The 144,179-nt window shown below is 29.2% G+C and overlaps 3 protein-coding genes across 4 annotated transcripts; 1 reads left to right on the top strand and 2 right to left on the bottom strand.

The window, feature by feature from the left end:
- Window positions 1-10,303: 10,303 nt before the first annotated feature.
- LOC123299712 (chondroitin sulfate N-acetylgalactosaminyltransferase 2) lies at window positions 10,304-104,818 on the bottom strand. Its single transcript, XM_044882063.1, has 8 exons — window positions 104,674-104,818; window positions 56,132-56,312; window positions 16,711-16,737; window positions 14,837-14,841; window positions 14,046-14,555; window positions 13,292-13,994; window positions 12,642-12,789; window positions 10,304-11,312 (listed from the first exon to the last, which is right to left on the bottom strand). Exons 1-8 carry the CDS (start codon window positions 104,816-104,818, stop codon window positions 10,902-10,904), a joined length of 2,130 nt encoding a protein of 709 aa, XP_044737998.1. The 3' UTR covers window positions 10,304-10,901.
- On the bottom strand, window positions 23,721-34,701 carry LOC123301656. 2 transcript variants are annotated; one of them, XR_006535444.1, is made up of 4 exons: window positions 34,628-34,701; window positions 33,088-33,630; window positions 26,564-26,571; window positions 23,721-23,737 (listed from the first exon to the last, which is right to left on the bottom strand). XR_006535444.1 is itself a non-coding variant. In XM_044884499.1 (2 exons), exons 1-2 carry the CDS (start codon window positions 34,685-34,687, stop codon window positions 33,145-33,147), a joined length of 546 nt encoding a protein of 181 aa, XP_044740434.1. In that variant the 5' UTR covers window positions 34,688-34,701; the 3' UTR covers window positions 33,033-33,144. The 2 variants fall into 2 exon arrangements, 1 of the variants encoding a protein (XP_044740434.1); XM_044884499.1 differs by lacking the exons at window positions 23,721-23,737; window positions 26,564-26,571 and having other exon boundaries at window positions 33,033-33,630.
- LOC123301648 lies at window positions 59,581-63,426 on the top strand. The gene is made up of 3 exons (XM_044884483.1): window positions 59,581-59,669; window positions 61,414-61,485; window positions 62,570-63,426. Exons 1-3 carry the CDS (start codon window positions 59,607-59,609, stop codon window positions 63,344-63,346), a joined length of 912 nt encoding a protein of 303 aa, XP_044740418.1. The 5' UTR covers window positions 59,581-59,606; the 3' UTR covers window positions 63,347-63,426.
- Window positions 104,819-144,179: the final 39,361 nt, after the last annotated feature.

Here is a 144,179-nt window from a genome sequence, read left to right on the forward strand (position 1 = left end):
GAACAGCTATTTTAATGGTAATGAGATATTATTTATTGTTAATCAGGTATTGTGAATAGGTATGTATTAGAGCTGTATACGAGCGTAGAGAGCCCCACTACCGAAGGCTTCAGCCAGTCCGAAGGCAACTTATTCGACAGTTTTTAGTTTGCACTTCCGTCGACAGTTCCCATGACTGACTAACTTTTTTTTATAAGAAATTTCTTCAGTAATACAATATCATTTTTATTTCAAATATTTTTGGAAACATTTCTAAAGCTTTTCTAGACACACGAAAATATAGAGATTTCTTTTAAATTGGGTAATTTTAAATCTTTTGGAGATATTTGCAAAGATTTTCATCATAAGTTTATTTTCAAAAAGTGAGAGGTTGGTTGAAAAATCTATTTTAAATGACTGTAGTAAATTGCCTGCAGATAAGTTTCATCGCTTGTTTTCATATTGTAATGGTAATATCAATAAACAAATGTAGATACTTACCTTCTTTCTTCTTACCTTCATAGATACTTTTTCCGGAATTGTATTGCTCCAATTAAGTTTATATGAATCTCTACACAGACTTATAAGTATATATGCATCTACATGGACGGTGAGCCCATAATGAAGCGAAAATAATACAAATCGATTTACTTTCCTTGTGGATGATTGATAAAATGAAGTACATTAATACGCAAAGTTGACGTTGCCTGAATGTAAAATTTATGTAAATAAACTTTTTAGATTGTCATTGTATGAACGAATCTTCCTTGGAAAGGTAGAGCGGTTGCAAAGCGTTTCGTTTCCAACAGCAAAAAAATTGTCGAAATATTTAATTTTAAATATTTTGACACTTTCCTTTATCAATTGTCTAAAATACAAGTAAATCGATTCATACAATTTTCGCTTTAATATAGGCTTACGGTCAAACAGTAGTTTTTGGCAGTTTGATCTATTAGTTTTAAATAAAACCAATTACAATGTTTGAGAAAGCTTTCAACTTTGACATCCACACAATTATCATATTGTCTAAAATAGTTTAAATAAACTTTATTTTCGTTGCAGCTCATGAAGTACATATCTTGAGAATTATTCTGACGTAATAACTTTTGAGTGTAGGATGTTTACAAATGCTGATGGCTTACACTACAAGACAAACAAATTATCAACATACTTGGCATATGTATAAATAATACGTATAGTTTAACCGACGACCGACATTAAATAAATATTAAACTATCAGTCTGGCAGTCTGTAACGTGTCAAATTTTTTTATTTTTATAAAAAATTTATTTTGTTTTTTCGTAAAATTGATTTATACAACTTAATAATTTTGCTGGTGCTGTTTTGACTAGAAGAATATACAAATTCAAGTCTGTCATCCTTATTATTGCCACAATTTTTTGCTTTACTACCCTTAACCGAGTTATTAAAACGACAAAGGACCCCGCAATATTAGATTGGAAAATGGCTTCCTGTGAAACTTTTTCTAAGCCACCCTAAAATGTTCTTTGGATCATTCTGATCAAAAGCTCTCACAACCACAAAAATTTTTAACGAGTAGCTTTCGAACTACGGGCAATATAACTATCGTAGCTCTAAAACTACCAATTAAAAAATTTTGTGGGCGTCAGAGCTTTCGACCAATACACCGAAGAACATTGTGGGGATGGTTTAAAAATTTTTATAGAAAACCATTTTTCTAGTCATATAGGTAGGTACTATAAATGTAATAATATATGTGAAGCTTTGATCGTCCGTAGTTCGAAAACTATTCGTAAAAAAATTTTGTGGCCGTGAGAGATGTTGATTGGGACGACCTGAAGAACATTTAAGGATGGCATAGAAAAAGTTTCACAGAAAGCCATTTTCCTATCTAATTCTAATATTGCCGAGTTCAAATTTTTTATATAAGACATAAGAACAAAGTTTTTGTTTCTTATTCATCTATCGAATAAAATAAGTCCGGCATGTTCCTATTTATTGAAAATTTAGCCAGACTTGTTAAGTTTTTTTTTTTTTTGTTTTACTGTATTAATTTTAAAATTTGTTCATGATTTTTCGAAGATTATTTACAACGACATCATAAAAAAAAATTAGATCACCCTTGTACTAAAAGATATGATTTTGTAATGTTTCAAAAATCTGTATCTCAATATTGTGGAAATCAAAAAAAGCTTTCTAAAGTATTAAAGTTTTTTTTAATCAACATATTTATCCGATGTCGACGATGGCAATATTTGGGATAGACCAGCAGAATCGGTAACACAACCAGTTGAATTGGAAGACATAATAATATATAGTCGACCCCTAATTCAAGCCCGATGATTGAACTGATCCGGAATTCTTATACAAAAATAAATATATATTTCAAAAATTATTTTGCAAACTGTTTAATTGCTTGAAAATGACCGTACTTTTTAAAACAATTGTTTCAAATGTAAATATTTACTGATTTTAAAAATAAATAGCATTTTTAGTGAATTTTGCAAAATAATTTTAATTACTTCTTTAATCTCTCAAAAAGAATATACTTTCCGATTTTTATGTTAAACTTACCTGTTTACAAACCTTTTTCTAATCGCTCTTAGAATATGCGTTTATTTGAAATTTCTTCTTTATATACAGGCATGGTTCTAGAATTTTTTTCCGAAGAGGATCACAAGATAAAAAAAATCAAAATAGCCAAATAAGCAAACCGAAAAAAAGTGACATCACCAAGTTTGGTTAGTTTCCGTTTTTTTAGTTTGCAAAAAGTAGATTATGTTCGGTTTTTTTTCAATTTTTAAAAAATTGGTTTAGTTTATTTTTTTAAATGCGGGCTGTTTGGGGGAGGGGAACATGACCCCTGCGAACTCTCTTAAATCGCGCCTGTTTACATACCTGTTTTTACTCCCTCATGAAGTGCGCATATTGCACCAACTACATATTATTTCCAATTAATTTTATATGAAAGTCACGTGTTTACAAATTTTTACCTAATGATTTAATTTACTCTGAAAAACAAATTATTAGATAAAATTCAATAACATAGTAATATTAAATGTTTTTTTAATAATTTATTTTAAATATGTTTTCATATACAATAGTCGTTTTTTCAATAAATTAATTAAAATTTTCAAATATAAATAATGGATGATAATATTCAAAAACAATTTTTTTGTTTTTGTTTAATAATAAAAATTGATGATAATAATTTACTATTAATAAATAAATAACAAATAAAATGTTTGTCTATATGCAAAAACATGCAAAAAAACATTAATCAAAATTATTTTAAAAAATATTACTAAAAACAACGATATTTTATCAATATTTAACCACTTTTTAATTAATTAAAAATATATCAATTAATTAAATAATAAACAAATTTATTTTCTTATTTAGAAATATTTTTAATATTTACATAATTTTTTGTTTTATGTTTTATTATTAAATTAAAAACAAAGATCCATCTACGGTTTTTTTTTTTACTTTTTTTTGTTTTTGTTTATAAAGGATGTTTCAATAAAAATCGGAATTTTAATTAAGAAAAAATCAATTCTATGACCAATAATTTTACGTTTTGGATAATTTTCACCCATTTTAAATTGATAAACAATACCAACAGACTCTTAAATTTTGGTCTTTAAGAATAAGTATGAGATAATTTTACTGACTTGAACTTTATACTGACCTTTTTAATTTACGTTGTAAAATATGTTTAAAAGTATTATATTAAAAATTTTTTTTGTAATTTTAAGTTCATATCAATATTAGCGTGTTATCAGATTTTATAGATAATTTCATTTCGTTAGTTTTTAGTAGACATTAATATAAAAAAATTGTTAATAAAATTATGTTAAAACATTAAATTTATTAACATAATATTGTATTGTCATGATAATTGCACATGTATTCGAAATTTCAAACCGATTCGATACGGTCGTTTAAAGTGACAAAGTAAGTGGAAACTGAGTTGGAAGAATTTCTGTCATTAATCAGATCATGTCTTCCAAGTTTAGATATTATATACAGGGCGTTCTGTTACGGACTGCAGGTCGTTGGCCTACAGAATAAGCTCATAAAGACGAAGGAAAAAGTTACCAATTTTGAATATGAGACCTAGTTTGCGAAGTAATTAACAAAATAAATTAATAAAATATTAATAAAAAGTAAATAACTTTATCGAATCACAGTTCAATAAAATATTGAAGACAGGTAGGAGGTGGTCCTACATTAAAAACACTCAAAAAATGCATAATATTGTTTTTGTGTGTTTAAATAGTTGACTAAGTCATCATCACTTTAGTTTATTGTATGCATATTGATATAAAATAGTAGTGGGAATAGTTGTATCTATGTACTATGTACCACACCCTATACTTATTCTTCTCTAATTATTATTGTTTCTTAGTTTATGTAATAATACAATACCAGCCTCCAAAATTTTATTGAACTGTGATTCGATAAAGTTATTTACTTTTAATGAATATTATATTAATTTATTTTGTTAATTATCTCGCAAAATAGGCCTCAGATCCAAAAAAGGTAAGTAACTTTTTCCTTCGTCTTTATGACCTTTTTCTGCAGGCCAACGACCTGCTGCAATCAATAACAGAACGCCCTGTATAACAAAAGTCAAGTTTTAGAGTTTTTTTTTTCATTTATCCTGATGTCCCGTGGAGGAAATAGCAACCAGGTGAATATATTGGTTTAAGTTTGGTTTGAAATTCTTGGCATTGGGCCAACTTAGAAACCATATTGTCCCAGTTTATTCTATGACCATTCGCTCTAATATTATAACGGTAAAAAAGAATATAAATTGGTTTATTAATCTTGGTCGAGGCTTGAGCAAGGGTTGGCAAATTCAGGTCCGATCTCAATTCTCTCGTCAAGCTTGGAATCTTTGCATTGCGTTTGCGCACTTATATGTGCCTATTAGAAGTAGTAAAGACAGAAAAATCATTTTATTTTGTTCGTTAAAATTTCGTTTTTTATTTAATTACCCTTTATATTTAAATATATATATATTTAATTTATTTTATTTTTTTCTTATTCAATCTTAAAATCTAAATATCACATTTAAAATATTTTCATTAAATTTATTCTTAAATATACTTTTTTTTTCTTTCTTTTTTTTGTGTATGTGTAAATCGTTAATTAAAAAATCAAATTTGAAATGTTTTCCACTAATAACAAAAGGATAAAAGAACTGATTGAATCTTACAGGAATAAAAATGTTTTATTTTTTAAATGTTGTTATTCTGTAATTTTTATCAATAGTTTACGTTTGCTATTTTCTTGAAATGAAATAAAAAACTTGATTACTATTTAAAAATAAAAAGTTAAGATGCATAAAGTTTACTTCACGTAGGGTTGGGTAGTTATACAAAATAATAGGAATTCATTACGATGTTCCTAATCACAACAAAGTAAAGTTGAACTGGCCAAAATAGCGTATAGGTTTCCAATTTTTAAATAATATGTATGAAATATTCAAATAACTAAGTGTAACAAAAATTCGAAGTTGATCTCATTGAAAAATGCAACTCTAGAAATTATTGTGCGCGTTAAATATACGATTGACTCAAAAATTTCTTCTCTTGTTCAAATTTTCTAAAAAAAAAAAAAAATTCATGAGGACATCTGTAGCGTTCGTTAATTTGTGTATGCCCTTCAGGATTTTTAACTTTCAATGGGTAAATGATTGCAGTATATTAAGCCGTTCCTTTGGAACATGGGACAATTGAGTTTGTACATTCCATGCATAATCAGCATACGTAAAAAGTGGGTCCTTCGAGAAAATGATCTTGTGGTTAGAGTGGGCACTCCTCATTCGGACGGTCGTTAGGTCGAAACCCATCCATGCCAATAAATTTTTTTTTACATTGTACTTTGTTTTTATTAGGATGAATTTTTGTTTACTTCGAGTTGAGGCATAGTTATTGAAATAAATACCACAATACTCGAAATAAAATATTTTATTTCGAGTACCGTGGTATTTATTTCTATGACAATACTTTGTTTTTTTTAATACATATTAGACTTTTATGATAATTTTATAATCATAATGAACATAGTTCCTTCCAGGTGTCACGACTCTTCTCACTCTTTTTGTAATTTTAAGGATTGATTAATTGATTATACATCGTAGTCACAAAGTTCTAAAAATATCTTTTTGTAATTTTAAGGATTGATTATGCATGGTAGTCACAAAGTTCTAAAAATATTAACTCTCAGAACACCAGGTTCGATGCGTGTATCGAAAAATACATTATTCAATGCTAGGATCTAATATACCCCAATCATTCATGAATAAAAAAAATAAAAATAAAAACGGAAACGGAAACGGGGCTCGATACATAATTTTTTTTAGCAGCAACTGCCTGTCTGTAATAATCATACGATTGAGTGTCAAGTATTTGGATACAGGATCCTAAAACCCACCTTCTTTTTTTATTCAATGTGTGAATGTGAAATGGGAAAACTAACGCTGGAAACCAATTTATCAAATTAGAAATAGCAAAATTTTTTTATTGAATAGTACAGTAAGTCAATTTAAATTTTGGCTGATTTGCGACAATCTATTAAAAGTACCTAATAAATTTCTTCACAAATAGTATAATTGACATCTGGTGTATTTTATATACAACGGAATGGTATAAATTCATGTAAGCCCCAGACAATAAAAAAAATCTCGCATACAGTTTGGAAAATGTTTGTTCTTCGATATAATAGCAAGTAAAATAATGTTTTCGCATTTGTTTTTTTTTTCTATTTTCACATTCGTACATGTTTATTTTCTCTTCTTTATATGTGCTGTGCTATAAGTGAAAATAGATAAACACATAGACATTACAGTAAAACTTACGTATAAATATCTCTCTGGGGAACGGAAAAGGATTTTGTTTTTATTTGATAGATGAAATACAGCTAATATTTACAAAATGTAAGTAAATAGTTTTTCGATTCGATTTGAAGACTTTTTTTTTGTATAGTTAAATGCAATAATTCTATAAAATTTTCGCCCATTGACCTGTAACTCCCAAATTTGGTTTGAAATTGGGTTCTTCTAGTTTAGTTTATAGATTAATATTTTTTCTTTCATTAATAAAAAAGTATATAAAAATTAGTGTTTTACCTATGAATCTTGAAAAGTCATATGAGCTAAAAGTTTCTGATTTTAAAACCTATAATCTCAGAATTTTTCAAAACAAATCTTAAAATATGTAATCAAAGACAGATAAAAGAAAAAACACAAACGGCCTTTCATTGTTCTCTTTGAGTTTCAGCTAATTTTTTCGAATTTGAACCTGCAAACTGAATGTGGTCGAAAATATGTGGAAAAATAGCACCCTGTTTCATTCACGCACCCTGTACACGCATCTAACAAAAATTCCTGAAAATAAAAAATGCGTTTTCTATTTTATTTCTTTGTAAAAATTAAATGATCAGAAATTTTTCAAACAGCATGTACAATGTGTAATTGATAAAAATTTTTTGTAAATCGATCTTGCCGCTTCGTTTTTCTCAAGATGAGCTTTGTAAATTTGTAAAACTGCAATGATCATTTTGAGCTTTATATTAGGTATATAATTATCACACGTAATGAAAAATAACTCCAGCTGTTAAAACACTGCAATTAGAACTAAATAAATATGGCCACAGGCTAAAAAACAGAAGAGGAATACTTAATTGGGAATACCTAACAGCAGCGCGTTAGTATACCAGTACCACTTGAAAAAAAAATATTTTTCCTCATTAGAAGGTACTTAGCATTTTGGTTTAAGGTATTTCCAGCATGGTATTTGCAGTTTCTATGTTAAAGCAATGGTACAATTTTTTTTTCGACAGAATTTAACGAAAAATTAAATTTAAGAATTTAATAATGCTTACTATTAATTCCCAAAGTTTCAGAAATTTTGACCGTTTAAAATGGGAAATAATTATGCCAACGTCCCAATCTCGAAAGTGAAAATTAATTTCTAAATTTTTTTTTTTAGAATTTTATTGTATAAACATTTTTTTCTACTTTTTCTTCAATATATAATAATATCATAAAAAATAGTTGGAGAGACCGGACATTTTACATGCTTTAAATGGGACATGAACCTCAAAATCGCGAACTTTGTCTTTAAATATCTCGCGATCTAAACGGTCAAAAATTATGAAATTTTAGGAATTCATAAATAAAGCTATTATAAACCCGAGAAAAAAAATTCGGCCAAATCTGTCGAAAAGTGATTTCATGCTGGTACTACCTTAATAAAAAACGATTGAAGTTTGAATTTTTACTTATTTTTAAGTATTGATTTGACAAATTGTAAACCTTTATTTAAGCCTCTGAATTTCAAAATGGTTTATTAAGTACTTGTTCTTGAATAATCTTTACTCCTATAAGATTAAAAATAAAAATTTATTCCAAATAAAATACGTTAAATAACATCTCTTTTGATATGAACTATATAAAAATGATCCAGTGGCGTAGTTGAATAATTTTTTTTATACTTTAATGTTCTTTACATACACATAATGACACACTGGCAACACATTTTTATATTAAACCCGAATCAACCGCACTTGGTGAATTGTTATTATGTTTCATAATACCGGGTGTCACAAAAATGGTAATCCATTTAAGTACATTATAAAATCTTATTACAGAAAAGATTCAAATTCTAGGATCAGCTTCTTGCGTAACTTTCAACACTTGCGTAAAAAATTCCTACCAGAAGGGGCTATTCAAATACATTATAGTAAAACAAACAATTCAGAGAAGTTAAACCCATAATCGAAATTGTTATTCAAATTTATTGTACAAAATTTTAAGGTGCAAGGCATGTGTATATTTTTTGAAATTATTTACAGCAAGTCAGAGTTTGTGTAGACAAAGCCCCTAAATAACTTAAGAGAAAGGGCGTTATTCAATAAGGGCGCATTTGAAAGAGACGTATTTTTAAATACTTGGCCTAAAAAATTGAGCACTCTTAAAATTTAATAACAATTCGTTTTTGTTAGGGTAATATTTTGTATCAATAAAATGAATATCTATTCTTTGCGTACAGAAATGAAGTCAGCGGCGATAGCAGACATATTTAAAACTTGTTAACCACATAATGTTTGTATCAAGTGTAATAATATTGCCTGCATTTTAAAATAATGAGATTATTTATTTATAAATACAGGCAATATTATTACATGAATGAAATGGTGTAAAAGCTCAAATTGATAATATAATGAAACAATATAGAAGCTATATAATTTACTTCCGCAAGTCGCCTTAAAAACAGTTCTGCACACATTTAAAAGTCTATCACCTTGAAAATTATTAAAAGTGGCGGAAATCAACGTTCTGTCGAGCCACGATAGAATTATTTTTATTTTTATTTTGATTTACTATCTCATAGACTAAACGTACTAACTGAAAAAGTAGTCAATTTACAAAATAATGCTTTACAAGGCAAACTCAGCAGGAAAGGGTCGATAAAAGGGATACAAATTTTTGGTAAAAAATTAAACATCTGAATGTTTGCCGGTGAAGAGGGGTGGTTTAAAGGGGTGGCAAATTTTGTTTTGCGATTTACGGCGTAAATACTGTCCTATCAAAAAAGTTACATTTAGAAGATAAATTTTTATCATTTTTTAAACATAGACTCAAAATTTTCGAGTAAAACGAAAAATACTTTTTTGTTTTTGTTTTTAAGTTGTTATTCCACGAAAAAATTGTAATCGTTATGTAGTTTGGAACAATTGAATCTATTTGAAATCCTGATAGCCTAGTATTTTTTTGATTTTTCTAAGTTCAGTAGTTTCTGAGAAATTGGTAAAAAAGACCTCTTTTTGAAGTCGCTAAAAAAGTTTTTTTTTTAACGACAGGCTATTTTTTCGACAATCATTTCCTTCGCAAAGACATCAATTCATATAAACAAATAAAAATATATAACTATATGCAAAAAGCATTCTTAAAATTGCAAAAAACTGAAAAATTATATAATAATCAAATTTTATATCCATTCCCATTTTTGTAATTCAAATTACATATTTTATGTAATAATGTGTAGAAGTTGTCTCATATACGTAACTTTTTTGAGCGACTTTAAAAAGAGAAAAGAGGTCTTTTTTACCAATTTCTCAGAAACTACTGAACGTAGAAAAAACCAAAAATACCAGGCTATTAGGAATTCAAATAGATTCAATTGAAAAAAATTTCATAACGCTTGAATTTTGTGTTACTCCAAAATTGTGAGGTTATGTTAAAAATTGATTAAAGCGAAAGTTCTAGATTTTTACCGTCTAGAACTATTACATTTAACTTTTTTTTGATAAGACGAGTATTTACGCCGCAAATCCCAAAAAACCGTTTGCCATCCTTTTAAACCCCCACCCCTCTTCACCGGCAAACATTCAGCTGTTAGATTTTTTACCCAACATTTTAAATCCCTTTTTCGATTCTTTCCCGCTGAGTTTACCTTGTAACAAATTTTTTTGGTATAAAAAAGTAGTACGATTACACTATTATTAGTATAACCAAAATGTAGGTATGTTAATCATTTTTATCGGGTGGCTCGTATTTAAAATATGTGGCTTCTCAAAAGAGTCTTTGCTAGCGCTTGTCGAACACTTAGATCTTCAGAAATTTAAATTTTTGTGACTAATTCCTAAAAAAAGTTGCCGGCTTTGTACCTAATCTAAATAAGATTAGCTTGTTAAGACTGTAATGTTATTGAATATAAAAAAGCTTTTGCAATCTATCACAAGTCGATCAATTCAAATGTAAAATCATGCCATCCATGGACTTAAAACGATTCTGATTTCAGGTACACCATTATTGGAACACCTTGTACTTCAAAACAATAATAATTACCCACGATAAGCACATTCTTCTTTGTTCAAAATTCCAATTTATTTAAAACAAGTAACGACGATGACGTTGTATCGATCAATCAAGGTGATACTTTTGATTTTTTTGTACGATTTGTTGCTTGACCACCTGCACTAGGGATACGGGATGCTTGTTGTTGAGTATGAGACAGTGGTGGTCCCATTTGTTGCTGCTGTTGCTGATGGTGTACCGGGGATACTAATGGAGGTGATTTGGGACTACCATTACTATTATTATTATATCTGGATGATGATGGTACACCACCGTTGACACCACCACCGATGACACCACTACTGTGATGTTGATTATTAATGTTGTTATTTACTGCTGCAATATCGTCACGGAATGCTAGAAAACCAAGTTGAGCATGCGATGCTTCGTTTAATGCTCTAGAACGTATACATGCGCGATATTGGTCAGCTGATAATCGTTGCCCTCCACTACCACCGTTGCCTTGTGTTCCGGTACAAACCTATAGAGATTTAAAAAACAAAAAAATAAAATAAAACATTGTAGAAATGTAGTTTTAGTGAATTAAATTTTATATAGAGGTAAAATACGGTCAGTATCCATTACAAAATGGTTTGCAAAAATATTCCACATAATAACAAAATTTTCAACATGATAAAATAAATCTGACTAAATTAAATGTTATTTCCCAATTTTTTATTTATTTAAAATACTTTATTTACCGTGTAACAATAGACCAAGGAATAATACTGCAAAAAATTTCCGATTTCTATTTTTGAGTTACGTCATCGAAGATGAAAACGGGAGGATTATAGGATTACTCTTGCGTCTGACTGTCTGTCCGACAATGACAGCCTTTTTTTCAGAATAAAATTAGGGCGTTCAAGTGGGGAGAGCTCAAATTAAAAGGCTCCTTATATGTTTTTTTACAGTTTGGAAAATTTTGAAGAAAATATGAAAAATTGAATTATTATCTAAAGAAGTTATCTAAAGCATCTCTCAAAGTTAACAGGAAAAACTAAGGGAAAGTTATATTTATATAACTGTTAATTTTTAGGCATGATTTATTAACGCGAAATGGAGTTCTTCTTATTAAGGAGTGTTATTATATTTTTTTAAATAAGTCGAAAATTAAAGGTTCGAAAGTTTTAATGAAAATTATGAAAAGTGACCATTTTGCCCTCTTATCAACGAAACCACATGAATTTAAACTTTGAAATTGTCCTCGAAATTACGGAGGAAAACATATAATATGCGGCTATTCAAATACGAAAACTTAAACGGACATCCTAAAATTACAGAGAAATGGAAAAGCTTTGTTAAAAATTTAGTTTAAATATTAATATAAGAATTTAATTTTTTTTTCAATACAAAAGCTTTCTATCACTGAGGCTTGGACCACTTCGATTATACTACAAGGAAGATTTGAAAACGAGACATCATGCAGCAATTTTCTATCGTAGTATACTACCATACACACTCTTTGTCACGCCAAACAAATATTTACAAAGACTATGAGATAATGGCAGATGGAAATAAAACCCTGATGTTGAAATATTTTCAAACCAATTTGTACTTTTTTTTTTGTTCTTGGATAATATAATAACATAATCATGATGAGTTTCACAATTTTCCACATCCGAACTTTTATTTTCTCTTCTAGGAAAATTAAATTTATTAGATAAAATTATTTTTAGTTAGTAGTAGACTTGTTTTTTCTACATCATTAAGTTTCACACACTGAGATTTTTTTGTGGGTATATAACATGTGCACGAGAAAATTACTTCGATAAACTGGTGAAGTAAAACTGTAGTAATTTTTTTTCCTTACCTTTGGATGCCATATATGAAAAATGCCTGGATCAGTAGCACGAATCACTTTCATGTTACTTCGTACATATTTACGATATAGCATTACATCTTCACCACCCCATCCTACGATGTCCTCGTCGAAACCACGAATTTTCAAAAAATCAGATCTGAAAAAACAATATATATCACATTTTTTGTCGGTATTGATGTATTTTTAATGTTATATTTTAAATCGTTAACCACTGACATACGAATGTGATACGTAGTATAAAACTATATTTCGTTTTCTAATTTAATTTGGAGTAAATATATATATATACCCTCTCCTCCTGGTGCCTCCATCTAGTGGATATTTTTTAATCTTCTGAGGAAAAAGCCTAATTTGGTTTGAAATACCTTGTATAGAAACGCTTAAATGCCATTGTTTGCACTATTTTTAATAAATTAGAAAAGTTGAAAAAACCAACACAGTTATACAATTATATATTGTATTGGTTTTCGAAAATTTGACAAGTTGAAGCTGTCTGCAAATTTTCTACTTCCAATCTTTTAAAGCTTTGGAGAAAAGTTTGTAAGTTTCCATGAATCTTTTACAAAATTATAGAACGCAAAGTGTATTTAGAAAGGATTTCTTTATTGCATATTCAGAAATGTAAAAAAATCAATTACCTATATTGACACGTCATACCATATCCAAAATCTCTCCAAAAGCCAGTATCACGTGATATAACCAATTGATCTGTTTCCGGTGGTACTTCTTTACCCTGCAACGTATACACTACATATGGATTATACAAACTAAACACAACAGGATAATAAACTTTTCTTCCTGGTTCCGTATTCCATCGACATCGATCCAAGAACCGTGCACTAAACACAATATCAACATCACACATAAACAACAACGCATCTTTATTTATATCCTCATTATTCACGCCACCACCAGCCCCACTAAAATCCCAAACACGTTCAGCACCAACACGTAATCCTTTACTACGTGAAAACGTTTCATTTAATGCAAGCAAACGTAAATTACGTTTTGTAGCACCACTATTTTTTAAACTTAATATACGTGACATAATTGCACGCGCTTCCGATAAACCTTCATCTTGAAAATAAACTACTGTTAAATATACATTACGATCATTTTTTAATCCGATTTTCATGAATTTTTCCATAAATGATTGAAATGTTGATAAACGTCCACTTAATGGTAAAATTATATGAATTATTTCTTTTTTATGATGACCACTATTTTTATTACTTTTTATAACTGCACTAGATTTTAAATTAATTTGTTCACTATGGACAAATTGTAAAGGGGCAAATGGACGTATTAAAACAATTTTTGTGTATCCATTGTTATTATTCACTAAATTTTGCTTATTGTCACTATTTGATTTTGATTTAAATTTTTTATCACTAAATTTATTATTATTATTATTATTATTATTATTGTTATTGGTTTTAGTCCTAAAATATAATTCGTATTGTGTGCCCGTTATTGGTTCATTACGATAAATTCCTTCTAAAAAATCATCCAACGTATATTTTTGTTGTAATATTGTAGAATTGTTATTATCAATTTGTTGTGTTAAATTTTTATTTAATATATCTAAACTTTTTAAAATTGTTTGTAATAAATCTTTTCGTTTATAACCAATTGGTTTCTCAACAACACGTTTTCCTAAACCCAATTCAATAGGATAAACACGTGTATATGTAAAATGATTAAATGGTATCAGTTCGTATTCATTATTTAATGACATACCATGTAATAGTTCAGCCGATTGGATTTGTTTCTTTAAGTATGCATTACATTCGTTATTGTTATTTGAATTCAATAATGTTGAATTTAATATAAAATTATTTGTTATTGTTGAATTATTATTATTATTGTTGTTGTTATTTATTGGTATACTATTTATATTATCTGGTGATTGTTGTTGTTGATTATATGTTGATGATAAATCTCGATTATTGTGATTCGTTGTGCGTTGATTTCCTGTTGAAGAAAGAAAAAATAATTAGTTAATAACATTTAAACAAATAGAAAAAAAAACGAAAAGATTGCTCAGCAGTAATCGAATCTTTATCTTCAAGATATCCGGCCTAGAATGTGACCGCTTCGTTACTTTTATACGTAAGTGACTCAATTATTTGTGTTACGTCTTCGTGTATAATACTACCGATATGTTTATGTATACATTATACACAAACTGGTTCACATGTTCATACAAACGTCAAATTTTCATTATGAAACAAAAGAATTTTTGGTTTCATAATAAAAATATAAAACTTTGATATTTTTGTGTAGAATTAATGGATTAAGAGCCAGGCCAAAAGCATCTTTTTGAATTTACTAAAGCTTATCAGATATTTGCTATCGAAACGCTTATTATATTAGGTGGAAATTGTTATACAGATTGTTTCTTGCAAATAACATTTATATCAATCAGTCAGTTAGATGTGAGAACAGAGCTGGTCAGTTAGAACTGAACCTTTTTTTATCTATTGTACATACATTAGAGCTGACTGACCAACTCTGTCCTAATATTTAACTGACTGACTGACATAACTGTCATTTCTATGCAATATTCAACCTGTATAACAGCTTTAATAAATTAATTTAAATACCACGACCATCATAACTGCATCTTATTTATTTATTGTACACACATTAGGACTGACTGACCAGCTCTGTTCAACATTTAACTCACTGGCTGTCATAACTGTTATTTATTTGCAATATAAAATATGTATAACAATTTTAAGCTTTAATAAATTGATTTAAATACCACGGCAAACATAACCGTTTCGATAGCTTATGTCTGACCCCAGATCATTCGCTTGACTGACCGCAGTATGTGTTTACACAACCACTAAAACCAATCCTCAAATGATCAGCTATAATAAATTCAAAAAAATTAAATTTTTTTTGACCTAGCTCACTCATCACAAAAATTTTAGGTAATGTTTTTCGAAATGAACACATTATTGTTTCTCTACAGGAAAATGAATGGTATGACACCAGGCAATCTATTCCAACCCCCTGATTTTTACAATTTCATTGCTTATATTTGTAAAACCGTTCGCTGCCTTTGCAGGTAAGAAAGCAAATTTTTTATTGCTAATTATGTCACTAACATTAACATTTTTTCATATATTTATTGAATTTTTATTATTCATTTCATTAACATTTTTTCGTTTATTTATTTTTTTTGCGTTATAACAATTGCGTTATCTATGAAACAAAGTGAGAAGCATTTTCGTAAAACATTTCAATACTTTCTATTAAATTTGAATGTTTTCGATTATTTTGTACAGAAGTTTGCAAGATTAATCTGTTGTTTGAATTAAATATATCTTAAATCCCTGAAATTTAAATAACATTCGATTCTTTTGAGTTACATCAGAACGTATATAGCAAGAGAATCTACTATAAATAATAATTAATTAGAAATTTCTAGTAATTCAGTTTACCGAGCGATTTATTAAAAAGTTTCCACTTTTATATTTTGAAAAGGAAATAGTAAATCCGAAAATGTGAAAATACGTATTGGCTAAATTTTTGAGGGGAAGAAATCAAGTTTTTCATATAGGGGCGTGTTCATGAACAGAGCTTTTTTTAAATGGAACTATATTTTTTTTACCAGAATGATCTTTGCTGCAAAAACAACAACTTTTGTTTGAAAAATTTTATCTTAGACCTTAAGTCAACTCAATACAGGAGACTGTATGCTACTCTCGTCTCAACTCCTACCGCGGAAACACTTAGAAATTCTACGGTTTTTGAAATTTGTGTTTTAACTTTTTTGAAAACTTTCCCTTCGTTAACAATTCCTTCCTAAGCAGTTATCATTAGTTCGCTTTTGCCTCAACGTATCCACTTTCGTATTCCATACATGTAATTTTTCTTTTACAAAATTGTTTAAATACACTCCTATATATCTCGGGAGTTATTTCTTGAACCGTTTCCCATATTATCTGTTCCAAACGGTCTACATTTCTAAACGATCATTAACATTCCTATCGAATTTTCTCAATTTGTGGCACCCTGTTTATAATTCCTTATTGCATTTATTGACGGTAACATATATACAACTACTCCACAACTAGGCAGATACTATTCAACAATATTAATTACAAACATAGGATTATACTCTAGTTAATATTCTAATAATAATTGATGTATTTCGACGAGTACTGTGCATATTATTGCAATGTACAGAATGAATCAAGTTTACACTTGAACTGTCTGCAGATAGAACGGAAAACGGAAAATTGATAAATTATTATTGAAAAGTTCAAAAAAAGGTTTTTTTTTTTTTAATTGAAAGGTTTGTTTGTTCCATTTTCAGGGACTTCTTTATCAAGCCACCAAATTTGCGTGATACCTCAAAATAATAAAACTTAGTAGACTACTGACGTCTATTACTGCCCATTTTAAATAAGTATAAGCCCATTCTTCAATTATTAAGAGTAAAATGGTCCAACTTCAGTTGTTGAAAAATAAAATGGGTGATTCCAGGAGCAATATCTTGGAAACTATTTTTTTACAGTAATAAAACCAACCGAATCTCTTTGGTATTTTATGTACTCATAAGGCATCGCGCTTACCAGCTTATATAATAAGATATAATGAAAAGCAGCATATCTAATCATTTTTGATGGTAGAAAATCGAATAAAAAATTGAAATATAACGTCAAGTGCAACTTTCCATCTTTTTTCAGCAATAGTGAGGCTTTTAAGTCCTTGAAAGAAAATTTTTTGTTTTCATTTCCCATTATCCAATGATACAAAAACTTCACGAGGCAGCAACTTTTACATGTAATTGTAAATATTTTCAAATATCTATAACCAAATTTTCAGCGAATTGCTAAAATTTTTGGGTTTAGGGTTAATTCTATTGCTTGTACTAAAAGAGGTAGAGTACTAGCTCTGGAAGCCCCCCAAACATACTTATTATCTAAAATAAACATACTGTATTGTGTAACGTGTATGTATACGGTATTTATAAAACTTAATACCTGTTTTAATTGAAATAGCATTGAATTCCAATATACTTAAAACAATAGTGTTAGTAATACTTTATGTAGAATTAACAACAGAATAATATACAAAATAGGGATGGCAACTATATATCAATCGTACCTGGATCACCGAGCTTTGCTCGTTATTTATTTTGAATGAAACCTAGCTAGATTGATTTTTCGCCCCCGAAATCCCCTGCATACTAATCTTTAATGTTTCGGTGCCGGTAAAGCAGTTATTTGCTCCCAATTTAAAAAATAATAGTATTACTACTCGCCAATAGATGGCAGTAAGAGTTACATTTTTCAGATTTTTTCTGAAAACAGGAATAAAACGACATTTTTAAAAAATTGAACCAAGCTAGATAGATTTCTAGCCCCAAAATACTCCTGCATGCTAATTTTCATGAAAATCGTTGGAGCCGTTTCCGAGATTGCAAATATATTTTAAATAGTGATATTAAAAAAAAAATTTGAAATTTAATATGGATATCTGATGTTCCGATATATCGATACAATATCTATATTATTAATAAAATAGCGGTTTTGAATAATACTAAAGAAATAAATATTTATTCCCACGGCTACTCGCGTAGAGATAAAAACACGCAATAAAAGAGCTGTTCGCTGAACTCTAGGACATTATGATTGACCCATAGATTTTTCCCATTAGGTAATCATGATTTTTAACCGACTTCAAACAAAAAAGGAGGAGGTTATCAATTCGACTGTATTTTTTTTTTATGTTTGTTATCTAAGAACATTCGACTGGGTGAACCGATTTTGATGATTCCATTTTGGTCGAGTTCTGACAACGGCATACATGAGAAAACCATAAAAGTCTTAAATTTGCATTAAGTATGCACGACAAGAGGGCGAATAACTCAATATCACGCCAACCGATTTCGATGATTCTTTTTTTAGTCACCAATTAGTAAGTGTACTTCAGATTCACTAAAAATCACAAAATAAAAAAAACTTTTAACAAAAAGAAAACCGACTTCAAAAGAAAAACTTTCCCAAAACAAATTAATATACACTAAAAAGTAAAAAAATAACGAAAATATAATGTAGTTAAAATTATTGTTATTTTTGGAGTCGGTGTCAGCCAAGGAAACAACTCTGACAGAACAGTTTGCTACGCTAGCATGGCTGACATCGACTTCAAAAATAACAATAATTTTAACTACAATATATTATCGTTATTTTTTTACTTTTTATTGCATATGAATTTGTTTTGGGAAGGTTTTTCTTTTGAAGTCGGTTTTCTTTTTGTTAAAAGTTTTTTTTTATATATTTCACTTGTTAATCGCGTTTCTGTTTTCGATGCTTGAAACCGAAAGGTTACAGGTTCGAAACAATGGTATTTTGTACTTAATGAGAACTTCGATGAAAAAACGGATAAGAGGGCCCTAACTATATTTTGAAAAATATTTTGACAACCCTCCAAATCTGCTATTGCAGAAACATAAAATAAATAACTATGTTTACATACGAGGCGATTATTATGATGCAGGTATAATGAAATTATATTAATATTTTGGTATGTTTGTGCATACCCAAATATAACATACTTCTCATAAATACCAATAACTAATATATAATTTCTGAATTAGATATACTTTCAAGAAAACTATTTTATGTGTTCAGCAAACAGTTTATTCACAAATAAAATTAACAATTAAAAAAAAAAAATAAAAAACCCGACTGCTTTAAATGAAATTTGAAAAGAAAGAAACAAGCCCAGTAGTTTATATAGCGACTTTAATTGTCGGGGCCAATTAAACAGTAAACTTTAATATATATATATATATATATATATATATATATATATATAATATAGGTACTCCCTTTTCTTGAAACATCAGGGAAACATTTAACTATTTATTAATTTGTACAAAAATTCGGTCATTCCCAATAAACCAAATATTTTCTAAAATTTATCAGGTTGATAATTTAATAATTATGTGGATAGGGTCTGATCGGTAGAACATGAAGTATGGCGGGGTACCAAAACTGCAGAAAGGCAAACCTGCTTAAATTTAGGATTATTTGGACAGAGATCACCAGTGCCAGTTTATGAATTGTTAGAAAAAGAGGTTTATTCATTAAATTGTAGTTGAATGAAAGTTGAAATATTTTCTATTAGTTGGCTGAAGCTACAAAAGGAAGCGCCTCCAGACACGTTATTGCGACCAACCTAACACTACATAATCGAGACAGCGATAGTGGTTTAAAATTTCGAGACTTTATTTCCTTTTATATTCTACACCCACATCACCAAAAAATAATTTATAAGCGTTAAAAAAAGGATAGAAAAAAGCTAAAGATGGCCTTTGTTATAGACCCTGACGTCTGAGAAACGTTTTCTAAAATCTCATTATTTTTAATATTACTACATATAAATTGCATTTACCTTTTGTGTAAATAAATCTAGGCTATAATTGAAGATCACCATACATTCATACAGTTCAAAAAAATCAAAGAAAAAAATTCTTATTTATAATGATATACTTGACAGATTTTTGTTAAGTTTACGTTTTTTATCTTTTTCTTCCTCTTGAAGATTTATGTCAATCTTCGTACGACGCGACAGAGTTTTTTCTATTTATATAAAGCAAAAATGGAAAGGTTGGTATGTACTTGTAAAAAAGTTTTTCTTTATCGTTAATCTTTTATGTTGCCGCCTAATGCCAAGTTGTAGGGTAACATGTAGTACCTAGTATCCAAATTTACATTTACGTGTATTAAAAGTCTTTTTTTTAAATATCAAAAGCAAACTTGATTAACACTGCATTTTTTCGTTAATTTAAGTAGAACCATATATCGATAAAAATGTATGAGTAATAGCAAATGATTTACGCTCCATAGTATGCTATCATAATGGTCCATGGGACACACTTTAATGTATCTAAAATCAGCCCTAGCGATTGAACCTGATGGCGCTCTCTTGAATATACAATATTTACAGTTCATTCTAAGGAACACTATCATTATATGATTAAAAAAAACCTTCCAAGTTTCCCTTACAGGCAATTCTCTTCACTAAGCACCTACACAGAAAGAAAATATGGCGTTTATTACAATGCTAGTATGGTAAAGGGACAGATACTATGGTATCACCAACCATTGGGTCTGTCTCCCATACTGCATTGACTGGGCCGCTATAACTAAATGGTGCCTCAATGGTCAAATCAGTATGGCGTTCACAACGATACTGACATAATGATATTCACAAAAAATTTCTTACCGTGTTGTAACAACTTCAATTTGTATATTTATTGGTTCGGGGAGCCTTTTACTATGCAAACCTAAACAGGGGATAACATGGTTATATGGTAGCCTAATAGAAGAAATTGTAAAATTTAGTTCGTATCTATCATCATATATCTGTGGTTCAACATGTTGCTTGACCCGAGATACAACACAGTGCGTCAATTCATACTGTACCTTCTCAACATTTTAAGTTATGTATAAAACTGAAATATTAATATAATTTATTTATTTTTAAACAGTACAAAAGGATTTTGTTTCAAATCTTGATTAATGTAATTAAATGAATAGAAATATAAAAGTTTTAAAAATCAAAAAACTCAAAAATGTTATTTATTACTTTATTTAAAAATATATGCACAGGGTTAATCATTCTCTACATTACTTGCCGCCTACTAACTAAACTCTGCCTTTAATATTTACTCTCTCATAGCCAGTAATATCTGCCGAGAAACAAAGACAAATTTTACGTTTGGTACAATATCTTACCCTACATTTTTTTTTTCGTATATTTGTAGGTATGTTTATTATTTTGAAAAAGTTACACCTTCAACCCAAAATTAATAATTCTTAGATGTAATTTTATGATAACAATAGAATATAATTGTTTTTTTTTCTTGTTGAAAAGAAAATTATATTATTGTTGTCATATTGTCGGAAAAATATATGAACAAAATAAATACAGGGAGTTCTAAAATTAAGTTAGTTAATTCTGCGTAAATGATTTGCGAAAATTTACATTACATTGACACTGAAGGGGGTGTAAGATATGCTTTACCTGTCTGTGACATTTTGAACCTGTCTGCGACACCTTTGTCACCACGCGCGAGTAAACAATTTGTCTTAAACACATGTCCATTTTCATTCAAATGTAAATATGCAAAAAAATTAGATTAGGTCGCCCGAATAAAGAATGTAGTCCTTGTGGTTAACGGAGTTATAATACTTAAATTTGTTAAAATGCTAGCCCTAATGAAGCATTCAAAATAAAAGTATTTACTCTACATATTTTAATCATGCTCCAACAATTTATATTGGTCTGGTGAAAATAGAGTCCCATTTTGAATTAAGGTATTAGTTTTTTCGCAACAAGCGGGGTAAGAGCTTTCTGGAGTAGTAAACATGAAACCTTACTATTATAATAAGGCTCAAACATGTTAGAAGTATCAGTTGATACATACTTATTCCAAAAACAAAACAATTATTGACATACCAGTTTTGTTTTGAAAAAAAAAAAAAAAAACTTATAGAACCTAATAAGGCCCAGATTCGAACATTATTTGCTTAAGTTGTGTAAAATGCTGTTTCTCTCTTTTACAGTAAACACTAACTTTCAAAACACTGCTATCACTGTAACTGGCACACACTGTACGCTAAAAAACGACATAGTAAATTTGAATTCGTTTTTGAGTGATTGAATAGTAAATTTTTTAACCTTTCCAATCCTTCCTCCAATTTAGCATCCATCAGTTACTTGCACAGCTAACGAGACTTGATTAAATGTGAAACTGTTTATTTGTTTGATAGCTAGAGATAAACAGACACAACAAACAGCCGTTTTACAAACAAACCATTTATTAATGAAAACTAAGCGCAATACAAAAACAATTAGACAGCAGGAAATTTTTGTGTCGTCCACATTTCTTCTTTTTTGAATACTTTAGCGCTACAGAAGTTAATTTTGAAACTTGTCTCAATAGTTATCTCTCAACGCTACAATGCGATAAAAAAATGACAGTTCAACCAATGTTTAATACACAGCTAGTTAATTTCTAAATCAGAAAGCTTCAAGACTAATTTATTCAGCTAAATACAAATCATAGCATAGGGTAATCAAGTTGGGTTTAAATATTTTCAGTTTGAAATAAAAGCGAAATTATTTTCATGTATTATGAACGTACCTCTGCTTTTTCAAACATCTATTTAAGAATACTTTGGTTTTGAAGATGAATGAATATAAGGATATTTTAAATGCCGAAATCCATCGAGCCGTTCGGATGATACTTACGAGCTCATAAAGAAATTTACAAACTAAATAAATGCATAAATACTTACATACATACATACAAGTGCGAAAAACATAGCCAATCCTTGACAGTCGGGTAAAAAGTACAATATAATGTATCTAATCGCCATTGAGATTTAAAACAATAAAAGTGGGGCGAAAGAAAGATACAAGTTCAGTAGTTTACATAGCGGCTTTAAAAGTCGGGGCCCACCATTGAGGAGATCTAAGTCGGTCTAGATTTTAATGGGCTCCGACTTTTATAGTTGCTTTGTTAACTACTATGGACTTGTTTTTTTCTTTTTAGATTTTATTGAACGCAGTCGGGTTTTTATTTTTTTATTATTAGTTTCAAAACATAGTAAGCATATTAAAAGCATATAGCATATAGCACTTTATGTTCAAATTTGCAAGTCTCTAGCTTATCGGAAAGCTAGTTTAATATTAATTAAAAAATTTGACCCGACCTAAATGAAAAGATATAAATGAAAGCAAGTTCATAAAAACGTGGTAAAAATGAGGTGCCCGACCAGAATAACTTTGAAAATTGAACTTTTGAAGTTTTATTCTTGTACAATTAGAACTTTTACAATTAGAACCTAGGTTCATCATTCGAGCAGAGTTTTGACCATGCCTCTAATAGATTCGAGTTAGCACGTGTCTGCAAGCTTTTTGCCTCGCGTTAAACCAGTGGTGGAGTCCACCCTGTCACACTTCAATTTTCTTATGTTTTAATTGCTCAAGGTTCAAATTGTAAAAGATAGTATTCTAACCGTACAAGGTTCAAATTACAAAAGTTTAAGCTTACATGTTCAAATTACCAAATTCAATTTCCATAGCTATCTAGATATGGAACAAAAACTTAGCAATTTTTTCATAAAATAATAGATCTACTTGAATACAAAATTCCTGAAAACCCATATATCGCTGTACAATAAACCCACATGGTAATAAATAACGATAACTTCCGCAGAAATTAATAATTTCGCGTGTGTTCTTATTGTATGGAGTATTAAAATTTGAAAAAAATAACTATAAACACAGTTAGGTCCTATACCGACTTGTTTTTATTCCACTTAAAGAATGTATATAACTCTTTTTTTATCACCTTTATGTAGATCATTCAGTACGATAACGTTTACATCAAAAAAGCTGAGAACGACTTTGAATTCCCTTTATCACAATTTGTGTAAAGTAATGGAAGAAAGTTTTTTCAGGTAGGTATACAAAATTCAAACATTACCTACGTATGTACTTATTTGATAAATGATTATTATACTATAACCTTAAAATCATATTTCATCATACAAGCGTAAAAAATTGTGTAAAGTAAGTGTATAATGTATCCAAACATAATAGAATTTTCACCCAGAAAATAAACACGATGAAAATTAAAACAACGCATGAACTAACAACAGCTCTCCTAAAAACCTTACACATATTTACAAATTACTTGAGAAAATGTTTTATCGGTAAGTGAGTGGTATTATATATTATGTATAAGTATATTTTAAACAAACACATATGTTAGATTTGTACACTTCTGATCAAATATTATGCGTCGTCTATTCTAAGTTTACAAGTAAAAGTCCGTAACGTTTAACGACTTCGGTAAAAACGGATAGTAAATAAAGTTATACTAGCTCAGTGTATGATTTCATTCTTGCAAGTTATCTGCAGAAGTATCTGATGAGTTCGGATGATTTTAACGAGGAAAACTACGCTAAAATCCTTTTAAATGTTGCTAATGTGCAGCAACTGATTTATATACCTATGTAGAATGCATGCTTCGAACTAGATAATTTATTATTAATGAATAACACCAGTTCCAATACCCTGTCCTAGTCGATGATTTTATGTCTTTTATTTTAATTTTTCTATTTTCCTTGTTTTAATATTGTACTATTTACCTTATTTAAGGGTTAAAAAATTTTTTTTGTGCTCACCTCCTGTAATAAGCCGCTAGGCTTTAAATACAAAATTAATAATAATAATAATAATAAATATAATAATAATAATAATAAATAGGTAATTAAATATTTAAAAGGCATTGAAAGAAGGTATAAAATGAATTTTTTTTAAAGAAAATATTTTTATTGAAAGCGTATAAATATAAAAGTGCAAAATTTGTGTATTGAATAAAAATATTAAAAATAAAAAAAATTTATTTTACTTTTCTTTATAATTCTTTATTTGGTGGAATAATTGATGACAGACCTTCTCAATAATTCTTTCAGATGCTGGGGCTAGCTAATACTGATCGCTGTTTCGATTTCACGAATTTTAAGATATCTATCTATAACAGAGGCCACCCACATCATTATTTTTTAGATTTTTATTCATTTTGATTTTCAAAGTTTGCGTTTACTGCGTTTACTATTGATAATTTCCGAAAAATAAATGATAATATTTTGTCTTCATTTTAAGACAGTTATTGAAAATCGTTATTCAGACCGTTTTAGCAATGTAAATTATAATTGTTCTAATAATTAAAAAATAAATTTTATGAATCATTTAAGTGTGGCTATAATTTGAATATGATCTTATTTTTGTCTGAGATGTGAGACGTACTTCATCCCTGCCTAAGTTCAATAAGGAAAAATATTTACGAATTTCAGCTATATTTATATATACTCTCGAAAACCTTATTAGCTCTTGAACTATTATAAAACCTATTTTTTTCTCTAGATAATTGAAATACACTGGAATGCAAAAGTAAGGTTTTCCACTGGAATAATCAAAATCAAAAAGGAAAGGAATTGTTTCATCTGATTCAGCCTGGCGTTTTAATGTTCTCTTGGTCCATTCCTTAAGCTTTAAAAGTGCCTTATCGTACCTTTTCTTTAAAGTGTTATTTTAAAAATACCGTTCATCTTATTTTGAATTCCACTTTCGTACAATATAAGAAATTACGTAGTAGAACATACGATGTTTTCACAATCAAACAAGAAGTGTACCTATAGCATCAAAAACCATATTATGATATAGCTGTTTGTTATAATGGGGTAGATGTTATGGTTTCATATAATTATTTACGAACTATTCAAGTATAATAAAATATACATTTACGAATGTAATGTTGTGTATGTTTTAGATGTATTCTAGTACCAGCAAACACTAACTACTATAAGCTGTGATGGATATAGCTTTTAAGATCCCGACCATCAGCTTTTTGTTTGAGTAAATTGTTGTATTCACCTTCAAATTATACAGGGTTTTGAAGCAAAGCTAGACCATGGGGCGTCTGTAAAAGGAGTAGCCACATTTACCAATACAATGTCAAAGTAGCTGAAACAATATTCTTATTGGATCCATTTAAATATACTTTTTTATTTGGTGGTAGATTATTTTATGTAATAAGTTAATCATTTACTCAGGTATAATATCTATTTTTAAAACAAAAAACAATAAGTCTACAGAAGTTTCTGATTGTTTTACTTTTTATTTTTGTTTTTTAAATAGATTTTAAAATTAATTATTATGTTATAGTCTCCTTACATTCTTCCAGTGATATTCTTGAAGTGACATTCTTGAAGAATCAATAATGTTGATTCATCTACTTTGACATTGTATGGTTAATAAATGTGGCTACTCCTTTTAAAAACGCCCCATGGACTAGCTTTGCTGAAAAGCCCTGTGTAAGTGTCCTAGAAATATAATTACTCATAACTCATTATAATTACTCATTACTCGTATGTTTAATAAACTTGCAGTTATTTTAATGGTCGAAATGTGTTGGTGATGTAAGAACTAGTCGCGTAATAATTGAGTTTAGAATATTTTTTTAAATGACCCTTTATCAATGCAAATTTCAATTTCCGGACAGTTTTTTCCGATTCTAGCACCGCGGCAGGTATTATTCTCAAAATTTAATAAAAAATTCAAACCATTTTAGTGTGTTTGTAATTTTAATATCATTTAGTTTTATAATTAAAGAATGAATTTTTTTTTTCCAGGCAGAAATCAGGTTACTTTACTAGCGCGCATCCAGCGCAAGTTAACTGAACCACCGATAGATGCGACACGTCTTCTTCCAAACCTTAATTAAATAAGGAAAAAAATATCACAAATTCAGCCGTTTTAAAATAAAATTTGGTAAATGCTGCCTTCTCTTGAACCATGCTTGATATTCTTCTGAATTTTTGAACTGTCTATAACTTGCAGTCATTTTAACATTTTAACTTGATAAAATGCCTACTACATTATTAGCTGGATGATAAATTGCGTTACAAACAGCCCTCAATTATGAAGAAACTACTTACAGTTCAAGTAGCTTTCTTATGGTTATTCATTAGTGTATTTCATTTGCCTTCATGAACATATACTACAGTCGCGACTTTTCACACGACTGACCAAGACAGAAAAGGCAGTGTAATGTGCTTATGGTTTATGTATACAAGAGACTTTTTTCTTCCCTCATTACTTCTAAATACCTGGACAGACCCAATGTCAATTTTATTTACCTGTTTTTTCAGCGAGCAAATGGGTGGGCTTTCGCTGTGTATATGTCTGACTCACAACTCTTAGCCAGTCAAAATTACTTTTAACTGAAAAAAACAGACAAAAGATTACCTAGAAATCATTGGTTAGTAGTGTCCTGACTGACGCTTCTGGTCAAAACTAGTTTTAATCACTAGAAGGGAACAGTCATAAATAACTCTTACTTAACTGGTAAAATCAAATGGTCAAATTACAACTCTGGTAAAATATATCCGGTACCAAAACAACTGCGATCAAAACAACTCTATACAAAAATAACTCGCGTTAATCCTACGAATGTGTTCACACACTGATTCACGGGGGAGTCCTTTTTGTAATCAGTTTTTTTTTTGTACCTAGTTGTTAATGGAGTTATAATGGCCGAGTTGATTTTGTATATAACCTCGCTAGAGACTCAGTCAGTTATTACGAAATTTTTTAAGTTAAAAATTCTGCAAGATACTATCAAAAATGGTGTTTTAACATTCTGGACATCTAGAAATTTAAGAATTCAAAAAAAAAAAATCAATTTTTTGTTTTAATTAAACATATTATTAAAAGTCGATAAAGATAATATTTTTATTTTCTGAGTGGAAACAATTCCTTTAATCTAGAAAGTAAATATATATGCCTCCTACTGCCTACCTATTTGTTAGAAAATAATAATTTTCATTTCCACACGTATATATATATTTTGTTAAGAAAATTATGTGGTCTCATAAATTGTATTAGAATCAGTAGAATAGAATACGTACCTCAATATAATTTTAATGAGATTATTTTTGTTTCTATAGTTGTGACAATAATGCGTTGATCTATTTGAGTTAATTGGAAATGAAGCCCAAATCACGGATGATTCAGATGGAACGTTAATTTTTATATTATAGAATATTAGAGGGGAAGGTGGGTGCTTCAAAAAATTTATCTTGAATCTAGTTTCTTGGAACAAGTAAGACATATTGTTCTTTTGTATATTGTAAGTACTGAAATATCAAAGGTATCAAAAATTTACCCATAAAAGTCATTAATTGGCGTTCGCTTTGAAAACTATTGATGATACATAAAAAAATGTACTACATGTCTATTGTAAGGAATAGCTCTAGCCTATTCTTAAAAAAAATAAGGGTTCCGCCTAAAAAAGTTTTAAACTCATAAAATTGTGAATAAGAGGGGATAAGTGAGGACAAGGGCAGCGAAGCGGGTAGGTAACTAACTGCTAGTTATTTAATATTTGTAATAATTCTTTGAAGAATTTTCAAAACAAATGTTTGTCAGTGTTGCGAAGGGCAGTAGGCAAATAGTAACACAGTCTAGTGGAGTAGTTTCTCACAGTTTTTCTTTCACCTTGTTTTTCAAGACTTTTTTGGTTCCATATCTAACAACAATTTTCAAGTCGTAGAGATTTTCTTATTTTTATATATAGATTTGTTATAAACAATCAACGGAATCTCTTGTAGACACGCCTTCTAGAATTCATAACATACGGGTCACAAAACTAAGAAAAAACTAGGGTGTACTTAGTGAAGGCAAGAAAAAACCATCGATAATCTCATTTTAACTGGAAGTGGAAATTTTTGTTAAATTGTTTTTACTATTATTACTTTTTTGCACTCTATTCCGCTGTATAGTTCTTTTATGAATGTATGAAATAATTATAGTATGAAATATTTTATTAACAATTACCAGTATAGGGAAAGTCTTGTAAAAAGGTCCGAAAATCACAGTCTATATTTTCAGGCTATCCTTACGTTTCTTGGTCAGGACAAAGAAATAAAATCACTCTCAAGATTGATTTCTGTGTGTACGCAACTGCATGCTAAAAAGGCGAGCGTAAGTAAAGTTACAAAAAAAATCAATATAAAATCACTTAAACAATAATTTATCGTTTTTGATGATTTTTTCTGTAAATAATATTTACACATACATTTGGGACAATTTATTTTAGGAACTTGTATAACAGAAAAAACGATCGAAAGATGTCTTGGTATATTCGGTAGGAAATTCAAAAAAGAAAACTTTATACTATTTTACTTTCCAGAAGAAGTTAATGTAATGGGGTCGGTTTTGAAAATCTTCAGTTTTACATATTTCCGCGGTTTCAAGGCCGTAATATCCGAATCAAGCCTTTTCAATGTGATGTCTGTGCGCGTGTGCGTGTGTACGTATATGCTTATATGCGTATGTTCGTTCTGATTATTTCATCTCGATTATCTCGCGAACCAGTTATGACATTAACACGTGAGTGGGCTTATTCGACGCGTAATCGCATATTTAAGAACTAAGAGAGTTGAACTGAATTAGTTCAGCCGTTTTTAAATTATAATAAAAAAACTGAACAAAACTGAATAAACAGAATCTGATCGGTCCAGCATAAACTGCAGTACATGTTCGAAGAATAATCTATGAAGGCTAGGAAGACCTTTTTTTAATGTTTTTTCTCCCTTTGGGAAGTAAGTCGTGTGGACTACAGAAGTCGCACTCACACGACTCCAGTACCACACCGACTATGTACTGTCAATTTTTTTTTTATGTCATTGACATGGGTGGGTTTCGACCGGATGAAATTCAATATGAAGAGGGGACACTATAATCACAAGACCTTGTCCTTTTTGAGAATAATATTAATCATTCAAGATAATATATATGTATATGTTTTAGGTAGTTTTATAAAGTTGTATTCATCATCTACTAAGTTGAATATGTGACAATAAGTTGTAATTAGAATCCATAAATCAACTTATATCTAAAATAATTATTATATTTTATAATTTTCAATTTCTATAATATTTCATTCATATGTGTTGCTGTGGTGGTTTTACGTTTATGAATATAATCATAATTTTGCCAATTGTATTGTACCATAAAAAAAGGTTTACTACTCTATATATTTTAAATAATATATCCATATAAATATAATATATATAAACAGTATAATACAATTGAAAATTTATAATTATTAATATTATAAGTAAGGTATAAAGTTTTGATTATATTTATTATAAAATATATTTTTGTTTGCGAATAAAATCTTTTTTCGACACCTGTTCGTCCCATTTCTTGTATAGTTATTTGTGTTTTATTAACAATTTAAAATTAATTTGTTATCCTTAAACATTTTGAAATAAATATAGAAAATTTTTTACCTTAAACAATTTTATTTTCAAAGCGTTTCGTATCTAGAAATACATAAAAGTCTTGAATTTTCCGATTTGAATTCCAGTTTACCCACATTGTAATACAGCGACCAAAAGGGATTGCGATAGCATCAATTGTTTATAAGAAATATTTATAAACAAATTAGAAAACTTAATTTATTGAATTAAAAAAGATTTTAAGTTTATAATCTGTTTGATTATAGAACATTCGTCTTTGGATAAGGAGTTATTATTTGAAAAACAAGTTTGGTTTCTAAGAAGCAATTTTGTTTGTTAATAAATTAGGCTTTCAAATAATTTAAAAAAAAATTTTTTAGAACTATGGTTCCAAGAAATTTTACCAAAGAGCAATAAATCCCCTTCGGATCTTATTCTTCAAATTTATATACCAAATTTCAAACTGACGAGATTGTACCTCTGCTTTGTTTGAATTATTTTACTTTTAAACCGTATAAGCCGTACACGTAAAATTTTTCTCATGTTTTATGAAAACAACAGTGATTCATTTTGAAGCCAGCTTGTTCTGATTGGCAAAAGTTATTTATTTCCATTTTACTGTACCAGTTATATCATTTGGAAATGGGTTAAAAGTTAAGGAGGAAGAAGGGGGATCCTCCCTAAAGGTATTTTGAAGAGCATTAAATTTGCGAGATATATCGCTGCAAAAAAAAAAGTCATTTGTCAAAATTCGCATAAAATGACCATAAATGCAGAATTATACCTTATTTCTATTATTATCACTATATCGAATATTGGATATTGTTGTAATTATGGTTTCTGGGTACAATTGCAACTCTGGATAATAGTAGTGTTGAAAAATAACATTTTTTCGAAGCGCCATACTTCGGTAACGATTTAAAATATTAGCATATTTGAAAGTCAAAATTGTGGGCTTTACAAGAAAGTATGCTGACCATTTGGCCGAATGACGTAAGGAGAAAGTTATTGAGGTAGAATCGTAGGAAGGTCGAAAATTTTGAAATTTTCTCTTCTCCCTCTTTTCTGTACTACAAGTAAATGCATTATTTTAATTCAGTAAATTTTTTTACTATATATATTTTTTAAGATGTCTTTTTTACCACATTTTAAGCTAGATGTTGTAGGTACAAATCACATGTGAAAATGAAACAATAAATTAAAAGTTTTCTCGTAAATTACTTTTAAGCATTTGTAAAAGATTTACAATTACGAGAAGAGAAGAAAATTATATTAGTAAAATATATAGAGTGGACTTTCATTTAGTTCTATTTTGAAATGCACTGTTAAAAAAAAAGTTTAAAAACTTAGATTTATTGCATTCACATACACCGTTTGAAATGTAGAGTTCAAAATTTTTTTGATCTGTACAGTGTCATCAGTTTTGAACGCTCTTCCCTCTTTTTCAATATTTCATTATTTTAAAACTAGTTTTTTGATCCATCATTTGGCAGTGTAGGATTTAAGACCAATGGGTTTCCTGAGCATGGTTGGAGTTTGGTTTTAACAGATATACAAATACACATAACTTCACATCTTTTTCAGTAAAAATCGAAATAATGTGAATAAAGAAATTCGTTAAATCTGTAATAATGATTCATTTTGTAATAACTTAAGATATAATTTTTTTTGGCAAATCTCATATTTTAAGTTTTACAATAAAATATTGCGAGGAGAAGCGGAAATGTGAACAAATTCCATTTCATTATAAAAATTGGCCTTGTTTGTACCCGATTTAATGATACCTTAAAAAATTCCTTAATTAATAACCTTGCGGCCAAACTTACAAAATAATACTTTTAAGGTAGTACGAGCACCAAGAAAAATTTAGATTTGTGGTTGAAAGTATTTGTACCTTATTTTCCACTTTGGATTTGAATGATGTATTTTGAACTTCATGAATATAGACGAAAAATAACTATAAAATTTTTCGATATTTTGACAATTACTCCAGATATCGAAAAATTTAATTCTTGCTATTCGTCTTATATTGTCAAGTTACAAGATAATTCACCATCAAAATTGAAAATATATATTTTCTTAATTTGAGTACCAAACCCCACTACCCACTACGGTGTTCATACAACGGCACAACGGTTTTTTTTTTGGTTTTCAATAATTCATTAGCTTTTAACTTTACTTTTAATAGTTTTTTTTTTTAATTTCCACCAAATAGTTTTGGAGAAATTTATGCAAAAATATCATCCATCTACCGTTTCCCCATAAGAACAATGTTAAATGTGTCTGCTTTTGAAGGCCCCCCTTCCTAAAATTTTCAGATTTGATTTAAACTTAGCCCGAATTCATATAAAAAATATCCAGCCTTTTATCTAAAGTGGCCCTGGCGCTCACACATCCTTAAAATATTTGGATCTTAAAAAATTTCAATTTTGCACTTGAAGAAAAAAATCACTTTGACGGAGAGGGACAGTGCTCTCTTGCATCATTTTAACTCGAAAATAAAAATAAAATAGATCGAACAACTGCTAAATATTTTTATTTGTATCTAGAATATATTACAAGCAATAATTTTCTGAAATTTACTTTAGAAGTTTTTGTTTACATTATGAAGTTTGTAAGTCGTAACAACAGTATGTATCTTAATGACATTTTTGTAAATTATTAATTAATGGTATAAGATGTTCGACAGTATCTTTATCTTTTTTAATTAAGGGTATAGATTTTGCCACAGTTTGGGCCCCTAATTTAGAATAGCACAATGCTCCTTTAAATTTTCCTTGTCCACTACATTTGGCAGCCTCATTTTCGGTTTGGGATACGAAATTGATTGCAGTGTGAACTTCTTCAGTAATTTCTTTAACTTTACCGATAATTGGTTTTGATTGTTCTTCTATACATTTTGCATGCTTGGCATCCAAATGGTGTGTATTGATAAAATTTTTGATTTTGTTTAATGTATTTGCCTCATGTTGTCCAAATTGTTGTACAACTTTTTCAACAGAATCTTTAATTTTACCTACAAGTCCATGCGATTTATTTGCTACAGATTTTGAAAAATTATTTCCAGCGTTTTTTAATTCATTAATTGCTTTGTCTAAACCATTTACAACACTTTGTATTTCATTCTAAAATAATTAAAAAATTAACGATTTTATTTTATTTTTTATTTTTTTGGCAACAAACTTAGTAACTAGGGAAAGTAGCCCGCCTTAACTTCTTGGCGTAATAAGAATCAATTTTTTGAACTACTAATACTTTTAAATAAATATTAATTTCTTTCTGCTTCGATAAAAGCGCCTATTGAGAGCTATTTACTAAAATGCAACAAAAATTGTACATTAATCACGAGCACTGAGTGTTGAGATGTATTGTCTATTTTTTATGTACCGTCTAAGCAAAAGATCCGTAGATGTATTTTAGATCCCGGGAATCATCATAATAGACCATCAATTGAAGCGCCTTAATATTTATTCTAGGATATGGCACGTATAATAATTCTCTAACTTTCTGCCGCGTGTTAAATTAGTTCCTGAGTCGATGCGGACCATCTTCTTTCATAAGACATATACAGGCTGGGCCATTTTGTTCTATACACCTAAATCTCTCGTTTTGCAGTTAACCAATCAAAAACTAACTTTCGCAAAAGTTGCAGAGTTTGATGGGGGACATCATGTTTTGACATCAGATTGGTAAGAGATAGAATAATACTTGAAATTAGAAAGTTAATCCTCATAAAAAACTTACGATTTTTGTTTAAAACCTTTTTTCGAAAAATGTTAGTTTCCAAATTAAAAATCTGTCATTTATGCAATTACTCGAATGAAAATAGGCGAATGTCTTATACTGCCCATGATAACTTTGGGCAGTATTTTTCGGTAGTAAGCGTGTTTTCGGTAGTAAGAAAGTTATAGTTCAAGGATTTTTTACTTGGCATATCCTTGAATAATTTGTTTGCTTAAAATATAAATTTCAATTATTGAATGAATCTTTTTCCTCAATATAATTCATTTCAAAATTTTATTTCTAAACTGTTAGAAACCTAGCTTTTAATAAGCAACCTATAAAAGATAGTTGTTAAAACTAGATTCGATATGTTATTTTAAATTATGATTTAAGTCTTACCGATGCAGATAATCCATAAAAACAGGATATCAACACAAGGAAACAAATTGTAAGCTTCATGATTCAATTTTTTGATTCAACTATGATATTTACCGGTTTTTCAATACTTTATATACAACCAAAATTTTCAAACCGTCTAACGTTACTCACATAGAAAAGTATTGATTATTGGCTCAGGTGTTTCTTTCAATTTTATGAATAATGACTTGTTTAAACAATTATTGCAGACAAAGTATTTATTTACACAGTACTTATTCATCAAACTTTTTATTTTTCAATAACATGAATTTTTGATAAGTTGGATGAGGTTATTGAAGTTGCAAAATCCTTTAGCTTAAAAGAATGAAGGTTATGGTTTTTCAGATACATTATTTAGACTGGATGCATAAATATCAGCAGATAAGTGTACCTAATGATGAAAATTCCGGCCATTTATATTCCACCAAACTTCTTTAGTTCAAGTTTTAGTTAGTGATTCAGGATCCAAGATACACGAATTTATTAGCTGAAAGAAAGGATGATTTAACAAATTTTTGACCACATCGAGCGCTATGATCGGCTCAGTTAATCGATCATAGGGTGTGAATTTTTTCTGCACTTCGATGCTTCGATGTTCTTTTAATTGGAAATAGAGCGTGTCGTACTTCCACTCTTTCTCTGAAACCTTGTTCAGGGGATACGTATGAACGTAATTTATTTTTGAAATTTTCCAAGATAATTTATTATTCTACGGTTTTCACACTCTATGACATTTGCGGTTTTTCATCTGGCAATAATGGTAAATTTCAAGAAATTTTTAGGCAAGTATTCTTCTTTTTTTATAATTGTCTCAAACATAGTCATATTTAGTGCACGGTAAGAAATTCAAGTAATATTACAGTAATGAATGGGACTATAAAAGTATTGTGGCTATCGCCAACCAGTATAGGGCTGACGCTATTCCCTCGATAAGTACACAATATGACATTCACACCGCTACTAGCATATTGGTGTTCACAAATAATTTCTTATCGGGTGCCTTATTAATCCGATCGTAATCGGGAATAATTCCACTACCTAAAAATCCCAAAGTACTACAAAATTTGTCATTCGCCTGTTTTTATTCTATTCTAATTCGTTGGAAAGTGTTATTTCTTCCGGTGAAATTTCAACTTCACGAGAAAATAATTTGTTGGTCTACCCCATATATAGCAATACTAGATGTCTCTCTAGCTATACGATATTTTGAATACAACATACACATGTATAACAACTTACAAATTATAATTATTATTTACAGACATCTTAAACTATGTAACGTAACACCAACTTTCAAAATTCTAGCAAAATTTAACAACAATATACTCTTAAATTTACGATTTACAGTGAATTGTAAAATGAACTCTCATTCAAGAAAAATGCAACTACAGCAATAAGACAATATTTACCACTTATTCAAAAAAGTTAGTTCGGGACCTATATTCTTCAACGTTACCACATAAACATAGTGCGGCTATAAACAATGGCCAGTAAATAGCCAGCTATCAAAATCTCTATTTTTTTGGTTCCATAACCAAATGATCCAGTCCCGTATAAAATTTTGTTTGTAACGCGAGCCGCATCCAATATCGTTTTTCTTTATTTCTTTGTTTGTAAGATACCTTTACTATCTTTATACAATGATATGATAATCTTAGGGATAACCACAGATTATAATTTTTAATTTAAAACATGTCTGCAACTCCCTGAGAAATTTTTACTACTTTTAGTTCTAAAGATATTGCTCCAGATGGACTTCTATTACTTTGGAGAATGGTTTTTAGGTAAACAATATTTAATATAATAAAAACAATAAGCAATACCTCTTTAAAATTTTGCATATCGTTAAAATTCCTTAAGTTTCTTTCTGTGTATTCTCAATTGATTGCGTTCATTAATTTTTTTGGACCATTTGAGTAGTGACTTCATTTAAGTAATAAGGCAGTTTTCATTGTGTTCATAACTATTATTCTAATTACTTGTGGCTATGTTTTAGTGTTTAGTGTTGTAATCGTGTTTATTAACTTGTATTGTAACTACTTGTGACTATATTTTATTGTTTAGGCCGTTTTAATCGTGTTTATTACCTATTATTTTAACTCTTGATTACTTAGTCTAATTTAGTTTAGGTCGTTTTAGGTGTGTTTATATTGTTTTCGTTTTAGATGTGTATATTTTTTATTGTTATGTATTGAGTTTATATTAGTGTTTAGGTCTTGTAAATCGTGTTGATTACCTATCGGTTTATTTGTGATTATTTTTGACAATTAAAATATGCGGCAAAATATGTACCACAATGAAATTTTGTTAGTTAAACTTTATCTTGGTACTAGAAATAAAGATCTATCGAGGCCTAGCAAAATTTAGGCGGCCTTCCCTCTCCCAGGGGGTATGAGTAGGGAGGAAATTTTAAAAATGCAAATTACAAAAAACTATGCATCAAATAAAAAACAAGCTCAAATAAAAGTTCGAGCTGATTTAATTGTGCTCGTTTTATATACTATTTGAAATATAATAAAAGACACTTTTTGATTAGATTTCATTGCTCTATTGAATCCCGGTGCATTTTCACCATATACGGATAACATTTACAACATATAATCGGAGCTATAGGAAATAATTTATGGCCGATGATATGCGCTAAGATTATAACTGGAATTCGAAAATTAAATTTGCCGAAATTTTAATACCACCTATCTTTAGAGTTTTCTTAAAAAATACCTTCCTATTCGACTACCTCACTTATCTTTAGAACTGGTAACAGTTCCATGCATTAATGTTGAATAAAAAGTGATTCCTCTAATTTTATTAAGCCTAAGCTAACCAAAAGTAATGTGCTCTAATCATAAGTCATTTCAATTTGGTTCATTTCTTTACGAATCGTGAGTGGAACCATGTAGTCTTATTGTATTCACGACGCGATGGTAAGAGTTTAACTATTTTATATATAGAACAAAGTTTTAATGTATTATGCAAAGAGAATAGATTGTGGAACGTATATAAGTAAGTACAATAGTCACATACATAGAGGAAAGTTGGTTATATCAAACGAGTTTTTAGTTTGTTAGGAAACTGAAATAATTTTTGATTTGTAGAATTAAACATTTAGGAAAATATTTGTTAAGAAACTTAAAATATGAAATATTAGGAATGAATGTGCAAAGTTTAGTATCTCAGCTATTTTTTATAGAGAAATCAATTTCTAAGGCTTTAATAAACAGATGCAAAAACATAGTTTCTGAGAGCCTGATTTAAGTACGATTTAGACACCAAGTTGCTGAAATTTTACCATAGGTATTTAAATTATACCACTGATTAAAAACAAGCCTGCTTTTAATTACATTATTTATTTTTGCTTTGTTGCTCGAATACAAGTAAGAATTTTAACAAAGTAGCCACCATTGCATCGAGTTGCCATCAACATCGACTAATAGCGCAATTATTGAATCATGCCCTGCTGATTCTAGTAGATAATTTCCTTAAATGTTTCCCTTCTACCTAAATCATAGAATCCACTTATTATTATTATGAACTGCAAAAAGTTTTGAAAAAACAAAGAAAAGAAAATACAATTTTAAAATCTAAGTACGTTTCATAAATAATTTTATAAGTGAAAAAGTAATTAAATGTCGTACATTGCGTATGCTTAACTATCCTATAACTGAGATATACACTAAGAATTGAGCTGGAATTCCAAATAAAAACATTTTTCATTGGCACGTGTCATTTGAAAATTGTGAAAAGTATGAGGCGGACACTAGAACCTTAAAACTCTAAAGTGTTGACACTAAATACTTGTCTCGTAGATAAAATGTAAGTGTGGATAAAATTGACCTTTTCCAAAAAAAAATTTAAAAGTAGTACGATTTAGACGACAGTAAAAAATAGCCATCTTTCCTCTATATACACATTCGAACACACGAATGTTAAATGAAAATTACGTCCGAAGAATTGTATTACGTTACTTTCTATCTTATTACTCAAATCAAACTTTTGTAATGTAAATTATATATAATTGTTTATTATAATAAAGTACCATACAATGTGCAACAACTTTAGAGTTAATTTATTTAATTAAAATGACATAATTAAATTTAGTCTTGTTTTGTAGTTTAGAATGTATTTATTATTTATTTCTTCTTTCAACAACAGCATACATAAAATATATAAAACAAAAAGGCAATTGTTTCTTATCCAGGTTATTCGATTAAATTCAGTAAATTCAATTGAAATAATCAATTAAGCCTCTAAAATATGGTGAATACAAAATATAATTACGTCAAATAGATTACATTTGGGTGCAAGTAGATATTTTGAAAATCACGGTATTTATTTTTCTGAAAAATATTAGTCCAGACTATTACAAGCAAAAATATTTCTCAAATGAAGCAACTATATTGATAATTTTCCTCTTTTTTCGTAAAACATTTTGCGCAGAAGAATTATGTTAGTTGGTGTACCAAAACTTTGCCAGTTATAAGTTCTATCATAAGTTATATAGTTATATCAAAATATGGAAGTCTAAGCACTATTAAAGTCATTTCGATGCCTTATTTGGGTGTAAAATAAGAAAAGAAACTTACGAGATGATTGATCCTCTAATTTTCCGCCATTAATACAAGTTTATAGATATCTTTGAGTATTCTTGGAGGATTATATACAAGAAAATTAGCGAGTTAAATCTGCCCACATCTCTCAGTCCATGATATAGCAGGACTTGGAATAACGGGTTATATCTAAACATTTTCGGCATAATTTACAATCATATATCTAAAGATTCGAGAAGTTTTCAATTGACAAGTTCTTAGTTTTAGCCCCACAAATACTGGTATGGTTATGCGTACAACCTTTTGATCGTATTTTCTTTTTACGAAAGTTTTAACAGAGATCCGTAAGGTATAAATACGTTAAATGCTCGGAATTCAGGGATAGTCAATGAATCTTTACAAAAACTGTTCGGCTGCATTGTTTAAGACTTACTTAACGAAGTCAAAAACAAAATTTTTGCGATCTTGCCCAGGCGGTGGGGGCTACCCCTTCTTGGGGGTGGAAAATTTTATGTTGAAAATGAAAATTCAACTACATAATAATTAAAAACGTTTACAATTTAAAATGAATAGCCTTAAAAAATATATTGAGATTCAGAGAGTTTTCATATAATTAGATCGCAATCAAAAACAATACTGAATAGAATCTATAATGTGTATTATGTAATACTATAACTGATTTTACAAAGAAGACAATTTTGTTTCCGGAAATTATTAGCGAACTGTTTCTTATCTTTTTAGTTAATAATATATCAATTCTCATTCCAACTGGAATATTTATACTTCAAAAACAATATTTGTTCGTTCTAGTTTATAGTTAATTCTCTATCTCAAAATTTGATAGTACCATTAGATACCGAACTATAAAATATTCGGTTTATACAGGATGTTTTAAAAATAACCAGAGGAATGGATCGATTAATATTCAAGTTATTCGTTTGAAAAATACATAAATCGGGATGGCTATTGTATTGAAATTGTTGAAAAATTTCTTGGGAGTTGAAGCGAAGATTTGTAAAGAAATATAAGAGACATTTTTCAAGTAAGAACTTCTTTAGTTGTTGAGCGATTTTATTATAATAGTTTTCCCTTAAGGGCGTAAAAATTCTTGTTACGTAATCACCATGGCTCGAATCGTTTCCTCGGAAGGGACATGTATACCACGTGATATATGCACACTACGCTGAAAATACGGCTTCACTACTTGCTAAAAATAGATCAAGTTGAAAGTATTGCATATAACCTTACACATCGTTGTTATCTTTTTACTCCGTTATTGCAATGTAAATTTTTATGTATTGTTTTTAATAATTAATAAAGTAGGTTTTGTATTGTATTGGTTGACAACAGATCACTAACGTTAAGCAAATTTGGACGCAGTCCGTATTTGGATGGAAAGAACGCTTGAGAACATTATTTGCTGTTGCGTTTTTATTATTAATAATAGTTTTTTTATATTCATTGTATGTCTTATATAAGAAAATTTAGCTTCCGTATGTTTCTGGCAACAAAACTCCAAAAGTAATCGATAGACTGACTCTAAATTTTAACAATTTTGCATTTACACCCAAGAGTGTCTATACATACCTTGTACCTTAAAGTTCTAATGGGAACGAATATTAAGAAATAACTGAAAAAAGGATGAAACTGAGATAAATGTTAAATGTGTTTCCAGATTATTTTTATTTATTCCCCTAATAATTAATATCAGACAAAGCCACGGCGAAAAGTGGCTGGGTTTAACTATAGTATGTAAATATTAATTTTCACATTCTAAAATTTTAATTCTTCATATTATACCTAATTAATTAAAAAATTCAAAAAAACATAGTTATTCTAAAGTTTTAAGCTCTTACTTTTTTCGACAGTCTCCGTGACCAACTATTTTTTTATCCAAGGCCTTAGCTACGAACTTCATTCCCACGGTACATTTAAAATAAATTAGTATACTCATATATAGACGTATATTCGATAAAAAGCTTTTTCGCCGATTTAATAAGCCGACACTCCTTTTAATGATACTCGTTTACTCGGCTAACACCCTGTATATTATTTATTTTACGAAATGGTATCGTGTTGTCCTTCATGAATGAATGCTTTGAGAAATTTGTTGTCAACAATTTAAATTAATCAAACAAAAAGTTTTTAAGGAACATATTCTACTTCCTATACTTACTCCCTTTGCGATATAACTGTGTTCTATATAATCTATATTATTAGGTAGGTATGTATATATATTTATTTTCGATGCTTTATTATTATCTTTTATAAACTTATTATTACAAAAAACATTAATTAATATAATTAATGTTTCTTTTGTACAATATTATTATTTTATTTTAATTATTAAATATAAAACTTTATTTTTAATAAAGTGTTTATATTTATTATAAATATTGTGAAGTTTTATTTGTTTATTCATTTGTGAAATTTATAAAATATATTTAACTTGAATTAAACTTTCATCTTGTGAAAAAGAAACTAATAAATGAGATCTGTGATCCTTCACTCGAATTTGTATTTCTTTACTGTTCGTTAGTTGATCCTGCTCAGATACAGAACTGAGAGATGCAGAGAAAGTGTAAATCAGCAACGAAACTTTATGTAGTCCTGTATCCGGAGTGGTTCAGAATAAAAACATACGTCTAACATTTTATTGCATTATAGGTTAGGTTAGAGTGACTGTCCCGGGTGGGGGGGGGCACACTTATACCATAGGTTCCGTTGTGATACCGAAAAAGGGTTGAGCCATTCCCGGCCACTACTCCGTGAACCATTTGGAGCTGTTTAAGAACAGCAGGAGAGCTTTGACGTCGATGGACTCCAGGTCGGAGAGGTCGTCAAAGAGAGGTTGGCTCAAGTAAGTCCATCTCCTCATGACAAGAGCTGGGTAGTGACAGAAAAGATGAGAGACATTGTCTCCTCCTCTTCACCACTGTCACAGCTCCTGCAGTAGTCGTGATACACTGCACTGCCAGGCCCAGGCTTATTGATTTATAAATACTTCAAAAATTATTTCCGATAAAATTTTTAATGGTTTTCAAGAATGCATTAAGTGTTCGGAAAAGTGTCTTTTTATTATTACCTGACTGTCAAGTATGCTTTATGCTTTTCGCGCGTATCCTGTATGAATGCATGAATGTATGTATGTATCTTTGTTTGTAAATTTCTTTATTACATCGTATCTTCCAAACGGATCAATGGATTTTAACATTTAGGGTATCATTCATATCTGTCTTAACAATCCTAGTGTTCTTTGATAGGCGTTTGAAAAAACAAAATAATGGATTTTTAAAACGAAATAGTAAGAAAAAAATTTGCAAAACCTATCAAGTAGGGTATCAAAGTAAAGGAAATTAAGTGATTACAAAAATAAAATAAGTTTTATGTTAACATTTAATCATGTAATAATCATGTAGTTTTTTTTAAACGCTGGGATACTAAAAAGTCTAAAATAAAGTAAATACATAATTAAAATATAAAAAACCTGACTGCGTTTAATAACTTCTATAAAGAAAGAAATAAGTCCAGAAGTTTATATGGCGATTTTAACAGTCGGGCCATTAAAATCTTGACCGGCTCAAATTTTCCCAATAATCTACCCCGACTGTTAAAGTCGCTATGTAAACTACTTGACTTGTTTCTTTCTTTTACAATTTTCTTTAACGCTGTCGGATTACTTATTTTTAAATAATGAAAAACATTTTGGAAACTGCTGATCAAAATGCAATTTTAACTGGCAATATTGTGTTAAAGGGAATCAATTTCATTAAAGTTTTAACTTGAAGCGTAGCAAAGTCCAGTTTAGTGTCATGGGTGCCCATAACAAAGTAATGTTATGGTTGTAATGAAAACATCTGTTTACATTACAAAAATAAGAAATATTTTAATTTTTAGAAACTGTTACTATAACTTGAATGTTTTACCGAGGAACGGAACGGATTAAAAATTCTTCTCAGAGACATAATATCCATGATAAGACATTATTAAATTACTCTATTGCATATCAGCCAAGAAAACTTTTCTCAGAAATACAAACTAAGCGGCGTTGAGGTGCCGATCAATACATATTAACGGCAATATGATTAGAAAATAATTTCATAGCATTCAGTCAAGTCGTTTCGAGCCGGGCGAGATTTTTCAAAATTTTTTTCCTGACCGATATCGAGCGAACAAAAAAAAAATGAAGTGACGGCCGATCGAAGCATATTTACGGCAAAATGATCCGAAATGAATTTTATAATATTTGATCGAGTCGATTCGAGTAGGGCGAGATTTTTATTTATTAATGTTTTTTTAACTTATTATACCAGGGAGTTATTCGTGTGGACCTCAAGGGTTGCACCAGATTCTATCCACAGTTTTGAGAAGATTCGGAAAGAAATATTTTATATATCCAGAATATTTTCTCCTTAATTCCATAAAGCTGTTGATTTACGGTAAATAACTTGATACGTGTCAATTTACAAAGCACAAATTATTTAGCATAATGTATATGTCAAGTTTAAAGGCGTGTGTAATACTAAAATAGCTAAGGGCTTGAATGGTTAGGTGAAATTTGGTGATTGCACTTTGGTGATTGTACTTTGGTACTTATAACAGCAGGTGTACACATGTTTTTTTTTTTACCCTAATACACACAAAAAATCGCTTAAATATTAAATGTTACAAAAATAATCAATACATTTCTAGAAATTTTTCTTAATTTTTATGAAGCAACCATTAATTTACTGATTCCTTTTCTTATTTCAATATTAGTCTGGATCAAATTATTTGGTGCGAAGTGAAAAAGCGTCAGTGGGTGTGTGCTATTTGTGAATAAATTATTTTTTTTATGAAAATGTTTTTGACATTTCAATAATAAAGATATTAATAATATTGGTATGAAAAGTATATTTTCTTCATCTTCTTCTTCTTACGGACGATGCATACAGAATGTACGAAAAGTTAAGAACTCAATTTGTTCTTCAAACGAATGAGACAAAATAATTTAAATGTTAAATATCTTTAAATTAATCTTCATAGTGTGTAAATGACCATAGTTGTTAAACACACAGTATAAAAATATATATATATAAAAAAAAAAAAAAAAAAATGTTATCACACCATAAAACAAATGAATGCTTGTGACCTTCTTCTTGGCAAATATTTCCACTCGAATTTTCACTCAAAAATAAATCATTGTTGTTGCAAATAATTTTGTCATTTATTTTCTCTTTTTCAGAGATGAATAAGGGTAGTTTTCAGGTTTAGTCTTCCAAACGATTCATTTTCTCTCGGAAGTCTACAGTCTGTTGTACAAACCTCTTTTGAAATCCCATTATTTTCGTTTTACCCTTTTCACCTGAACGTTCAATCAGTGTGACAATCCCTCTAGTTTTAGTGACAAGCATATAGTTTGGACTATATTTATTTTGGACTCCAGACTTCGGAATTCATGGCGATCTTTACCATTCTATCGATCTATCATTGTTTCAAAGTATTTAAATGTTTCAAAGGGTGTTTTTAATCCCCGAAGAAATAAAGGGATGTTTGTATGTCCGTGTGTTTATCTTTGGCATCGCAGCACGTAAACGGATGACCCGATTTGAATTTTTTAAATTTTGTTTGAAAGGTAATTTAATGGAGAGTGTTCTTATCTATGTTTCAAGTCCGAGCTTAGGGTTCCGTACCCGGAACAACTTAAATTGGGCGATGATCCTCAAAACCGGTTCAGTTTGGAGAAGGCTCTAAGACAAAAGGTAATTTAATGGAGAGTTTTCTTAGATACGTTTCAAGTGCAAGTTAAAGGTTTCGTATCCGAATAATTACTCGGTAATTTTTTTTATTTTGTCAATTTCATGAACATATTAATCGATGTGTTTGTTTCATGATAACATAACCAACCTTTGATATATGCATTCTATATTCAGCATTCAATAGTCCTGAACTATCCCTGAAAATTTTAATCAATGGAATTATCTTCCATTTCAAATCCATCCTTTAATAAATTGGTTCCTTTCCGTTAACTTAACCAAACATTAACCAAACATTAGTTCAAACTAGACAAATTAAAAAGTAACTGTTTCTGCTAATACATCTGTAGCTTTGTAACTTTCTAAACTAAAGCTAGTTTTTATTTTAAACTTTTTACTGAATGTAGCAGGTATAGTTAATTTCACGTCAGGAATGAGTAATGTAACATATTGCATTATATTGTGGTATTGTGGTCGGTGGTTAGTAATGTAACCACCATCAATGATTGACCACATTGACGACAAGTAGGTGCCGTTGGTCGAGAGCTATCCAATAGTGTTGCAAATTTTATGAAGACACGATATAAGCAGAACAGTTATTTACACTTAAGGCAACTTTATTGTCATTTTGTTCATGCGTTCCCTGAAAATAAAATCTTGTGTAAATCTAGCAATGAGAGAAATGGATGTGTGTAATATAGATCGTTTTATAATCCCTCGAACACGACAACTTTCAGGTACCTCCAATGTATATAGGTTTGTTTTCTAGACAGAAGAACGATGTTATTAAAGTGGTGTTCGATTTAAGTAATTTGAGGGATGGTTGATGTCCATGGGATAAGCCATCGATATTTGTTGTTTTTAAGGCTTTGTGCACCTGCTAAGCACCCCCAAATTGAGATAAAAGGTTAAAAATAATCAGAGAATTAAGTATTTAAAGAAATGACTTTTGGCATTATTGATTTATCAGCCCTCTTCCAGCACGTTTATAGTTACGATATTAGTGCGATAATATCACTATTTACACACTCCTGTGAACACACGTGCCACGCACAACGAATGCGTGGCACGATTTGGACAATCGCAGAAGTACCTTCCATTAATCTACGCCTCTAAAATGTGAAAATAAACTATAAATATTATTACCCCGATGCAATTGCGAGAGTTATGTATGTATGTTCATCTGTTCCAACCTAGCTTCTAAACTACTTGTCACAATTTGACAAATGAGGTATTGTTAAAAGCGTCTTTATCGCTCGCTATAGGCTATGTGGCTTTACATAAAATTGAATATGGCGCCCTCAGGGAGGACATAAAGCTATGATAGCACTTTTCACATATATATCATTGAATAAGGTGCAATCTAGAGGGCATAAAGTTATGATCGAAAAACAAATTTTGATTTAATTATAGCGTATTTGATATCAAATTAAAAGGCGTAATTAGCAATTTTCAAAAATATGTATATTGTTATACTTAATTTCGAAATTATAAAAAAAAATAGTTTGAGGTATCGTTAGAATTTTTTTGATCGTCCGCTGGTTATAGGCCATGTTCGGCCACATTAAATTGAATACGGTGTCCTCTAGAGGACATAAAGCTATGATAGTAGTTTTCAAATATATATATGCTGTTATACTTTCTCTCGATATTATAGCCTCAAAATGGTTTTAATAAAATAAAGTTCGAAAGTAAAACACCGAAATTACAGAATCGCCCTTACAGAGGTTTGCTGTTCTCCATTATTAATAGTTTTTATCCTAGCACGCTCTGTATACAAATATGATTGTGAATATCTTAGTTATATTTTCCACACTTAGTTTTTTGAATGAATACAAGGGTGTATATGAATTTATACATATAATAAATTCAATTTATCTTTCTAAACATTTGATAAATCTATTCGACAATTTATATGAGGACACGACATTTTCTTTTAATATCTTCGAAACAGGAATTTAGTTTTCTCTTTGAAATTTCTTTTGGATTTTTTTTATGTTTATTCCATATCCACGATAAGTTTCAAAGTGATAATTCGATTTTTAATAAAGATTTATGCATATACATATACAAAATAGTGTGAACATTTTCATCTCAAAAGGATCTAATGAAGAATTATGAATATAAAGAGATCGTTTTCCAGTGAAAACAAATTCTAAATGGCGGGCATTACATTACGGTGGCGAACAGCCCGTAATATACACGTTTTTGGATTTCACCTATCCTATGTTACCAGAACTATGATCGCCTTTCTTACAGTGCTTTATTTATTGAAATACGATTGACCCGTCAGCACTTGCGTTATGAGCATTTCGTTCACGCTTCATTTAAAACATAAATTACTTTTATTTTTCAAATGGTATATGTGGTTTTAACTTTTTCTATCTTCAAATAATTTGATATATTTTCAAATTATGAAGTTTTCAGATTTTTTTAACCAATATAGGTCTTAAAAATTTATTGTTTTCAAGCACTTCAGAAATTATGGTCTTTTTTTTTCATTACGCGCATAAAGGTGTACCATAAAATATTATTATCTTCGCATCTTTTCGGACCTGTTCGTGTAGTTCCGTAATTTGAATGTTTCTTTTCTGTCCGATACGAGAGTACTTGATTTGTAAAAATAACAATTTGTCATTATAATTTTTTGTAATTCAAATTATAATATTTGTACTACTAGTTAATAATTATTAATTAATTTTAATAAAAAGTTTCATAAAGGTCGATAACGATGTAGGCTAATCGTTGATGTAAAATGTAGATAATAATCACGCGCCTAAAAAATACCAAACTATTGACGCCAGTGCTAGCGGGTTAAGTATTATTGCTCTACAACGTAGCGACGTGGAAGCTATTTTAGCTGCTCTCGTCCGTTATATTAGTTTGCGTGGGAATTCACCTTTTCCACGCATCAAAATCATGTATTTTCGAAACGACCAAGAAAAGAAGACTCTGAAAGTATTATTTCTCATTTCAGGCAAAGGTTTTGTAGCGTCATCTATTCTCCGTCATCCCGACTGTCACCAAAATTCTAACGATAGCTCATCTGCTAAAATAAGTTCAATCAATTTTCATTCACCACAATGAAGAAAGTGAAAGACCACCCACAGCCATGTGAAACACAAAAACCTTCGTTAGTAATATAAAAAAGGGAGAATTCTAGAATCTTAAATCTTTGGGAAAAATAAGGAGAATAAAATTTCGAAATAATATCTTAATTTTTTGTTTCTTTCAGGTGAACGAAACTTATTATCTTTTCTTTTTTTTTTAGAAATAAAACCAAACATACTGACAGATGATGAATATTCCGACTCCTTTTGGATTCAATTCAATAAGCTGCAATATTTTTCCCCTACCTTTCGAACTTTTGAATCCAACTCTGCTCATTTTTCCCAAAAGAATGTGTATCAGTTTTTATTTAATATTATAAGTAATTTTATATCATTTATTTTGTAATTAAACTAATAGTTCAACATAATAGAAACTTGTGCTTTTCTTTTTTTTCTTCAGCAAGAAAGTTTAAACGTCCATAAACTTTGTTTTAATTAACTTGAGAGTTTAAAAACAATACAATAAATTCGTTCGAGTGTTTTCATCGTAAAGATCTTTGTGTATTCGAATTTTTGTTTCTTCCATTTTATTGTTTTCCAAACTTGAACACACATATATTCTATCAAGATAAAAAAAGGAATCATTTTGTTGATTTTAATTCTAACAATGTGTATTTAAAAACATTTCTGATTTTTCAATTATATAAATAGAATTTTACTTTAATGGTTTAATTAATATAAAACGTACAATAAAACTCTTTCAAACAATTAACACAACAATTTTGATCATATCAATTAATTAAACCAAGTGTATGGAGAGTCAATAATGGTACAGTGGTATTAAAGTACCGTAAAAGCCTACCAGATTTTGATAGCGAGATTTTCTGCATTAGTACTTACCAAAAGATGTCCACTTATTTAATGTCTGCAAATAGGAGCTTTGATAGTTCTACCACCTTTCATATAGGAACAATGCGGTATTTGCAACATTGTCTTCTGCCATGATATCGTTGATAAAAATGAATTAAATAAATTTGGCCGAAAATTTTATATGATTTGCATATTTTCTTTTTCAAACTGACTATACAATCGTGAGGGTTATGTATTTGACTGATCTGTATGTATGTGCATCTGTTCGGACCAAGCTTCTAAACTACTTATCATAATTTGACAAATGATGTACCGTTAGAAGCGTCTTGATCGTCCGCTGGTTATAGGTTATGTACCGTCACATTGAAAGATGGTACATAACCTATAACATATAGATGTTCATAAAATCACCTAATTAGTCCATTTACGTTTGTTCTTCTGTCCGTCTGGCCATTCCTCCCTAAGCATGATAGTTCAAAAATGAAAAGAGATATCGAGCTTAAATTTTTTCTACTCAAAGCGGTCAACAACCGTTGTTTCTGGAAAAATCTGTAGAAAAGGTTTTCAATTATTATCTAAAAAGTGTCACGTTTATCCAACTGGTACATTTAAGCAATGCAAACTAGATCCAACTTTGATAGCGAATATCTATCTCTTTAAATTAACGGTCAAAATATTTTGAATATTGCAATTCTCAAGGGTACGGTTATTCTAAACACCTCCACAAAACTTTAATTCACTATGTTAAAAAGTTAACTTACGAACGTTATACCTTTAATAAACCATTGTAGTAGAACATTGAATATGTATACAAACATTTATATAAAATCAAAATATTTATGTATGAATAAATTATTAACAGCTTGAAAACGCGGTTACATAAACAGTATGATTTGTTATATTTTAATCCTAGTTAGAACAAGTAGATTAGAATTAGATACTTTAGACAATATTATATTAGTTATGATTGGATTAGCAAATATTTATTATCTGCAGTATTCAATTTAACGTTATTTCAACATTTTCAAATAGAGGGAAGACTTCCTAAAAGACCTTTTTAACGCAATTTTAAAAAAAGAGAAGCTTTTTAAAATATAAGCTTTCCACAAAAAAGTAAAAATAGTACAGTATTTTTAATGTGGTTTAATAATAATACTTTTCCTTTTTCGTGGAATGTTTTTTTACACATATATTTATTTATTTTAAAAATGATTTGACACTGAAATTTCTATAGTACGAGATACGTAGTGGAAAGCCGTTATATTTATACACCGGAATCCAGGGACAGTCAATGAATCTTTATTAAAACTGTTCGATTGCATTGTTTAAAGCTTACTTAAAGAAGTTGAAAACAAAAATTTGTGCAATCTTGCCCAGGGGGTGGGAGCCACTCCATCCCTGGGATTGAAAAATTTACGCAGAAAATGACAACTGGAATCGATATAGGAAAAAATTCGCAGCAAAAGTGTCATTGAAACATATTTCTAAAAGTCAAAACTCTCTGAGTTATTGGCAATTGAAATTCGGAGTTTTTAACGTCAAATAACTGAAAAATTTTCTGTTTTTATAAACCAGTATATCGTATAATTTTAGAAATACGTTAAAAAGCCATGAATATAGAAAAAGTTTCAAATCGTTTGCACAAAAATTGAGTTATAATGAAAACAAAGCTTCTAGAACCGTTCTTTTTATGTATTATTTAGCACAAAAATTTTTAAAGCATTTTTCTTGTTTTTTAGCCAAATCCGAAAAGAATTTTGTAACATTCGGTCGAGTTGTTTCAAGTCGTTCGAGTTTTTTTTAAAACTGTTTATACTTAGAAGCTATTTGTGTGGATCCTTGAGGTCTGTCCCTTGGCTTGTGTTATTTTTTGTTTTTGGAATGGAATGCTTACTAATATTCATTCAGATTAAAACTTTTTATTGTTGATAACATTATGTATAAATAAAAACCGCACGCACTTCTCAGGTACATGGTTTCCAATTTTATTATTTTTAAGTAAACAAAACATTTCCCTAACGAGGTCTCTTCTTAACCCCACATTATTATTCATGAAACTAGATCGCAGTATACGTATAAATAAATAGAAGAAAAGGATTTTATTTTATGCTTGTTAGTATTACGTTCCGTATTACTCTTCAATTTGTGATTGTTAATGTCGTAAGTTTTGTGTTTCATATTATTATTTTCATTAAAGATTACCATTTATTGAGTTAATTGTACCTATATTCAAAAAAATCATTTTGCCATACGACAGTTAGTGCCTTTTAATAGAACTACGATAACAGACTACGATAAAAAGCTGAATATTAAGAAATCATAGTTACTTACAACAATATTGTTCAAATGTATAATTGAACTGTCTATTCGCTCCGTGAGTGAGTTTCGTTTCCATGGTAACGATTCACTACTTTAATTATAGAATTGTATGGATGCATATATAATTGTATGGATTGCATTTAAGACTTACATTGAATATTTAATATTATTGTCTCATAAATTTAAATAAATAATTATGATAATTTACATTTGAAAAATAATATTTGTGCAATTTGATTTCTTATTTTCACAATTTTTAATGCATTAAGTTTAATTAATTCGTGTTTTACAATAATTTTAATTTGACATTTCTATAACATTAACATGTAAAGAACTGCAAATTAGTCATAACAGCCCCCTTTAACGCCAAAATTTTTCACTGGAAGCGCTGGCATCGATTTTATTGTCCTTACCATGACTACGCACACAACGAATACTTTTGAGTTATTTTGCCAAGGTCAACTTTTTTAACTTTACAGTGTGTTTTCGAGCCTAGTAATAGAACTTAATTCATTCGAATTTATATTTTTGCTATATTCATAGTTATTTTAAATCAGAAACAAACGATCGAATTACACTTAAATTAAACTATGTGCTTTAAAAACATACTTCGTTTTTATCAAAGTTGGACTCAAAAAATAACTGAAATAAAGTAAAAATAAACTACTCCTTTCAATATTCCACTGTTTTTTTGAACAATGTTCCTTATCGCAGCGCGGTATGATTTGTTTGCTGGTTACCTAGGAAACTAAAACTTTTGTAATCGATTCAGTTTGCCATGTATTTTGAGAATATGCAAAAATATTTTACAATCTGTCAATTTTTATTTTTTGTCCTAAATTTATGTTGGAAACGTTGGAAATTTTATGTTATGTCATTTTGAATATCCTGATCAAACAAATTGTGGGTGGTGTAGGCACATACTGGGTTGACTACTAAATCAGAAGTTTGCCTTTTTTAAACTAATATTACAATTAATTCATAGAGTACAGAGTAAAAGTAGCTATACTATTTACTTCTTTAACCAATAAAACAAGTATTTGATTTCTTATATGATTACATTAAATTTTCAGAATTATCAATGCACAGATATACAAACAGTATCTTGCAAGAGAAAATGAACAAAAAAAAAAAACTAACGCACAGAAATGAAAAACTAATATTTGAAATAAATTTTTTAATACAGTTATTTGTATTTTCAAATAATTGTTATCCAGTTTTATATTTTGATTTGTTTTTTGGAATTGTTTTTTATGATAGAAAATCGACTACATAAATCGCGCTGAATATTTAATAATATAGATAATAAAAATTCTTCCTTTGCATTGTCTTGTGCTGTAATATTAAAACTCTCTGGATAATATTAATCTATCTTGTAACACATTCAAAAATCCTTGCAAGAAATTACCAAAACGAAATCGTAAATTATGAACAATATGGACGGATATTAAGTGTCATAGCATAGGCCAAATTTAAACTTGAATCAACGGAAATTTAAAAAGTTTAAACCCTTAAACCCACCTGTAGTTATATCTATATTCTCTCCCCCTTCTCTCGCTTCTAACTTTCAAACTTTGTGATTTCGACGTCTGAAAAAATGGTCGATAGCAGTACTTGCTAAAATAACTCTAAACAAAAATTATTTTGAACACGATTAGTTAAGGAAAAGAGAGTTAAAACAATTTTAAAGACTATTTTTTAACCGATTTCCTTCGTGTAGTGAAAAAATTGTGCCCTTAAACTATAAAGCTATGTGATTTTGAATTCTGAAAAATTAACAATAGCACTCGATAAAAATTGTCAAGTAAAATTATGTCGAGCGTGATAAGATTAAGATAACATCACGGAGCGTAAGGTGGCTTAGTCAAATATTTTGAGAGCTGACAGGGCGTGTAACATTCACCACAGAAGAATAGTTGTTTGAAATTTTTTATTGCATTTTAAAGATCCATTCAACGATAAACAATACAATAAGGCTTTTGACATTTTATTGCTGTAACTTTTTACATTTTTCTAAGTTTAAGAGCATGCAACACACACTACGCCCATTTTTTCTTATAAATATTTAGCCACACTCATAAAATATTTCGACGACAATATGTTTAACCAGTTTAAATAAAAGAGATTTTGGTGCTACTCGCGTATGTCATAGATTACAAACAATGTTGTTTTCCATCTAAAAATCTCTTTTGGTCTTTATTTTTATTTTAAACATAAAATATGTAAGTAATTTTCAAAGAATTAAATACAACATAAAATCGTTCAACTAAAGTAAGATTATTACAAGACCACACCAGTCAACCAACTAAACTTCAGTCTGTTCTTTTTGCATCGGTGTACTATAACAAGTTCAAATAGAAAATAATTGTATTATTAAAATGTGCTAAGACTATCCTTTTCTTCTTAAACTCAGTGCAAAAAGAACACAGATCATACTGGATAGAGCTAGCTAGAAAGAGCTACTGGCAGGCTACACCATTAAACACGTTCGTTTCATTCATTTCAGTACAAACTATTTAACTACAAACTCTATAAACCATTATTAAAGATGGATTAGAGTGTGATATATTGTTTTAGATAATACACACCACACATCTTCAGTATTACACAAATGTCACTTTATTATATTAAACGCTTGGATAATTCAGTTTAGTCGCTTCTCTTATTTTCTACAAATTGTGTGTTTGTACATCACAAAATCGGAGGAATAAGTATAGAACGCACAAAGTATTATGTGTTTGTTTAATTCCAATTTAATTCTATTGAATGATTCAATACTGAGCTTTTATCTGGCTTAGATACAGGCGCGATTCACTATTTTAATAATAAAGGTTTTGTAGTGAAATTAAAGAAGTTCACCATTAGTTCAGTTAGTATAATTCGATTATATTTAGCACTAACTTGATACCCGCTCGCTTCGTTGGGTTTAAAAGTCAAGATTTTTAAAGACCACCGCGTTATAGCCTTCACCTCCCTTGCTTTCACTTATTTCCCATCCATAACAGTCGAAAAAATGGTATAGATTAGTTTACACAAGTAAAATATATATACAGTTTTAATTTAAAAAAAAATAAAATAGTCATAATTCTTTGAGATATCAGAAAAGATGGCCATGAATTTTACGTTTTTTAATTGTCAGATTAATATAAATTAAATTTTTGTAGTTTTTTTTTTCTCAATATATCTTTATAAACTAAAGTTCATATGTTACTCTGATGTATGAACTATATTATTGTTAAATTTCATTCAAATCCATTCATTAGTTTTTGCGTGAAAGCGTAGCAAACAAACAAACATCCTTACTTTCACATTAATAATGTATAGGGATTCATGATAAACTTATTAAGACGAAATATGTGCATAATAGTATAATTGTGTATATATATTAGTAACATTCTGATTAATGTAACCCAAACACATAGTCATTTGGTTGATCCTGTCAGTAGTGTTATACTTTTCTCATCAGTACAATTCGCGGTTAAGGTGAAAACTCAAAAGACTTGCAAGTATGGTTTCTTCTTCTTCTAGGGCAAATATATACAAACAAAATTCCAATCCGAGATAGTAAGATTGCATTGATTAGATAAAAACGAATCTGTAACCAAAATTATCACGAATATTTTGCTTTGGTAACGACTTAGTAAGTCTGAATATGTCTATTACCGGAGATGCATTATCCAAATACATGCCTTATAACGGATAAGGGAGAATCATATCTGAGGAAAAACTACCACATCCAAAGAAGGGAGCAAGCGCAAAACGTAACCGCTCAGCAAAAGCAGAAGGTTATGTTATAGTGGGTATCCCTCTATGTGGCATACATAGTCCATAAAATCCGTTGTTGCACCTGAAAGAGGCTGGTATATCTCCAGCCTCTTTCAGGTTTATTATTAAAAACGATAATTGCTTTGAGGTGAACGGACTTCAAAGGACAAGTTGCCCCTGTACTCATTTTAGCAGCTCCGATAGAAATCGTGTTGTTCTAGTAGGTCAAAACGTTCAACCATTTTTGCCTCCCAATCACTGCCCTGCAATTATGTCGCTGACGGAAACCCTTTGAAGTAAAAGGATACCTTTAAACGCCTTGGAATTCAATAAGTTCTTCCTGTATTCATATTCATTTATGTTGGCATTCTTATACCATGCATATATGTAATATGCAAGGTATACTAAGTTTAGTCCCAAGTTTGTAACGCTTAAAAATATTGATGCCACAAGCAAAATTTTGGTATAGGTGTTCATAAAATCACCTAATTAGTCCATTTCCGGTTGTCCGGTTGTCCGTCCGTCCGTCCGTCTGTGGGCACGATAACTCAAAAACGAAAAAAGATATCAGGCTGAAATTTTTACAGCGTACTCAGGACTTAAAAAGTGGGGTCGACTTCGTAAAAGCAACATAGGTCAATTGGGTCTTGACCTATGGATCCGTAGGACCCATCTTGTAAACTTTCAGAGATAGAACAAAAGTTTAAATGTAAAAAATGGTCTGCTATGAAATATCTACTAAATTTTTTCTTTCCTCTGATGGATATTATGTTTGCTATTCTGTTTCTTTTGTTTTCTATTTTTTTAGTATGCAGGGAGTTTCGTGGACGAAAAATCGATTTAGAAAGGTTTCATTTTTAGAAAACGTTTTCATGAAATTTAGTATGCAGGAGGTTTTGGGGCGATAAATCGATTTAACTATGTTTCATTTTTAGAAAACGTCGTATATAATTTCCACAAAACACGATTTAACAAAACAACAATAACGAGCAAAGCTCGGTGCTCATACACTTGAACGTGTGATTGATAATGATTTGTTTTTTGTGACGTCTTCAATACGATGTAAAATTGTTTTATTTGAATAAAGATTATTATTATCATTATATTAGGAAATTCATTTTATACAATGAATAAGACCTTGAAATTTTTTGACTATAAAAAATATATTATTTCTTTATTTAATTAAATTTCCAATCGAACCCACCTGTAATTTGTAATAGTTGTAACTTTAATGCACGTATTTCGGCTGTTAATCGTTCCACTTCCAAACGATTCTCTTCTTCACGTTGTTGCAACAATTGTATATAACCGTTAGCTGATTGTTGCATATCTTGTTGTATTTGTTGTGGAATATTGTTATTATTATGTTGAGATGAGGCCACTGAAACAATAAAATGCATTAATTTAAAATAATTCTAATTTATTTATTTTAAAATAAATACTCTTCGAGTGCGTACTTGTGACAGGTTTTCTTGATTGGCGTACTTTCAGAGCTTCGTAAGACGATTCATTACGACTAATCTACAACATTTATTGTTGTATTTAAAAATTATCGAAAGTATTTCGTTTTCTTTTGAGAGACCCGAAAATTTTTATCTGTATCATACCCGTGTCGTCGGAAAACTTAAAAGGGTAATTTGTGTCTACTTGATAGGATAAAAAATATTGTCATAGTTAATGGCATTGTCATAGTTAATGATATTTGTACCTACAGACTATGATTTTTATTAAAAACTAGCTTGATTTCCGCTCGTTTCTTTGGGCTTAAAAGTAAAAACCACCGCTTTATAGCCTCCACCCCTCTTGCTGGAATTGTTTTACACAACTAAAATATTTGCACAATTTTCAATTTTTAAAGTCTAAAAAAGTCAAATTTCATTGAGTGTATCAGAAAAGAAGGCCTTGTATTATTTGACATTTACTATTATATATTTTTACAGAAATCTTTATTTTATGGTTTAAAATTATGATAATGAATGGAGCAGTAACATATCAAAATAAGTTTATTTATTTTAAATTGGTTTCTAAAATATATCCTAATAAATTATAGCTCAAATCCATTGGCTAGTTTTTCCGTAAAGCGTAACAAACAAATAAACCAACAAACTTCCTTACTTTCACATTTATAATATATATAGGGATAAGGATAAAAAATAAAGAGCAAATTTTTTAAGTTTCTTTAACTACTGTCACGAAGACAGTTTGAATTGGCTGTCGTTCAGACGAAAGTCAAAATAAGTAAACATTTCGGTAAGTTAACCAAATACATTTTAATTTTTGGTTAGATTGATCACACGCGCACGATTTTCAATTGCTTTTATATTTCCATAGAGATTATTATTTATGTATCTATATTAAAATGGCAACACTTTCTATACAGGCTATTTTAAAAATTAACGCCAATTGCTTGTTTTCACTTGCTGTTTTTTTTTTAATTTTTGAAAAAATATTTAGAATAATTAAAAGCAAACACTGTTTGTGGACTTTATAATTATCTTGGATATTTTCCAGAAACCAGTAAAGTACGCTATTGGTAATCAACAAAAACCATAACACGTACTGTGGTGGTCCATAATAGTTGAATGAATGAATCATACATGTTTATTTATTTAACTAAATACCAAAACAATAAATGTATTTACTTTTAACACGATATTAAAACATTTGTATAAATATTTTTTATTAGGTATCTTGCAGCGTAAATTCATAAAAATTGTTATTAATCTATCTCTTCAAAAAAATGTATGTTTTTTGCCTTGGATTAAATTTTTATATCTCGAAGTTAAGCTACAACATGTCATTAATAGATTTATCAAAATCTGAAATAAAATTCCTAAATTAAGAGCTCATTAAAATTAATATTACAGTTACGATCTCGGCTAGCTTAAATAGTTAAGTATTGCATTTCAACGTCTCCTAAAATGTTGAATAATTGTGATCAAATTATGAGTGACACGTCGGTTTTACACTTATGCCTGCACCATGATTTGTGTTACATTTCTTTGGAGATACCTGAATTCGAGTACGAGGCTAAACGAGACTGTTGGCAAGTATGAGGCTAAAGAATTTGGGAGCCTAGGCAATTTTCACTCACATAATATTCTTGATTACTATATTAGCCGATTAATATTGTGCAAAGTACAAAATTTTGAATTGTTTCAAAATAAAAAATATTTTGGTCAGTTTTAAGCAAAAAACTACTCTTGTGGTTTTTTATCTAGACGCTTAGTTTTCGAACTAAAAACTCTTGAAAAATTAAAAATTCAATATTCGATTTTTAGAAAAAATATGTTATTGTTACAATCTCTGAGGAAATTCGCTTAGCTAACGCAACTCCTGCATTACAAATTTTTCTTCTATTTCGAGATTGTAGAAATTTCAATCTCAACAATACCGATAGTGAGCGAAGTTGTTATTCATTGATGTTAGTAAATTGCAAAGTACCAGCCCGAGGAATATTCCTTTATTGTTTTTATATTTATCATTTTGTTTTTTAAGGGAATTCCAACAAGGATCGCAGTTCCGAGCCATTTTTCACTTTAAATACGGATCTATAAGTCCAAAAAAATTGAATCACGCAAAGGCAAAACGTGTTTCAAAACAATTTAATGTAAAATTGAATAAATAATTTCCCAATATTGACACAGATGCATTGATCAAATTACGCTAATACTAAAGCAGTAAATTGCCCTTCATTTACTTAACAACAAATAAATAAATTTTACAAAAAATAGAACCAATTTCAAGAAAAGCACAAAAAAGTAAAAAATAATTTTAAATCGAATGCTCCTCTCAATAATTTTCTTGTGTCAACTACGAGTTGTAGTCGACTTCAATGCATCAATTTCTATCCGACTTTAGTAGCTAGGATAGGATATGATTAGCGCCGACTTCATAGCGTAATTGCTCACAAGGAAATTTTTAATTAGATTTTGTTCTTTTTAGTTTTGCTCTACCTTCGTGCGTAATAAACTAAATACAATAAACAATTATGGGGCCAACTCAGAGTTTGCCATTTTCAAATTGTTCCACAATTGGCATTATTCCTGTATTGTTTTTATATTTATAATTCATTGTTTACACCATTTTAACGTAGTTAAAAATATAAATACTGTTTAAAAATGCTGTAATTAAGTGCAAAAAAATATTTAAAATTAGGAATAATTTTGAGATTTTTAAACGCAGTCCTTTTGGCGCTCTCCGTTTATGACAAATTAATATGTAAACTGTCATTTGGTGACAGTTCAAAGACCATACAAAATATAAGTAATTAATATCATACAATTGTCAAGAAGTCTGGCAAGCCACATACTTTGACGTCACGACCGTTTTAAAATTTGAATTTTCGTTTTAGAATTTGAATTTTTCTCACTGGATTTGCACTTTTATTATTTTATTTTAAGATATTAATTACTAAAATAATGGTTTAGTTAAAAAGACTAGCCAATGAAGTTGCGGGAAAAAAAATTTGAACCAAATTTAAATTTCATGAATATTCCCTATTGGCAGACAAATCGGTGAACATTCATACAAAAAACATAGACATACAGTCTAGCATGGACTCTCCTCCTTTTTAGAAGCCAGTTAACAATAATTTCTCTATAAATTAATCTATATAAAGGCCCGTAAATGTTATAAAAAATTATTAAATTCCTAATAATAACAAAAATTAAAAATGAAGATCTTTATTTGTGTTGTACTATTAGCATCCAGTGTGTATGGAGCGCCATCATTTCTCGTAAGTAAAGTATTATTTTATGATAATTGTTAATGGTGAGGATTTTTCCTATTTACGCATCTTATAAAAAAAAAAAAAAAACGGCGGGTTGCATTCTGGGAGTGCTGGCAGAAGTGAAAACTTGAATATTAACGTTGTGCATTTTTGATATTTTGGAATGGCCAGGGAATAATTTTGCACGAATTGCTTTAATTATCAGTATAAAAGTACTATCATTTATGTGGTAGAATACAATATTTATTTATTGCGCTATCGTACACAAACATGACAATTTCATGAACGAACATTTTTTACCCATTACAAAAAAAAGTGTATAACGCCGCTAAAGAAGCCTTCACTTTAAAAAAAAAACCAAAACCAAAAAAAAATTTATTTTTAATAAAAAGGCAACCGCACACAGTGTTCCCAAGCGGTCACCCAATGTTGCTTAACTTCGGTGATCGGGCTAGAGCCGGTGTACTGACTGTGACATAGTCGTACGCTTTTTCGATCAGGTCACGTGTCCTGACGCGAGTTTAACATTTTTTACCCATTACAAAAAAAGTGTACAACGCCGCTAAAGAAGTTTTCACTTAAAAAAAAAAAAACCCTTCAAGTGGGTACGCCTCTTGTGGTCCATATTAACAACTTCCCAAATATTTAACATACAGGTGATAAGATGGCAAATTATAGTAAAATGGATTTCATACAACAAACTTGTTGATAATCATAATTTTCATTTATCGAAAAAAAATTTTAGAAATTGTTAGAAATTCATTGTAATCACAAAAACACCTGTGAATAAATGATATTTTTCGTTTCAAATAAAAACAACAACAACCAAAAATAATCTACTTAAAACCATGGGCAATAGAACAGTTCTTCCATTGATTCTTCCAAAAATTCTTCCATTGATTTATCATCTTTCCAAAACAAAAACAGAACTGTTGGGCAGAGAAACTAACTAAATGTACTTTTGGTACATTTCCTAATTACTGCTAAGTGCACTTAATTTAATTTATGTATCTGATAATTAGTTTTTTATTAGATCAGATTTGCTAAGTCATTTAAACACAATATTTTACAATGGAATTTTATACTATACGTTTACAATATGCTAAAATAAGTTTAAGAGAAATTTCTAGCCCAGAACTATTTTCGAAGATTACAAATAATACAATGCAATGCTCAATAATCGATAATCACTTTTTTAACCATAAATTTACACCAAACTTGTAAATAATAATTTTAAATATATCGTATGAAATGAATGTTATTTTGGTTTAAGTATTGCAATAAATCAATATTTTATGAATTTTTTGTGATTCCAATTAAAAAACCTTATTTTATAAGAAGATAAATATATACAAAAAAATAATAAAAATTATAGATTTTATAGAAATAATGCATAAAATATTTAGTTGCCACAATTTAAAACAAAAAATTTCAGTCTAAGGTAGTATAACAGCATCGAGAATCACAATTTTCTATTATCTTCTTTAAATAAATTCGAAAGATTGTGGTTCCTTATATTAAGGGAAAAAATTTTATATTTTTACCGTACCTACCATTTAAAAGATATAATTAATTAAAATTAATCAAAATTATGTGGGCTCTTATGAGTACATTTGTTCAATTTTACCGGAAATGTTTTCCGTCGAAAAATTGGCATAGTTCACCTAGTAAAAAAAGACTAACATCAAATGATTCCAATTATTTAAAATATTTTCAATTAGTTATAAGTAATAAAAATTGTTTATTTCAGGATGATATTGGATCCATATTTGGTGATATTGGGCAAAAAGTTAAAGGCATTTTCGACGATTTTGGTAATTTGGTAAGTTAATTTAAAAATTTTTTTTAAAATTTTGACTATTAATCTAATGCTTCTTCAATGTCATTAAAACTTTTTAGTCTTTTAAAGAAATGTTCCAATCGATGAATAATGTTCTCAAATTATCGAAATAAATAATAAATCGACAAATTTATTCAAACTTTAACACTCATTATTTTAATTTTATTTAACAAAATTGAGTATTAATCTATAAAAAAATAATATGATTACGTTAGTTTTATCAGAATTCAATAAAACCAAATAGTTTTTGTCAGAATATGAATGTAATGCATACAAAAATAATAAAAAGTCATACAAATCTATGGTCAAAAACATTTCGAGTTCAATATATACGACACGAAGTTTCGAATATAAAAAGTAAAGTTGTTCTTATAAATATATGATTAAAGCCTTGTTTATTGCAAGCTTTTATTTAACTTGCGCCCTGATTTCCCCATCGCTTCCACCATATTTGATATATATTTGAATATCTAAAAAAGTTTTAATAAAAAATACTTTTTAAGGGACAAGCTATTATTACACTAAAAAGTAGAAACTAATTTTTTCTCTGAGTCACTCATACACAACTATTGTAAAAGCTTGAGCTGACAAGCTTTAAAATTAAGCATCTCAAGCTTTTGAAAATAGTCGTATATGAGTGCCTCATAGAAAAAAGTATTTTCTAATTTTTAATGCATTAAAAGCTTGTCCCTTAAAAAGTATTTTTTATTAAAATTTTTCATTTTTGGGATAAGAGATGTTTAAGTTTTGAGTTAATTTTGATGAGATAAAATAACTTCCGTCTTTCACCAAATATGTACATGAATTGTTTTTGATGAATAAGAAGGAATCACGCATTAAACTTAAAAAAAAATCATGGTTAGCACTATCTTGGTTACAATTTTTGGCAAGAAATTTATCGTCGAATATCTCGAACATGAAAAGCAGGTGACCATAGGTATATATTAATTCCTTTTCTCATGTTTGTGCAAATAATCTCATCTTACAGTTTTGTTGTTATAATACACCCTGTATATGAAATTGCACTTTTTAATCAAGAAAATAATATTCATTAAATATTAAATAGATTCCATCAAATTCCGAGGTTAATGCGACCATTGCAATAAATGCATCATCTTCATCACTTCAAGATGGTCTTTCAGAAGCTCTTTCAAAAATCAATGTTCTTAAAAACGAAGTAACAAAAGCATTACCAAAACTAGATGAGGGAAAAAAATTAGTTTCAAATATGCTATCTAATTTAAAAGAACATGGACCCGTTGAACAACTCGAAGATATAATAAATAACATTACAAATGGCATTGATAATGCAGTCGACAATCATTTAAATAAAATTTTAGATGAATTTTCAAATTTTATCACAGAGCATATTAATGGTTCATCCAAAATAGTGGATGAATTCAAAGCTTGTGCTAAAAAAATGAATAAGGACGTTGACGTCACTTTACCGATCAAAGACTATTCGAAATGTATTACTGGTCCAATGAAACAAGTTGAAGAAATGGTTATAAATACTGTTGCGGCAATTAATGATACTCAAACTTTATTCGTTAAAGTTGCCACTGATGGTGAAAATTGTTTGAAAAAATTTAATGGTTTATCTGGAATCGTTGAAGGAGGGTTATGTATGGCTGAATTAAGTGCATACGCATTGGGAAAATCCACATATATTGCAGCAAGTGTATCTAGTACTTTCAGTGAAGCTGCCACATTTTTACCAAATTTAAAAATGAACGCTGAAGCTTGTGCTATTAAACAGACAGCAATTATTGCACAAACGTATGCAGCAAATGGTGTTAACGCAACTGTGTGTGGTATCAAAGGTGCTGTAAATAGTATATAAATAAATTTCAATAAATGTAAAATAATGACACTTAAAATTTTATATACTTTTGAATAAAGTAATCCGAACAAAATAATTCCGTTTCCATGATAAGTATATTCCGTTTAATTACACAATAATTTACATTGTGCAATTGTTTTTACTTCGTATTTTTTGGATTTATTTGGAATTTTAATAAAACTACCGCTTATCCGACCTTGGCTATCACGTTTTTAGAGAGAAATGAAGATTTTGTTATTTACAATAGACTGAATTATGAACAGATAACATAGCAACTTATACAAAATTTTGCCTAAATTTGAAACAGCTCTCCACGAAAAACCATCGAATTTGGAACCTCAACAGCTCATTTGAATTCTTCTACTTTCTAGTTTTGGAATCTTCTGCTCAAAAATTTGTATCACCCCTTGCCGCTTTGCACGAAGGGTTGAAAGTGTGAGAAACGTGATCCCTAAATTTTATGAAGTTTAGAAGCGTGCCAAGTTTTAAAAATTGTTTTGCAACTTTTTTAACAACACTCGAATGCTTGTTTATTTTTCATAAAAAAGAGCTACAAAAAAACTATAATACGAGCTTTTTATTCCAAGATATTCGATTTCTAAACGAAACATTTTTCGTTTTTAAAACATGCCCAAAAATAGAATTTTTATAAATAATATTTTTTTTACCTAGCCGCCGTTTCATAAAAAAAAACCCTATTGAATGGGCGAAAAACAAAGTTTGTATCAAAATTTTTGGGTCAGTTCGTTAGTGCATTGGACTACTGCTACAAATGCCAGTTCGTGTCGCAGACATATTCATCTATAACAGTAGCTAGACACCCACATGATTATTTTAATCTTCAGTTATTAAACATTATCAATACATTTTACAATAATTAAGTTAATGATGTTGGTGTTGAAAAGGATATTGTTGTAAACTTAGAATTGGTAGATATTGCATCTATAAAATACTTCAAAAAGAGCTATAGCAGAAAATCTCCATTAGCATTGCGTAATATTTTGAGAAAATAACTCCAGAGAGCTGAAACTGACGTTTATTGAATAAATGTGGAGCGAGCAATTAACTTCCGTTTTTCAGATATCTATCTATAACAGATTCCACCCACATATCTTTATATAATCTTTATTTTTTTTTTAACTACATCCAATATACAATTAAATTCTTATGATGTGGGTGAAGTCGCTTACTTCGTTCTTATCCAAGCGACGACAATGTGATCCATTTTACCGCCCCATCAATTATAATTGCTCACATTGCCGTTGCCTGGATTCGAACTCGCAATCTCCCTGTTTGTAACGTTTTAAAGACGATTTAGATCGCTTCTAATTAGTCCATTTTTGGTAGTCTGTCCGTTCGTACGTCCGTCCGTCTGTCGACGCGACAACTCAAAGACGAAAAGAGGTAGATTTTTAAATCGTTCGGTACCCACCCGCTTTGCTGGATAACTAACATTAAAAAAAAAAATTAAAATTAATATAAAGAATATCGAATTAGGGTCTCTTCTATATACAGATGGTTTTTATAGCATATTTATGAGTCAATTTTGTGAAAGAAAGTTCATATACATATACATACGCCCAAAATCGCTTCGTTTTTCAAGATACATGCTGGAAAGGTTAAAAGAAAAAAATTGTTGCTTTATAATATCTGTTATCACAGTCTAAGTATTTTCGTGAAATTTTTTATACAAATGTAGAAACATTTTTCAACGAAAACCTTTTTTTTAATCAGTAGCGTAAGCAAAGTGTTTGCGGTCACATCGTTCACATGAACTTTATTCCATAAAATTGGATGAATAATATGTTTCTCAATTTTTTTTTTATACTACGGAAACATACGATAACCTTGCCTTCCTAATTTATATTTTATATAACCTTGACTATTTGAAACGCTCAACATTCGGTATATACAGACTCGTACTTCAATTTTATTGATATAGATTTTAATGGTCAAAATTTTTACATGCCATCAATCCAAAGTCTTTATATGTCAGTAAATACTATTTTTAGTACATATTTTTCTAGCCCCATCTCTTCAGGGGTTACTTTAAAAATACAAAGTGTTCATCCTGGATAAAGCATTATCCGAAGAAATTTTGTTGGTATCAAATTTATTTATGTGTATACGATCTCAAAAGGATTTTGTTTGTCGTATTTAAAATATTAGAGTTAAACGTTTTAAAATTTAAAACAAAATTTTTAATTGAATTCACTGTAGGAAATTATTCCAGTTTAACAGGTGGCTATGATTTTTGCCATCATATTCCGAACAGATATCGAAATTAATTTTCCAATTTTGCTCCTCAAAAAATATGCTTATCTTTGTGCTCAGTCTGTTGTAAAATTTTTGTCATTTCTATACACTTTATGAACCATTTATTGAAAAAAGAATTATTAATTTATTTCAAATTCGTAATGAACTAATCATACGTATGAAATTTGAATTACTAAAAATTTTAATTTATTGATTCTAATCTGGTACTAAATCCATTCGATAATTTTTAAAGGGGTTATAAAAAAGGGGTTTATTTGATTTTAGGGAAATTTTTTTTAAAATTCGTTTTAAAGCATGTTTTCGCAAAAAGGGCGAAAAAATAATTTTCTACAGAATATTATCTTTTATTCTACATAAATTTTCTTGTTTTTTACACTTATAAAGAATAATGCAAGCACTTCTATTCAATCCTGTCTGTATAGGGTATTTAAATAAATGAGCACGATCAATTGTATTTTTTATTTCACATAATTATGTTTATTATTTCACTATTTTCGGGTACACTCTGTATGCATATTTATTAACCTTATCTATTTTTCGATAAAATAATTAAACGATAAAATTCTTAATAAGCACTAATAAATATTAACAATTTCAAATAAAACTACATGTAAGCATAATATTGATACATAGAAAGTGACAATGAATTTAATAATAATGTTATTATGTTTAATAATTTTTTTTATTCACAAAATTGATGTAATTAATAATTCTATTTTTATCAAAAATATAAAATAATATATGGTTATTGAATTTTATTATAGAATAAAAAACTAAACGCACAAATAATAGGATTGAACATAAAAAATCATTATTACATGTCAATTAAAACAAATAAGGAAAAAATGGAATCGATGTCGAAAAATTCTTTAGATTCATTAATATCTTACAAAAAAAATGTTAGTGATGGTACAAATAAATTAATATATTCACAAATAACAAGTCGAAATCCTCAACATTTTAGTGATTGGAAAATGAATGGGCATACGTATTTACGTAAGTTTAAACTTTCAGTAAACGCCTACGATTATTATACAAAGGGTTACAGAAAATAGTTTTAACACGTGAAAACAAACAATTGAATGAATTACCATGTATAGACCATGTTGAGTTGAAATATCAATCGATTGTTTTTTTATGTCTTGTAAGTAATGAAAAATAGTAACTTTTAGGTAGCCAGAGTCGAGTGTAAGAGAGCTGTAGTAGTTCACGCACATAACTGATATTCCCATATAATACATACTGTATAATGTTTGAACTTAATTTTCGGCCTCACAGGTAAACAGTGTTATGGTCCCAAAACCCAATTGACCTATGTTGCCTATATACGAACACAACCTCACTTTTTATATACTGGAAACGCTTTTAAATTCCAGCTTGATATCTCTTTTCGTTTTTGAGTTACCGTGTTTATGGATAGACGCACAGATAAACAACCGAAAATGGACTAATAAGGTGATATATACCTATACCAAAGTTGTTTTCGTAGCATCAATATTTTTAAGCGTTACCACCTTGGGGCTAAACTTAGTATAATACGTTGAAAAGAAGTGGCTGCGCTGCATTTTCTCTCTTGATTCTTTTTCGTGCTTTCCTTAATGTAAAACAAGTATACCGGTAGCATGCAAACGCTTGGAAGCGGACGTTAAATCTAATTTTGTGGTACGCGTTGGGAATAAAATTGTTGAAAAAAGTTGGATTGCATCAGATCAAGTGTTGTAGCTAACGGTTTTATTTTTTTATCAACGTTAAAATGACTACTAAAATGCACGACTACGAAAAAATCATCAACTTTCCTCAACTTACGTTAATCGGTAAAAATTACCTTTGTTAATACTCAATTTATTGAAATTTAACCTCTTTTTTTTTAGAAAATAATCAGAGAAGTGCAAATCGTTGGAGATTTAAACAATCAGGTAACAAAAATTTTTAATTTCGATATATTAAGTACTTGGTACAAATAAGGTCTATGCTATAAGATTAACATATAAAATATATACAAATCGGCCATTTATATTATAGGCCTTATTTCTTTCACATAGATTGATCGATTCAACTTTAAAGTAGCCGACCAGCCGAAAAAATTTGAAAAGTGCATAATTTTTAACTTTCTTTCCCATATTCCCTTCTTATTTCTAATTAATCCTTTTAATCGTGGTTCATAGGAACTATATTTACTTTTGTTTATTCTGATTCATATGAACTGAAAGCATAAATATTACACATGCTTTGATCTTAATATTTTCATAAACGCGCCCCAAGCTCTCGTAGAGTATTCTCGCGGAACAAAAAGAGCATAATAGGCTGATTCTGATTCTCGATATAGCTCTCCAAACGAAAGAGAGCGCTTGCCTCATTTGCATGGCTTTTGTCCTTTTGATTTGGGTACAAAAAAAACCGACAGTTAAATGAAGCTGAACTTGTGCGATCCGAGAGAAATCAAAAAATTACTAGTAGACATTTTTTAATTCACCTCTTCTACCAAGTCTAGCATTTTCTGTTCATAATATAGTCAAAGTCTAGTATTCACGGTTAGATAGTTGAATTCCCTGACGTACCTACATATGGTATTGTCACTTACGCCAAGGCATCCAACACGAAAGTCCACCTACTCGCAGTTAAATGCGACCGAGAAGACCATACTTTGGGTTACAGGTTAAAGAAAAAAAAAAAGAAGAATAAAACACCACTTTTTAGTACAATAAAAGCTTGACCTTTAAAAAGTATTCTTTATTAAAAATTTTTAATTTAAAACTAGAAAAAATATATGCATACCAAATATGATGTGTACCAAATCTGGTGGATTTACATATGTATGCAAAATTTTAGCTCAAATCGGTTGAAGAAATCTGCTTCTAAATTAAGTTGCAAGATGAGTTCTACCAAAACACAACGGCATTGAGCAAGAGATATATATGTTTGTGCACTCATATCTAATCTATTTTGCTCAGTGACACTTTGGTTTGATTGAACTATACATTCATACATACTTACATTGCTAGTTATTGCAAGTTAAATAAAAGCTTGTAAAATAGTATTACAAAAAAAGTTGGATTTCCTGGCCAATGAGAATTGACAACCGAGGCGAAATTTCGAAATTATTATTTGTTACAAATTTCAGATATTTCATATGAAGTAATCAAGGAACAATACTCAAATGCCTTATGGAAAACAAAAGGTAATGTTATAAAAAAATGATATTAATTTAACGATATCCAAAACCATACAATATTTGGCAGAAATTTCACGGTGCAGTAACAATCAAAAAAATGAGCGGATATTTTTTTAAAATATGTTTTGCAAATGTTCTATGGTAGAATTATCAGCCAAATTTGAATAGTCTCCGAAGTTTTTGCTTTCATTTTATATGTTTTTAGTGAAAAATACTCGAAACCATCCTCCAGTTGTTCTACAATCAATGCGTACTCATTTAAATCCATCACAATGGAACAACGCATCCAAAAATTATTTATTACCCGATGACGAAATATCATTTAACAAATATTTAACATTCTATAAACAAAAAATATTTAATGAATTTTATAAAAGTTTCGAAATACGTGTTACAAATTTGCAATCGATTATAACAACACAAATTGAAAAACTATCGATAAAACATCGTGGAGAAAGTTTAAATTTAATATCAGATTTTAATCAAAATTTATTTTATATTTTAACATCAAATATTCAGAATACATTGAGTGAACAATTAAGTGAATTAAATGAACAAATTACTTATTTTTTGCAAACCATTGCAAAAAATCATGATTTATATTTGAATGAATATATTCAAGAGTATTCAAATTGTCAAGTACAGCATAATCAATATCATCAACGAGCAATTAGCGTACAAGATGATATAATTAAATGTTTTTTACATAAATTAAGTAGCATTTCGTTACAATTAGAACAATTCTTGACAACATTAAATATCACAGACATATTTTTAGATAATATACCGTTGAATATAACAGAATGTTTTTTATATTATACATTAGATGATGATGTAAGATCATCAAAATTAATTGATATATTGGATGTACCATCACCCGAAGCATGTTTATTGAATCAAATATTTTATTTTAAACAAACATCAATTACAATTGTTCATGATATTGTTGAAAATACTGAAAAATGTATTGATTTTATTGCGATGTATTCAATATCATGGCATGATTGTTTTTTATTGAAAACTAATCAATTGATTGCTTTTTTTTCTTCAATGAATCCAAAAACGTCAATGAATGACTGTTTATTAACAATTAATGATAAATTAAATTTAACAGAGCATTATATGTATTTATAAGTGGAACATATTATTTTGAATGTTAGTCAAATATACTGCTCTCTTTCGAGAAACAAAGATGGGTATGTAAATAATCTCTACGGCCGGGAACTTTGTTGTTCAGTTTTTGAAAGTCTTACCGGCCTAACATTATTCGTTTTTTTCGAAATAAAAAGTTTTTGAATGTGTGAATCCAAGCAATAATCCATGAGTGTGCCAAAGTCCATCCAAATTCCTTCTGGCGTTTTTGCGTGGATGATTAACAAAATTCAAATAAACAAATAACTTAACATGTAAACATCCAAACATACAAACCATCTTTATATTATTAGTGGGATAATTTTTATTTATTCTTATAAACTATATTTTTTAAATAAATTATTTATTTCCATTCATTTCTAGTGTAATTTTTTTAGCATGTTTTAGCCTGATTGTAAAATTATAAAACAATTACTGAAACAATTGTTTGAAATGTGGCTGCCTACTTGTCTCTTCTAAGTTCAATCAAACTTTATTAAACGCGAAGATACGCGATGTGGATACCATTTATTTATCAACCCCTTATTCAATGCCAGTTATTGTCATCCAAAACTGGTTATTAAAAAAACTGTTTCCAGTCCAGAAACCCTGTAAAGAGATATATTTTAGTAAACCTCCTATTTAACGGGAAAAATTCGCAGTGTGAAAGGACCGAAACTCTAAAACTTTTCATTTTCCTTATGAATTAGATTTAAGTGATGTCATCAGAGTACAGTACAGCAGTTTTTGGATAGTTGCTTTCCTTAAACACGACTCTTTTTGAATTTCTTTGCGGCAATCATATTATATAATCTTATGTGATCACCAAGAACACTATTTACAAACTTTATGCAAACTTAACGATAAACATGTATTAACTATTGCATAAACACAAACAAAAACAGAAAAAAAATACCATTCATAATCAAATATTAAGTTTTATTTTATATTTATAAAAAAACAATGAATTATTTGCTAGGTTTACAATAAAGTTTACCATAAATAAAAATAAAATAATTTTTTTTTATACTGAACTTTTTCAATTTGATAAATAAAGTTTGACACAGTTTTTAAACCTATAAATTATAGAAGTAAAAATATGTAAAAAATTTAATGTTTGTACAAAATTGCATTTAAAATAATGTTATATATATATGTTATTCACATTGCATGCTAGAAAATATTTTATGATTTGTATAAAAAAGTTAAATATTATAGCATTTTACTTTTCCTAAAATATATTCAATGAAAAGTCATGTTAAATTTTTACTGACTTAACCTGCCAGTAGTTTTCTTACACCTTTTTCTTTCTATAATATTATAAGTTAAAAATAAACACGTCACAAGTCCCGAGGCAAAAGTTAGTTTACAGAGGTTATGTATTTCTTTCGACTTATGATCGTTGAAATTTTGATTTCTTATATTTTTATACGAGCCAATGCAAACTTATGCATTTGTGTTTTTCCTGTTATTTCATCAATTAATCCTTAAATTATTCGACCTCCATGGAAATAGCTCAGTTTTTTCAAAACTTATTAGCAAAATGGCTTCCATTTATTTTAAAACATTCAAAAACTGAAAACTTGGTCACAGATCAGCCTTTCCGACTATTTTTTCCGACTTGGAAAAGAAAATTTATACACATTTTTCTTTTCGAATTTGATAAATTTAAGAATTAAACTAGTTAATCGCGCCATATTAAACAGTTAATTATATAATATTTTATTTAAGTAAAATAAATTTTGATTTCACTTCGAATTGAGAATCATTTAAAAATAACAATATGTGTAGTCAAAAATGTGTGTACTAGATTAACTAGATAAATGGCACAGATTTAGCCCATTTTTTTTTTATATATTTAAGATAGTTCTAATTTAGGATGAAATTTAAGGCACAGTTATTGCAGATAAATCATTTAATCATCGCGGGAAAATAAAGAACAAATCCAAACTAAAACCACTTCTTGTATAACTGTTAATAATAATATAATCTTGGGTTATTGTTATTAATTTATGTTCCAGGATTATTTATAATAAATCACTTGTGTACTATACGGTCTATGGTACAGAGACATTTCTATTTAGCCATAGTTATAATCATTATCTATTAAATTTATGGAAAAAAAATTTGTATTGGAAAATATTTTAATTTTGATCTATTAACTAAGAGCAACCTCAGATACCAGGAACATATCTGATTGAATTGAAATCAATTAATTTTGAATAATATCTCGGCAGATAATATATCTTATACATTTTTAATACATACTTATATGAAAAAATATTCATACTTTTGTTTGTTGATAATTTATAGTAGATTTCGCCCTGACGATCACTAGGAATAAAGGTCTTGCTTAATTCAATTGGTTGCCGCAGCAGTAACCAAAGGAGGCCAAAAATCTCACATCCATTAATAAAAATGAAATTCAAAAAATTTCTATTCGAAGATGTTTTGTTTTTCCGGTAACATATATTTCAGAAATGTGTATCTCCCCATCTAAAAGCAAGTGTATTCAATTTCAAGACATATACTTTCTATTTTCTATTGATTTGATTACAATCATTTTCAAATTCTACATACCAGAACAAAGTAAATCTTAATATATATATTTCTTGTGTGTGTGTGTATGTAATTGAACTCCTCCTAGACGGCTGGACCGATTTTGATGAAATTTTTTGTGTGTGTTCGTGGAGATTCGAGAATGGTTTAGATTTACAATTTGGTCCAGTACAACTGTTTTTGAGGGCTCCGTAGCAAAAAAATGAAATTTCATTAAATGGCGGGAGCGCATATAAATCATATCACATTATGTATACTATGTGTACTATGTATTTTTAATAGTATTCAGGTATTGTCAATAGGCATTTATTAGAGCCATATGCGAGCGCAGCGAGCTCTACTATCAAAGGTCAGGCCAAAGGTCGAAGGTCAGGCCACTCCAATAAATAGGAGTTAAATTGGGGTTTAGCGGGATGGGTTTAGCGGACAGGCTAAACGTAGTATAGGTATTCATGAATTGGAGTTACGTTTTTACGGGACAACGTCCGTCGGGGCCGCTAGTATAAGTATAAAATTTATAATTATTAGTCTCGGATTTTAAGAAAATTAGAACTATTAATTACTCACCGACTTATTCAGAGTTTTATATAATTTAAAGAGAATCAAGTTTTGTTTTGTTTGAGTATCTTTAACAATTATTATAATAATATCGGACATCTTGTCAGCAACTGTAAAAGTGAATGGCAGTTATAAATTATATTGCTAAAAGAACATGAAAAATTATTTTAAAAAAAACTTGTCTTAAAATGACCTGTTGTCAGTCGTACTACACCCCTTTCTAATTATCAATAAAAAAAGATAAATCCAAAATTCACTCGTCTAGAAATTAACTTTTTCATAACGTTGCTATTAGTCAAGCCTGACTACATATTCACAACAATACATGTAAAATATCGGAAATTTTTCGTAGAATTGAATGTACTATATTTTTATATAAACTGTCATAAGAGGATCACATAGAAAACAACTTTGTTTTGCTTACAAAACGTAATTTCACATTCTCCTAAGCGTTCCAAATAACATACCAAAAAAGCTTTACATCGCGTTTTGCAATATTAATGCAAAATTTGACTGGCGTATGTTTGAAAATTAACACATTTTTCGCCTAATATACCGAAACGAAAATAGTTCGCATACCGATCAATTAATAAATCGTGCAATACACGCACATATTACAGCAACTATTGAAGAAAGTTTTGAGCACAGAAACGTTAATAAAAAAAAGAGCGGGTATATTAGCTATTTGAATTTAAAAAAACAAAAACTTTTTGTTTTGTTTCGAAAAAGCGATTTTTGCAGAAAGTTTACAATATTTATCAATATTTATTAAGTTTTGTTTATAAATAAATTTTTTTTCAAATAGAAGTGGGCATTTTAAAATGAAGTGAATTTTAACGATTTTTTTTTCAATATAATATTTTAATAACCATTTTTTAATTTTTTTGATATTGGACTAGGGAAATGGATCCCAAATAAATTTTTACACATTTTCTTAAAACTAAATCAAAATTTTTGACCTACTTTAGGCGCTGTTATCAATGTCATCCCTTACTATCAGTTGGGAAAAAACAGTGAAAATTAACATTGCGCTCAAAATGAACAGACTAGAATATAGCTCTTACAGATTTAGAATTCACCGGTATGAAATAACTAAAATGTAGTGAATTATGTTTAATCAATACCATCCATGTATTTATGTGTGCAGTATCCTATATACATTATTACCTACTGCATATCATGTATACATAGTTTAATTATTAAAATGGATTTTCTAATACAATTAGTAAGTGGCATTTCAATTATAGTTTGTATATTGTTGTGTTCATGCTATATTTATGGCGAGTATTTGATTAACCATTGATTTTTATCTTCTGAAAATTATTACAAATCTATATAGTACTAGCGGACCCGACAGACGTTGTCCTGTACACACGTCTTTTTTTAATGAGCTGAAACAATCTGGAAACGTAACTACAATTCATTAATACCTATACTACGTTTAGCCTGTCTGCTACACTCATCCCGCTAAACCCCAATTTAACTCCCATTTATTGGACCGGCCTGAGCTTCGACCTTTGGCCTGGCCTTCGGCAGTGGAGCTCGCTGCGCTCGCATATGGCTCTAATAAATGCCTATTGACAATAAAAAATACATAGTACACATAGTAAGTTGTAATATAATGTGATATGATTTATATGCGCTCCCACCATTTAATGAGATTTAACTTTTTTGGTGTGGAACCCTTAAAAACAGTTGTAGTGGACCGAATGGTAAATCTAAACCATTCTCCAATTCCCTTGAACTCAAACAAAAAATTTCATCGAAATCGGTCCAGCCGTCTAGGAGGAGTTCAGTCACATACACACGCACACAAGAAATATATATATTAAGATATATGTATAAAGCATCCGTTCATTCTATGTAACAAGTAATAATAATAGAGTTTAACCTCCGTTTTTTCAAATATCTATCTATAACAGAGGCCACGCACATCATTATTTGTTTTAATGTTTATTTATTTTATTTTTAAACTACATCCAATATACAATCAAATTTTTATGATGTGGGTAGAGTCGGTACCTTCGCACTTATCCAAGCTACATGTGATAAATTTTACCGCCCCATTAATTATATTTGCTTACACTGTCGCTGCCAAGGTTCGATCCACAACCGTCAGTAGCCGAACGTTTCAAAGACTATTTGATTAGTACGTCCGCTAAGCCGGTTATGATGTAACAAGTTTTAAATGTGGTCATAAATGTCCATAGTTAGTAAAAAATACTAAGGATGGGATTGATAAAGCTTCCCTTTTTGAGGACTGGGCTCGTAAAAGTTTAAATTGTCATTGCATCTTAAAATCGATGGGTATTTTTTTTTTAACAATCGAAATAAAAAGAGAGGGTATTATAAGTTTGACTGCGTGTGTTATAAATTTGAATGTGCGTGTGTCTGTCTGTGGCATCGTAGTGCCTAAACAGATTAACCAATTTTAATTTTTTTGGTTTCATTTGAAAGGTGTTCTTGGCTATTTAAAGTGCGTACTTAGGGTTCCGTACCCGGAAAAACTAAAAAATTGGCGATTATGAAATTTTTTACATATAAATAATAATTGTTACGGAAATGAATGGTCAAATGAACCTGGCTCAATTCATTTCGAAAAGTAAAGAGGTAAAATAATTTGGTAATTTAAAACGATAATTTAAAAGAACAAGGCCAACTTAAATATTTCAATTTCAATTAAAATATTTCAAAAAATTTGTCCCTAAAATTGATAGCTCTCTAAGTATCCTTTTAATTTCACGTTATGACCTTGAACATCACTTTGATATTGATTTCAGAAGGAGTGTTGTAAGTTTAAAGTGTTTATCTTGTGCGCCTGTGTGTTTCTCAGTGGCATCGTAGCCCTTAAACGGTCGAACCGACTTGATTGAGAATATTTTATAGCCAACATTCCAAAAATCGGTTTACAAGGAATAAATCGCATTTGTCAGGGGTTTTTTTAAATTTTGTAAATTTCACTTGTTTACTTATTCGTATAAAAAAAAATTAAGTCTTCGACATTGAATAATATTTTTTCAAATTTTTAAAACGTATTTTGTGTTTTCAAATTCCATTATATTATTGGCAGATATTTTTTATAAGAGGTTGCTTTAGAGGTAAATTTACAATTGTTACTATTAAATATACGCATTATTGATACTTTATGATATATATTATAAGTTTTGTGAAGATACAAATCTTGAAGAATTTAATTAAAAATTGTATAAACAAGTCTTCCTGTTATTTAAAACAATTTCTTAAAAATTTTCTCTATGTTTATTGTTCTGAAATAAAATATATTTTTGCAAAAAGTCAAATTCAAAAAAAACAAAACTAGTGGTAAATTTCATTTTTTAGAGATATATGGAGTGTTTCTTGTAGGGTTATTAAACTACTCTCATGAATGGCCAAATTAGAGACGGTGTCCAAAAACATCGTATCGCTTAAATGGACGAGACCTGTGCTTTAAGAATAGTTATATAAGTATACAAATTTATAATATTATAGTAATATAATATTATATTTTAGTCATTATACCTATTGGGTTTACCCGCAAAGATATACTCTGTCTATCGTTTTGTCTATCGTAACAACAACAAGAATACACATCAGTAGCTTAGAGACACTCATAAAACGACAAAACTTATGACAGCTGTAAACATACAATGAAGCTCGAAGGAAAGACACTTGAATATGAAAATATATATACCCAGGGAACGAATTATCATTCGAAGACAGAAACGAAGAAGGAGAGATAAAACGCCGTATAAATATGAGCTGGAAAAAATACGGGTCACTCAAAGAGATTATGTAAGGCGACTATCCGCTCCATCTAAAGAAAACATGTGATGGATACATGCATTTTACCGACTCTCACGTGTGGTTGTTAGGCGAGCACCTACAACACTAATATGAAAACTAAACTGGTAAGTTTCCAGAAAGCTATGGAAAGAATCCTTCTAAAAATAAGAAAAATGCACAAAGTAAAAAGCGTATTAATTCGAAAGAAGACAAAAATAACTAATGGCGGTGTATAATAAATGGAAAAGGGCAGTAACAAGATGCCGTGATAAGCGACGGACAAAAGAAGTGATTATATGAAAAGGACCTAGTGAGAAAAGACGAAAATGATGACCTATATATAACGATGGATTGACGACATTGTGCTTGCAGCGGGAAAGGAGTGGATCGAACGAGGTATGGACAGGGAAAACTGGATAAAACTGGAGGAGGCCTATACCAAATAAAGGTTCCCATTCAAGAATTTTGGTTAAATAAGTAAATAAATTTTAGTTTTTGGAGTTTAATTTATAGTATTATCCTTTTATGTGTCAACCCTAGTAGCTCAGTTAGTTAAGGCGTAACCAATTCCTCTCGCGGTATGCCTAGGGTAATGGGTTCGATTCCTGCCGTCACAACTAAAATTAATTTAATTAATAGTTGTGATGGGCAGGTGTAGTACGTAGTATATGCATGAAGAAGGTGCACTCAGCCTCTGAAAATAATTGAGGAGCTGATAAATAAAATCATCAGCGGAAAAGGTGTTAAAACGGTATCACAATGGGCTCTATAGCCTACGTGCGTCCTTTGTGAACAGGCAATATAACCTAACCTAACCATAACTTTTATGTATTTATAATATTTATTATGTAATATTTAGGTGTTGGGAAATGAAAAGGCTTTATAATTAATTTATATTATTTTTTTAATTGGAACATTATGGCGCTGAAATCTTCAGGATAAGCCCAATAAAATGTTATAATAGCATCAGATTTTTTTAAAAGTACACGTTCCTTTCATATAATCGGTAAAACATATTTTTGGAAATGGATTTACATGGTAAAATCTTATTGAACAACAGTGTAATATCGTATTTAATACCGTAACGAGCACATGCTTAATGTGAAAAATCAGTAAATAAAAGGTAAAAATATTTCTCCATTTTTCCTCTCGATGAAACGTTCATTTTTCCTGCAATCTAATGAGTGTTGTTTCTTGATATATATCTATTCTATCATCTATATTGTAAAAGTTTTTGATATAATTTGATAAACAGAACTAATAACAAAGTAAATCTCATATTATAATTTAAAGACACTTATGATGGTAACATAATAATATAGAGTTAAACTGTTTAGAACATGTACATTGTACATTTTTTTAATGCATTTATATTGTATTATAAAGTATCGGAGAGACTACAGAGGAACGTTGTCTATGTATGACCTCTACAATTTTAAAATTTTTCTATTTTCTATCATGAAATTTATTTGATTTTATAATATTCGAAGTGGTAATAAACTCTTTTTTGCTAATTTGGAAAATTTTAGCAATACATGTTCCTAATGCAATAACGGGAAAAATATGTTAATAAGGCTTTTTTCCACTAAGAATAAATTGGTTAGATAAAAGTTTCTAATAATAAATCATGATATGTAGATTACAAAACACAAAATTGATTTTTTTTAAATATAAGGATTTTTATTATTTAAAAAAAAAAAATTCTTTAAAATTATACATCCGGTCACGTGATAGCAAACACCAACCAGATGTACTCTGTAGGTTCTACTTCACGCCATGTGAAAGGCTTTGTAAGCTTACAAATACAAAACATGTAAACTTGCACATATAAAAATAATTGTTTGTCACGGTTTGATGTCATTTAAGACGCCATGACACTCTACTCTGCTTTAGAATTAAATTTAAATTAGTTTTTTTAAATGCAAAATGCATAAGGTAAATAGTATTTTTTGTTTAAATAATTTATTTATTAAACGTATTAACAAATTTTTCAAATTTAGAACAAAAGCCTTTTGTTATTGTTACAATGACTCACCATTTTTCAATTGTTTCGACATCTGCAAATATCTTTTCATTTTTCCCACGTGTGCTGTTGACCATAAATTTCTTTACTAGCATAAATAGCAAATCTTTATTAACATAAATAGTCGGCAAAAAGAATGGAAATAATGAAAAAATTATTATTTACCAAGCATACCTTTTTCGAGCCTCAAAAAGAGAGAGAGAAGATTCGTGAAAGTTTCAGTATGGATGCACAAGTTATGGTAATAAGGAAATCTTTGCGTGTCAATAAACTTTTGGGAAGTTTCAATAATACGCGCCTTGTGGATTAAGCGCCATAACCATTATTTACTCACAATAAAACGGAGACAGAAATTATCTTAGAAAGTATTGTAAATGTATTGTTTGAAAATATGATCAAGGGATAATTTAGTTTTATTATATCATTGAATGTGGTGTGACGCAACGGAAACCATTCATATTATCATTAACATATAAAATATCCTTATTAAACAAATTGTGGGTAATTAAGGCACATTTTGGGTTGAGTTCTAAGTCAAAAGAATGTCTTTTTAAAACTAATATTACTATTAATTCATAAAGTATACAGTTAAAGTAGCTATAAAATTTAATTCTTTAAAAAATAAAACAAGCAATTGACTTCTTAAATGAATTCATTAAATTTAATTACCAACACACAGAAATGCGAGAGAGAACGAAAAGAAAAAAAACAATAAAAAGAAACTAATTACCCTAAACCTGCAAGGTAGCGTACCACAAAACAAGTATTTATAATTAATTACTAATACAGTTATTTGCATTTTCAATTAATTATTATCCTGTTGTAAATTAAATTTTTTTGGAATTGTGTTCTTTTTGATAGCCAATCGCGACTACAAGTCGCGCTGAATATTTTAAAAAATATAGACAGATGAAAAAAAGCAAAAAATGATCTTACAAAATGAACATGTGCATAATGAATTATTCAAACCAGCAAAAAATCAAAGCAAATCTAAGTAAAAAGGAAAAGCTGTATTTATAGTTTACGAAGATACGATAGGAATATAGTTCCTACCGCGTATCCCATGAAATCTCTCGTTCTCTTTCTTGTCATTGGGGAGTTTGAAGGAAATTGAGATGGACAATTGATTCTTTTTACTCGGAACATTGAAACAATAAGCTTCGATTTTCAAATTTGTTCGTAAATAAAAGTTATGTAAACGAATAATATCTAATGGCAACTTTGACGATCTTCCCACATACAACAATGTTGGATTAATAAGTATAACAAACTAACAATGCATAATAGTATTATATAGAACATTATCATTATAATAATATAGTTTTGTGTATATTGTTATTGTTGTTTTTGGATGTATTGTTAGCAAGGAATAAACTATGCAAATCATTATCTTTATTTTCATAATTATTTACTTTGAAAATAATTACATAGCATCAAGTTTACAAAAGTATATTATTATGTTTAATATTATGTTATGTACTCAACACAACTCAAGTTTTGATTGAATTAAGTTACTATACTGTATACTATACTGTAATGCATGCATGAATGGTCAACTAAGTAGGGATTTTGTATTATATGCATCCTAAATAATATTATCAAATGAGAAAGCTACTCTGCTTGGCTGTCTGTCTGTTACATTTGCACTGCATAAACCGCTCAACGAATATTGAACTTTCATGTTTATTTAATCTAATTTTTTTCGGTATACTAAAAATTACTAAGAACAAGTGAAAACAAACAATTGACTGAGTTAATTGTTGAGTACCAAATCGTTTGTTTTTTTACGTCATGTAAATAAAGAAAGATATCCATTCTTAGATAGCCATAATATACCCATATAATACATACTAAATTTGTACTTAATTTGCGCCCTCGCGCGTAAACAGTGATGTTTATGAAATAATGTTACAAACAAAATTTATTTATTTTTATAAGGAACATTTTTAATATTTATACTTTTGTTCTATCTCAAACGGTTTACAAGATGGGTCCTACGGACCCAAGACCCAATTGACCTATGTTGCTCATTTACGAACTCAACTTTACTTTTTACGTCTTAATCACGCTATAAAAATTTAAATTTGAAATTTCTTCCCGTTTTTGAGTTATCGTGTTGACAAACAGACGGACAGACAATCGAAAACGGACTAATAAGATGATTTTATGAGCACCGATACCAAAATTTTGTTCAAGTGTCAATATTTTCAAGCGTTACAAACTTGGAACTAAACTTAATATACCTTGATATATTTCATATGCATGGAATAAAAATTTAAAAAAAGTGAATTTAGCGTAATTCTGATTGGTTCACTGCCTCAACGGGTGTTAATACGTCACTTTTTTTTTTTTTTTTAAATATAACTATTTTTTTTATTAATAATTAATAAAACATGGAATTATTAAAAATTAAAAAAAAATAGGTACTGAAATATATATATATATATATATATATATATATATATATATATATATATATATATATATATATATATATATATATATATATTTCTATATATATATATATATATATATATATTTTAGATGAATTATTCTTTCATTTAAATGTGTATTTGTGACCAAAAAAAAATTAATGCAAGTTCTCTATTTTGATGAGTCACGATATAGAAACAGATAAGAAATTCTGAAGGAGTCTACATTTGGGGGTATGGGGGTAAAATAGGCAATAACATTTTCTATAAGTTACACATTGTCACAATAGGCTCTCTCCCACCACATATATATGTGTTTAATAATTATACATATAAATTTATAACAAACACTAATACTCAACAACCTATAAGCTTATGACCAGCGAAGCGCACGGATTACGGCCAGCATAATATAAAAGGTTGTGTGTTTTAGCAATGTGTAGTTCAGTTTGATAGCTTTTCTATAAGTACGTAGCTTCGGTCAAATATTTGAAGTAAACTAAATAAATGCCCATACTTTACGACTGCAGTGCATGATACTTGGTAGTGATAAATATTCCGTAGATTATCGCCTCAGATTCAACCAACCCCTCAGTTTTTGCATAAATAGTTAACTTTTGGTTAACTGTGAAGTTTGATGAATAGAGCCCAATAAAAGAGTCTTTTTCTGTTAAGAAAATCTTTAATTGCAAATAACGCCAAAACAGGTAGAAATAAATAATAGGTATTGCTGATTTAAATATAGATAAATTATTTGTAAAAAATCATCCACGCATCAAACTCATCCTCATGTCACCAAAAGTTTATTTTTAACGCAATACGTGAGAGGTGAAATCCATGTTAATTGTACTTATACAAATACAATAATACATTTACTTCCGCTATCCCCACTAACGCTAATTCAGAGCTACGCGATTCCTAAATCTGTCAGTTATAACGTAAGCTCGAGGTACCACTGTAGCGTATAAGAATATACTAAATTGGCAACTAATATGAGACTGTCTATCAGAATATGTCATATTAATTAATACTTGATATAATTAAAAATGTTTCTTAAGAAATGATTCTTATTTGGTAAAAGATATATATGATTAATCAATAAAGTTAATTTATAAAAACAAAACTAATGGTAGTTCCATTGCTTGAACTCCTGTGAAATCCACTTTTCGACAGAATTTAACGAATTGTTTTAACAGGCTTAGTAGGACTTAAATCTCATAGTTTCAGAAATTATGACCGTTTTAAACACGAGATAATTAATGCCAAAGTTCATAATTTTGGCATAAATTGGTCAAAACTGTGAACTTAGCATGTAAAAATATTTGGGATAGTTGTACGTCGCATTTTTAATGCCATGCTGGCGACTAACATTTGTTACTGTTAGTAGTGAACACTGCTTTAGTCCTACAAAAATGTTTTACAGTGGGCAAATTTTGGTGTTCTATATTCTCATAAACTGCCTAGGCATGGTTATTTTCATGTACCCAACACTTTCTGGTTGTTTGATGTTTGTGCGAAACATCTTCAAATTAGTAATAGGAAATTTTCTATCAACGAAGAAAGCAATCTCACTGGATTTCGAATATAGTTAATTTTTATTTAAAACGCGGGAAATTCAAATAAATAGATTTGTGACACATCAGCTTTTGAAGAGCACTATTTTGTTTTTCTGGTAAGGGAGGATTTGAGATTTTCGTTCAGATAAAAAACAAATGAAAAAATGCCTAAAAATTTCAGGATGTAAGTAAATATGATATAAGTATTTTGTGTCATAACTTTTTTACTTCGCAAAATCATTTCAAAAATTGTCCTGGTGCATGTTGTAAATAAATATCAACGAATTATAATGAAGTGAAATCATGCGAAATGTATTGATGATGGGTTATGTTAACTTGAATAATATAATATGGTTATTATGTTGCAGGCTATTTGGTCGACATCGTCATCAACATGAATACCTAGCTAGCAACATCAAACTCGATCATGTTCAGTAATTTTCATATACATATCGTTAAATTATTAGTAATGTACACAAAACAAATTCACATTATGTGTTTATACACTTAGTTTATGTTGAGGCAGCATGAAAGTGATTCTATTGCTGATGCCAGGAATAAATATTTTCATACCAGTTTATCGGCGTTTGGTTTGGTTTAACGGAATATATGTATAAATTTATGATTATAAATTTTTAATTTATAAAATGTGCACAGGCGTAGTCCAATTTTTAAGTTTAACCGAAGTAAATATGGAACATCAATGTTTTCGTTACATCGAAATCGGGGGAAATTTTAATGGTAGGCAAGAGATGTCCCCGAAATACATCATTTAAGTTTCTTGCCACAAGTCCAGAAGAATTCTCACAAAGTGTTAATTACCCGCGAAAAATTAAAAAATAAGAATACCTACTTTAGTACAGATTATAAATGAGCTCGTCACTCTTGCCCATAATGTACTAAAAAAATTACAGGAGTTATTTTTTTTTTTAAATTGGTTCAGTATCACATACTGAATGTAAGTACATCCGTACAAAAAGGGGGCGGAAATGTCTTCATTTTAAGGAAAACAGTTTTGGGCTATATCTCCTTAACCGTGCACTTTAGACCAAAAATGTTAATAATCTTTATTGTAGATAAATAAATTTCCTATCTTTTTATTTATTTTTTGTATCGCTAACCGTTTAGGACTTAACCACTATGACGATTTACTTATTAACTATTTGACCGGTATCTCTTCTAATATTTGATTAAACAATTAAATGGTAATAACTTAACTTTTAAATCAATTAATATATGAAAAAAATATTAATGATAGTGACATAATTAGCAGTAGATAACTTGTCTTCTTACCTGCAAAGCAGCGACTACCCTTTGAAATATTTTTTGACTACATAGGGTATATATATTAAACAGACAGAAAGTGCAGCGTTCTACCTTATTATTTTGTTTAACCAAGTGGAATTTTACTAGCAAGTGAATGTTTTATATTGTAAAATAGTAAGATGCATGGCTTTTGTGTATATTAAATTTCTTTTGAAACAATTACTTTATTAATCCTTCAAACTATGCATATCAAATTATATTATTGTAAAAGTTATGAAATATCCAAAGTTTTAATATATTTTCATGCAATAACTCTACAAAGACATATTGTTGTTTATCTCGAATTTGTGACACTTTTAGTTTGCAGATGCTCCTCCAAGAAACTTACTGGTTACATCACTTTAAAATATATCCATTTTGATGTTTTTCTAAAAAAAAAAAATCGAATTGAAAAAGTGAAAAATTATGTGTGTGTGTTTATGCGTGTTTACGAGTATCAAGATTTCAAACGAAAAGGAGAGTGTGAAGCCGGATATGTAACTCCCCTTTTCTCTGTGTTTTTGTCTCTTTTTATTTTACAACTTCAATACGAAATTGTACTCACACGAAAACGTTCAAATTTATTTGCGTTTTTGTTTTAAAATATACTTTGTTTTACATTGTATAGCGAGATATTGTTTTTATTTAATTTTTAATAAAATTGAGTTACAATTGAGCAATGGAAACTGCAACAAATGTATGTAATATAGATTTAGAATGGGGAATGAAAAAATGACATACACCATGATTTCGAGCTGTTTCAAAACTAAAAAGAACTGGCAGTAAAACTTTTAAAAAAAAAAACCAAATAGTTTTCCAGAAATTTCGAATTTTAATTTTACACATATAAAATTTTATACATATAAAAAAGTGGTTTATAATTAATAAGGTCGAGAGTTTATCAAAATCTGTAGCTAATTTAGAGCTATCTTTTACTAAATTTTTCATTTTCCAAAAATTAACAGTTTCCCCGTCAATTAAAGAAAATGATTTTCAAAAACGAAGTAAGTCAGTTATGCGTGGGTTTTTGAAAGGAACAAAAAATTCCAGATAATAAAAATTCGAAACATAAACTTACTGTAGTTTTGTAAAGGTCCCACGAGCAAACTTTTTGGGGGGGCCAACATCTTGGAAATGAGGTTGTACGACTGTAGTAGCATGCTTTCTTATCATAGACAGATAAACAGATAATATAAGTATAAACCGATTACTAAATGTAACCATGACGTAAATATTTTAAGACCTTCCTGCAATTCATTTTAAGCTGAAGAGTATTTCTTTACCGTTGTGATATACATCCCAGTTTATTATGTCGGAGTCAGTCAGTCATATTAATATGGTCTTAAGTTGGTCTGTATGAACGTAAAATTAACGTTGTTTACAGTAATGTCTGTAGGTATGCATCCATTAAGTTTTATAAGAATAAGTTACTAAACAAAATATGTTACAAGCAAAGTAAGAAATTTATCAAGAATTCAATAGTCCTGAATAAATACGTAATACGTAAATTATCCATAAAGTTTGGAACGTGAAAAATACCTTAATTAGCCATAAAGATTGGAACATTATACCATTTGAATTTTACTGATAAAAATTGCTCATATATTCCAAAGAAATTTTTATTTATTTAGTTAGAAATCGAGACATTTTAAGCATGGCTAGAACATCTAACCAATCCAGCATTATTCATTCACTGCCTAGCGGGCATCTGACTTGAGTGATGACCGCTAACTAAAAAATAATCATTCTAAATTTTTAAAGTTTCGTAAGAAGTGATAATATGACTTTAATTTGACACATTTAAATTAGTTCACACAGCTACTGCGTGACGAACAAATTAAATGAATTTTAATTAGTCTAAAATGAATTGACGAATTTCACAATTTTCTGGTATATAATAACATATAACATATAATATAATTTGTTCTGCAAAGTTTCTTAGTTATGTTAACTTTTCACTAAAACTTTAAATTGAAATATAAACAATGTTTTAGCTATTTTAGAGTATAATATTTGTAATCAAGTTTCTAGATGACCATCAAATGCTTACCAACCAACAATCAGTCGCTTACTATCGATTGGTTTTCTTATTATAATTTGTGGTCATGTAAATTCATAATTTAATCAGTAAACAATATGAGATATTTGTGTAAAAATACTATGTCTGCCATTTGTGTTCATTTAACGAAAATTGTGCTTTAAAAATTAGAAAATTAGTACTGCAGATGAAGACGAAGAATTAGTACTGCAAAGCACTGCAAATGATTCTATAGAAGCTTCTATCTCAATTTTGCATTTTCACATTTCAGAATTCACGGGCTTAATTTTCGGTAAAAATTATATCATGAAAATTTTTTTTCACAACATTCAGAATCCCAAAATAATGTATGAAAATGGCATTTACACAAAAATAAACATATTCACCAAGCAGCCTTTTTTAGTTTTTTGACGCCAAAATTTTGGCAAGCTAATAATAAAATTTTCAGTAATAAATAATAGAAATATGATTTAAGCGTTTTAAATCTAAACTGTTTTTTCTTCCCATCGCTTCCACCATATTGAAGAAGATGCCCACATGCATTACAATTAATCTAGCTAACAGATATCGACCATCCCATGAAATAACGAATACAATCTATGAGTAAAACTACATTCAATTTTACATTCAGTTTATTAATCGATGATGTATTCCATTAATATACATTGGCCTTCCTTTTCTCGAAAGAATTATATGATACACTGTCCGGTATTGTCAAATTATTATTTTGAACCAAAAATTTAATTTATTAAAAAAATATAACTAAAAAACTACTCATTCAAACCGTAAAAAATCACTTCGTAGGCTTTTTGCAGTACAATCACACATGACTTACTAAACAGTTCGATTTGTAATTCGAAAAATTTTATTGTGTGTTCATATTCAAAGAGTACAATTAATATCGTAATCATTGATTAATACCTTCCAAAAAATCGGAGGGCGATCTAAAATTCGATTGAAACAAAAATTGTTAAGATTCGCTGCTTTCTAATAATGGATATCGTAAACTTAACGCAATTTTGTTAGGTAGCAATCGGATTTGGCACAATCAAGTTTATGCGAACATTAATGACTAACAGTCGGATAATAAGTTATTCAGTTCTAATGAAATACTTTGGTACAAAAATTCTGCCTGTCACACATGTATTGCTGACTCGTACTTTTAATAAGATGGCAATCCTAGTAAAACCGTTAAACTTATGCCTGTGTATAATGAAAAGAGCACGAATAATGTTTAGGTTAGTAATTTTCCATAGGAATGATCATGTTCATTAATTAATAAACAATGTAATTTCAAAATATTGTTGTTGTGTGTTGTTTTCAATGATTTGTGTGGTTTAGTTTAACTTCGAATCCATAATTAATATAGTTAGTTACAGCATAAAGTTATGCAATCATAATTGTATAATCAATTCTAGAATTAGAATTTAATAAGGGCTAATAAAGTTACGAGGTAAATAGGTACATATGAACATGTATGGGGTTTCGTGCAGAGGAAAAAATAACATGAATAAATTATTTATTTACTTGAACAAAACATATTAAAAGGCAGAAGTTGAAATAGAATACAAAATTGAGAAGAATTTTGATATTATTAACTTCCCAGTATTGATAAATGATAAGTAATCAGGTGATATAAATTAGAACTACTGAAAAAGCGGTCCACTTCCTGTTTAAAAGTACAAATTTTTATCGATAGTTGGCGGTATTTATCTTATTTGAATTTGAATATTTTTATAAGATTTTTTATTGAGACTCTATATAACAAGAATTATCAGCTAATCACAGAAAAATAAAAACCCTAAAACGTAAAACAGTAAAAGTATTCTGATAGCCAATTATTATTTTCAAGTTGATAAATATCAATTATATTAAAGGTAGTAGTACAGTCAATCATAAGGGCACTTGTATATTTATGTTTTAATAAATATATTTCCAATTGATTGTGTGTAATTGAAAAATATGTTCAAATTTTTATGTAAATATAAATACCAAATTAAAAATTCGAATATGTTTTAAACAAATTTGAGAAGCTTTCGAAAACGTTCTGTTGTAAAGATGTGTTACAAGGGTAGCTCAGATTAATGAATTGTCAGATAAGTTTGTTATTTTCCTATTTCTCGGCTTTCAATTTTAATACTTAAGTTACTCTCTGTTTATATAATCTATTTTAAAAATAGTGTTTTGATGAAGCAATACAATAAATTTTTGAGCTACAATATTATTTCTTCTAAACATCTACAAAGTTGGTTTAAAGCACAAGTCGATATTCTAGAAATACGTACATAATTTATGCTAAAGGAACATAAAATATTTAACCAAAAAAGATCATCTATTTACGTAAATTTTATTTCAAATTTAAATGACTATAAAAAGACTTCTTAGCCTGAAAGAACTTTTTTGCAGATTTACTTGAAAATATATGCAGGGCTATAAAATATAAAGGCTGGAATCTAAGATAAAATCTGCTTTTAAGAAGTAATTTTTCAGCTTTCTATTTCATATCTGAAAACAATACAAAAAAAAAAAAAAAAAAAGTTGAATTTTAGAAAGAAAAGTACAATGTTGTTTTTTTCAGAAACCTTTTCACAGTCTTTTAGATTATCTTTTTCAGTTGAATATTTTAGATTCCTGTAAAATATACATCAAAATGGAGATATATTCGTTAAAATAATTGACAGGCCCTTGAGCCAACGAGAAAAAAAACAAGAAATGCCTATTTATTCACATAGTTTTAAAATAATTAAAAACTACCAATCAATGTCACATTAAATTTCAATGTCACATTTAGTGCGGTCGGTACTCTTTTTGACACTGCACTTTGAGATACAGCTCGGAAATTTTGCAAATAGTTTTCAGAAACTACAGTCACCATTATTAATTTTTTTCTATTTTTTCCATGTTCGTTAAATTTTAAAATTTAATAAATCAGCGATCAAAATATCGTTCTTGCATTTTTCGTTCATGGTTAATGAAAGACAATTATGTCCACTCTGATCCAATCTTCAGTTCAGTGTGAAAACTCTATTTTCGGATACAGATAAATTTTCGAAAAATTGGAGATAATTCAACACCCGTCAAGAGAGGTATACACATTGAGTTCCTATCGAAGAACATCTTTCTTTACTCGATTGAAGCCATAGTTTGACCTGAGTAGCAACAGTTTATACAAAAACCGAAAAAAGGGCTTTCAGGTCAAATGAAGGCTCGAATTGAGTAGAGGATGGCTTAAATCGACTCTCCATAGTTGATATATGCGGAGCTTTTGTGTATGTTACAAAATTTAAAAGAGCTGCCTATTCGCTTTGTATGCCATTGCAGGACGAATCTAGATTTACGGATCTAGAGATCTAGGATTTTCACTTTGGAATCTATCGATCAAATTAAGGGTGGAGTTGTGCTGGCAAAGACTTAACTCGACCAGCCACGATCAAAATATGTAAATGTCCACGATCAAAATATGTAAGTTTATTTGGAGGACACTTTGGAAAAAAGAACTCCGTTACCATCGAAATTTGAAATTTCATTTTTTGTCCCAAGAAACAGTGTGCAGGATTTCACTGCTGTACCTGAAAGAAAAGTGCAGCGTATAGGTGATTTTCGTTTTGTTCCGACAGGACTATACTTTTAAATTATATGATTATCAAAAATGACATTCAGTGATTATCACAAACCACTGACACATTTAAAATAACGAATTAATTTACCTTTTTATGGTTCAATTAAAAATGAAAATATTTCATCAAAAAATGATGAGAAGATTTATCCAATTAATTTAAATTTAATTATAAATTGAGGCACACAATTTAATATTAGCTTACTACACAGCATACACAGATAGTATAGTAAACGAAGCATTTTCATTCGAAAAAATTGTTTGCTGGGCAATAAAAAATCCTAAAACAAGTCTCTAAGGTTTAAAGTGGAACTTTTAAGTTTTAACACCCGCGCCATCCCTTTCGGGTGTCCCCTTCCCCTTTTTTACGGAGGTCACTGATATCGAATTGTCGGTCGTTTATTATATAGGTACGTTTATTATAAAAGACTGGAGTGAGCAGGGGCTACTTTAAACATTTTTCAATAATATTCTTGCAATAATACAGACAGTTTATTTCAACTTACAACGAGGCTTTGTGTTAACAATTTTTTTTAAATTGATTCCAGATTATACCAAAGTAGATTTTCTTATCATAACATATAAATTCATAAAATACGTGCTACTGTAAAACTTAAGCTTACTTCCTCTGTGAGAAAAATTAACCATTTAGCGTTAAGGGTATTATATTAATTGGTTCCTGAGAATAGGTATTCATTGGGGATAGGTATTCCAGAACGTTGAGGAAATTAATATGAAATAAATGATTTAGTTTAATATAGTTAAGAAATCGGGACTTAATCTAGGCAGACTCTTTTGGATAATATAAGTAGCACTCAAGACTTTTGCGTGAAATGCGTTTATTGCGCAAAAACATTTGTTTCCAAAAATTAGGGTTTTACAGCACCAGTATGTGAGAATGAGGATAGATTGGTGTCCAGTTCCAAAAAGACCCTGAACGGTGATCTGGATACTACTTACATAAATGGTGGACATGCCATCAAATAATCATTTCTAGTATTAAGCCGATTATTTGAAGTTCTTTTTAATCTGATCGTGGAATTATAACATAAAACTGAAGGAGGTATTAGTTGATCAATTTGCCTTTCATGTCAGGCTACTTTTGTTTGAAGAACTATTTATATCATTGGCACACAGGACACTTTTTTGTACACTCTGGCCATGTAAACTCTGGGAAAAAACGAACTAAACAGATAAAAAACTTTGAGTTCATATCTTTAGTTTATATAATTTATTTAGCTTCTCGTTAAGTCTCGGTAATTAGCAGTCTTGTCTCGTTATGGTCAATATGGCCTCAGCGTATCCCCTGTGAAATTGATAGTTATTATTTTCTATTTTTCAACAAGCAAGTGTTCTCCTAATTCGAGATGGGCGAGAAAAATCTGTGCGAGATGGATGCCTCGAGCGATTAATACCATAGATATTGTTCTATCTTCCATTTTATCACAAATACGCGCTCTCGTAGTAAAAAGAACAAATATAAGCCCCTTAAATTGAAATAGTTCTGGAGTGGTTTTCAAGAAGGCTGGTTGGCGAAAGACGTATATAGAGATAGCGATGAAACTGTCTGCCACCTCGCACAAAATTTCGTCTATCTATTTTCAATCAGAAGGGCCATTTTGCATCCTTTTTTGGATTTACATTTCTCCGACCATTACGACTTGTAGTTGATAAAATTCAGCATATAATTTTCCGAATACACTGTATGAGATTTTATAAAATAATAATAAATTGATTTTATTATCAGTATTATTATTAGTATTATATTTAATCATTGTATAACAATCATTCAATTTACTCAAACTACTGCTGCACCAAACTAAAACAAGCTAACCAAAGCTAGCCTAACAATGTAGTTATGATGTACTCCATGTTATTATTGTTATATATATAATATAATCGATCTGCTATCTATTATATCTATATTACTGAATTTATCTATTGCAGCTTTTTACTTTACACTTAAAAGCTTTTAACAAAATTTTATGATATTATCGTCATCACCAAATTATTATATATATTTATAAACGATTAAGTTATTTATTTTTCGATATTAAAACTATACGATACCAAGTGGTTTATAAAAAAATTATACCAAGTTTAGAAAATATTTATTTTGTATTTTTATTATATTAGAATAAGACATAGAATGTATATTTAAAAAAATCGAATGAAACAAAAGATTACACAAAAGCCGGGAATCCAACTCGGTGTCTCTAGATAAACGATCTAGGCGATAGCCACTCCGTTGCTTTTATTATACATAAGTGACTCAATTATTTTCTTAACATCTTCGTGTATTACACTGTCGTTGGATTTATGAAATATTATACAGCGTGTTCTGGTATTGATAGCATTAAATGATACCAGTAAATTAAGCTTATTTTTCAAGACAAATGGAAAAGCTCTTTACCAAATTTCGAACTGAGAAATAGAAAGATTTATGAATTCGCAGACCTATCAAATTCATTAAATTAGTAAGTGCCACTTTAGAATATAGAAGAATGATTGTAAATTGATTAAATTGGGTAGCGAATACTAAAAAAAATACTTTGATGTCTTTATTTATAAAGAAAACAAAAAAAAAATACAAATTTATCCATGTATTGTACCAATACAGAGACACTTAAATGTGGGAGGTATCAAACTATACGCCAATATAGATACGGAGGGGATTAAATTGTGTAATATATACACATAATGTCTTAGGATAACACAATCAAGGCTGCTCTATCAAAGTTGTTGTGTTTTGTTATGACATTAAGCCTACCATAATCTGACGAAATAATTTATTCAAAATACCTCCACAAAAATTGCAAAATTTTTAATATGTTGCGTGATCCAAAACGGTTTTCATTTGCGTTTCTTATTAACTAGGTAATCACATCAATCTATAAACACCAAATAATCTAAAATGGAATGCTGAAGTCCGTCCGACAGTGTATATTATGTTTTGATACATATTGCAAGACTTCTTTGTTTTGACTAAAACCAAAATCAGTCGAGGTAAGGTAGTTCTTTCCCGGTACTGCAGAAAATATTATTGGCTTATTACCCATGCTATACAGCTACACTGCATAGAAACGAAGCTTTTTTACAGTTTACTGAAGTGTGACTAATACCATCAAAGACAATAAAAGGAAGGAACGCACATATATACCAGCATGGATACACACATACACTTTTCCATTAGAAATAATGTTCTAAATGTAATATTCGATTTAATATTTTAGGGAAACTAATTCTTCAAAATATTAGTTTTTTTGTCAAATCGATAAGTCTATTTCACTGGAAAAAATTAAAAAGATTGTCATTTTCGCACGCTTCTGTTATGCTACGTGTGTTAAAAATGTCATTTTTAATTACAGTTATTTAATGTTAGGAGTAGTAAATTTTCTTTAAATTTTAACAGCGTGTGTATAAAAGCGTGGCTACTTAGATTAAAAGTTAAGAAGATTTCTTAATATTTTGCTTGCGTGGCCCCACTTAAGTTTTTCAGAATTTATGAAATATGTTTCGGTTTTATGATCAACGTAAATTTTTTTTTCAAAACTAATCAAAAATTGTATTACGCAAAAATTTGTAAAAAAAAATTTGGACCTACTTTCTAAGTTCCTAAACATTGATTTGATCATTTTAAACAAACCCTTGAGGTCAAAACTATCTCTATTTTATTCATTCTAAAAATTTATATTTTTCACCTGTATACGTTTAACGTTCTTTTGTTTTTAATAAACTAATTTAGGAATCGAAATCTAATTTCAATTTACTATAATTTTTGTGAAGTTATTTTCTAAAATAATAAATATTATCATAACCGTTTTAATAACCACAGTGAATTAAATATATTTCTGAATGGCTGTATATTTGGTGAACATATAAATAATGACAATAAATTGTAATATCAAAATAACCAATTGAGTAATGGTATCGATTGTTGTTGGAGCTTTACCATAAATGATCATAATAGTTTACTCTTACAACGCAATAGTGCCTCTCTAGTACTTATAAAAATATTTTTTAATAGTGATAAGCACCAAGACTAAACCAAGGAAAATTTCACTGTTTTTATCCTTCACACTTCGGCTTGAACTTTGCTCTGAGTCATACACATTGCTCTTGGATCTATTGTAATTAACTGCTTCTATCTAGCATACTTGCTGTTGCACTTTTATTTTGCTTTTACACATATATGCAAGACCAAGCAAGACTTGCAAGACCAAGACCAATGAGTAAGACAAAGTGCCAAACTCATTACACTAAATTCATTAAACAAAGATAGGGAAATACAGTTTTGATTTTGGTCTCGGTTTCCCTCATCACTATTTTTTAGCTGTGGGGCATATTATGTGGGGCACAGCTCTAAAAGTGACCATTTACAAAAATTTGGGGTTGTCAGGCTATGAGAGCCACACACATTAAATCCATAAAAAAAATCCAATTTCTTAAATATTTAAAAAATGGGAGCACACAAATGTTTCGAGCTACTGTATACTTTATCATCGGATCGTTTTTTCTGTAAAACTAATATTTAGAGAAATATAATTTATTTTATAAATTTTTCAAAACACTCATCTTTTAGCTACACATCTCTATTCCAATACAATACAAGTAATATTGCAGTGATTTTGGCAGTTAGGGAAAGTTATTACCATTATCTCCGGTTTAAATCCACATAAAAAGCTTGCTTTTGATGATTTTCATGAAACGAATATAATATTCCCAACTAGGTGTGTTGTATTATGAAATGTATTTGACTATATCAAACATGCATTTATACATTCATACATATTATAATATAAAATATTGAATATAAATTATTCTAATCATATAAATTATATGTATGTTATATCTACTGTAGTATGGTGATTCAAAATCGAATCGAAAACGAATAAAACCACTGGTAGGTAACGAATCAGATTACCCGAAATATATATTATTGATTCAATAATATTATATGGATAGTACATAAATATACTTATTACCTATATAAGTACATAAATATTATATGGATATCGATTCGAATATATATACTCACGTAATGTGATATTATTAAGAGTTATGTAAAGTTTATAGTTTAAAGTGTGTGTATGCGAAAAATAGATGAGGAGTACGACGCAAATCATTTTTCGGTCATAATTTAGTTTTGGAAAAAGGACAGAGCGATCCTATGTGAACATCACAATATAGACGAAAGGTAAGTGACTGTCTACAATGCAGAGTTCCAAATCCACTTACAGTAAATGTTGCTTAAAACTCAGATTTAAAATACGGATCTGACTTTATTGAACGCGGGCTAATGATGTTCGAAACATAAAGAAAAGTAGTTCCATCACATTTTAAGTTTAATCTACTTAAATACAAAAATATCAATATAACTACCTTCGCATCACTTACATCGTTTAATGTTTACTATCATGTAACATGTATGCTATCATGACTTAGATTTCTAAGTTTCAAGCTTTAATGTAATGTAGGGCAGGGGAGGAGAAGGTAGAAGGACTGGGTAAGATGGAAACGGGTAATGTAGGTAAGAAGGATGCGGGTAATATAAACTATAAGCTTAACAGGTTAAGTGTTGCCAATTTCTTTACGAACACAAATATACGCGGCTAATGAAGTCTATGAAAAGTACCAGTGTTTTGTTTAATCAACGATATCTCTATATATTATAAATGTGAAAGTAAGAATGTTTGTTTATTTGTTTGTTTGTTTGTCTGTTACGGTTTCACGCAAAAACTAGCAAATTGATTTGAATGAAATTGTACAACATTATAGCTCATACATATATATTTTTTTTAATTATAAAAATTAATTTATTCTGCCATTTTACTGCTCCATCTATTATCATCATTTGGAACCATGAATTAAAGATTTCTGTAAAAATTTAAAATAGTAACTAAAATAATTCATGGCCATATTTTCGGAAATACTCAATAAATTATGACTACTTTACACTTAAAAAAATATAAAACTGTGCATATATTTTAGCTGTGTAAAACAATCCCTTCGGATGTCATGAAAGGGGGATAAGTGAAATCAAGAGAGGTGGAGGCTACAAAGCAGTGGTTTTTTTGTTTAAGGTTTTAAGATTTTTGCAGTGGAATTGATTAAAAAATGTAATAAAAATTACTACTTTTATTTTGAAAGTTAGTATCTACTAAGAATAGCTTGTTATATGAATTGAAATTTACCATTAGACAAAAATGACGTTACAGATAAATCGCTTTGTTATTAATAAAACCGATATATAGGCAAATTAGAAATTTGAATTTTAGGGCAAGATGGAATTAGATATTCTGCAAGATAACAAGGGAATAAAGAAAATACATAATAACAAAGAAACTTACGAGTATAGGAGAAGGAAAAAGGAAAGAGAATGTAGCGACAAAAACACAAACAACAATGTTTTTTTGAACAATGTGCGGAATCACCAATTGAAGATTGGTTATTATATGCGATTTGTTGTGATTAAGTGTATGCGCTTTGAACTGAGGGAGAAGATAGTGGTAACATATGTATAAATGGCAATATTTCAATTTATTCTATACATTCTACCTTGGCAGTATAAGCTTTTCATTCTACCTTTTCTGTGAAAGCAAAATCGAATATTATGGGAATGTACTGTATGTAGGTTGTTACTAATTTTTGACCCATTTGTAATATTACTAAACATTTCTTTCGAGGCTGATTAAAATAAAAGATTTGTCATATGCCACAACACAAAGTTAGACCTTCCATCTTACCATTCCTTCCCCTACATATACCTCATTAAATATTGTATGAAACAGCAGATATACAAATAATAGTCAAAGTTGACTAAAATATAAAGTGTTTGGAAAGTTGGTATATAACATTGGTAGACTTACTTTAAGGAAATAATAAAATTACTTCTGATGATTGAATATTCGCTTTTTAGCATTCTTTTCCGTTTCATCAGTTTCATCAGTTTCTTTTTTTTTATTTTGTATACTGATCCCATGTTGGGGAGATATAATATACCTTATTTTAGAATTCACATGAACATTTTACAATAAATAACCTTAGTTATAAACTACGATTTATAACAAATTCGTATAAAGATGATACAAAATTATTAATACTAAACGACCTATTGTCAATTGTCATTAACAGGGTTAACATAACGTGTACTGCAACAGCAGTTTAGAAAATAAAGACACGACTGTGCCATTTTGGCTTGCGCCATTAACAATCAACAATAATTTACTTTTTATTTTGAAACTATAAATTGTTGATATTCTGTAGAGTCTCATTGACATATTTAATAAGGCTTAATTATTCACAGTTTCCTTTGATGAGTATTCATGAATTAATGTACAGGTATAATAATATTGTCTAAACATGATAAGTTTATGTCGAGTAAATTGGTAATGGTAGCTTTAAACATGCTTAAGGGTACACAATGTCTAAAAATAAGTTTGTAGACATATTAAGTACCGACGATAATGTATAAATACAGTGCCATAAAACAACTATCTACTTCATATAATAATATATTTAGAAGTTTGAATGGCGAAGGTCACGGGAAAAAATAATTGGTCTTAAGTATAGTTGAAAAAAGAAATCAGCCTGTATTAACATGTGGACTATGAAGCCCAAAAAAATGTTTTTGATAAATTAAATTTCAATGTTAAAAAGGTGGTCTAGGTGCGACCCTAAAGGTCCACACAACTAACTTCCCAGTGGAAAGTTACAGTTAAAGTTTTTTTTTTCATTTTTCCGTGAACCTCCCAACGGGGGCCTCGCTCCCTGCTTCTCCCAGGGGCATCGTCCCTTGGGAGAAGAACGAGTATGTTAATAAATTTATAAATTATAAATTAATATTGCAGTTATTTTCATCATCTGCGAGACGATACATTAAAAACATATATAATTATATTTTTCATTTTCTACGAAGTTGCTGGTTTCGACACCTGAGGGATGCATTCTCATGAACGCCTTGTTTTGTATCATCTTGTATGTTTCAAATAGGTAAAGTAGATTTCTACAAATACTAGATCTAGTCGGTAATAATAACGTTTGTTCATTTATGAAGATGTATAACATGTAATGTACTTAATGCCTGAAAGCAGTACGCTTTTCATTAACATTTCTTGTACAAGTTCTATTTTGGAAAGGCGGTTTCTATTTATAAGTATACAACAACCATTTGCAACACAAATTTATTAATGATGTAACACAATTTTGTACTTCACTTAGAATTATTAAATAAATGATTGGCATATGTTTAATTGATTTCTAACATATTGAATAACTTTTTTTATCTCTAAAACACAGATTAATCAAAGTCCGTAAGCCCGACATGGAGTGAATAATCTACGATTCTTTTTACTTGACTTTTGAACAACTGATAAACTACAATTTTTAATAGAATGTTTAATTTCAAATTGAATAAGTACGCACATTCCAATGTTTTAAAGTGTTATGTACAAATTCTGGGCACCTCAAAATTTAAGTTAGTATGTCTGTTACAGTCAATACTCCAATAAACGAGGAGAAAAACAAGACGAAATATCTAAATTTTGCCCTATATCGATATCGGCGAAAATTTGGGATTGAGATTTGTTCCCCCTCTAGACCAAAAGTTATATGGTGCCTAGTGATGCATTTGTTCAGGAGGTGGTAACCACCCCTGATAGTGGGTGGATAAATATATGCTTAAAATGGCAACGGCAAGCGATAGAGAGATGAAATCTTATCAAAAAGTGTCATTTAAGTATATTTTGAAGCGTTAATGCTTTCTGAGTTTTTGCCGATCGAAATTCGGAGTATTTAATGTTAAAAAAAGTCTCAAAAAGTTTCGAATATATATTTTTTGAAATATTCCAATTTAAATGCAAACAAATTTAAAAAAAAATATGTAAAATACAAAAATATGTCTTTATCGTTAATTTGGTTTGAAAAATTATAAGCTTTGAAAATTTATACGCTAAATTTCTACTAGATTTTCAGAAAATAAATAATATGCAGTGTCCGCTTAAAAAAAAAAAAAAAAAAAACACATCTATAATGCTTTTATTATACCATGCATATATGTAATATGCAAGGTATACTAAGTTTAGTCTCCAGTTTGTAACGCTTAAAAATATTGATGCTACGAAAAAAATTTTGGTAAAGGTGTTCATAAAATCACCAATTAGTCCATTTTTAGTTGTCCGTCCGTCTGTACGTCTGTCAACTCGATAACTCAAAAACGAAAAAAGATCACTTTGACAGCGTACTGAGGACGTTAAAAGTGAGGTCGAGTTCGTAAACGAGCAACATAGGTCAATTGGGTCTTGAATTAGTATGACAAATCTTGTAAACCGTTAGAGAGAGAACAAAAGTTTAAATATAAAAAATATTCCTTATAAAAAAAAAAAAAACCAACTTTTGTTTGAAACATTTTTTCGTAAACATCACTGTTTACCCATGAGGGCGCAAATTAAGCGTAAATTGTATAGTATGTTTTATATGGGAATATGAGTTATGTGTGTGTGACATGGATGGATGTGTAATGTGATACAGTAATCAATACTGTCTATGCATGGTATTTCAACAATTAACTTAGCCAATTGTTTGTTTTCACTTGTTTTTTTATCAGTTTAGGCCAAATCTTTCGCGTCCAAGAACGTGAGTAACCCTGTATATTTGTGAATAATATTTGAATTTTTTAAGATCAACGTATTTCGATCATAAATTATTTTCTGCAAAAGTACACTCAATAAAAAATTTGTTGAAAATTTTTTATATTTGGAATTGCTTGTTAAATTAAAATTATATTGTAAAAATTGTAGATATAGCATATTTTTATACAAATATATTTATATTATTTATATTTTGTTGTACTCAACAATTTCGTAATAAAATTGTCACTGGTATTAAATAAGAAAGAAAAATATTTTATTATCCCGTAGGATATTTTCATACATAGAGCACAGGATACACATTCATAACACAGCTCTTTGCTTTGTGATGACAACAAGATTTTCAACAATAGCTTTATAAGAATACCTGTATTGCTTATACAGTGTGTTAGTTTCAAAATTACGAAAGTGGTCTAGAAATTTTTGATAGCTTTCAGCTAAAAAATTAGCTGTTACTATGTAGGTACAACTAACCTAGTTTCTGCTAGGCGTTATAAAAAGCACATCGCAATTACTCTCTTATTTGGAACGTAAGAGAGGCATTCTTAAGGAATCGCAGTATCCAGTAATAGAGGAATTTCTCTTTTACTGAAAAACTCTGTCCCGTAGAAGTGTGTTTCATTTATTCTTCACGCAAGCATGCTCAATCCTACGCATTAGTTCCCTACCTCGGACTTTAAAAAAGTTAACCGAATATAATTAGAAGTCGAATATGTAGTTAAGTAATTACTGACTTTACGTGTTTCAAAAATTTAGAGAATGCTTCCAAGAAATGCCGGATGTTAAAATTTCAAATTCAAAATGGGGGCATTAGTGTCTATCAATTTTGAAATCGAGCAAAGAAGAGGACGGTTTGTTCGGCGCCGTCTAACTTCGATTTAAAAGAGCTTTAGACTCTTTTTTCTGCGATATCACTGTACTACAATTATTGAACTCAAATACTCTCCATTTTAAAACAAATGGAATCTCTTTTACGTAAATATTAGAAGCGCAAGACGGCATTGTCGAACTCTTAAAACTATTACATATTAATTAAAGAGAATTGAAAAAATACACTCGAACCAGGACTCGAACCCGGACTTCTTGGGTTCATTTCAAGCGCCCTACCAATTACGCCATTCGAGTTGCAGACACAGAGTGCAATTTTGTCAACTCATTGATTTTTTTTTACCTTGTTTATTCACTTATTTTAAAGTTCTAACCACCATTCTAAACGATCGACTGAGCAACAACTGAAAACCATAGCTGAAACAAAAATCGGAGAATATCAATGTGGGTTTAGAAAAGACAAAAGTACATCAGATCAACTTTTCGTAAGTCGACAAATAATGGAAAAGTGTAATGAACATAATATTGATCTTCACATCTTATTCATTGATTTTAAACAAGCTTTTGATAACGTTAGGAGTTAAAGCCTCAAAGAAGCACTAGAAGATCTTGAAGTTCCTAGAAAACTGAAAAACTTGATAATGATGACAATGAATGGATCGAAGGCCCAAGTTAAGGTAAATTATCAATTAAGTGACCACTTTGTCATAAATAAAGGAGTACGGCAAGGTGATGGACTTTTTGGAACAATGTTCATAATTTTTTGAACTTGATCATTAAGCATTTCGACCAACGTGGCATGATATTCAATAAGTTGACACAAATATGTGCCTGTGCTGATGATATTGCGCTCATTTCAAGGACCAAACATAGACTTGTCGAGGTTTTCAGAGAGCTAGAACAAAGAGCTACAGAGGTCGGCTTCGTATTCAATGATGACAAAATTCAATACATGATCGCGTCAGGTAATAAAACTCAAAGACCACCAGTAGACATTGAAATTGACAACAGAATTTTCAAGGGAATTACATCCTTCAAATACCTTGGGAATCTCATTGATAATAATGCTCAATGTTCAACATCTATCCAAGAATGAATTCAAGATGGATTTAGGACGTATTATACAAATATTAGTCTGCTGAAGAACAAACTCCTAAACCGCACTGCGAAAATGCAACTTTACAAGACATTAATCCGACCAGTAGTGACGTATGGCGGTGACAGATGCTGATAAAGAAAGATTGAGAAGTTTCGAAAGAAAGGCCATCAGAAAGATATATGTAGGCGTCAAAGTAGGGGAAGAATGGAGAATCCGATACAACTTAGAAATTGACAATATATTACAAAAACAAGACATTGTTCGTTTCATCAAGTCACGAATATTACAGTGGTTTGAACACATTCAACGCATGGACAATTCCCGGATGCCTAATAAAGTATTAAATGCTAAAGTGTACAACACGCGACGAGTAGGGAGACCCAAAATCAGATGGATAGACGATGTCACGGATGATCTCAAAATAATGAATGTCGTAAGATGGGGTTCCAAGTCAAAAGATAGGACGCAATGGAGGTCGATTGTTGCGGAGGCCAAGGCCCACACAGTGTGTAGCGCCGTTTGATCGATTCACTTATTTATTATTATTACTTTTTGTTTTTGTTTACTTTAATCATGTATACAATATTTATTTACATCATGGTCTCTCGATTATAATTGATGATTTTTAATATGATACATACAGCATTAACTAAATATTGACAGATATCTTGTCTTCATATTCCATCACCTTCATTTAAATAATCAGCTATATCAAAAATTCAATTTGAAAAATATTCTGAATATGATTCATAATAATTTATTATTTTCGCTGGTTTAAACACTATCAATTCAAACATCTGTTAAAAATGCATTATCCCTTTTATATGAGCACTCGATATTCCAAACGATCTTCTAAAATGTTTTTAGTTCCAACACGCTTAAGGTAGTACCTACACGAAAGTGATATTTCAAGAATTTCTCAAAACTCAGAATATAAAATATTTAATTCATAATACACATGCTGTTAAAATTAGAAGATGATTTACCATGTCATACATGAGATATTAGCAATTAAAAGTGACGCAATTTGTACGTGTACATGGGAGAAGCGTATAAAAATACACAAATTTACAAATATTATATTTATTTATCAATGAATGACGTTCACCATCTCTATGAAAAACTAATAGGTATAATGTAGAATACTATATTTAGAAAATATATAAAAAAAATAAAAATTATTTACCATATAGTTTCGATAAAAAACTTAAATAAATAACTCGTTTTAGCGATGTTTTTTGTGGAGAGGATATAGAAACTAATGGTAAACGTATATATCATAGTGTGTGTCTGTATACGTATAGGAGATAAATTAGTGTGTAACTACAGTCTTGTGAAAATAATATATGGTATATGTATAATAGTCATAGCACAGTTAATGCACTGAATGATAGTATTAGTCCAAAACTTTTTGACTGGACTGTCGCGGAGGAACTACCTTAAGTTGGATAATTTCACTTAACATATCCGTAGTATGTCGTAGATATGTATGTATATAAGTCTACACGATTGTATTCAACAACATAACTCACCACGTTGTTTGTGTTATGTACGGAATTAAATGTTAATAACCTTTCAGAAGGAAAATTTAAGTGCAACTATTTCATTCCTAAAGTGCAATATGATATATATATCAAATTTTATACTTACTTACCATTATATTGATTAAGCAAGCACAGAAATAGGAACGATTTAAATTTAACATAAATTGAATTTCTTAATTACATATTCAAAGTGGGATTTAATCAAAATATGTTTTTCGCATTTTCTGCTAAACTGTACATATGTATATACCTACGTTTTTTGCTATGTATAAATAATCACTTTTCTTTCTTATAGTAATTTCTTATAGTCAAAATTAATGTGACCCGTAATTAATCCAGTTTTTGGGGGCGGATTTATTCCCCTGTGTTTTTGACTATTCACATGACTAACCAATTCTTATCCACATCTTGCTATCAGGCAACATAATTTATTTGGTAGAAGTAGACCGTATCCAAATGAATGATGAACTACTAGTGTCAAGCATAAAAACATCGAAACATTGATCGGGTCTTCGATCTGATCTTAGTTCATATCAAATGAGATGATGACTAAATTTTTTGGAGCAATGTTCCTTATCACACGATATTTGTTGTTGTTGGGAGTTAAAACCGAAAATCTGCCAAAAACTGATATCTGGGTTACCTAGTAACCTAAAAATTTTTCAATCGGTTCAGGTTGCCATGAATTTTGAGAAAATGCAAAAATCTTTTTATAACTATCAATTTGTATTTTTTGTCAAAATTTTATTTTTTATCATTTAACAAAATTGAGTTGTGAAAGTTATCAGAAGTTAAAGGAAATAGAAATAATTTAAAGTAAGCACATTGCAATTTTTATATTATGTCATAATACATATCCTGATCAAACCAAACTGAATGTACTCACATATTGGGTTTACTACTAAACCCGAAGTATGTCTGTTTTAAACTAATACTACAATTATTTCATACAGTAAAAACTATAAGTAGCTAGAAAATTAAATTCTTTAAAGAATTAAACAAGTATTGGACTTCTTAAATGAATATCTTAATTTTTCAGAAAAATATCTTGCAAATGAAAAAAGTAAGCGCTACATTTATCATGTACCAAGGTACGAAAGGAACATAGTTCCTATCGGGTATCCTACGACACCTATCGATGTTTTTTAATCACTTCAGGTGGAGAATTCTCACTGCACGGGCAGAGAAAGGAAGTTGGTTTTTAAAAATCTTTAGAACTTCTAATTTAGAAGTACGCAAATAGCGTTTAGAACGTTTAAAACTTCTAATTAAACAAGGACGGGCAACAATTTTTGAATGCTTATAACGTCTTCGTTTTTTAATCAATTATAATTAAACTTTCTTTAATATTGCTAAGGTATCTGGTTTACTCTTACATTTTTATGGATGATATGACAAATTCGATATCAGTAATCTACCCAATTGCTCGAATTCTATTTAATAGATATTTTGCCCATTCCCATAATTCCATTCAATTATTTCTGGATCGTTGACTGTGTTTAACATTAATTAGATAAAAGATAATTTGTAGATTTAAAAATATTATTATAAAAATATTACTCTGAGTAGACGTGAATGAAAATATTGGAGTAGACTAGAAGTGTAGTTTGAAGGAATCGTACCAATTTTATGAATTGAATTTAGTTAATTGAGTATTTGAACAAATAATATTTAACAGATAAATCTTCACGGTGTAATAAAAACTATTTCTAAAAATATAATAATTATTCAAGTAATTTAGATTATAATTTTCATTTACCTGATAATGCATCGGTTTGTTCAGCATCCGGTTCTGGTTCGATGCTAATACCACATCTTGATAATAACAATATACTTAACAAACTCAATGAACACACTAACAATAATAATCTTGTTAACAAACGCATTCCTAATATTCTTAACATTATTGTTCGCCTCCGTCTGTAAAAAAAAGAAATAATAAATTAAAACAATATAAATATTATCTAAGTTAAAAAATTAGAGCTCGAGGATAAATCGAATTAAATTTCAATTTTTGCCCCAATTTCCTAGATAAATTTTGTATTATGTAAGTACGTATTTCGATAACCTTGCAGTCATCATAAGTATGAATTAGATAATCGTAATTATTCGTATGAAAAGTGTGTGACACTCGTTGGCAACATGGTCACGGTTTGCACACAGATGTTTTGGTGTGTGGACGACAATTTCCAAGTATCTAACAAATTGTTACTTCATCCAATCAGTTTCGATCAAGTGATTAATATTAGGCCTATGAGCCTAGGTCACGTGATATTTTTTATGTCAATGATATTCGAGTACCTTATCACATAATTTTGACAGTTAAAATTAAAATTAAATTGCATACCCCAAAATAAATTATGAAACTAAAAATTCAACTTTTACCTCTAAGAAATTTTATGTCAATCACGTGTTAATCTAAAATTTTTAGTAGGTCCCTTATATCAAAGTTTGTTGCTAGTTCAAAGTGTCAAATACCAGATTTTAAAGGTATTGTTTTATAAATTAGAAGTTTAAGAAATCAAAACATTTATTAAAATAAAATGACCTTCTGATGTTCGCAATTTTGATGTAAAGAAAATTTTTCTATTTTATGTCCTTAGTATGTTCGATGGGTTTGGTATGAAATAAGAATCAATTGAATATACAAACTATTTGAAGCTACCGTGCACGATACATAAGTTTCGTGATTTTTTGTAATTTTTCTCGACCTATAAAAGAAATTAATCTCAAGAATTTTGAATTAGTTTAAAATAGCCGATTTAAGTAAAAATTCTAACGTTCTCTAATGAAGTTCTTAATAAATTTATTAAATTTTTTATTATTTCAAATTATCCTTATTTTAGCGAAAATTAACATATTTAATCTAAATGATCCCTGAAGTAGCACGCCAATTACCCCACTTCTGTAATTATTTTTGAGTAGTCATTAAAATATATAAACATATCAAACACATTTAATTTATCTTTCGCATTTCAAGTATGTTTTCATGTTTCACTCTTTAAAAAAACATAGTTTTTATAAAAAGTAAGGCGTAATATCGTTAGTAAGTCAGTCTATACGCAGTATATGTATATTATACCCACACATATTTACTGCTCATAAATGTCATCTTAAGCATTATTTATTTTTTATTAGGAAATATTTTATCCTTATCAATAGTGTCCATTCAACACATTTTAGAAATCCATAAAAAAATATTATTTAGAAAATTGATTTCCAATACTAGTCAATTTAAAACTTCATTTTTTTTTCTAAATAAAGTAAGAAAAACCTTGATTTTTAAAAATATATACCGGTACAGAATTTCTTCACAAGCGAAGAAATCGAAATAATTGTCTTACTTTTAGATATCTGTATCACGGCTAAAAATGATCCGCTTTTGAACATATTTGACCATATGGATCAGTAGAAAATATGTATTTTCAACTTTTTGCAAATGTAGCTAGATTTCATTTATTATCACTTTCTACCGCTTTGCGCTGAGGATGGAAAGCATGGGAAAAAATTTGTGGTGCCTGCGTGTCTGATTATCTACCGAAAAAACTTTGAATTCCTTTTTAATCCTTTTCCCATGACTTAATCGAGTTTAAAGTTTGTAGACAAACTCAAAAACAAAAGTAATATAATAAAACCTTGGTTTTTATGGGTTAGTTTTTTAGGATCATAAAAAGTGTTATTCAGTGCAGAGTGCAGTGATGAAAGTGCATGTATTTGATGCAACTGTACGCGATGGATCATTTTTCACGCAGATACATAGATGCATGAAGTTATGAAAATTGTTGATAATTCTATTGTGAAATTCTGTACCGATAAATGTAATTAGGAGAGCTCACATCTCAATTAGGTTCAACTTTTTTTTTTTAAATGGAGCGCTAGTATTTAAAAAATACATTTTCCTTTATAACATCCGGTCTATTTGTGAATATATATAAGTGAAGGCTATTTCTAGCCATTAATAAGATATCTAGATTTCAAGTGAATTTTATAATGAAACCTTGGAATTTTTTTATGCAGATTGGGATTCTGACTCAAAAATCTTCAAAAGCAATGCATTGTAAGAAGTAGCTATAATTCTTGAATAAACTGTATCGATTCTAAATAATTGGTAGACCATAGTGGAAAAATTTACAAAATTTGTTAGCTTTTTTTAATTTAGGATTTCTTACAGGTTGTTTATTGTGAAAAATATATAATTATTTATTATTTTTTCTAGTTACATTGAATAATTTCAGACGTATTTTAGTATCAAAAGCTAGTGTCTTTTCCATACACGATAATTTCATTAAAATGGATTTGACTAAAACTATGTTGGTAACTAAAGTATATATGTATGTGAAATGCACGCAGCGTGTAAGCGTACATCGAAAAAAATATCTACCATAAATTTACTTTAAACGTATTAAAGTATTTGTTCAAGTTAAGTCCTTTATAACGCTAAGCGATATTCTATATCTAAATAAAGGGTGTCTTTCTTTAGCTGATATAACTTTTTATTAATAAGAAAGAAAAAAAAAAGGTTTGTTTCCTGAGATGGACTGCTTTCGTGAAATGAACCAGAGATCTGATGAATGATAGAAATATGGAGGGAAGATTTGAATAATTTTCCAGGTCCAATCCAACTTGTATAAAAATGCCTATAGTCAGACACAACGATTTCGTGAAGTTCACAGCCAAAGAGAAAAGTGAAAAGGTTCAAAATAGACAGCAAATAATTGATTACAATTTTTATGTTTTAAAAAACACCAGAAACATTTATGCATTTGAATACTTGTTCCAAAATTATGCATTCTTCCAATCGAACCTTAATCAAAACGAGTATTTGCATTCTTTTTAACGAAATATCACACGGCAACAAATATTAATTTCTACTTTTTTATATTTAACATTTAAAATAATTAGGCCTCACTATTCTTTTTCCCCACCCAGTATCTGAGTAGGTACAATATAATATGGCTTAAATGCTATCTGAATCAATAAATAAAAAAAAATCTTCATTGAATGTGCATTTTGTATTATGTACGTAATGTACGTAATACAGTTAAACTTCTCTTAAATATAAATAAGTACCAAAAAAAATCAACTCAAAAGTATTTATTGAGATGAATGAATCCTTAAAATTCAGCTGTGCGCACTTCTATTCAAAGCGATAAGCATCTTTGTTGAGTAGAAACGTTTTCACATCGTAAACTCAATGGTAGAGGACTTACTACGGCATTGTGACTGAATGATTCACAGCAAAACGTTTTAGACGAAGAAAAAATTTCCACTGGTTTTCAATACAATTTACTTAAAAATCAATATTGACTTAGGAACACAATTTGCCTTAAGATACAATCAATTTTCTTTAGTACACGGTAAGATATTTTTTGCCGATATCACTATATAAGAATAGTGACTGAAATGTCACAGACATACATACGAACAGCGTGACAACAAACATAGCGTGTACACCTATACTGAATAGGATCGTAGTTCAATAATGCGGGTTGAGAAAAAATAGCTTGAAAAACAATTAGCATTTCGTCTGCGTCGTCTTCAATGAAGAATGGTACTCTGGGACTTCTTCAATGTATTATCGAGTAGAACTAACTAGTTGCTAATGTTTTGTAAATAACGTTCTAGTTGTGAATCTTACGGCAATATTATATAGAGCATTATCAGATACTCTTTGAGTATCTGACCTTATACCATACCAGCATTGTAATAAACTACATGCATTTCTTACCTGGTACTTTTCTTAAAGGGTTTTTATATAGTTTACGATGGTAAAAGAAAAGGGTGGAAAAAATTATGAGATTTCTCTTAACAACATTTTTAAATTGTGACTGAAAACACGCTGAAACATTTTGTTATAAAATTCACTAAGAATGGACGATATCTCGAAATATTTTCACTTCGTCAAGATTTAAAAGCATTCTAAAGATTGATTCTTCATTGTAATCGATTCTTATTTTGAATTGCAGCAAGCTTCACCAAAAAATTTTCAAAACTTTTCGAAATGCATAAAAAAAGTTTGCTGAGGAGGTTTTGGAAACAACCGACACGTTAAAAGGTGCTTTTGAGAGTAGCGGGTTTTTTACTTAAACATGTTTCACTGATACAATCAACATGTTTCACTGTATATTATATGTAGCACACGATGGTCATTATAGGTATATATGTTATATGTTCCATGTATTAGAGGAATAATTTCGAACTCTTCTGTATGAGTAAATATCTAAACGTTAGTACGTACCATTATTTCATATGTGCTTTTTCGTTAGTATATATTTTAAATCCTTCATAAATCTTTATGGAGTGGAACTGAAACAATGATACACTTTTTTATGGTCAATTGATAAAATTATTCAATACTTGACTAATTGCTTTATGTTAACTGTTAAGTAGGATTAAGCGATTTCAATTTAGACCTTTAGAACTGTATTGAAATTAAGTCACTACGAGGCTCTACCTCAAATCAAATTAGATGATTACGTAACAAGAGGATAAACAACTGTTTGCCTGGCATAGGCATTAAACTGTTAAAAATGCTTACGATAGTTTTTCAACTTATAGTAAGTGTGCAGTTTTTTAACAATAAAATTTAACCCATCAGCACTCGCGTTATGAGTATTTTGCTCTCGTAAACAACAAAAACAAAAAATAATAATAATAAAGAAGTGGATAAACAAAGTAAAAAATATTCAATGAGTTGAAAAAATTGCATTCGTGTCTAGATCTCGAATAGCCTAATTGGTAGGGTGCTTGACATGAATCCAAGAAGTCCGGGTTCCAGTCCTGGTTCGAGTGTATTCTTTTCAATTCTCTTTAATTAAGATTACTAGACAATATATTTTTCAATCTTTAGTTTACGCCTGTATGTATCATATTACATCAAATATAATCGAATAGACCATGATGTAAATATCGTATGCCTGATTAAAAGTAAACAACAAAAACAAAAAGTAATAAGAATAAATAAAAGGATAAACAAAGTAAGTAATATTCAATGAGTTAAAAAAATTGCATTCGTGTCTAGAACTCGAAGAAGTCCGGGTTCGAGTCCTGGTTCGAGTGTATTTTTTTCAATTCTCTTTAATTAAAATAACTTTAATTTTCAAATGCTATATATATGTGGTTGAAACTTTTTCTAACTTCATATAATTATCCATTTTCGAATTATGAATTTTTCAGATTTTCTCTACAGTTTTTAAAATAAATTTTTTTCTACAGTTTTTAAAATAAAAGTGCTTTAGAAATTGTGAGAATTTCTCTCCTCACGAGAGTAAACATGCTACCGAAAAAATATTAAATTTCGCTCCTCTTCGTATTTAATATAAATCGTAATTAGTAATTTAAAAAAAACTTGTTATAGAAATACGGCGAAATTAGGTAAAATAAACAATAATTAGATAAACATAATTTAAGAATCACGTTGTCAAACTATTTTTAATTAGCTAGTGCATTAAAAATAAATATATATAAAATAATGATTTAGAGGTTATGATTTACAAAGAATAATTTACGCGCAAAATATTGGACGCATGTGCAGAACACGTGGGCGAATCTCTGATCACATGAATAAAGATTGCCAAATGGTGAATGCTTTTTAACTGCTCGTTTCGAGTTTGACTTTTCATCTAGGCAAAACCTATTGTTTTGTGAATGTTGTGTAAATTTTAATAGCTTTCAATGATAAATTTCTATGTGGGCTCTTAAATTCTTACTTTTTTGACTTTCTTAATCATAAATTTAAAAAAAATTCATATTTATTAAAAATAAAACACAATCCGGTATTACACAGTTGTTATGCCTTATGCAAAATATTTAATAACATTACCCTTTTTGTAAAACTATAACCCGTCTATTATTTTTACATTGAATCAGTTAAATTACAAAACATTTACAAAAATGATGTAAATTGGTATTTTTTGTACTATATTAGGTACCTACTATTTTAACGAACGGTCCGTGAATGTACAGTTAAAAAGTACTTCATGCTCTAGTTGTTTTATCATTCCTCTCATTTTGTCATTTTTAATAAGTCCAACCTGTAGGTACATTAAAAGTATTGGATGGCTTAAATGAACGTAATATTTAAATAAAATATATTCGTAATGTATAGGAATTATGAAACAATCGTGTATTTTAAATATAGCTTTTAGTGAATTGTATGCAAACTTAATACCTATTAAATTAAATCATGTATTTAAGGAATTGGAAAATTTGGCCAATTTTAATTAAAATATCGATTATATTTATTTTCAACAGTTTGCTATACACAGAAAATATGTTAATAACAAGTGAAAACAAACAATTGACATAGTTAATTGTTGAAATACCATGCATAGACGGTGTTGTATACTCTATCACATTACATACATACATGTCACACAAACATAACGGATATTCCTATATAATACTATAAAATTAAGCCTAATTTGCGCCTTCACGGGTAAACAGTGATGTTAACGAAAAAATGTTTCAAACAAAAGTTGTTTATGTTTTTAAAAGAAACATTTTTTACATTTAAACTTTTGTTCTATCCCAAACGGTTTACAAGATGGAGACCCAATTAACCTATGTTGCTCATTTACCAACTTGATCTACCTTTTTACGTCCTGAGTACGCTGTAAAAGTTTGATATCTATTTTCGTTTTTGGGTTATCGTGCCTACAGACAGACGGGCGAACAACAGGAAATGGACTAATTAGGTGATTTTATGAACATCTATGCCAAAATTTTGTGTGTTGCATCAATATTTTTAAGCTTAACAAACTTGGGACTAAATTTAGTATACCTTGCATATTACATATATGCATGGCATAAAAACTTGGGAATAAACTTAATATATATTGCATATTACATATATGCATGGTATAACAACTGGTAATTAGAGAGAAATCTCGAAAAAGCTCCAACGCTATAAATCTATGGAAGCAAAAATTTGAAAACGATTTTTACTTTTTTTTAATTGGCAAGTGACATAAATTTAATTGTTTCCACTAGAGCTTCCAGTAGCATCGAAATATCTAGTTGAACATCTTCTCTTCTGTACTTCCATGTACAAAGCGATATCGAAAATTCTATGACTATCGATGAGTCCATTTGGGCTTGTAAATAAACGTATTTGCAAAAATTTACGCATTAGCTTCTTCTGATACGAAACAGTAGGACGAATATTTTTATAAATAAGAATATTTAACAAGATTTTTCGTTAATTTCATGTTCATCGCAAATAAAGATAAGACAGAAAACTAAACGTAAATATTTAACCAATTCATCGAAATGTTTTATAATAATAACAAAATAAATAATAGATGTCTACCGCTCTTACTTTTGATCTTATACCTACATCATAGGATATTACATTTAAAATGATAGAACTTTAAACCTACATAAATGTGTATGAAATATCATGAAAAGTGAGCCGTTCGATTGTTCGATCCGACAAATTCGGTTCGATATCATGATTGTTGTATTCGTTTTGTGCGTAGTCATGGTAGGGACAATAAAATCGTTGCCAGTGTTTTCAGTGAACAATTTTGGCGATAAAGGACGCTGTTATGACTAATTTGCAGTTCTTTACATGTTAATGGCATAGATGATGTCAAATTAAAATTATTCAAAAATACTAACTAATTAAACTTAATGCATTAAAAATTGTGAAAATAAGAAATCAAATTGCCCAAATATTATTTTTCAGATATAAATTATCATAATTATTTATTTAAATTTGTAAGACAATAATATTAAATTTTTAATGTAATTCATAACTGCAATCCATACAATTATATATGCATCCATACAATTCTATAATTAAAGCAGTGTATTATAATACGGTGCGAATAGGATCTCGCAATGTTTTCGAGAGATAATTTTAGTTTGGCTGATTTTATGATATGTTGTTCTTCTTGCCCTTTCTGTTAGAGCTTGAGCCATCTGGCTCGCGTTAGTGGTTGCGTTAAGTACTGCGCAGCCTAAATGTACATGTAATTATCCGAAATTTCAAAGGATTTTAGTATGTCTGTAATTTTAATATTATGTTATTTAAGTATACAAAAATCTAAAATTAATTTGCCAGAGACGATAATTTGGTTGCTAAACCTTGAATAAAAGCGAAAAAGTTATGAAAAATATTGCAATGCTATTGACTTACTTATTATTTTAGTAATTACTAGTTCCGAGTTCCAGTGTCTTATGTAATTGTATTGAATTTTTTATAAATTTATTTAATTTTAGGTTCTTGTAAACTTAAATAACATAATATTAAAATTACAGACATACTAAAATACTTTTAAAATTTAGGGTTATTACCTGTACATTTAGGCTGTGCGGTACTAAACGCAACCACTACCGCCACCCCGATGGCCCAAGCTCTAACTGAAAGAGCAAGAAGAACAAAATATCATAAAATCAGCCATCAGCCATACTAAAATTCTTGTTTTGCCGACGTTGCGAGCTCCTGTACCATTGTACTCACTATTAAAGAAGGAAACTCGAATAAACTTTATATTTCGGGAATGTTCACATGTTGATTGATTGTCTACTGGAACGGTTGATTTAAATTTTCTAACCAACTAATAAAAATTCAAAGTGAGCAATCATTCATGCAATAAGTTTAAAAATTTGTATGTGTTGTACAACTTTGAATGTAATGTTTCATGATGGTTTTCCCAGTATTGATTACATTGCGTTGCTCTACGAGTTTTCTTTTGCTGGTATCAAATATCGCCATTAAAATAAAAATATAAAATTCTTTAAAAAAAAAAACTATATACTAGCTAAAAGTATAACTTTCTAATGGCTCGCGATTGGTATCATATAAAATAGATATTTCTAAAATAAAATTATACTTCAATTATTGACAAATATTTTCAATTTAATTGTTCCTCATTAAACGTTAATTTCTTTAAAACATCAGGTTGTAAACCAGAATCCATTTTATTATCCGCTGTGAAAATATTCAATTCATTTTTTATTTTAAAATGACAAATACAACAAAACCCATCTTTATTAATTTGTAAATCAAACCAACGACGATGACATACATTACATACTTCAAAATTCAAATTCTTTTGAGGAATCTCAAAATTTTCTGCATACATTTTAAAATTAATATCATCTTGAAAAAGATATAATTCTTCTTGATCTTGTTTTCGTCGTTTCCGATGATCACGCATTAATGATCGATTACGATCACGCTCTTTACGACCCGTCAACGTACGATGTCGTGGCATTTTGATTATTAAATAACTTTAAAATTTTAATAACTATAATTAAAATTTTTTCATTACTTGTATTAATATCACTTAAATTTTTAAGTCTACTGTTGAACTGCAAAAATTAATTGTTTATGTTTTGTTATCACGTTTTTGTATTTTTCAGTACGAAGTTTTTTAATACTTGACAGAATCTACAGATGGCCACTCAATTAAAATTAATATTAAATGTAGCCAATTATATATTAGTATTAGATGTAGCTCACAGATGGTGCCACTGTCTCTGCATATACAAACATGTAAGAAATAAAAAATACTGTTGTTTTTTATTATTTATTATTTATATAATTTTTTCTAAAAATAATGGATAACACATCTAGACATAAATATGGAACTACAACATTTCATTTCATGTCTAAATCTTTTGTATTTTTTTGTAAAGTTTACCACCAGAGAGTTACATTTTAACCTAGCAGAGGCTCGCTTCGCTCGCCTGATGATGTCTCACGAGTTGTTTAAGTTTCAGATTCTATTATTTTAAATGAAAAACTTTTACAACAGAGTGTTACAAACTAATCGACAAAATTTAGTAGGTAAAAATAAGTAAGATAGGTTTCTTATGAACTAAAAGCTTTTAAATATTTATTTTCAAGATGTTTTATTGGAACTATGTTCCATATCGCACGTTATGATTGGTTTGCTCGTTGGGAAGAAAAAGGCAAAAAAGTGCAACAACCAAGAACGACCCCAATATCCGAAATTTGATTCAGTTTGTCATAAATTTTGAGAATAATCAAAAATATTTTACAATCTGTAAATTTGTACTTTTGTAGCAAATTTTTTTTTTTTCATTCGAAAAAATGAGTTGTGAGTTGTTAGAAGTTAATCATAAAAGAGATAATTTAAAGTAGGTTCAAGGAAATTTTATTTTTTATCAGATTAAATATCCTGATCAAACAAATTGTAGGTAATTTACGACAGTTAATTACTAAATCAAAAGTATAGTATTTTTTAATTATACAATTAATTATCATAGAGTTTAATTAGCTATAATATTTAATTCTTTAAACAATAAAACAAGCGTTTGACTTCTTAAATAAATACATTAAATTTTTTTTACATACACAGAGCTACCAATGCACAGGTATGCAAACAGTATCGTGCAAGAACAAATGAAAAAAAAAACAACAAATTTAACCTTAAATTACCAAAGCACAGAAATTGCAAAAAGTATTGAGAGAGAGAGAACAAATATAAAAAACATAATTAAACGAAACTAATTACACTAAACCTGCAGGGTACCATACCACAAAACTAATAATCATAATTAATTACTAATACAGTTATTTGTATTTTCAAATAGTTTTTATTCTGTTGTATATTTTCATTTTTTATATTATGTATATGAAATATACATAGTATATTATGGCACGCCATTTTACTATTTAATGTCCGAAAAATAAATTTATTACTTTTGTTTTTGACGACAGGTTAGTAAGTATAGATATCCACTTTTAGATAGCCACATATTCATAACTGGTATTCCCATCGAATGCATACTTACTATAAAATTTGCATCTAATTTACGCTCTCGTGGGTAAACAGTGATGTTAACAAAAAAATGTTTCAAACAAAAGTTTATTTTTTAATAAGAAACTTTAATTTGAACTTTTGTTCTATCTATAATGGTTTACAAGATGGGTCCTACGGATCCAAGACCCAATTGACCTATGTTGCTCATTTACAAACTCGACCTGACTTTTTACGCCGCCCTGAGCACGCTGTAAAAATTCCAACTTGGCATCTTTTTTAGTGTTAGAGTTATCGTGATGACAGACGTACAGACGACAAACAGATAGTCAACCGGAAATGTACTAATTAGGGGATTTTATGAACACCTATACCAAAGTTTTGTAGGTAGCATCAATATTTTTAAGCGTTACAAACTTGGGACTAAACTAATTATACCGTGATATATTTCATATACATGGTATAATAATTATATTCAAATCAGAACCACAATAAAATGATTTTACGACGTAAGCAATGTAACCAACGATAAAATTATGTGGAAATTATAATAATTAATGCTACCGCTGTAAGATGAGTATCGCTACATCCCTAAATAACTGCAATTAAAAAAGAAATATCCAAAATCTATGCGTCTTAGGATCAAAGTTTTCGTGATGTTGCTAGTTCAAACGTCACAAGTAAATTTTCTGGATTAAAGCTTGACACATCCTGTATAATAAAACATCAAACATATAATAAGAAATATAGGTAAAATAACAAATCAAAACATACATTTACTTTATACATATGTACCGACTAAAATAAAAGAAATAATAAAGTGAACATATAAAAGTGAGATAGATAGATACAAGGAATGATTGAAAAGGAAATGATTCGTATAATGGCCAATAAAATTTAAAATTATTTCAACATCATTGAACTGTTAAAATGAAAATATTTCGTACATACCATACATATCATATGAGTCTAGTAGGTAGATACTGTTCGAAAAATACATAGATATTAAATGAGTTATAATTTTAGTTATAATAATAATTATTTGGGCGTGTATGTTAGTCAAATAAAATAAAAGCTCATGAAATGTTTTATTGGACTTGAATGTTATCAACAAAAAAAAAATAGATGATAAAGTGCTAGAGCTACCAACGTTGACAAGATTGAATTAGGATTTGTTTTCTAATTAGGCAGCGATGAGATACATTACTTAGAGAGGTTGCTTTAACTAACGCTGGATGTGCACTGGTATAGTCACCGAATTTCGGCTCTGAAAATTAAAATTGCATCATCCTGATCCTAACCCTGTTATATTATAAATGTGAAACATGATGATCTATGGATGTATCAAACTAATTACAACCGCTTAACCATAGGTATATATTTTAAACATACATGTCTCATTTGAGAGTTACAAAAATTCGATTATTTTTTCTCAAAGTTCTGAACTATTTTTTAAGAACCCGATTATAATATACTGGCCATTCTTTCCTTTATACATAACTAGAGTGATACCCACCCGCTTCGCAGGGTTTAAAAGTAAAGATCGATAAAGATTGCTCTCGTTTATCCCTTTTCTACAACACTCGAAATAATGTTAAGGATTGTTTTACACAGGTAAAATTTATGTTTGGTTTTCTATTTTTTTAAATGTATAATAGTCGTAATTATTCATTGAGTATATCACAAAAGATGGCCGTGAAATATTTTACATTGACTATTTTTACAGAAATCTGTTATTTATGGCAATGTCAAATGAATACTTTTATAGAAATCTGTAATTTTATGGTAATGTCAAATAAAACTAATTCTTAATTTTTTTTTATTAATACAGTAGAATCTCGATAAGTTAAAGTCCAAGGGAAACAAAAAATATTTTAAGTTATAGAGGTTTTTAGTTATCAAGGGTCTATGTATTTTGCTCCATATCAGCTATCATTTTTCTAACAACTTCTTTTCTGTATAATGTTTTAAAATTTTTAATTATTCCCTGATCCAAAGGTTGAAGTTGTGATGTTGTGTTTGGTGGAAGAAATTGGACTTTGTTTGATTTAGATAAAGCAAACAATAGGTAATGTTATTGTTTACGTTAACAAGTAAAAACGTGCAAGCAATAAATATCGAAACCATTCGTTTTGACACTCTTTCAAAATGACTCATTCACACAATTTTATGTTATAGAGGTTGTGGAAACATTTCTTTTAGTTACTGAGGGCCTAACAGAAATTATTTATTTAAGTTATAGGGGTTGCGTATTTTAAGCTATAGAGGTTTTGGGCTCTGATGGGAAGGGAACGTAGTATTTTTTGAAGTAACTAAGGTTTTTATGTTACCGAGGTTTAACTTATCGAGATTCTACTGTATATCTTTATAAATTATGTATTAATGTCTTATGTGTTATTCTGAAGTATGAACTATATTGCTGTACAGTTTCATTAAAAACCATTCGTTAGTTTTAGTGTAAAATCGTAACAAACAAACAAACAAACAAACATGCTTACTTTCGCATTTATAATATATAGATAGATATATATATAGATATTAAATGAATTTTTTTAATCAATCTAACAAATCCTAACCAATTCCTATCCCTATACATTGTTTCCCTATATGTGTTTGTTTATTTGTTTGTTTGTTACACTTTCTGGAACAAACTTCTGAATGGATTTGAATGAAAGTCTATAATAATAAAGCTATTCATTAGAATAAGACAAGAGCTATAACTTATAAAGATAAATGAAAAAAAAAATAAATTTTGTCTGACATTTCTATAAGCATCAATTTTAACTATAAATTCAAAATTATTGTAAAAATGGTAACCAAGATGCAATTCATGGTCATCTATTCTGATATACTCAATGAATTATAAATATTTTACGTTTAAGAATGAATTGAAAACTTCTTTTTCAATTCATATATTTTAGATACATATATTTTACCTGTGTAAAACAATCCCAGCTCCTGCTTCGAGTGTTATGGAAGAGGATTAGTGAATGCAAGAGAGGAGAGGAGAGGTTAAACCCAGCTAAGCGGACGGGTATCAAATTTGTTTTGTTATAAACCTGAATTAATTATGATTTATGCTACCAAAAGGACATAAAAATGATTTTTTTTAAATTTTCTTAAATCAAAAATTTTTTCTGAAATCAACACTAAGTAAACTAAGTAAGGCCAACCGCCCTCAGGCGCACTTCATCCTTACTTAATTTGAATAAGAAAATAGTAAATATACCAGCCCAAAGATGAAAAATAAGTCCACATGCCAAAATCAATGAATGCAAAGAGGCGTAGAAGTTGGAATTCTGTGTAGTTTGAATCAATTAATAAAATTAAAATTATTCTATAAAGCTCGAAAGAAAAAAATTTGTGAGCATAAAATTTTGTTTCGTTACACATATGTTGACTGTATCAAAAAACAAAATTTCAAATTATAAAGGCTTACTTTTGGGATGAATAAAAGAAAAAGAAAAACAGAAAAATAATAATTTATTTTATGGAATATATATTATATTAGCTTTATATTAAATTCAAGAAGCAGCCTTTGCCATAATCAGGGCCGGATTTAAATTTTTGCCGCCCTGGGGCACTGAAGAAAATGCCGCTCTATTACTGAAATTTTATTTTAATAGTTTTGATATCTTATTTTTTAAGAATTAGAAGAACTAATTAATTGCAGAAAAAAGAACCGGTTCATAACGAGCTGACCATCTGGTTGCAGATAAAGTTTTTAACGCAATTCTTTTTTCAGTATGAGACTGTAAGACTTCCCAGCGATGCGTCGATGCAGTAAAAAAGTTCTATAAAGTTTGTACTGTATGAAAGAATGACGCAGCTTCTGGGGCGCATTCATTAATTTATCAATTTCAGAAAAAAAAAGTATCAAATTTTATTTGTTCAAACCTTTATGGAAATAAATTAATTTTATTTTAATAGTTTTCACTTAAATTTAATATATTATAATATACAAAATTTTAATTTGATACATAATGCATAAATTATATTTCTTGAAAGATAAAATCTTTATTTAAAAGAATTAGATATTGTATAGAAAATGTTTTCTCACTTTCAAAATTTTGCCGCCCTAGAAAATTTGCCGCCCTGGGCACTAGCCCCGACTGCCCCTAGTGTAAATCCAGCACTGGCCATAATCATCAGTTCAACCTTTTTTCTTTAAGGTTCATATAGTGAATATCTGTGTATCTATCTATACATGACCTTTTTTTTTACCTAAAATATGATGGTGTAGGTGGTATGTTGTACCCACCTCGGTAGTAAGTATATAATCAAAAATTTGTTTAGTTACACACAAAAAAGACACATATTAATACATCTACTATAAAAAAAAAGGTTACCATTATGTATTCAAACGATGTATGTATGACGAAAAAAAAAATTATATTCTACCAGATGTCAATTTAAAAGCCGTAGCTATTTGATATTTATAAGCATATTCAATTCGATAAAACTAGATGGTTTTTTCCGTAAAAGTAATTTTATAGAATCGAAAACATTTAGTGTTAATATCTATAACTTCTTTATCGTTTCACTATATTATAAATTTGGGTTTCCACAGAATGTTTTTATCATTAATGTAACAATAGTGTTGCCTATGTTTTTAAATAATGATATTTTATTTTTGAAAATATATTCAATAATATTACATAAACTATAATATCACTGTGTGAAAACTGAAATAAATGATGGTTAGGTTAGGTTAAGTTATATTGACTGTCCACGAAGGACGCACTTAGGCTATAGAGCCCATTGTGATACCATATATGTGTTTTACCAATTTTCCGTTGATAATTTTGTTGCGATGGCAGGAATCGAATCCGCTACCCTAATCATACCGCGGACGAATTGGTTACGCCTTAATCAACTGAGCTAAAAATAAGTATTTCCGCGAGCGTCACCTCAAAGTATCATCTCTACCAACTGGTTCTAATTTGTTTAACGGTGAAACAAAATAAACCCGTTGAATTAAAAATCTGGTAGAAAATTATTAAGATACGGTCGAACACAAAGGCAAACAACAAACAACAGCGGAAATTGGCACGAAACAAACAGTATACAACTTCGCAAAGTGAATATAATTCGTTCATTATGCGATGTTGCACATCCAGTGGCGTGCATTAGGTATATTTAGACAGAAAGACGCTGCCTAAACTACATATTTCAGATAAATATGTATAATCTTGTTCTGATATCTAATATTATTTATCTTCGAGTACTATCAATAAACACAACTGAGCTCCCGAGTGGCTCCAGGTAAAGAAACGAACTATTCTTGCCTTATTGTTTATATGTGTGCAATGATAGCATATAATTTTACAAATAATTGCCGATGAAATCGCAACAATGAAATTATTGAAGTCGATCGAACTACTCAAAAATAAAAACTTGAAGCTGACAGGCAACGTCTGTGATACAGCGATGGCACAAATCAGATCCAAAATCACTTAAAGTTGGTTTACTCCCTATATACTTAAAGTATAGAATAATATTAATTCTATACTTTATAAAAATATTATTTTTTCACTTGAATTTCCACGCATTCAGTATTTTTCACTTCAATCAATTTTTATATGACCTATATTTATTGGTGAAGATTGTCATTAAAGATAAATTTTAATATTTACCGTTGTCGCTTCTTTTCATTTTACTCTTTGTTATATCTTTAGTACAAGAAATATAGATTTTAAGTTCAAAAATCTAGGCAGATTGTTGAAAATTTAGTTATTAATAACTGGGAGTTGCAACCTGCCAACTGGCGATAATAAGTCGTACTAATTAAAATCAGAAGAAGACCCAAATTCAGTAGTTACAATTTCGACTACCAGATGACAATACTATTACTTACCATTTTTTGAGGCTAATAAAAATATTCAAATTCAAATCAGATAAATCCCGCCAACTGGCGATAAAAATTTGAACTGTTAATCAGGAAGCGGACTGCTTTTTCAGTAGTTCCAATTAAGACCACTTGATTACAAATCATTTATCAATAAGTACCTATTTGAAAGGATGTAAGAAAACCTGCTAAGGCCATTGCCACGTGAAAATTAGGAAAGTAGAAAGTACCTGACGTAATTCTGTAATTTATTTAATTTTGTATTCGACTATTATTTCTATTAATCCTAGCATTGAAGTTGGATTAGATGTGCTTCTTTTATTATATTAGCTGATGTACACAAAACTCTATATTTAATCGAAAAAGTGAAATAAAATTATAAAGCTTACGAAATGAGACAGAAATTTGATTGCTTTTCGCTTTTATAAAAATAATACTTTCCAAGCAATAGATCATTAAATGTAGTTTCCAAAAAAAATTATGATAAGCAAATGATTTTTTTGATGGCTCCATCAATTGTCATACAGATGGCGTTTACTGTAGCTCATTTTGCAAAACTGTTATAACGAGCATTAAAATTTGTCTTATGCAAGTTTATCAAATAATATTACATTTTTCCATTTATTTAACGTTTCATTATTATTAATAATAATTTATCGTCAAATAAAATACGACATTCAATAAGACATATTTCAGAAATTATTATTTTTATCGGAATGCAAAAACATTGAATCTCTATGCTATTTTATGCGTTTTGAGGTGACACGATATTTTCTGGATTGAGTCTACGACTTTTGTATTACCTTTATTCATAAAATTTGGGGTTTAGCGCATGTTAGCGACGTAACAGGGAAAAAGTACTTATCGTAAAAAGTAATTTATCCCAATTTTGGTGCTAGAAAGTTGTACATATATGTATCAAGTTATTGGAGAAAAACTGTTTTTAATTTGCACTTTTCATTTCTGAATTTTTCAGAAGCTCCATATTTTTCTAAAGTCAGAGTTAAATACTATTTACTTTCTCTATTACTTGTGCTATATATTTTATCACCATATACATTTGAATGAAGAAGACATTGAAGTATGTTGGTTTTTATCAAAAAACACATAATATTTTTATTTTCATAAAACTGAAATAAAAAATAATTTGATGATACTAAATGTTTTTTTCTTTCTTTTTTTTTTTTTGACGCGACAAACTTTTAATCATTATAGAAATTTTAATGTCTTTTCTTTCCTGAAATTTGTTGTTAGTGAAATAATAAATCAAAAATTTTGTTTTTACAAGAAATTTATAGAGGAACCTGGAGTACTATTTATTATCTTTGCATAATGTAAACATTTTACATTCGATAGAATAAAAATTGTATTATACCCTATATATATATATATATATATATATATATATATATAAAATAACAGAGTATATTAAGGCTAGTCCCAAGTTTTGGTGAAGGTGTCTTAAATTAAATCAGTCTATTTTCGTTTGCCTATCTAATCGTTAACATTCTAACTCAATAACGAAAAGCGAAATCCACCTAAAACTTTAATAGCGTATTTGAAACCTAAAAAGTGAATTTGAGTTCGTAAATTAGCCACACAGGTCCATTAGGTCTTCCGTAGGATTTATCTTGTAAACAGTGATAGATAGAACAAAAAATAAATTGTAAAAACTGTCCCTCATGAAAGAGTAAACAACATTTTTTCGTAAATATCCTTGCTTTCCCGAGAAGGTTCAAATTAGATAATAGCTGAAGTTACAATTTTCTCGTTCCAACTAGAAAAGTTGATACTTAAAAATTTTTAGGTAGATTTTAACAGTGAGTCAAATTTAATACAAAGCCCACCCGATAATATTGAAGGGTCAGTTTTCGACAAAAAAATTCGTTTCAAAGCTTGTAGATTATAAAAAAAAAAATAATAATAATAATAAAGAAATTCCTCTAGAAATTTTTGGGCGAAAATAGTCACTATTTTATTCCTGTTTATAACTATTTACTAGATAGTGTTGATTACCGCAATCGTCTGTTTTTTAAGTCATATAAGTAAAAAAAGATGCCTCTCTATCACACAAAGTAATAAGAGTATCTTTCGGCTCACTTCATCAGTGGATATAGTTTATATATGCTATAATAAACAAAAACATACATAATATATGTTAAAGTAAAATTTAAAATATAACCGTGTTTTTTAGTCACCGTGATGACAGTCGGACAAACGGAAATGGACTTTATAGGTGATTTTATGACCACCTATAACGAAATTCATTTCGTAGCATAAATATTTTCAAGCATTATAAACTTGCGACTAAACTTAGTATAAGTTACATTTCATATATACATGGTATATAAATTATACAAGCATTGAAATTCAGCACTGTCTACAGTACTTCAACGATGAACTCAATTTGTTATTTTCACTTGTTTTTTAATGATTCTGAACAGATAAGATCATATGAAAACCATCATTATAATGCGAACAAAAAAGATGAAGCCATCTTTGAAGGAAATTGTGTATAATAAAAGCAAATTGTCAAAAAGATTATACTCATTATGTACAAATATATGAAACTTTAAAAATTGCAAAAGTGAAATTTACAAAATTTTAAAAACTTCCTAATGATTTTTCGGGTACGGAAAAGCATATACGGAAAAGCATAGCTTGCACTTGAAACATATCTAAGAAAATTTTTATAAATCACCTTTTTCCTTAGAGCCTTCTCCAAACTGAGACAATTTTGAAGATAATCGCTTTTTTTAGTTTTTACGGATGTGGAACCTTAATTCGAATAGCTAAGTACACTCTAAATTAAACTAACTTTTAAAAGAATTAAAAAAAAAAACTAAGTACAAAGCACGCAACGGTCAAAGGTTCGACCTATCATAGATAGGCGCCCTTTATTCTGCGACCCTCTCCACTCGAGCTCTTGTTATATGGGTTTGGGTTGTGTACTCTTCGGGCAACAAAATCGAATTTAATAAAAAGCTTTTGTCGTGGTTTCATGAAATTAACAAAACTATATGTCGAGATGTAAAAAAATTGGTAAATCCTGCAGGATACATACAGTTATTAATTTTTAATTAAGGTAGTACTATCGGTAACAGACTTGCATTCAGAATTTAATGTAATAGTTGTCCATTATTATATCATAATTAACCAGTTAAATTTTTAGGGGCCTTCAGAGAACTGAAAAAAAGATATTTTAACATTGAACCTTATGGGAAATCACAGATTTTATTTTATTTCACAAAACTGGTCGTTCAGTTTTTGAGTTGTCTGAAGGCCCTTAACTGGTTAGTTATGATATAATAATGGACAACTATGTCAAGTTTCATTAAATTCCGAATGCAAAATCTATTACCGATAGTACTACCGGAAGTAATTATTATTTAACAAATCGTTTAAGTCTTGAATGTTTTAAAATTTTTCAATGCAGGATTCTTAAAATTGTTGACTAAGTATGGAACCATTTTAGAGACATCGTAATCCACATCTCTTTTCGCACTAAACATTTTTTCACTGTTTAATATCAGGAATTAATCATGGCACGTGCAATGGTTTAATAGGTATGGGAAACTTTCTTTACCAAAATGACATCGTATGAGAGAGATCTAATGGCAAAAATTAGGCACAGGAAATGTTAAATAATATTAGCAAAGAAAATATGGTTTAACTGACTGATTCGATCTTGAGATATTTCTATTAAGTTGATGAAAATCTGATATTGAAAAAAAAAAAATTATTTTTTATCTTTTATTCTTTAACGTTTGGTGGAAAAATTCAGGAATCTATTTCTTCAATCCAACAAAGAAAATAACAGTCATGTAATCCACTGATGTTTGAACCAAATTGTAGCAAACATATGCTGGAAAAAATTTAAAAAAATATAAAATTTTTTAATTAACAAAGAATGTTATAACACGAAAAAAGTGTACTATTTATTTCACCGGGGGTTTTTGTCACTATGTTGTACAAATAATCTATTAAAAAATGGACAAGTGCACACCTAGTTCACTCACGGACAACATGCAGTGGACGTATAATCGGACATATAATGAGAACGAAGTATATTTGTTATAAAATACAAAAAAAAAAAAACGTTAACGGAATGCCTGTGTCTATTTTTTGGAAAACAATTGTGACATTATTGTCTAATATTGAAAAGAGTATTTACAATGCAGCGGAAAATTGTTTTATACAGAACATTTATTGTGGTTTTATATATGAAAAATTTATAATTGCAAACAAAAAATGTGCAGTCGAGTTGGGATATGAGTCGGAAGGAGCAACAAATGTTGAAGGTGCAACAAAGAAAGGCTCAAGAAGATTAAATTTTGCGTAACGTATTTTATGAATAACTTCTAAAAAATAAAATAGTATAATTTAGTTTAAAGCTACAAGCTATAACCAAGAGAAGTTTTACAATAGTATAGCTTTAGGTGGTCTCAGATATATTTAGACGCCCAAATGTGAAAAACAATTCACTCGTCTATCCTTACCCTGGTTCAACTGTGTTGTTTCTGAAGATATGTTTGACATCTCACTTCTGGTACCTCAATACACGGCTTACAACATCCTTTTACAGTCATTATTTTACAATCTTTTGATTCAATGATTAACAAAGTTTGTTTCAGTGTTCTCAAGTTTGAATGTTTAATAATACCGGCTTCCATGGTTGATATAATTCAGGGATATCTACAAATCTCTTTGCATAAAGATTTTCTGTAATGAAAATAGACTCTTCTCGCGTGACCACCAGACATCACGGCCATCTTTAATTGTTAAATCCGATATTACATCGAATATCGGAAAACAATGAGGAAGCATTAACTTAAAACATTGATGGATCATTATATAGCACTTTCCTTACTATGGTAATATAGTTACTGGAGAAAGTTGGTATTAGTTGCTAGGTTCAGATAATATAGATACTGGCTCAAGTTGAAGAATTGCTCAATTTCAGAACCTAATTGCTTAACTAAGCCCGTTGAAAATTTTTTACAAAAACTTAGATTTAAAAAAAAGCAGTAGTTTTAGAGCACGTAGGTAAGTATTAAAACTAAATTGACAATTAAATTTACTAATTTACATACTTGTCAAAGAATTATTTTACATTGTTTTAATTCAAAAATTCTACAAAATATTTTTTTTCCTTTAATCGCTATAATCAATACACAGCTCTTGTTGATTACTGGTTCAATGCTAGTTATTCAATGTTGGTGTAATGAACGAAGCCCACCAGTACCTCTATTTTGTTGATTTGATGTATTATCGTACGATGCAAAGTTTTGGAAGTATTTCAAGTATTTCAATTGAACAACTTGTCCCGTTACTCAACTAAACCTGGTCACCCCGACACTACACTGTTCTATTTGATTAAGTATTCAAGAACGCGTTGGCGTCATTGTGAAAAACTTTGAGTTGTCGAGACTGAAGAAAACTTTACTGATTTTGGTCGATGCCGTTTGTTTCCTTTTTAATTCAGGACATCAATTAAAAGCATCTCATTAATTTTTTTTCTCAAAATGGTATTTAAGATAATTTAGGATTGAAATAAACGTAAATACATTAAGAAACAAACACTAAGGATATATGATACCTACTTCATGGATGCACTAAGTACCTACTACTTCACCATTAAAAAAGAGAAAACCATTAAACAAAATTCTGTTTAAGTATCAACAAATTCATCAAAAATTTCATATTTGAAAACAGAGAAGATATTTTCTAAATAAAAAATAAATAAAAAATATATTCTATTAAGGAAGGTCCCTCGGCAATAATAGAAAAATTTTTAATATGTTATAGTTCACGAAATATATTATTGTATAAAACAAAAATTTGGGTATCTTACCGTTCAATTAAGAGAGATTTATTAATTAAAAATACACTAAATAACATACCATCCTCATAACAGGTTATGTTATTTAGTGTATTTTTAATTAATAAAAACTCTCTTAATTAAACGGTAAGATACCCAAATTTTTGTTTTATACAATAATATATTTCGTTAACTATAACATACTAAAAATTCGGATCATTATCTACTAATTTATTTTTTTTCTATTACTGGCGAGTCACCCTCCTTAAGTTGTATAAAAAAGAGCTCATGTAGCCAGTATATAACATGCAAAATACAATTTTATGTAAAAATATTTGAAAATTAATATTTTATTACTAAATGCTACAAAACAATGCCCAGCCATTGGTATTTTTTCTTTTATAAGTGTATAATGAAAATAGTGTAATATTATAATATTAAAATTAAAATTATATCTATATGTACAGAGTGTCTGGAAAAATAATGCAAAAAATGACACTTCAATGGTCGCTACACATTAACACGAATCACAATTTATTCTATGCCCAATGTGGTATAGTAAACGTAAACAAGAAACAATAGTTTATGCTATCGGAAACAATCTAAATTCATACAATTTTTTGGTCACTTAATGGAAATATTAATTTGTACAAGAGCATTATTGAATAATTATAAATATTAACAGAGGGTTTATATAACCGGCATTGAAATTGCGTTTCAATACAGGTTATTTGAAAAATAAAGTGCGTGGCATGAGATTTAATCACGATTTCAGACGAAGCTGAAGTGACAAATACGTTAAGCAGAATATGAATGAAGTATATTTTATTTGAAAAAAGAACACGATTTTTTTTAAAGAGTTTTTATAATTTGTGACAATGTTCTTTTTTCTTCGTAACGTTACGGAGAAAAACAAAATCCTTTGATTTATTTGAATTCGTAATTTCACATTACCAGTAAAAGAAGTACAAATCCCAAAAATTTCAATGTTAAAATTATAGTTATAATTAAAAAAACACAGCCAATTAACTGAGTTAATTATTGATGTACCATGTACCGACAGCGCTACGCGGTAATTGTTTTTTTTACGTCATGTAAGAAAACATAGATAATCACTCTTACACTCAAAGTAATACGAGTATCTTCCTTGTCACTTCCTCAGAGTACATAGTATCTGCTATAAACAAACACATACATAATAAAAACATAGATAGCCACTCTTACACTCAAAATAATACGAGTATCTTTCTTGTCACTTCCTCAGAGTACATAGTATCTGCTATAAACAAACACATACATAATATATGTAACGAATAAATTTAAAATATATATACAATACCTGTATACATACTATATATGTTTCTAACCTAATTTGCGACCTCACAGGTAAACAGTGGTCGCAATTTAAGTCCGATTTGAATAAAATTTGGAATCAAGAAGGGTTTTGATATTTGAAAGGTCAAGTTCGTCAATTAGAAAAATCGATTGATAAACAAGGGGTCCGCAATGTACAAAATTTTGAATTCTTTCAAAATATAAAATATTTTTGTATTTTTTGATCAGTTTTAAGCAAAAAAGTACTCTTGTGATTTTTTTTTTAAACGCTTAGTTTTTTACCCCGACTATACAATGGCGAGGGTTATGTGTTTGGTACATATGTATGTATGTTCATCTGTTCCCATCTAGCTTTTAAACTAGTTACCATAATTTTACAAATTAGGTATCGTTAGAATCATTTTGATTGCCCGATGGTTAAAGACTATGTGGTGTCACATTAAATTGAATATGGCGCTCTCTACAGGACATAAAGTTTTGATCGAAAAACAAATTTCGATTTAATGAAAGCGTGTTTGGTATCAAATTATAGGCCGTAATTAGCACTTTTCCAAAATATATGTATTGTAATATTTTATCACGAAACTTTAACCCCAAAATAGTTTGAATAAAATAAAGTTCAAAAACTGAAACCTCGACGCTCTTACAAAATCGTGCTCTTAAATGTATGAAAAAAAGAAAACATTTTCGTCTGAAATTATGAAAAGTAAATGAAAGTAAAATCGTCATTACAGTCGGGGGACCTCTTTTCGGTCCTGTGGAAAACTGGTTACTCTTCGAGGTCCCCCGACTGTAATGACGATTTTATTTATCATAACAATTTCAGATGAAAATATTTTCTTGTTTTCATACTCTTAAGAGCACGATTTTGTTAGAGCGTCGGGGTTTTAGTTGTTGAAGTTTATTTTATTGAATTAAAATTATTGAAAAATAAAAATGTAATATTCGATTTTTAGAAAAATGTGTTATTTTTTTAATCTCTGAGGGAAATCGCTTAGATAACGCAGCTTCTGCGCTACGAATATCGGAATATTTTCGAACGGTTATGCTTCACTACAAGAGTCAAAAATATTTATAAGTCAAAAGAACTTGATTTATGTTGTATGTTTCAACTCGATAATGAATACTTCCAAGAAATATTTGGTTATTTGAACTCTTGACAACTATCGTATGGAAACTGTTATTAAATCATCCTTTATAAGTTTTATGTTCTTGCTTTACATCTGATTTTCTGATATATGGCTGAATGATTTTCACTAGTCAATAACAAATTTCTCAACTCTTGAAAGAATGAACAAGAAAAAATAAAATGTGTGGAAATATGGAAAGACGTAGTGAATGAGATGGAGAAGGAAGAAGTATTGGTTGTTGTAACAGAAAAAGATTATTTGCTGACGATGTTTTTTTCACTGACAAAGCATATTATTTTTCATAATAAAAAAGACTGTTTCCAATATGTATTATATGGAGAACATTGGTTGCTCGTCTTTTATTTTTTGTTACATTGTAATGTATATATAAACCATAGTTCCAAAGCTTCAACCAACATAGAGCTTTTGCATAGAGCTTTCATATCCATCGATATATACATATGTGTATGTGTGTGTTATATGCGGTAAAATTAATGTAATAATCATTGACGAACATTTAGGGAAGCTTTTGTGTGTAAAAAAACATGAGAAAAATACAAGCAGCTAAACTACTTAGTACGTATTTGGTTGTATTATATTCTAGCAAATACATGTGGTACACAGCCAAATCGACCTACACAGCCAAATCGACCATTTAACTTAATGTCTAGACATTATGGATACTGTAAGCCAATGAAAACCATTAATCATTGGAAATTCAATAATATATTATATTATTTGTTTTAAAAATCATAAAAAAGTTTCAGCCCGAAAATTTTTTCGGGTCTCCCATTTGATAAGGATTACGCTACTCACCTGAAAAGGATTTTATTCATTAAGAATAAATCGATTGGATAAAAACTTCTAAGGATTAATCATGACATATAGATAACAAAGCACAAAATTGTTTATTAAAAAGAATAAATATTATTATTATGTTTAGATAATTATTTTTATTATAACTATACATTCGGCTACGTGAAAGCAAACACGTATGATACTCAATGTAAACTTACATATACAAAATCAAGTAAACTTGCAAATAAAAAATGATTGTATTTCAAGCTTGCTGTCATTCAAGACGCCATGACACTGTACACTGTTTTAAAAAGTTTTGAATTGGTTTTAAAAAATGCAAAATACATAAGGTAAATAGTTTTTTTTAAATAATACTTTCTTGGTGTAAATCAGATACTAATGTAACGCGTAAACCAATTTTTCTAATTTTGGACAAGAGCCTATTATAAGAATCTCTCCAAAAAACGCTTGTGGTCAACTCTTATAATTTTCATTGAAGTTTTCTTCAAAATATAACAGTTTGAAATTAACATGGCGATCTTCCCGGAAATGAAAAAAATCACTCTCAAAACTTTTATTTAACTTGCAATACTTGTGTACAAGGAATCTTGCGATTGAGCTGAAATTGTAAATCAATTGACAATGCATTGTTTTTGGTAAGTATTACCTGATCTTCTCATCACTTCCACCATATTTGATACAGATATCTAGTTTAAAATTAAAAATTTTAATAAAAAAAACTTAAGGGACAAGTTTGTTTTATACTAAAAAGTAGAAAATATTTAATTTTAAATATTAAAAATAAAGCGAAGCGTCTAAAGCTTTTACAAATGGCCGTCTATAAGTTAATTATTTTCTACTTTCAATACATCTTAGAAAGATGCGGGTTTTTGCATTCGTCGTAGAATTGCTTGAAACTTTCGAGAAAAAATCGTCAAACACACATTCGAAAATACACCAAAATTACCATTTTCAGTTCTCTTGATGCTTTAAATACGCAGATATATGCGTAAGCAAAAAAGATAGGTCTGCTTTCTCGAATACAGACTCTGGGGGTCAAGCTAGCAGAGTAAGTATTATAAATTACAGACACAGTTTTAGCACTGTCTTCGTGCTTCCTTCGAATATTGTAATATATGAGCGGCACTATTTTCAGCTATAATATACAAACGAATGGTACAAAATGTGACTTACTCTTGAAATTTATTTTTGACTATACAAGAAACTTCAAGCACAGCTGACTATCTCTTGGTCATATAACCATCCATGGTCAGACCTAAGACTGGCTCCGTAAAATAGTTGTTTAAGCTTTCTCTTTTGAATAAGTTATTTCTAGACAACCAAGAAGTTGCCGTACTTTGATTAAACTGTCATGTCGTCAACAGACATTTTATTATCTATTTGTACTGACATCATTGAACAAATATATATTCGATTAGTTTTAAATTTGTTGATTTTCTTACAAACAGAACAAGCATATGTGTTGTTACATAGCATGTAATCATTTTTATCTTGTTTTTACACTCCTTTAAATAGCTTATCATATTATGTAATTCTTTTCAATTGTGCGATTTACATGAGAGAAAACTAATATGGTAAACATCCTTGTATACTTGAAATTCTTCTTCAATGTTTAGATTATCAAATACGAGTCAGAATATCTCATGCTCAAGTGCTTTGAAATAGTCATACCCTACACAGGGTATCTCGGCTCGTATCCAGTATAGGACGTCATCAAATTAGTAAATAGTTTCGCAACAGACCTTGTTCATGAAAAACAGAAATGTTTTTTGGTAATTTTTTATGAAAATATAGGTCTAGTAGAGCCTGTAACTCGAAAATTACGCATTTTCAACAATAAAAACTATGAAAAAAATTGTAAAAAAGTCACAATATTTGAAATAATATAAAACGATTCTTTTTGGCTCCACTGCACACGTGATCTGTGATGTCAATCCGGCAAGCAATGACAATAAAACAGTGTCAACAGTCGTATTAATATATGGTTATTATCAACTTTAAATGCGTTCACAACGACATTCGGGTAACTTCGTGTGTTTCCGGATCGTTTTCGTTTTTGAATTTTAATTATTTTCATTGTCTGTTTTCTCGGTCAAAAAAATCGGGGACAAAAACTTGCCCATTTATCAAGACATTTACTTTCATTTAAAGAAACGGAAAAAATGTGTAAAAGGCTTTAGCCCTTATTCGGCAAATGTGTAAGGGTGATAAGGATCTCCAAAAACTCAACTCATCCCAAACTTAATTTCTGTCTAAATATTTAAAACAGAAATAATAATGAATTGCTCCTAATAAATATGTATAAATAAAATAATAATGAAAATATAAAATAAAACAAAATTATACTAATTAAACAAAAAAATAATTAATAAAGGATAATATTTATAACCTAAAAATGTCATATTTTATCCAGTCATATACAGATATATTATAGATTGTTATATTAAAAGATGATGAAAATGTATAAGAAGCCATCTTTAATTATCTTTTTATTGAATAATAAACAAATTGACTAACGTTGTATAAGTGAAATTTGACAAGAACTGATGATGATAAAAACACGCGCTCTGTTATACGAGTATTATATTTGAAAAATATTTCCATCCAAACATTTTTAATTTAAATATATATGCTCGTATATCTTTGTGTTAGTTAATACCCAACAACAAATCTATCATATCACCAACCCCTACTGTTGGAATTTTACAATGTGTATAAAAAATAGTTGCATTCTTTAAGGTAATACTATCGGTAATAGAATTTGCATTCAGAATTTAATGAAACTTGGCATAGTTGTCCATTATTATATCATAATTAACCAGTTAAATTTTTAGGGGCCTTCAGAGAACTGAAAAAAAGAAAATATTTTAATATTGAACCTTATGGGAAATCACAGATTTTATTTTATTTCACAAAACTGGACGTTCAGATTTTCAGTTCTCTGAAGGCCCCTAAAAATTTTACGGGTTAATTATGATATAATAATGGACAACTATGCCAAGTTTCATTAAATTCTGAATGCAAAGTCTATTACCGATAGTACTACCATAAGATACGAAATAGCGATTTACTGAAAATTTGAAATTAATCCGCTGATATTAGGTTGTTTCTTTGTACAAAAATATTTATAAATCCATAATTTTAAGTCAGAAATGATTCCTTTCTAGAATTTGTTACACTGCAGTCATTTTCAATTATATTAGTGTGAATATTGAATACTATAAATAATACACTGAATACTACAGTGCTAATACCAAACCAACATCTTAACACAAAGTACAAGCAGTAGACTTTTTTAGACTTTTGTCCGTTTTCAAACACTTTTTGTTGCTATTGCACTTATTGCAGATCAAATTTCCATCTAAATCATCAGACAAAATTTAAAAATATTTATCATTTCGATATTTTCAGTAGTTTCGTAGCAAAAATTAATTTCAACAAATCAATTCTTCATAAATATAAACAGAAGAGAGTTTATGTGTAGAGCTAAAGTTAATGTGTCTAATTGCTATTTAACTACATCTGTATAGTTTTGATTAATAAACAAGTGAAAACAAACAATGGACTGAGTTAATTGTTGAAATACCATATACAGACAGTGTTTATCACACTGTCACATTACACATACATACATGTCACACATACATAGCTCATATTCCCATATAATACATACTTCACAATTTGCGCCATCACGAGTAAACAGTAATGTTTACGAAAAAATGTTTCAAACAAGTTGTTGTCATTTATTTATAAGGAATATTTTTTACATTTAAACTTTTATACATGTAAACTCTAACGGTTTACAAGATGGATCTTACGGACCCAAGATCCAATGGACAAATGTTGCTCATTTACGAACTTGACCTCACTTTTTACGTCCTGAGCACGCTATAAAAATTTCAACTTGATATTCGTTTTTGAGTTATTGTGATGACAGACGAACAGACCGACGCCAGACAAACGACAGACAGACGAAAGACAGACGACAGACAGACAGATAGACAGACAGACAGACATGAATATTTTTATCGTTACAAACATGTGACTAAACTTAGTAAACCTTGATATATATTACATATATACATGGTATAAATATATAAATTTATCATCGTGAAGATTTTTGGAAATAAAACTAGAAATGGAAAAGAATCAGGAAGATACATCAGAATTGAAAAAGGTTAGCTTATACTTCGCATGAAATAAAAGTCGCAATTATTTTCTATTAGAAAGTTCAAAATGATGATGTGATAAAAAAAAACAGTAAGTAATTTTATTTCGATTAAAAGGGTGAAAACAACAGTATTATATAAGAAATTTTAAAAGTTCGAAAGCGATTATTTCTCATACATACCGCCCTTCAAAGCTGTTTTTATGTTCGGACATATTTAATACCTATTTTGAAATGAAAATAATAGTTTTCAGAGAGTCTCACTGTTTTCCAATGAGTCCTTCGGTTTCATTTGTATAGTATTAAAATAGTTATTGACTCTTGAACCTCAAAAAACTGTCCATTTTAAGTCAGGCCTATAAAACTTTATGCACGAGGTCATCGAATTAAAGAACTTTTGAGCGAGAAACATAATCCTTTCCACGCTTTTTTGGTACACCAAGTACACATATATATGAATTGATTTTTTTTAATAAAATACCTACAGGATCGTATTACCCCATACCGTTTCATATTGATTAATATATTCAATGATTATATTAAATTGAATAAATGTTGAAGAGAGAGTGAGAGAGAAAGCATTTTTAATGAAAGATTATCTTTAAAGTTAATCAAAAATTCATTTTATGTTTTAAATTGATTAGTGATATATGTATAGATATTTATACAGTACTTCAATTTTTATCTAAAATTTCAAGTATGGCCTGGCGTTTCGTGGAAAATGTGTTGTTATTACTTTATTAATATATTTCATTGAATTGAAACTCTCAAAAAGTGGAATCACGACCATGTTGAAGTTCTGTTTATACGTGGAAACATTTTACACCTTTCTAATGTTCTGGAAACTAAATGCAGTTCGTATACTAAAATAGCAAACAAATATGCGTCCCATATTATAAATTATCTTTGCGAACATGATTTCTTAACCAACATCACCGAAAAAATCGACTGCTGCATAGGAAGAATATAAAGCTACGGGGGTAATTACAGTGAACTATACTGTTGGGATCAATAACATAAAATGGCAGATCACAAACGACAAAACTACTGAATGAAGTGGTGAACACAATGACAATCGAAGTGGTGTTTAAAATTTTATAACAAAAAATAACAGAGAAACTGAAGAGCTTTGTTAAAAGCTAAAAATACTTCCAAGCAAAGGATTAGGAGCGAAATATTTTTTCTTTTTAAATACTGGATACGCAATAGACCACATTCTAACCGAACCTTTCAATCTAACCTGGACATTACCTTATTCAATTCGCCAAGTTATATTTTCTAGAAACAACTTTTTTTTTAATTGTTTATTAAATAAAAAACGAATTGGGTGATTACTTTTAAGAAAACTTAATCAAACTAAATCAGATCCTGTTTAAGCGTCATTTATTGAAATTAGCTGAGCATATTCCATTGTTTAAAAAATGCTATTCTTCCTAATACCTTCCATCGAACTGAATTTGTTTTTTCAAAACTTGATAACGGAATGGTTTTTTTAGACAAATTACGAATTATCACCATTTTGTGTTTAAAATTTAAATTCGGCAGGTTGAAGTATTTCTCTTCATTTGGAATATTATTCAATTGACACATTTGCAGCCAAGTAGGCCTGAAAACACTGACCCAACTTTATCTTCAAAGTACGGAGACTTTACCAAGCTCAAATGAAAAAATACCAAGAGCATTCCTTTATTTATTCTTACAATATTTTTGCTGTAATCGATAAAAATTCGCCAAACTAAAATCTTACATTTATTCGAAAAATTAAAGATGAAATAATGAGATAATGAACGATTTGTTAAATATATATTATAGAAAGAAACTTTTATTTTTTAAGACGTTTAAAATACTTAAGTAAAGAAATTGTTACAACATAATATATAACATTTTTTTATCTAACAAATATTATCCAAGATAAATTTAAAACAATAATATATATATATATAAGTTTATATATGTACATACCTAGATGGAGTGTCGGGTAAATTATCACAACTCATGTGAAAATCCTTGAACAAATAATAATCCTATATATACTACCATATACACCACATCACATTAGTTGTACAGTCACAGGATAGTGAGCCACGACAAGGACTGTATGTAGACAGCACGATAAAAATGAGCTATACACAACGACACACCGGTGTAATTGTATTATGCTTCTTTTACCAACTGCTGCTTCTCTGGAAAGAAAAAAAGAAAAAAACATTTTTATTTTACGTTTTATTCTCAAAACCAAATTTATATTCTAATTTTTCCTTGAAATATATCTTATTTATTTATTTTGTAACAAATAAAATTGTACTCTTATTATTCCTTTTTGAGGATAACAAATTATATACCTCCATTGTAGTATAATTTATAAGGGAGAGTGTAGTACCATAAATCAAGGTTTACGTTTATATATTTAAAAAAACCTTTTTTTAAATTTAATAATGCAGAGACTATTAAAGAAATAAAAGATTTTCATTATTAAATTTAAGAAAAAGGAATTTAAAAAATATATAAAACGTAAATTTTGATCTCTGGTACTACACTCTCCTCTGAACATCCTTTACTTTGAAACTAATAATTAAATTTTGAGATTTTTTTAGAGAAGCTTATTCTTAAATTTAAGTTAATTCTTAAACAGAGCGCTACCTTGAATAGGTAGGTATACCTTGAATTCAAGTTACTGATACCGAAATGCTACACTTCAATTTACTAAATATTTTTATATTATAACTCGAGTATATTTTGAATTTATCCTATAATTTATCCGCACACTTCTGCAGATGCTTCTTCATTTATTGAAACGGCATTACATTTTGTTTGACGCAAATGTTACTGGACCTCTGGATTCATTACCACACACTTGCCACTAACATGGAATAAAAATACCTTGCTTAGAACAAATGATTGGGACAAATTTGTTTTAAGAGAAACTGCAAACATGGCAAGCTAATAATCAAATATCAATTCAAAGTACAACGTGAATTCAAGAACATTTATACAAAAAGCTGTTTTAAATTTATTATCATTCAAATTAAATATATTTTTTTCAAAAAATATTTTAAAATATAATAAATTATATTTTATTTTAAGAGTTTTTGATTTGAATTGTTAAAACAAGGGTTATCCACAGTATTAAGTATATTACAAGAAATATAAATTTATCCACAGTTAATTATTTAATTGGGAGAATCAGATCGACGCCAGCGATCCCAGTGGATGATTTTGACGTTAAAGAATGCTGTTTGACATTTCAAAGCTGTTGAAATACACGTGTACGTCTCAATTTTTATTTAATTTAATAAATACAGCTTAAGTGAGCTACAAAAAATAGCACCGTTGTAAACTGTAATAACTGTTGAAGAGAATATCAATTTTAAAAATTTCTATCGGCTAGTTCGAAAATAAATCAAAGAAATAAGTGGATCTGCAGTAAGGAGACAAATGAAAGTAGTGTTATAACCTTAATTTAAGCCAGCATTTTGTATACTTTGCAGTTAGCATTTTATTGCTGACAAAAATCTGGAAAAGAGTCTACGTTTTTTCAATATTTCTTTCGACTTACAAGTTGAATTGACGAATTTTCTTTCATAATTAATTATAAAAGACGAGAACTAAATTGATCGTCTTATAAACGATCTATACTCTATTTTTATACCATGATATATGTTATATATATCAAGGTTTACAAAGTTTAGTCCCAAGTTTGTAACGTTTAAAAATATTGATGCTACCAAAAAAATTTTGGTATTGATGGTCATCAAATCCATTTTCGGTTGTCTGTCTGTCTGGCTGACAACACGATAGTTCAAAAACGAAAAGGGATATCAAGCTGAAATTTTTACGTACTAAGGAAGTAAAAAATGATAAACATGGGTCAAGGTCTTTAAGTACTAGAAATTTTTTTTTTTTCAGTTTTTACTATATACAGTCGGGTTTTTTAAATTTTTAAATTATTGTTTTTTCATTATTTATTTTTTTATTCTACTCAATAATCATTTTTATATTAGAGAAAGAAGGACAATCTGAAAACTCCTAGAAATGACAATATTCATAAAAATTTTGAAGCTTAAATTTTCGTCTTTTATTATTAAGAAACTGAAAATTTCGATCATTAGCAAAGTTGTAGAAAATCAATAATACAATAATTCATTTGTGCTATAAAAATTTTGCTGTTACAAGTATTGTGTGTTAATCTCAGGCTTTTATACATTCAAAGCGCGTGCTTAGTACACTACTTATAATTTAAAAAAAAAAATATTGCCTTGTATAAGGCCGCTATAGAAAGTTATTTTCATAATCTGGAAAGACGAGGGTGAGGGCTACAGGGTTGCACTCAAATGAACGACTGGTTTTACGTAGTGACACATATTATCTTAGGTACGAAATATCTTTGTTTATAGCAAAAATTATTTACATACGTCTTGGTTTAGGGTGTTCTAGGAGTACGCGAGCTATAAGAGTACGCAGGTAAGCTCTAGAGTGACTAAACAGTTTTCCTCTTGAAACTTACTTGAAGCTAAGCTGTGCTTAGACCAGTCAACAATCATCTTTCACGACAGAACCATTTTGCACTTACACGTTCTGTGAAAGAAAGTGTTTTATATGGAATCCATTACACTTCTGAGTTGTAATACTTTAAAAATGATAAAAACAAATAACAAATTGCCAAAAAAAAAACTTCAAACTCACCTTACTTCTCCGTTTTACTGTAATTTCGATTTTTTTTTACGCACTTCTAGGTTATTACTTAATCTAAACACAATTGAAGTTAGCTTCAAAAAGCAAATCGTTTGGTCACTACCTTCACTTCGTACCCTTGTCGCTCGCGTACTCCTAGAACACCTTACCCTATGCTCCGTGTAGGGGTTGGTATATTTATTTGCGATTTATGTTAAGTTTAATATAAAACCATTGCTTTTTATCAAATTACCCAAAACTGTAATAAGATAACAACGTCTTCCTCTTAATTTAATTATGTTATAAGACAATCTTTCAATTAAAGAAAAAACTGAATACGAAAATAATTTGTTTTCTTTTGAAATTGTGAAGCTTAACGTACTTCTATACCACCTTACCCTATATTCTGTAAATAATAAAGAAAAATTAGGTATGTAAATATCAAAAACTGTTTAAATTTCTTTAATAGATTTCATATCATGAAAAATGCCTTTAGGGTATTAAATAAAAAAATTGGGGCATTTTAGTACTTTCATTCATTCTTGTCGTAAATGTAATCATAAAAGAATTTTAAGCAAATCGAATTTTATTATCAAGTGAGAAATTTATGTTAAGATTTTCGAAGAATTTAATTCCATAAAAGGAATTTCATTTAAAATTAAGAAGTTTTTTTATAAAGATGGTATGCCGAATACAGTGTTGGATTGATGTGGCTGCACAATTGAAAAAATAAAGGGAAAATATTATGTCTTCCTTACTGCTTGTAATAGTGGTTATGATTTTGAAAACGTTGTGTAAGGAGAGAACTTTTTTCCTTGAGTTTTTTGTTATTTGTACTAGAGTGGATAAAAGTCACTGGAGTACCTTATGCCTTACTTCTGCTTGATTGACAATTTACAAATTCCCCACTTTGTATAGGATTATCCTGGCATGTTTTAGTGTAAGAATCACAAAACAGTTGCTTCACGCATATTGTTGGTTGAAATTAACACAAAAATTTAAGGCAAATGAGATGAATTGCGTAAATAAAGAAAATTAATAACTCTTTTTTTAAACCACAGCCAATCAATTCTTGCATAAAACTTCATCAGAACAAAAATATTTTGAAGAATACTTATTTTGTTGATCTCTTGATCTTCTCAAAGCGATTAAACTTTCAATGATGAATATGAAGACGAATTGTTAGACAATTTTACAGACAATATGCCACTGATTCAATTTCATTCAATGTCATTTACTTCATGCTTGAAAATATTGTTAGTAGCTATTTGGTTATAAAAAAAGGATTCCTAGAATATAAGTCGATTGTATTGTCTGGTGAGAGCCTTGAGGCACACACGAATAACTTCCCAGCAAAATAAATATAGTTATAAAAAATATTTAAAAAATCCCCGACCGACTTGAAGCGATTTGTCCGAATGTACTGAAATTCTTTTGGGATCATATTGCTTTTAATACGATATAATATTTTGTTGGTGTGATATCGATCAGGGAAAAGTTTAAAAAAACTCGAAACGACTTGACCGAATGTTATGGAATATTTTTTGGTCATAATCCGCTTGAAATTATTGTTAGTAACTATTTATTTATAAGAAAGGGATTCCTGAAAAGCTATCCGTTTGAAGGGTCTGGTGCGAACCTCGAGGTACTAACGAATAACTACCCAGCAAAATAAATATAAACGTAAAGATACATATTTAGAAAACTTTGATTTCGAAAATCGGACCCATTACAATAACTTCCTATGCTGGGAAGTTAAAAAACGCGAATAATAATTCAAACGCAAAAAAATCCAATGAAATCGAAATTCATAATCTGTTTTTGCGAACATGTTTTGTTTTATCGTTTTATCTATAAACACTATTCCCAGCGCTAACTGGGAAAAGTTGCAAAATAAACTGGCTACCCGATTGCTGCATTGAAAATTAATTATAAAATCAGCAATCGTAATAAGATAAATTTAAAATTGCTTGTCTTTTGTAAGCAAGCTATAATCATTATAACGAATAAAATTTAAATTTGGAGATGCTGCTAACTTCATACGACTTATGAAATTGCATTATAAACAACCATAACATTATTTTTGTCATATAAAATATACAACTATCAAATTACATAAAATTTTGCATAACTGCAGATGCTACCTTATAGACACACCAACAAACGAACGACAAATGCCAACGAATGAATTCTTTTTGCAAATTACCATGCAATACCACAAGTATTTACTACTTTATTCCGTGTTTTATATACTTTATTTTATTATTTTAAAATGTTTATTTTGAATACGATCCAAATAAAATAAGAATTTTGTGGAACATATTTACAAAAATTTTATTATTCAATACTAGCTTGTATTTTATTTCATTTTAGTTAGATAGTCAGCAGTAGATATAATATTAATGTGATGCAGAAATGTGAGTACTATTATACCATGTATATGAAATATACCAAGGTATACTAAGTTTAGTCCCAAGTTTGTAATGCTTACAAATATTGATACTATGAACAAAATTTTGGAGGAGGTGTTCATAAAATCACCTATTTAGTCCATTCCCGGTTGTCTGTCTGTCGTCTGTGGTCTGTCCGTCTGTCATCACAATTCCTCAAAAGCGAAAAGAGATATCATGCTGAAATTTTTATAGCGTGCTGAGGACGTAAACAGTGACGTCGAGTTCGTAAATGAGCAACGTAGTTCAATTGAGTCTTGGGTCCGTAGGACCGCTCTTGTAAGCTGTTAGAGATAGAACAAAAGTTTAAATGTAAAAAATGTTCCTTATGTAAAAATGAACGACTTTTGTTTGAAACATTTTCTCGTTAACATCACTGTTTACCCGTGACATCGCATATTATGCAAAGCGCAAATCGTAGTATTATTTGGGTATATCAGTTATGATGTTTGTGGCATGTATGTGTGTGTAATGTGACAGAGTAATCAGCACGGTCTATACATGGTATTTCAACAATTAACTCAATCAATTGTTTGTTTTCACATTTTTTGTTATTTTTTGTCGAATACCAATAAATTTAATCATTATTGCAACTTATAAAGTATCACCTCATTGCTTCTTCGTAAAAGTTATTTGCATAGCCTCGTGTAAATAGCATTATAAATACGTTTTGGCAGGACTGTAGCTACAAACTCTGGGGTTAACGAGACCATTCTTTCACCGAGACCAGCAACATTTTTGGATAAAAAAAGGTTTATTTGCCTTCTAACATTCACGATTCTAGTGGCAACGCAGCTTGCGTTGCTTAGCCAATAATAAGAGCTTGTTCCGAAGTATGTATCAATATGTTTTTGATATAAAAATGGCGTTGTATCATAGCCGCATTAGACATACTGCAGATGTGTAAGGAAAATCATATATTAATTTTTAACCAACTTCAAACAAAAAAGGAGGAGGTTATCAATTCGAGTGTATATTTTTTAATGTGTGTTACTTCAGAACTTTCAACTGAGTGAACCGATTTTGATGTCTAGTTGAAAGCTGGTGCTTCCCGTGTGGTCCCATTTCATTTTGGCTCAGTTCTGACAACGGCATCCATGAAAAAACCATAATAGTCTTAAACTTGCAAGAGGACAAATAACTCAATATCACGCCGACCGATTTCGATGATTCTTTTTTAGTGACAAATTAGTTAGTGAACTTTAGATTTACTAAAAATCACAAAATAAAAAAAAACTTTTAACATAAAGAAAACCGACTTCAAAACAAAAACTTTTCCAAAACAAATTAATATGCACTAAAATGTTGGAGTCGGTGTCACCCAAGCTTATGTAGCAAACTGTTTTGTCAAAGTTGTTTGCTTGGCTGATACCGACTCCAAAAATAACAATAATTTTAATTACATTTTATTATCGATATTTGTTTACTTTTTAGTGCATATTAATTTGTTTTAGAAAAGTTTTTCTTTTGAAGTCGGTTTTCTTTTTGTTGAAAGTTTTTTTTATTTTTTTCTAAATAATTTTTTTAACAATCCTTGCCAAAAGTTTCTGGTTTGGACAGTAACTTTATTATTTTGATGTTTTGGTCACTCAATGTCATTCTTCAAAAAGTTTGTAAAAAGTTGCAGTTTTTTTTTTTCGACACGACTTTCTGTTTGTACTATCAAAATAAAGGTTTGTACAAAAATTCAGCTTATTCCGTTAGATTTCGAGGCGAAACGCTAAGATAATTGGATATTATTGAAGAGTGTCGACAAATTCACATAAAAATAAAAAAAAGTATGCCATACGGCAAAGATGCGTGTACGGCAAGAGGTCTATCATATGTGATTGTCACCATGACTAATAATTCCATAAACAGTGTGTAGGTGTAGTATAATATAAATTTTAATACCATTATTAACAGTTATATGAAAATAATCCGAAACCATGAGGTGTACGTATACATTTCCTATATTAATTAATATTGTGAATAGAACGGCATATTGTTAGAGGATTTTGTAATAGGCATACATACATACTCATAAATATTCTAATTACCTGAAACGCACAATATGTTCATTGATGATATAAATAGCTTTATTAACAGACATCTAAAACTATTATTAGCATTTATAATATTTATAAAATATTATTAATATATTTTATAAATTTGTAAAAAGTATCGAATTTTTGGTGTAGTAAGTTATCGTATTGGTATCTTCTTATTAAAACTGTTCACTTACCTCTTAGAAATTATTAAATTAATGTTTTCAATGTAGGGAAGTTATCGTAAGGGGTCGAAAATCGA

This window comes from Chrysoperla carnea, chromosome 1 (genome assembly GCF_905475395.1).
Source record: "Chrysoperla carnea chromosome 1, inChrCarn1.1, whole genome shotgun sequence".
Classification (NCBI taxonomy): domain Eukaryota; kingdom Metazoa; phylum Arthropoda; class Insecta; order Neuroptera; family Chrysopidae; genus Chrysoperla; species Chrysoperla carnea.

What these genes read in the sequence shown, in the direction of transcription:
- LOC123301656 (XM_044884499.1), bottom strand. Translation starts at nt 34,687, where the DNA reads ATGAAGCTTACAATTTGTTTCCTTGTGTTGATATCCTGTTTTTATGGA. An exon ending in TTTATGGATTATCTGCATCG is followed by an intron (nt 33,631 to 34,627) that starts GTAAGACTTAAA and finishes TAATTATTTTAG; the next exon opens with AATGAAATACAAAGTGTTGT.
- LOC123301648 (XM_044884483.1), top strand. Translation starts at nt 59,607, where the DNA reads ATGAAGATCTTTATTTGTGTTGTACTATTAGCATCCAGTGTGTATGGA. An exon ending in ATGGAGCGCCATCATTTCTC is followed by an intron (nt 59,670 to 61,413) that starts GTAAGTAAAGTA and finishes TGTTTATTTCAG; the next exon opens with GATGATATTGGATCCATATT. An exon ending in TCGACGATTTTGGTAATTTG is followed by an intron (nt 61,486 to 62,569) that starts GTAAGTTAATTT and finishes AATATTAAATAG; the next exon opens with ATTCCATCAAATTCCGAGGT.
- LOC123299712 (XM_044882063.1), bottom strand. Translation starts at nt 104,818, where the DNA reads ATGTTAAGAATATTAGGAATGCGTTTGTTAACAAGATTATTATTGTTA. An exon ending in ACAAACCGATGCATTATCAG is followed by an intron (nt 56,313 to 104,673) that starts GTAAATGAAAAT and finishes TTATTGTTTCAG; the next exon opens with TGGCCTCATCTCAACATAAT. An exon ending in GGTATGACGTGTCAATATAG is followed by an intron (nt 12,790 to 13,291) that starts GTAATTGATTTT and finishes TTGTTTTTTCAG; the next exon opens with ATCTGATTTTTTGAAAATTC.